Source organism: Scleropages formosus, chromosome 6 (assembly GCF_900964775.1).
Source record: "Scleropages formosus chromosome 6, fSclFor1.1, whole genome shotgun sequence".
Taxonomy (NCBI): domain Eukaryota; kingdom Metazoa; phylum Chordata; class Actinopteri; order Osteoglossiformes; family Osteoglossidae; genus Scleropages; species Scleropages formosus.
In genome coordinates, this window is record NC_041811.1 from 24,743,195 (window position 1) to 24,863,518 (window position 120,324).

At 41.0% G+C, this 120,324-nt stretch overlaps 7 protein-coding genes across 13 annotated transcripts in view; 4 read left to right on the forward strand and 3 right to left on the reverse strand.

The window, feature by feature from the left end:
* The first annotated feature begins 2,385 nt into the window (after window positions 1-2,385).
* Window positions 2,386-13,733, forward strand: cdc37l1 (cell division cycle 37-like 1). 3 transcript variants are annotated; one of them, XM_018748839.2, is made up of 8 exons: window positions 2,386-2,702; window positions 3,798-4,082; window positions 4,286-4,424; window positions 5,223-5,338; window positions 8,924-9,046; window positions 10,487-10,660; window positions 11,419-11,490; window positions 12,755-13,733. In XM_018748839.2, exons 1-8 carry the CDS (start codon window positions 2,607-2,609, stop codon window positions 12,869-12,871), a joined length of 1,122 nt encoding a protein of 373 aa, XP_018604355.1. In that variant the 5' UTR covers window positions 2,386-2,606; the 3' UTR covers window positions 12,872-13,733. The 3 variants fall into 3 exon arrangements, with proteins under 3 accessions (XP_018604355.1, XP_018604365.1, XP_018604374.1); XM_018748849.2 differs by having other exon boundaries at window positions 4,331-4,424; XM_018748858.2 differs by having other exon boundaries at window positions 11,762-12,832.
* A 1,454-nt stretch (window positions 13,734-15,187) lies between these two features.
* ak3 (adenylate kinase 3) lies at window positions 15,188-30,710 on the reverse strand. Its single transcript, XM_018749163.1, has 5 exons — window positions 30,297-30,710; window positions 24,563-24,682; window positions 23,221-23,393; window positions 18,742-18,860; window positions 15,188-16,312 (listed from the first exon to the last, which is right to left on the reverse strand). Exons 1-5 carry the CDS (start codon window positions 30,442-30,444, stop codon window positions 16,192-16,194), a joined length of 681 nt encoding a protein of 226 aa, XP_018604679.1. The 5' UTR covers window positions 30,445-30,710; the 3' UTR covers window positions 15,188-16,191.
* A 1,360-nt stretch (window positions 30,711-32,070) lies between these two features.
* On the forward strand, window positions 32,071-42,616 carry rcl1 (RNA terminal phosphate cyclase-like 1). The gene is made up of 9 exons (XM_018749169.2): window positions 32,071-32,256; window positions 32,686-32,757; window positions 33,066-33,241; window positions 33,437-33,511; window positions 33,772-33,896; window positions 34,028-34,153; window positions 34,326-34,482; window positions 38,835-38,938; window positions 40,838-42,616. Exons 1-9 carry the CDS (start codon window positions 32,127-32,129, stop codon window positions 40,989-40,991), a joined length of 1,119 nt encoding a protein of 372 aa, XP_018604685.1. The 5' UTR covers window positions 32,071-32,126; the 3' UTR covers window positions 40,992-42,616.
* Window positions 42,617-45,227: 2,611 nt separating this feature from the next.
* LOC108934741 (tyrosine-protein kinase JAK2-like) lies at window positions 45,228-87,417 on the forward strand. 3 transcript variants are annotated; one of them, XM_018752817.2, is made up of 25 exons: window positions 45,228-45,819; window positions 58,541-58,605; window positions 59,868-60,096; window positions 64,839-64,962; window positions 65,316-65,433; window positions 70,076-70,221; window positions 71,337-71,634; window positions 73,870-73,989; window positions 74,484-74,641; window positions 76,425-76,536; window positions 77,838-78,024; window positions 78,778-78,902; window positions 79,198-79,332; window positions 79,630-79,717; window positions 81,090-81,217; window positions 81,500-81,638; window positions 81,870-82,021; window positions 82,223-82,373; window positions 82,617-82,750; window positions 83,254-83,443; window positions 84,435-84,559; window positions 85,130-85,302; window positions 85,700-85,817; window positions 86,141-86,254; window positions 86,732-87,417. In XM_018752817.2, the coding sequence occupies exons 3-25, from the start codon at window positions 59,898-59,900 to the stop codon at window positions 86,837-86,839; spliced, it is 3,342 nt and encodes a 1,113-aa protein (XP_018608333.1). In that variant the 5' UTR covers window positions 45,228-45,819; window positions 58,541-58,605; window positions 59,868-59,897; the 3' UTR covers window positions 86,840-87,417. The 3 variants fall into 3 exon arrangements, with proteins under 3 accessions (XP_018608333.1, XP_018608324.1, XP_018608342.1); XM_018752808.2 differs by lacking the exon at window positions 58,541-58,605; XM_018752826.2 differs by lacking the exons at window positions 58,541-58,605; window positions 59,868-60,096.
* A 4,758-nt stretch (window positions 87,418-92,175) lies between these two features.
* rln1 (relaxin 1) lies at window positions 92,176-94,962 on the reverse strand. Its single transcript, XM_029253056.1, has 2 exons — window positions 94,569-94,962; window positions 92,176-92,902 (listed from the first exon to the last, which is right to left on the reverse strand). The coding sequence occupies exons 1-2, from the start codon at window positions 94,780-94,782 to the stop codon at window positions 92,562-92,564; spliced, it is 555 nt and encodes a 184-aa protein (XP_029108889.1). The 5' UTR covers window positions 94,783-94,962; the 3' UTR covers window positions 92,176-92,561.
* A 1,100-nt stretch (window positions 94,963-96,062) lies between these two features.
* Window positions 96,063-112,146, reverse strand: plgrkt (plasminogen receptor, C-terminal lysine transmembrane protein). The gene is made up of 5 exons (XM_018748410.2): window positions 111,854-112,146; window positions 110,203-110,290; window positions 99,961-100,091; window positions 99,201-99,310; window positions 96,063-96,868 (listed from the first exon to the last, which is right to left on the reverse strand). The coding sequence occupies exons 2-5, from the start codon at window positions 110,281-110,283 to the stop codon at window positions 96,747-96,749; spliced, it is 444 nt and encodes a 147-aa protein (XP_018603926.1). The 5' UTR covers window positions 110,284-110,290; window positions 111,854-112,146; the 3' UTR covers window positions 96,063-96,746.
* Window positions 112,147-115,341: 3,195 nt separating this feature from the next.
* Window positions 115,342-120,324, forward strand: part of LOC108933891 (programmed cell death 1 ligand 1-like) — a 15,451-nt gene continuing 10,468 nt past the window's right edge. For 2 of the 3 annotated variants that reach the window (XM_018751284.2, XM_018751291.2), the window contains exons 1-2: window positions 115,342-115,564; window positions 119,691-119,756. In XM_018751284.2, the coding sequence (XP_018606800.1) occupies window positions 119,702-119,756 (55 nt within the window). In that variant the 5' untranslated portion in view covers window positions 115,342-115,564; window positions 119,691-119,701. The remainder of the gene's footprint in view (window positions 115,565-119,690; window positions 119,757-120,324) is intronic. The other variant, XM_018751300.2, reaches the window with a different exon arrangement.

A 120,324-nucleotide genomic window follows, 5' to 3' on the forward strand; every position in this document is an offset into this window, starting at 1 on the left:
GATTTTTGGAGAGAAGAAACTGTCGACTAGGACAGAATCCAGAATAAAACCACTGCTGCAGCAGATGATTTTCTGGTTTAAAGAAAACACTAAACTCACCAATTAAAGACAAAAAAAATAAGGTATTCACTCAATTGACTTTATTCAAGCACTGTTCTGCTTACCCAGGTGCTAAGGAATTACATTTACCTTAAGCAGAATTCTGGAGACACCACTTTTCAGCCAGCCCCTCTTTTCCAACCGTTCAAGCACAGTCACAAATGACTAACAGTGAAGCAAAGGGCCATTTTAAAATGTTAATTAGAGATTATGCTTTCAGTTTGGTAGATTAAGTGCAATGGAGGAGCTGACAAGGATCTTGAGTTCAGTCTCCATTGTTAGCTATATCACTAATTTGTATTTAGTTGATACCTTTTCTCTGAAACAAGATGTGATTGCTTACTCTTTTCCACAGCAAGGTATTTATACTGGAGACATTCAGAGTAACTGCAGTTCTCAAGGATGCTATAGTAGTGGAGTGAAATGAATTTAACCTTTTGCTCATCACCCCTAACTGAAATGCTACCTGCTGTCACACAGCCTTTGATTTGTAACATGCATCCATTCAATTTCTTTTTTATTGCTTTTACAAATGACACAGGGTTACAATAGCATACATGAGATATTACTCTGACAAAATGCAAATATGTCCCCCATACATAATGCAATGGTTCAGCATCAAAAGGTTTCAAGATCTCACAGGTATGATCATGCAGCACTTTCTAATAACTTTCACTGGGTGTCCAGATGTTCCAGAATTCCTTAGAATTTTCATGCAAATCAAATGCCAGTTTTTTAACTAGGAGAATTTTAAAGACTTCAGTAATCCACGTTTATAAAGGGAACTTCCGGTGTGGATCACAACATTAAAATACATTTTTTTTTTGCTGTATGTAGGAGTAGTTAGTCTATGTACATCATCAAGAAAGCAGTTTGGGTTGTAATTTAACTAGAGACTTGTTTTGGAGAAATCAAATTGTTTGTCAAAAGTTTCTTGGACAGTTGTATTTACCCAAGTCCAGTAAACTTGTATCCAACCCAATTGCATTAATCCAGTTTCAGCCTATTCTGGAAGAACTGGGTGTGAGACTGAGAGGGGGTACACCCTGGATGGGATGCCAGTCCATCACAGTAAAACATATTACATGTAAGTGAAATAATATATGAGCAGTGTATTAATGTATTTCTACATTTCCCAATTTGTTATTTTCAATGGCATTTTCTTAATTCATTTTTTAAAATTTCTATTGCAAAATAAATATGACCTGCATTTCCACTTATCAGAAATACATTGAGAGCTGGGAAGAGGAGGAGTGCACAGCTTTTCCAGACAGATTTCATTCAGCATGCTTCTTATTTAGTTATATCCAAGAGTTTTATAGAAACCACCTCACCAAAAAATAGAGCTATGTCTCTATTGTTACACTTTTCTGATAGTTAGGGTTAGTTGACCACTTGCTGAGCTTGTCGATGTAATGAATCCGTTGCGTCCTCGTGGAGAGTTAAAATTCCTAGTGTATTTTTAGGTGAAACACTTTTTAATACATTCTCCAACTCACTCACAAAGCACTGAAGGAACACACTGTCAAATGTGCATCAAGCAGAACACAACACACTGACTGAATAGGAACGATGAGCTTTGTGTATGTTTTTATTTTCAGGCATTTTATAGACTTTAATGCTGCATTATGTTCATAAAAGTTAACAAACTGACGTCCCCTGCAAGGTGTACCGTCTCATGTCCGATGTTTCCAGTAAAGACGAACACACTTAGACCCTCCATTGTACGAACTGTTAATAATTATTGAATAGATCATCAATAAAAGTCTTCGTGATTTTTCATTCTACTGCTCACTGCAGCTGTCACACCAATACATGATTCTACTAAGACCAGGTCCTACCTGTATCATCATGCAACCTAAGGCAAGAATAAGAAAATAACGTGACACTTGAAAATCGAGTATCTGGTTACTTCTCTACAATTCTAAGTGCAGATCAATAAAAAACATCATGTGATGTGGGTTACTCTCACTTTGTTTTACAAAATCATCATCATGGTCCATGGACTCTTGACTCAAGTGCTTGGAAGAGCGGTAAAAATCTGAAAATGTGATGAAAACGTATTGCAAATAATAAAAAATAAAAGGAAATCGAATACTGAAACCGGCAGATATTTCAAATAAAGACATGTAAATAATCGCGTTTGCCCGAGGTGGGGAACTACTAACTAGCCTGTTGCCGACGCAACCCACCTTCCACCGATTTTCAAGTAACTCCAGTCACGTGACTAGCGCTGCCCCCCACGTGACTAGCGCTGCCCCCACGTGACCACGTGAGTCAGCGGTGGAGTCGGCGGCGTGAGCGTGGAAGTTGTCATCTTGGGGGGACGGCCTGTGATGTTTTGAGCTCTGACTTGTGCAGTGTTGAGTGTTAGCTCGCTGGCTAGCACCGCTTTTTTTTTTTTCTTTTTTCCTTTCCTCCCCCCCCCTTTTTTTTTTCCCCCCCCTCCCCTTCTTCTTCCTCTGTTTGTTTACCCGTGATCGTGCGCTGGGGATCGCGGCGCGGTGATGGAGTGGTCAGGCGGTGGAGAGTCCATGGCGGAGGAGGAGAGCGGCGGTGTCCCCGCGAATCCCGCACAGAAGTGGACTCCCGTGTGTCCGCAGGTACAGTTCAGCGGCGCACACGACACACGACCTGCCGTCCAGTGCACGCGGACAACGAAGTGGTGCGCGTGTGCGCGCATCGAGGTGTCCGCTATGCTGCGTACCGTTTTCACGTCAGGACTTGCGCTGCTAAGTTAGCTGGATAGCGATAGGCATTTAAACAAAAATAAAACAATAAGCTAGAGGACTTCAAGCCTTGAGATAAAGCTGAATGGCAAATGGGACGATCCGATTCCTTTTTGTAGCAAGAAGTCAACTTTTGCCCTGTTAAAAGAGTGATTTCGGTTATGAGGCAAAATTCCCGGCCCCGGCGGGCGGTAGTCTAGACTCTCTACCGCCACACTTCTGCCCGTTTTTGGATGTCTTTTAAGTTTACACTGAAAAGTTAACTCTCAGACATGTTACTTTCGGCTTAAGTTGAGTGACTAAACAAGCCCTTTGAAAAAATGTACTTAAGTAGTCGAATATTTTTTCAGTTGCACCAGAGGAATGAATGGTCAAAACAAAAGTGCCAGCGTTTGCCCCACTGGGGGAAGCTCTATTTGTGTCTCTTTGCTCACTGTTAGGAGGAGACTGAGTTATTACTGGAGTTATTACTCATTATTTGTTATTTAGCTGCTGCTGTTGGAGCAGGGCTGTCAGAATAAGCGGGGTGTGGCGGGACAGGTCGAGTGTCCACATTATCTCTGTATGTGTTTTGACGTTGGCTTTCTAATAAGTTTAAGTTATGATGAATCACTGTTGTTCAATTCTGCAGCAAAAGTGTCATTGTGCAGCCAAGCATAAAGCCGGTAACATTTGATGTGAACAACTCATCATCGCTTGAAGTTCACAAGTCCAGGTTGGGTTAGTGAAAGTCCCTTTGGTGCATTAAAAGCCAATGAAAATGTGTGTTAACAGCGACTGGGTGACTTCACCGTCTTTAATGGGGTCATGCTCTCGGTGAACTTGGCCGTGATCGCCGCTTGAAATAGCCAGAGCTTCAGCTGCCGGATCAGCCTTCGTCCAGCGTCTCTCAGCAGTTTTCCTGCTTGGCGCGGAGAGCGGCATCGTCGCGCAGTTCGTGTGTCATACCGGTGTCCCTTTGTCCCGCAGCCAAGCGCGGAGAGCATGGCATCGCTGTGCCAGAGCCAGCAGCGGTGTGTGAAGGCCTCCATCGAGTCCAGCTGGTGCTTGGTGGAGGCGCAGGACCAGCTGTGCGGCCTCGAGCTCCACGGTTCCGAGTCGGCCGAGCAGGAGCGCGCCCGTGCCCTCGCCGGGTCCGACGAGCTCGTTCAGAGGGAGCGTGAGTGGCGCCAAAAGGAGAGCATGCTGGGGGGCAGCGACCTGAGCAGGAGCCCCTTGCTCAACGCAGACTGGAGCCACGATGTGTTCAATAAGGTAGGAGGAGCTGGTGGGGTGGGCTGCATCCCAGCTGTGCCCGTTTGTGCTGTTCTTAAGTTTCGGACCGTTAGTTTCCTTATTTCTTTCTTCAAGGTTACAGTCTTATAGTATGTTTCTTTAATATTGTATTCATTGTGTGCATGCGTTGATCACATGCCTCCTGTTGCCTGGCCATTTAAACTCAGGTAATTTTTCTTTAGAAGACTGTGCAGAATGCAAACTACTATCCACTCTCTATTTTTAAGAGTATTATTAATACTCAAAGTGGAAGTATGGAAGTGGAAAACGACAAGAGCAAAACGTTTGTTCAGATGTATGAGGAGCAGCTGAGACATTTCGGTAAGTTGTGATGTAAATTTACATTTATTTATTTAGCAGACACTTGTCTCCAAAGCAACTTCCAACGAACTCTATGTAGTGTTATCAGCCCACACACCTTATTCACCAAGGTGACTTACACTGCTAGATACACTACTTACACTGGGTCACTCATCCATACATCAGTGGAACACACTCCCTGCATCACTCACACACATTGGGTGAACCTGAACATCATGTCTTTGGACCGTGAGAGGAAACCAGAGCACCTGGAGGAAACCCACGCAGACACGGGGAGAACATGCAGGCTCCACACAGACTGAGCGGGGATTGAACCCATGTCCTCTCGCACCACCCAGGTGCTGTGAAGCAGCAGCGTTACTCGCTGTGCCACCGTGCCACCCTGACAAAAGACAAATTTTTAAATTTATAATGATTTTTTTTTTCCTGTTGCTGTGATTTATTTTACGTATTTAACATATTTAGATAACGTAGGAAGTAGTACACATACTGAACACAGTATTTTAAACAGTGAATTATGAACACAAATGTGTAATTACAGAACACATTCCATACTTATTCTTAACTCTTGGTCTCATTCTCACTGTTACTCATTCGGTCATCTTTCTACAGTCCCTTACTAAACTTGGGACTTTAAGGTACATTTGTGGTTTAATACACGGATTGATTCACTTTTTCCAGTGAAGCCTAATCCTTTTTCTCTAATCTTCTGTCACTGATTGTTTTAAGAGTTTTATGCATTTTATACAGCCAGTCAGTTATATCTGAGCTGTCGTGTTGTTGGCTGCATGTGTGCAGGCATGCTCGGGCGGTGGGATGACAGCCAGCGCTTCCTGTCCGAACGACCTCATCTCATCTGCGAGGAGACGGCCAACTACCTGATCCTGTGGTGCTTCCGACTACAGGCCGAGGAGGTCAGATCTAGGGACCACTCTGCTCTGCTGTTATTATTGTTCTTCCATTATTATTGTTCCTTTAGCTGGTGCTTTTTTCCAAAGCGACTCACAGCATTAGGTTTGTACACTAAGTTGCTTACAATTACTTATCTATTTATACAGCTGGGTTATTTTTACTGGATCGGTTCACGGTAAGTACCATGCTCAGGGATGCTACAGCTGGATTTGCACCTGCCTTTTTGATTGCAAGGTGACAGCTCTTACCACTACATTACCTGTCACCCAGTGGCATAAATGAGCCCGTCATTCTATTCCACACGCTATAACAGTCTCCTGTTCCATTCTGAGCCCTGCATGGTATCCCTGCTTAGTATGATTTGCATTTGTAGTAAAGCTGAACAAATGCACTCATCTGTCATTTCACATAGCACTGATTTATATCTGCTGGCCACAAATGCCTTTTGCACCCTTACTGTTTACTGTTGATTTTTGTCCATAATCCATCCATCCATCTTCCTCTGCTTTTATCCGGAGCCGGGTCGCGGGGGCAGCAGTCCGAGCAGAGTCCTCCAGACTTCCCTCTCCCCGCACACCTCCTCCAGTTCCTCTGGGGGAACCCCAAGGCGTTCCCAGGCCAGCCGGGAGACGTAGTCTCTCCAACGTGTCCTGGGTCTGCCCCAAGGCCTCCTCCCAGTGGGACAAGCCCGGAACACCTCCCCAGGGAGGTGTCCAGGAGGCATCCGGAACAGATGCCCGAGCCATCTCAACTGGCTCCTCTCGATGCGGAGGAGCAGCGGCTCTACTCCGAGCTCCTCCCGGGTGACTGAGCTCCTCACCCTACCCCTAAGGGTGCGCCCAGCCACTCTGCGGAGGAAACTCATTTCTGCCGCTTGTATCCGCGATCTCATTCTTTTGGTCATGATCCAGAGTTCATGACCATAGGTGAGGGTAGGAACGTAGATCGACCGGTAAATTGAGAGCTTCGCCTTACGACTCAGCTCCCTCTTCACCACAACAGACCGGTACAATGACCGCATTACTGCGGACGCCGCACCGATCCATCTGTCAACCTGCCGCTCCATTTTTCCCTCACTCGTGAACAAGACCCCGAGATACTTAAACTCCTCCACTTGAGGGAGCAACTCCCCCCTAACCCGGAGGGGTCAATCCACCTTTTTCCGACTGAGAACCATGGCCTCGGATTTGGAGGTGCTGATTCTCATCCCCGCCGCTTCGCACTCGGCTGCAAACCTCCCCAGTGCACGCTGCAAGTCTTGACTTGATGAAGCCAACAGGACCACATCGTCCGCAAAAAGCAGAGACGAGATCTCGCGGCCACCAAAACAGACACCCTCCGTTCCCTGACTGCACCTGGAAATTCTGTCCATGAAGAGAATGAACAGAATCGGTGACAAAGGGCAGCCCTGGCGGAGTCCAGCATGCACCGGGAACAGGTCTGACTTACTGTCGGCAATGCGAACCAAGCTCCTGCTCCGGTCATACAGGGAACGAACAGCCCGTAGCAACGAGCCCCAAACCCCATAATCCCGAAGTACCCCCTATAGGATGCCACGAGGGACACGGTCGAATGCCTTCTCCAGGTCCACAAAACACATATGGACTGGTTGGGCAAACTCCCACAAACCCTCCAGCACCCTAGTGAGGGTATAGAGCTGGTCCAGTGTTCCACGGCCAGGGCGAAAACCGCATTGCTCCTCCTGAATCCGAGGTTCGACTATCGGTCGGATTCTCCTTTCCAGTACCCTGGCATAGACTTTCCCAGGGAGGCTAAGGAGTGTGATCCCCCTGTAGTTGGAACACAATCTCCGGTCCCCCTTCTTAAAAAGAGGGACCACCACCCCAGTCTGCCAGTCCAGAGGCACTGTTCCCGAACTCCATGCAATACTGCAGAGGCGTGTCAGCCAAGACAGCCCCACAACATCCAGAGACTTGAGAAACTCGGGGCGGATCTCATCCACCCCCGGAGCCTTGCCACCGAGGAGTTTTTTGACTACCTCAGCAACTTCAGCCAGGGTAATGGACGAGTCCCCCTCCAAGTCCCCAGCCTCAGCTTCCTCTACGGAAGGCGTGTCGGAGGGATTGAGGAGATCCTCAAAGTACTCCTTCCACCGCCCGAGGACATCCTCAGCTGAGGTCAGCAGCGCACCACTTCCACTGTAAACAGTGTTCGTGGAACACCGCTTCCCCCCTCTGAGTCGCCGGACGGTTTGCGAGAATCTCTTTGAGGCCGACCGAAAGTCTTCCTCCATGGCCTCACCGAACTCCTCCCAAGCCCGAGTTTTTGCCGCGGCGACTGCCAGAGCCGCGCTCCGTTTGGCCCGTCGGTACCTGTCAGCTGCTTCAGGAGTCCCATGAGCCAGCCAGGCCTGATAGAACTCCTTCTTCAGCTTGACGGCATCCCTTACTTCTGGTGTCCACCACCGTGTTCGGGGATTGCCGCCGCGACAGGCGCCGGAGACCTTATGGCCGCAGCTCCAAACCGCCGCCCCGACAATGGAGGCGCGGAACATAGTCCATTCAGACTCAATGTCCCCCACCTCCCTCGGGACCTGGTTGAAGCTCTGTCGGAGGTGGGAGTTGAAGACCTCTCTGACAGGGGCCTCCGCCAAACGTTCCCAACAGACCCTCACTATGCGTTTGGGCCTGCCAGGTCTGTCCAGCTTTTTCCCCCGCCATCGAATCCAACTCACTACCAGGTGGTGATCAGTTGACAGCTCAGCCCCTCTCTTCACCCGAATGTCCAAGACATATGGCCGAAGGTCAGAAGAAACGACTACAAAGTCGATCATCGACCTCCGACCTAGGGTGTCCTGGTGCCAAGTGCACTGATGGACACCCTTATGCATGAACGTGGTGTTCGTTATGGATAAACCGCGACTAGCACAGAAATCCAATAACTCACCGCTCGGGTTCAGATCAGGGAGGCCGTTCCTCCCAATCACGCCCCTCCAGGTATCACTGTCGCTGCCCACGTGGGCGTTAAAGTCCCCCAGTAGAACGACAGAGTCCCTAGTGGGAGCGCTTGTCCATAATCTGTAAATTTTAAATTATGCAGAGACATTTGAAAAACTGGGCTTCGTTCAACACCTGCGACTACAGATTAAAACAGTGTGTGCATTTTACCACTGTTATTTTAGTGCAAAGCACTGTTTCTGTTGCGTGCATTTGTATACTGGTGGAAAATGTCGGTGATGGATGTTTTCAGGTTTCATTTGTTTTAGGAGAGATTAAACATCCATCTACTTTCTGTAATATTTACTTTAAGCAGAGTTCTTGTGAAGGATTAAACACTTTAAAAAAAAAAAAAATTCTAATTAATTTACAAATTATTTTGGTCAGTTTTTCGTATCTCCTTAAGTTTGGTGCCAGTCCAAAGTTTATTTCATTTCTATTCCAGATGTGTGAAACTGCATTCTTGAATGTGTAGAAATTGATGCAGCAGAGATATCTTATGATGTTTAGTCTCAGCAGGCCTGACTTTTCCCCCCTTGGTTGAGCATCATAGTGGCCCTTAGGCCTTTTCTGTGCATAACAATTGTGAGTGCTGCTTGATGACATGACCACCTTTGCTTTGTCTCCTAGAAAGAGGCTTTGATGGAGCAAATCGCACACCAGGCTGTCGTCATGCAGTTCATTCTGGAGATGGCCAGCAACTCCAAGCAGGACCCACGTGGTGTCTTCCGGCAATTCTTCCAGAAGGCCAAAGTAAGGACAGTTTAGAGTCTACTGACTATTCAAGATGTCATTGCAGTAGACTGCAGTATTCGCATAACATTCATATAGTGTACAGTCACACAGATATTGTACTCAGAGACATGGTATTAGGAAGTTATGTCAAGAAATGTCATGTTGCTGTTCAGCACTTCTAAACGTAAATATTCATCAGGTTTTTCCGCATGATCTGGTTTAAGGTGTTAAAAGCATAGTTGAAAATTATGCACTTTATCAATACAAATGTAATGGTGTTTCTGCTCAACGTACTGTTCCATTTGTGGATATGATACCTTTTATATTTTAAAAACGCCAAAAAACTGGGTAGTGTGCATGTTATTGTCTAAGCCAGCAAAGCGGCAGAGCTGTCTGGGTCTGAAGAAGTTGACTAGTGGCAGAATATGGTTGGTACCATGGCCCCACAGACTTTGTACCGCAGCCTTCCAGGTTCCTCTTTGTCCTAAGGGTAGTGCAAGATGCATCATTCACTTTTTTTGCTGGCATGGTGCAGTTTGATCTCTGGCATTTGCTTTGACAAAAACCAGGGAACACTGTACCTGTTGCTAAATGAATAACTAAACACAGGTACTTTTTAAAGATAAAAATTTGAATAACATTTAAGTCACAAACCACCTTACTTATGAGAAAAGTTGCATGTAAAGTTAAGATATCTACCACCAGGACTGATTTCTAGTATGTAAATCTTGTTTGAACATTATGATTGATTGAATGTTCACCATTACATTAATTGAACATTGATTGATTGATTAACATTAATTGAATGTTAACCGTAAGATTAATTGAACGTTATGGCAGCCAGTGGGAAGTGCTGCTTTTTCAAGGCGCCTGGGTGGTGTGAGCGGATGTGAGATCGATTCCCACTCAGTCTGTTTGGAGTCTGCATGTTTTCCTCGTGTCTGCATGGGCTTTCTCTGGGTGCTCTGGTTTCTTCCCACAGTCCAAAGACATGGTGTTCAGGTTCACCCATAGTGTGTGAGTGACAGATAGAGTGTGTGTTCCACTGATGTATGGATAAGTGACCCAGTGTAAGTAGTGTATCTAGCAGTGTAAGTCACCTTGGGGAATAAGGTGTGTGGGCTGATAACACTACACACAATTCATTGGAAGTCGCTTTGGTGAAAAGCGTCTGCTAAATGAGTAAGGTAAAGTAACAAATATAACATCATGATGATGTTTGACCACTAGGGAGGGATGTTGTACCATACAGCAATCATTGGTAACCCATTTTTCTTCCATTTTCTACTTTTCCACAAAAAGATAAATGTTTGATCTCTGTTGATTTTTGCACTATTTCAATCATAAACATTTACACACACTAGAGGAACAGCTTGAAAAGTGAATTTCATTCCGAGAGGTTGTTTGGCCACAGTGATCTCGCTGTGTTAACAGTAATCACTGTTGTCTGTACCACAGACAGGTCAGGAGGGCTATTTGGATGTGTTCCGCACTGAACTGAATGCCTTCAAGCAGCGAGTTAAGGAGTACACGCTTAAAAGCAAAGGGGAGGCTCAAAAGGACATGGAGCCCCAGACAACTGCCAGCCGCTGCTGTTTGGACCGTAAAGAGGTTCTGGAATCTCTGCCCCCAGTATGTCATCTGCTCAACATATTTCATTCGCTTGCATGTCTAACTACCATTCATATTGTTAGTATGGATTTTTGTTTAATTTAGTCCTTTTAGGGAAAAAGTTTGGGGGGGGGTAAAAAGGATGTTTTGAAATCCTGGAACCTTACAACTATTTGCATGTGATCTCACCAGTTGTCTTTAAATGTACCAGTAAATCTAATTATTTGTACGTTATTACTTTCCCTCACACATAAACAGTGCATGCTTAAACATAAGCCAGAAAACCAGAAAAATCTTTTTTTTTTTTTTTTTTCCCCTTATTTACCAGAACTGCGGTTTTCAGACTTTTTTTTCTGTTTGGATTCACTGATCTTTCCAGCTAAGTTTAGATTTTATTCTAACTCTGAAAAGATGTTGAAAATCAGGTGTATGTGTGAGAAAAGGGATACATCTACGTACAATTAATGATTTTTGGACTGCTGATATGTGAGGAAGGCGATGAGGGGGAAAAAGCTGAACAAGTCTTTTAAGTTTTTAAAGATACTACACTACAACTACACCCTGGATGGCATGCCTGTCCACGGCAAGGCAGTTGTACACACTCGAAAGGGCCTTTTAAAGCCACAAAAAGACATTTTAAACTTGCAAAAGTTAAATAAAGTGGCTAGCTTTAAGAAATATTCAAGAGACTATGAAATTAGAAGATTCTATGGAAGAAAAAACACAGGAACTGCTGCTTTTTTCCCCCCCCTTCTTCTCTCCCCCCCTTTCTCCTTCAGGACCTGAAGGCAGGCTTCCAGCAGCAGGACATGCAGATTCTACAGAATGTTCTCAGCAACATGAATCCACAGGTACATCCAAAGATTCCCTCTGTTTCATTTGGGTTAGGCAGCTCTGCTGTATTGCTCATTTTTTCATGGTTTTTATTCCACCACAAATAGCATAATGTATGTTGTTCATAGTTTTGCTTTAACTAGCAGTAATTGGTGTAAACATTCTTAGTGTTACAGAGGCATGATACTTGTCTATAATATTTTTGTCAGAAAACAAAGTAGACTTTGGTCTGTCTTCTTGAGGTCATTCATGTGACAGACCCCTGACACCTTTGTCTCCTTGTCATAGGACCCCTTAGGGCACTGATCAGGAGATAGCCCTTTTGACCCTCCTGAGTTCACGCTCCTTTGTGTTTACTACCAAGCTGAAGTCTCCAGTAGTCAGTAGCCCTTTGGTGTGAACTGCCTTAAAATAGGATGTCTTATCTTCTGAGCTCCAGTTTTCCATAGCATAAATGCAGCTTGCAAAGCACTTCTGTTAATTCCACCAATCCAAACACCACTTTTAAAATGTACATTACAATATAACTGTTAAGAATGATGACAGCTTTGCCAGTTTGTTGGTTTCGGTCATCATTAAATTGATTTGATTGTACTGAAATAGCATGGGTAGCTTTTGGCTTGTTTGTCAGGGATTATTTATGAAACAACACATTTTATAGAATAGAACATCTGATGCTCAAGAGACTGCTTTCCAAGAATCATCTGGAGAAACCCCAGTCATGCTGTATTTCTTTTGCTTCAGTTTTACCCTAAACACTCAACTAGTCGAGATAGAGTAGCGAAATTAGTTCTTCTGGTGGTGGAACACAGCAAATACCTTGGCATTATTTTGTTTACATGTGTAAAATCAGTAACTATCAGTATTAACTAGGATGGTGGATCATACCTTTTCCCTAGCAAGTGTCTTCATTTCTAACCTGGAAAAATACTGTTGTAACATCTTCAGATGTTGCCTTTTTCTGTGTATTTGTTTTTTAATCATTGTATAAGCCTGAGAGGTTGCTGAATGATTATCTATATAGTAATATGGCAGTTTTTGTCAAAATACTGAAGTTTTTTTGTGAATTAAAAACTGTATTGTTTTGGGGATGTCCTTGTGTGTCTTTCCATGTACTTTTGCTTTCTTTGCACAAATTCCTATCTTTAAACAAACACAGATCGCTTGAGCCTGCTTTGTGCAGCAGTGTAGGTGATACGTGTTTACACGCTGATAAGGGTAACAGTGCTTCAAAATGGCTCAAGTGGGAGGCGACTTACTTGGCCCGGCCTGCTTTGACAGGTGGCAGAGTACCATGTGAAGCGATGCCTGGAAGCTGGACTGTGGAACAGCACGACAAAGTGGACGAAAGAGGAAGCCCCGGGAACAGATGAGTCCAAGAGAATGGAGACCTCATAGGTCAAGGCTGCAATAGTCCACTTCAGATGGGGAGAAAATGAGCAAAAAAGGGCTGAGACCCAAACAGAGACTATTTTTATATGCAGAGTCTGTGTCTGAATGTGTGCTGCACTTTATTTTGGCTCCGAAAACTATTTAAAAAGACTTGTATTTCAGAGCACTGTTTTGTTTGTATTGTTTTGGAATACTTTGGTTCTGTTTGTGCAGAGTTGAGATGGTTTGAATGGGGGGTGTTAAGGGATTTTCCTGTAAGAAGCATCTTCTTTAGCATTTGGGCTTGTGATGGGGAGACTGGTTCATTTTTCAATTGCCTGAGCCTTAGATGTCGAGAAGCTTAGCATAGTGTAGAAGCAATATGGTTTTTTTTTTTTTTTTTTCCTTTGAGGAGAGGTACTTAATTAGTGATTCATCTCTTCAGGTTGTTCCTTTTAGTGTGAAAGTGACCTGTACCAGGTGTCCAAGACCTTCCCTGTGCAAACATATACAAGAGGGCAGGCTTCCGTTCCACCTAAGAAAGACGACAGAAGCAGTTACTTCCGTCTGGATATCGTCAACCATGTAACCAAATGATTTGTATTCATTGGTCCAAAGCAAATATTTTCTATGAAGTGCTAACAGCATTTAGAGGTATTTGGTGTTATGCGTTGCTACCAAGGTTTACTTAAAACCTATGCAAAATGCTGAATGTGAGACAACTTGTATGCTAAAGGTTTTGGCTGCTGTACTCCTTGTGGTTTCCAGTCCTACTTAATGAGGTAGTAGAGCTTGTGATCGGGGTAAAAATGCAGACAGCAGATGCAGTGTAAGGCAGTTGCTAAATGAACTGTGTACTGAAACAAACCGCATGCTTATAAACTAATAAAATTAAGTTTTTAAGAAAGTATTGACTTTTTTTTCCACAATGTCTTGTAAGTAGAACCTTGAAAAATAGTACATTTTTCTCCATTTTCTTTAACTCCTCCAATGCTGGGTTGTGGAGCTCTAAAACCTGTGCTGGAAATATGGTGCGCAGTAGGGTACACCCTGGATGGCATGCCTGTCCACGGCAGGGCAGTTGTACACACTTGAAAGGGCCATTTAAAGTCACAAAAAGACATATTGAACTTGCAGAATTTAAATAAAGTGGCTACCTTCAGGAAATATTCAAGAGACTATGCAATTAGAAGATTCTATGGAAGAAGAATCATAGTTGTTTGCTGAGCAACAGTTCAAGGAGTGGACAGTCACAACATAAGAATTTGGAATGTAGATACCATGAATTGTTCCACAAATTCTTTCCAAACTCAGTTCTTTGGTTTTTTGGTGATTCCAATGCAAATAAACTGTTTCAGAAAGTTCACACTGCAGTAAAATTTAAAAATTACTTTAACAATATGTATGTTTAAAAAATGTGTGCGATGAGATTCTGCAACGGTCAATATTGAGGGCAGTTATGGGCAATAAAGATGGAGAATGACCAATACAGAATGAATTCTTTTTAATGCTTCTTTATTTCACAATTTAAAACCCATAGTTATGTTCTAACAAAGAAAAAGTAATTTCAAATGCTACACTGCATATAACACAGGGACCTTTGGAAGTTTCCTTTTTTACAGTGGTAGGCAGCAGTCAACAGTAAGCGTGGTAAATATACCAAACTAAACAATAACAGCAACTTGAAGGCCTTATAAACCATTGTAGGAAAACAACACAGCAAGTCACATCACCATTAAGTTTTGCACACCTATCAGGATTTTGTTGCCAAACTCATCTGAAATCGTAGCTCGTATCAATGCATGCTGAAAGGGCAAATGGAACTAAGTTTGAGGGACCCCAAAAATTCCCAGTTATAGGATTTTTGTATTGGAACACAGAATATTTAATTTAAATCAACAATTTTACTGCCTTGGACAAAAAAGGACACAGCACATTTTCCAAATGATATTTATTGTAAAAAGCTATGTAAATTATCCTGTGAAGATATTGTATTTATATTGAAAATGACTAGCAAAAAGATTTACTAGAAAAAAATGCATTTTCCTCTTATATGAGGTGTAACACAAATAATCATTCATACAGTTAGAATTAGGATTTTAAGGCTACCAGATATTTCTAAATAAGTAGTGTACAGACAAGACGTGGGAAATAAAATTAAGGCTATGTCAGTTACTGACAAACTTTCTCTTGATTTTAATTCAAAACATAAACAATTAAAACATTCAGAAGTATCATACTGAGTGTTTTTGAAAAGTTAGCAAATCTGTGTAAATCACCTAATAATAGGTATACTTAATTAAAAAGTCACTTAAATCTGCACTTTCAAATCAATTCCAGGGAAACAGACAAATCTTAGACAAGATGTAGTAAAACAAAACAGAGGAGCTGCTAATGTTCATAACATCCAGATCTATAGCATACAATTAAAAATTACTCAGCATTCCTGTCAAATAAGCTGAAACAAATTGCAATGATCAAAAACAGCGGTTGAATATTTAAACATTCAACATCATGTTATTCCTTCAGATGCCAATGAATTAAAAGAAAAAACTTTTTAAATGTGGTCAAACAACCAGTGCAAACACTGATTTCTCAAGCACAACTGCATTCACTACGGAATGATCAGAGTATTATTTTAACGCAAATGAGTGGCATCTAAGGACGTCTTATACATCAGATACAGAAATTAAGAGCCATATTATAAAAAATGTTATTGCTAAATAATTAAAGTGCATATAATTCTTTAGTATCTAGATCTTTTTTGTAATTACTTATATATTACTGTACAGCCCACCATTTAGCTCTTGTGGCTCTGTACTGTGATGTTACACTATGTGCACACCCCTTTAATCCTAGAGGAGGGAGATTAAGGCGAAAATCAGCACTCCACCAGGCCCATAAAATCAAGTCATCGTGTTGTGCGTTAGAACAAACCCTTAAAACAGCAGCAAGAATAATCACACAGGTGTGGCAGTCGTTCTCTAAGATTTAAGAGTGCAATTCATATTTCGTTTAAAACATTCATTTTGTTCCCAATCAACAAACACGACTCCTCATCCGCAGCACTGACTCCTGGTTCAATAGCTGATGCCTCCTCCAAGTGGCAGTCTTCCCCTTTACCCATAAAACCTCTGATCTCCCCCGAACCTTCTACCATTCCACATTTCCTCAACAAGGTCTCCAAATACATGTAAGGTACTGTTCACATTTAAATTTATTCTGTCGCCTGGGCCAGACAAACTAGGACCTCACTTATCTACTCCGCTTATTTTAAGACTTTCCTATAAGCCTCCGCTAGTGGTCATATGGTTCATATTTGTTAACCTCTGAGGAGTTCTTGATTGCTACACATTTTCAGCAGCCTCCTGAATTCCAGAACTCAGTTTCCTAGACAGGAAAGCGTGAACGTTGGGCCAGATCTTGTTGGTTTCGGTTCCAGTGAAGGTTTCCAGCAGTCCTTTGCTTCTGTGAATATCAAAAGGATGAGAAATCTGTGTATAATCTCATGCGGTCCTGATATAAACTTCAGGAAGCACGGTGCACGAGAAGTTTGACCTGGGTAAAATACTAGATCCCACAAAGCATTCAGACAAGCACCAAGGGCAACGACAAATTCACCATGTACAAAGTATGCTCGTGACCAACTTCCAGAACACTTGCATGTGCGCAACTGCTTCTCTAAATTTAGCTATAATGCTTTGTTTATGGTGTACTATCAAGCGCTGAACAGGGTTCGCGGATGTCTTTTTGATAAGAAGAGAATCAGGCTTGTTGAACTGTATACTGTGGTATGAGACAATTTGTACTCAAGAATCATGTGTCTGCATCTGGATCTCTCCCTCTGATGGTGTAATGCACTTTTGATTGTTTTCTGAGATGTGCATTGCTTTGGAGAAGAGTGTCTGCTGAATGAATAAATGTAAATTAATGTAATGTTGTGTGTTAGCATCAGACATTTCCGCGTGCATCGCTGCCTGCCTGTCGATCACCACCTCCGACTCAACCCCTCCGAAACAGAGATCCTACACTTCCCAGCCGGCCTGTCTTCCTGTCACGATTTCTCGATCAAACTGGACAACTTCCTCATTTTGCCTACGTCCTCGGCTAAGAGTCTGGTATTGATGATTGACTAAAGTCTATCTTTCTTTCAGCACATCGAAACCACAAACCAGACCTGCAGATACATCCTGCATAACATCCACCGGATTCGTCCTTACCTCACAACCAACTCTGCGCAACTTCTTGTCCAGGCTATGGTGACATCCCGCCTAGACTACTGCAACTCTCTCCTGTGTGGCCTTCCTCCTACTGCCATCAAACCTCCTCAGCTGGTACAGAATGCTGCTGCCCAAGTTGTGTTTGACTTGCCTAAGCGTTCCCATCTATCTCCTCTACTTGTTTCTCTGCACTGGCTTCCTATAGCTGCCTGGATCTAATGTAAGACCCTGGTTATGGCCTACAAATGCATCAACAGAACTGCTCCCAGATGTCTACAAGACCGCTACACCCCAACTAGACTGCTACACTCTTCCACATCTGCCTGCTCGGTGGTCCCACGCACAAAAGGTAAAGCACGAAGATTCTCCGTTCTGCTCCATTGTGGTGGAACAACCTCCCCCTCTCGCTCAGAACTGCTGAACCTCTGTCCACAAGCAAAAAAGGTCTTAGAACTCACCTCTTCCAGACTCACTTTGTCCATAATCTCTTAAATTCATGTAGGGTGTAAATGTTCATGCACTGTAACTTTAAGATCATGCCCAGATAAATCTATGCAGCTACTCCTGTAATGTATTGTACATGTTTACATGTGTTTCCAAAAAAAAATAAAAATTTACTAGGAAGATGATGAGGACTTATCTACAGTATATTCTGATAGTTTTATGCAGCTACTCATGTGATGAATATTGTTTCATAGGGTGGAAAGAAACTACTTAAGAATCACATCTGTATCTATGTCTCTCTTTCTACTAATGTAATGCACACATTGTATTTTCTATGAGATGTACGTCGCTTTGGAGAAAAGCATCTGCTAAATGAATAAATGTAAATATATGTAAATGTGACACTGCTCAAGCTCAGCCCAAATAGGATTAATCAGAATCCACATTCTAATATAAACAGCAAATCACTGCACCTATTGTAATTTTTATGTCCTTTTTATCACGTTAAACAGCTACTTTTGACAACTCTTAAGACACTTCTACAGGTTTGCAAGGCTGTTGGGATATTCTTTACCCACGAAAAATATCACAACTGTCTCTTGTAATTCCATTACAAAATGACAGGATCACAGTATTTCCCCTTTGCAGAGAGAAGAAAGCATGAACTGTCAACGAGATGAAGTGCAGTTGATAAGTAAATACTCAAACTTTCACATTTTCCAGATTCTTCCACATAAGGTCTCTTCCATCTAATCTCCCCACATTAAAATAATAACTTTCAATACTGACAGTGTCAGGTTATACTGACAGTCCATATGAGAATATACCCCGTGTTCTGCCACTGTACTTTCACATTTTCCCTTGAGCCTGCTGAACTGAACCATCTGTCACAGATTTTTTTCCGGGGCACAAATTAGAGGCTATAATAAGAGTCCAAATCTCCCTGCCCTCTGGTTTCTGCTAATGAAGAAACAATCCAAACTGAACAAAAATAACCTGCAAGGATTTCATAATCATTACTGTCCACCTTAAAAATAGATGTTGCGCATGCTGTGATTTAATCTAAAGTAATGCGATCTCCCTTAACGAAACATCATATCAGCATCATCAGACAGAAGGTTCCCTTCAATACCACTATAAGTTGACAAGTCACATTTAATCAACCTACGCTGACTTACCTGCTCCGGTTTAGAGATGTGAAATGAAGGAGAAAGAATAAACATGAACTTTTACCTATAGTACTCTAAGACAGGCTGTGTCTGGTTCTCATATGCCTTCAGCCTCCTGGCTACAGTTTCTGGTGTATCATCATTCCTCTGGACCAAGGGCTCTCCTGTGACATCATCAAGACCCTACACAAAATAACAGAAATGACAAGTGAAAGACAAGAAAATGCATTTTACATGTAACACATGAGCCTGATTCAAAGTACAAAGGTGGTTTCGCCTAAAATCTCTTGCTCTTGAATACGTACAATGTACACATAATACATATTATGTATATATTCCAGGCTATATATCAACATATTTAAAATCACTTACATGTAACAGTGTTTGCTTTTTCTATCCCTTTTCCTCTCATCATTCATCGTCCTTTTCTTTTTACTTTGTTTTATTCTGTCATTGTAAAGACCTGTTTTTAAAGGGCCTATATAAAATAATTACATTATTAAAAATAATATTTTATTAAAGCTCTCTTGCAAGGGGGACACAGTAGCGCAGCGGGTTTGGCTGGTTCCTGCTCTCCGGTGGGTCTGGGGTTCAAGTCCTGCTTGGGGTGCCTTGCAATGGACTGGTGTCCTGTCCTGGGTGTGTCCCCTCCCCCTCCGGCCTTGCGCCCTGTGCTGTTGGGTTAGGCTCCGGTTCGCCGCAACTCCGCTTGGGACAACCGGTTTCAGACTGTGTGTGTGTGTAAAAAGTTCTCTTTTCCAAGACTAGTGCTTTCAGTTCCTCAGCAATAATCATTTTTATTTTTTGTACCAATAGTTCGTAATATTATTTAACTGCTCTAACATCAAAGGCTAACCACCCATGATTTATATCAATCATTTTAGCCAATGACAGGTGACTACGTCCATCATAAATAAAATCCCTTCTGGTACCCAAAGTAAAGATGGCACCATAAGGAATCAGAACTCAGGAAGTTAACTCCCCCTTAAACACGGCTGATAATGCATCTTCATTATGGGCTACTATGTTTACATTCAAATGCCCGATACAAACCATGAAAAGTTTTGCTTTTCTCGCCGCTTTCTTGAAAACCAGATTAGCCGAATAAATCAAATGAAAGTTTTGTGAGTTTTCCTACAGGGGTTAAGTATCCTCTCCTTTCCTAAATACAAACATTGTTCCCAACATCTGCCTCATGCTAGAAACTGCTAATGCATCATAAAGTTATTCCGTAACACTGAGTTTATATCTGTTCAAGCGTGGCTTTCAAAATAGATTTTGTCTTAAGTACTATTTATTCAAACAATTTTGGTGCCACATTTCTCTCGCATGGGGGGGGCATGGTGTTGCAGCGGGTTTGACCAGGTCCCGCTCTCTGGTGGGTCTGGGGTTCGAGTCCTGCTTGGGATGCCTTGCGATGGACTGGCGGCCCGTCCTGGGTGCGTCTCCTCCTCCACCGGCCTTACACCTTGTGTTGCCGGGTTAGGCTCCAGTTTGCTGTGACCCCACTTGGGACAAGCGGTTTCAGACTCTGTGTGTGTGCGCGTGCGCATTTCCCTCGCTGTTCCATTATGTTGTGTCTAAAGTCACGGTCATCTCCTGTGTGTTCTGTAGTTCTTCGTCATTTTCACGTCAAACAAACCAAAAGAATGTGAAGATGCACACCAGGATCACACATCTTCATTTTTTCATCATGAAAACCAGCAAAAAGTCAGTTCATAAGCAAAAGGGAATATAATCAACTCTAATGTCACAAAATACAGAGGCCACGTCTGAACGGAGCTACGCTTTTGAACTCGAAGACTACTAGAATACTTAAGTATGGAAAATTCAGCCACATTACATTCTTGCACACGCTTCACTCTCTGAACCGATTTTAACGCTGTTTTTTTGACGTATAAAGCCGTCCATGGACTTGCACCCACATACCGCAGATTTGCTTAATCTTTCCCAGTTACCGTGTTCACAGTGTAGAGTTGAGCACAGGATTGTGAAACTGGATATATTATGTCACGGTGCTGGAAGCTGTCCTACGGGGAAGTCGTACAGCCCAGTAACGTGACCAGGCTGTACCTCTGGTGGGCTGGGCTGGGCTGTTTGAGGAGTCGCACAATGTGGCCTATCTCACCAGTTATACTACTAAATACACATTAATACACTCCTTCTTGTTTCATTTGCATCAGCTAGAAAATTAAACCATATGAACTAACTAAAAGCTCATTATAATGTTTATTTATAGCTATGACACCTAAGACCACATGCCAGGACCAAGGATCCGCAGCTCAAGTTTTGCTCGGCGTTTTCATTTCCAAATTCCTCCAGCAACATAGACACAACATCCAGCCCTGCATTCCGTTATCTGACCTACATGCCGTGTCCGTACTGAGGAAAAAGCACTACTTTGGTACCAACCTTATTGCAATTTAGTACTTGGTTAGATTTAAATCAATGGGGGTGCGGTGATGCGGCGGGTTTGGCCGGGTCCTGCTCTCTGGTGGGTCTGGGGTTCGAGTCCTGCTTGGGGTGCCTTGCAGTGGACTGGCATCCTGCCCTGGGTGTGTCCCCTCCCCCTCCAGCCTTGCGCCCTGTGTTGCCGGGTTGGGCTTCGGTTCACCATGACCCCGCTTGGGACAAGCGGTTTCAGACAGTGTGTGTGTGTGTGTGTGTGTGTGTGTGTGTGTGTGTGTGTGTGTGTAGCTTTAAATTATAAAATTACTTTCACTTCCCCCACACTGACAAATTTTTCATTCTTCAAATCCCTTTAGGAAACTGCTGCGAGCTGATGACTGCATTCCCTAGTGGACAAGATCACCATACTAGCACCTTGACATAACTCATGAACTTACGAGCGACTATAGTAATGTCATAAAGAGCTGTGTATGACTGCTTCTGTTGGCTGTTACTACTACCACCCTTTTTCTTTTTCTATCCAGAGCACCCAGGAGGGGTGGGCAGCCAGTGGCACTTTATTTGCCTTTCCTCCATGCCCAGTTGTCTTATACACACACACACACACACACACACACACACACACACACACATCGAACTGCGTTGTGGCGAGCTGGAGCCTAACCTGGCAAGACAGGGCGCAAGGCTGGAGGGGGAGGGGACACACCCAGGACGGGACCCAGTTGTCTTAATTTATAGCCTAACTACCTAGGATAATTCTAGTAATTCGTTATATAGCTAACCGTTTATTTACGTTATAATGTCACTTGATTGAAGGGGGATGCGGTAGCGCAGTGGGATGGACCGGGTCCTGCTGTCCGGTGGGTCTGGGGTTCAAGTCCCGCTTGGGGTGCTTTGCGACAGACTGGTGTCCCGTCCTGGGTGTGTCCCCTCCCCCTCCGGCCTTATGCCCTGTGTTGCCAGGTTAGGCTCTGGCTCCCCGCAACTCTGAATGGAACAAGCGGTTCAGAAAATGTGTGTGTATGTGTGTGTCACTTGATTGTTCAGCGCTCCGTGTGAGAAGAGCCCCTCATAAAATAAATTGAACTGAACTGAAAATCCTACACAGAACTTTGACACACTTTAAAAGAAATGCCCTATACAGAAATGCTTGAATGATTTTAATTCTAATGCACAGCATCCCACATTTGACCTTAACTATTTAATCTACCCTGAACAATCCTGATTCCTTGTTGGCTTTCAAGCAGTTTGTTTGAATCACTTCAACGAAAAGAGCAAAGGTCTCACCCTGAACTGCTATAGCAAACAAAAATCTCCAGCTCTTATCAGTCATCTCTGTAACCTGTCTATGCGATCTACTAAATAAATATTTTCCTTTAGTCCATTTGCTTTATAATCCTACAGTCCAGGCACTTTACAAAACCTCTTTAGTGATGATGTCTGTGCAACTGAAAACAGCTAGTAGTAATTTCACGAAAACCTAGCCGACCTATGAAAGATTATGCTAAATAAAGCGCGCATTAAACAGATTACACCAGGGGTTCAAAACCGCAGTCCCTGTGGGTGCTTGTCCTTCGGTTACCTGTTCCCGTGACACACAACACCACCTTTTCAAGTCATCAGCCCAAGGCAGCGTTGTGCGTAGTTTTAACAAAAACTGGTAGGGCACACACCCACAAGAATCACTGTTAAACCAGAAGCTTACGCCACAGAAATTACTATGAAGGATTTTTTTTAAATTTCATACATTCAGCACAATAAAAACAAAAAAAATGCGTTTTATTCTGACCCCCCACTTGAATTATAACCATTTTCCCTAATTCCCACACCTCACATACCACAGTGGGATCCAGTGTGCTAGATGCCCAGCTGAGAGTAGGCTTAGCTGTGAGATATAAAGCGGTCCTGAACCTGACCATCTGATCCTCCTGAAAAAACATGGTGAAATCTGGGTTCCCCAGGCCTCCGCACCATAGATGACGTCACGGTGGCTCAGCAGGGATTTGGGTTCATGATAATCACTGATGCACCACCAGAGAAGTGCCACCAACACCATGATGGTTTTACTTTCTACACCACAAGCAAACTCATTGTCAATTCACATGGAACAAGAAGACCACATCTGTTCACTCACTGGAACTTTGGGTGGGTTGAAGCTGGTGTTGTACACTCTACCGCTGGGCAGGTGGACCCAGCGGGATGTCAGGCGCTCCTGAATGGTTTGGAAAGGCACATCCAGATTTACGACGGTGTCGATGCTGAAAGCGGCATCGAGGGCCTCCGCTTGGGGCACAGTCCGTGGGAAACCTTCCGGGAAGGAAGCGAAAGACAAGATTTGAATCACATCCCATCAGAACCGTGCTTTGCTTCCAAGGGGGTGATGTCAAATGCAGAGGTCAGAGCATATATATAATATAAGATCCCTACTCAGGAGAGTTCTTAAGACTGTGATCTGTACCATGATGGAGTGTTGATGCCAACACTGACAATTAACATGTTTAGTTCATAGGCTTAACTTCCACACTACATTTACCCCATTAACTCGAAGGAGCACTGAGGCAAAATAAAAATTATAGTAATAGTCTGTATACCAAACTTCCCAGGGAGCCATAAAAATAGAACTACACCTCACCTCAAGAATTCAGTACAAAAAAAACAAAAACTTGGTGGAAGTGTATTAATTAATAACATTCTGCATAATAGAAAACTTCAGCCTTTTGTACTGAAACATTTTACCTGCTGTTCTTCCATATTTCATTACGTTGATTACTCACGTAACACTCAGCTAAGCAAAGTTGGTTTCCTGCCTAATATAACTTAGCACAACGCTATGGAGGATAAATTCAATACACACACACACACACACACACACACACACACACACATTTTCTGAACCGCTTGTCCCAGACGGGGTCGCGGGGAACCGGAGCCTACCCGGAAACACAGGGCGTAAGGCCGGAGGGGGAGGGGACACACCCAGGACGGGACGCCAGTCCGCCGCAAGGCACCCCAAGCGGGACTCGAACCCCAGACCCACCGGAGAGCAGGATAATTAAAAAATAAGTAGGCACAAAAATTGCTTACTACTGCAATAATTTTCTCCAGCATTAAATGATTTACTTACAAGTAAGAGATTTGTTAATGATTGTTGAACTATACAGGTAGTCGCTAGCAACTGAACTGAGAAAACCCTGGATGAAGGTCTAAACTTTTCTTTTCTTCCTTTAATAAAACCCTTGTCTTAGGGGTTGTTCATCAGTGTGGAGGCTTACTAATTTCTTATCTTCTGTCTGTGGAAGTGCATATGACTGTCTATAACAATGCTATGCAGTGTCCTTATGGAACCATCTACTAAATGACAAGAAGGATGTCTGCAGAACTTGGCTATGTCGGTACAGCTGTTCAGCCTCCCAAGAGCTCTCTGTTTAGTCTCTCCTCAGTGTGCGTTGGTGTGTGTCTGTGCACCACGCATTCACCATCAAGCAGCCAGCCTCTCTGTTCCATGTTGCGCAGTTCCCCCAAGATGAGCCGGGAGATGACGTCATCAGGAACCAGCTGGCCGTGGTCTATGCATGACTTCATCAGGAGCCCAAGCTCTGCAGGAAAACGGCAGAATGAAAAAAAAAATTTGAGGACACATCACTCGTTTTACAACCGAGGGGAAACATCTCAATGGGTCATTGCGGTTTTAGGAAAGGAGCACTTTCAGCGGCAGGCTGGTCTAGTTGCGACGTTCTAAGGAATGCTACCTCAGGTCATTTCTACCAGCAGCCATCAGGCTACACAAAGTTGTCACACTGTTTGAGTGGTGAACTCTTAATGACTGAGCGCTATTGAGCTGCTCTTTGTCCCACCGCACCCTGCACCACCTCACTTCACTTATCTCACTTCAATCCACTCCTGCCCTCTTTGCATTTAAATAAGTTTGTCTAGTCATTCACCCATTAACTTATTTTCTAGTCATTTCAGTTGTTAAATATTTATTTTTCTACTTATATGTTTGGTCACTTTACCACTATATGTATGTACATATATGTCGCTAATTATGTATGCGATACATTTTACGTTGCCACAACCAAAGCGGATTTCCCTTTGGGATTTATAGATTTTAATCCATTACTGGAGACTGATGCAATAAGCAATTATATCCCATAACAGAAGCAATCATCATAACGTGGTGTGAAAAATTTTGTTCAAATGTCATGTGAAAATATGTTCAAGTAGTTAATATTTTCAATTTATTAATATGTTCTAATGTGATGCAAGAGTTAAGATGTTAGAAAATGTATGCTGTCTGTTTAACGCAATGGAGAAATGTTGATAAGTAAAACGAAACGCAAAGACAGTTTAACCTTTAGGATGTGTCCCGACACACTTCTTAAATGGGGACAAATTGTTTGGAGTAAAGATCACATTTGCATCAGATGCAAGGGAAGTTTTTAAAGTGTTGCCATGCCTTATGACGTATGCATAAGCTTGCAAATAAAAGGAGGCAAAGCAAAACGAATGGTGGAGAAACATCCAACTGTACGGAACACTACCATCGGCCCATGTTGTCGTGAAAAGTCTCTACATGTCTGAGTGTTTTGTGCGGATCTCCTGGGGCTGATCGGTTCCAGAAAAGGAAATATAGTTTCTTTCACAACAAGAAAGATACCGAGGGGTGGCATGACAAATCCAGTTTACAAAGATGTTGATCCTCATAAACAAAATGGTCCTTATGAAAAAGCATCATGAATACTAATGTCATCTACAACTTTCAAATGAACTTGGGGATAGTTTGGGGATAAGGGGTGCGGTGGTGCAGCTGACTTGGCCAGGGCCCCCTCTCCGGTGGGTCTGGGGTTTGAGTCCCGCTTGGGGTGCCTTGTGATGGACTGGCGTCCCGTCCTGGGTGTGTCCCCTCCCCCCTCCAGCCTTGCGCCCTGTGTTGCCGGGTTACGCTCCGGTTCACCGCAACCCTGCTTGGGAGCAGCACCTTCAGCCAGTGTGTATGTATCTGGAAGTAAATTTTTTTCTTCACATAGGCTTTAACAAGAGTTAAAACTTTTGTATTTCAGCTGCAAAGTGTGAAAAGTTCCAGTGCAGTTCTTCATGCCAGTTATACAAAAAAATCCTTAGTTACCAAAAGCAGTTCCTACTTTTCTAAAAGAAAATGGTTAAATAAAGCAAATTGTGTTTGGAGGAGTTGCATGTAAAAGAAAAGAAAAACATAAGGATCAGTGCATTTGCAGAAATAAGTAAATCTCATGGTACATAACTCAGTCAACGAGGTAACTGTAACCAGGTAGCTAAAAATGTATACCAAGTTAACCAGCTGGACAGTCAATTCCCAGGACAAAGTTCAGGCAGCCGTTTCATATGAAAAGGTAAATAACCTGAACACTTTACCCTTACTCATACAGGATAGTGTATCAAACAGTTCTTCAGTCTAAAGAGACCTCAAGTTGAATGAACTTCCATAAGACATTTACAGAACTAAATGATGGATTCACTTACTTCCAGACAACACTGCACTAAGATTTGTTTTAGGCAAAACATTCAATTATTAAATTAAAATTATATAACCTAACCAGAGAACCTCCTCATTTAAAATTATACACGTACTCCAGCCATCCTTTCAAACTCCCTTTCACTTTTTTTTTTTTTTACCTTTAACTCAAACCCACAAATTATGCATTGCTCCATAGAAATGTTTACTCACAGGAACAAAAGCCTATTAAGTAACCAAGCTTTTCAAAAGACAGGGACCTGGAATTTATTACTAGTTGCTGGACAAGAAGGTCAACCTTCTATTAAGTATTTTATGATCTTCTAAACTGGTTTACAGGCAACATCATGAAGTCAGAGAAATGCCTGTATCCTGGGCAACTCACAATAAATGACGGCAAAACCATTCATGACACTCCAGAATTAGCTTTGAAAGATATTCACAAAAATAAAATTTATTTTCAGAACTTCTCATTAGGATCATAAAATCCTAAACACTGATAAAACTTAAATTAAAAAAAGTACAGCAAGTTATTTTTTAGAATCCTAGAAGAACTTTAGGAAGAAGAGAAGCAGCAAAAGCAAAGGTGATTTAAAGTTCCTTCAAAATAAAATTGACTACATGGCAAATGTAGCCAATAACAAAATTCACATGCATATTTAATTGAACACTTTATATCTTATTTAAACAAGCATTTCCCAAAAAGACAATTAAATTTAAAGGGTTAAGAAAGGATCTATTCCACCTTCATCAAGAACATAATGATATGTCAGATAACTTAGTAAGTAAAACTATTCAATTTCACAAATAATGCTTTTAATTTTTTATTTGCTTTATGAAAAGTAGTCACAGCAACATAAAGACAGAAACACTACACTGAGAAATTACAACTATGTCCCCATACATAAAAAAATAGGCAGGTGAAACCTGATTTCACAGGTATGATCACGCAGCGCTACGTAATAGTTCCAGAAGGGTGTCCAGACAAGCAGAATTCATTTGAATTGGGGGATAAAATATTAATTTTTAATGAGGAAGAAAATTAAAACAAAATTAAACATATCTGTAATTAATTTATTTACAGAGCAACCTTCTGTTGTGGACCATAACATTAAGATTACTTTTACATACTTGCTAAAGTGATCAGCCAATTATCTATAACTTCAAAAAATCTGGGTTGAAGTTTCACAAAAAATAGCAAATCGGACAAACAACTTATTTCATAAAGGTTTTCTGAATGATTGAGTGAACTCCTTTCTAGTACACTTGTATCCTATCACATTCCTACAATGCATTTCTTACAGTGGTGTGTCGCAATTAGGGAACAAAAAGCGATCAGCTTCAACAAGCATATAACAATAGCAATAAGCTTCTCACAGCTACTCCTGTAATGTAAAAAAAATAGGAATGCGATTAGGGATTGTTGATTATTTGGATAAACCTTTATGCAGCTACTCGTGTGATGTACATTGGTTCATATGGTAGAAAGTAACTAACTGTACTTAAGAATCACGTGTCTGCAACTAAGTCTCTCTTTCTGCTAATATAATGCACACATTGTATTTTCCGAGATGTACGTCCCTTTGGAGAAAAGCATCTGCTAAATGAATAACTGTAAATGTGGATGTAAATCGGAGGGAAAACGACCAGCAATAGGGAGTCAAAAGACGGAGCTGCAAGAGGAAAGGAAAGCGTCCACAGCGACCACAGCTTTGTGTCGCTCAGCACACGTTGGGACTCTGCTGATAAGCGGATGGCCAACCCACATTTTTCAGCCACCTTCTTCTCACGCATATTTGTTGCTTTTTGGATTTGAAGTTTGTTTATTCTTTTCGGTGCCAACGGAGCTCCTGTGATGAGGCAACAACGTATGCAGAGGAATGTGGGGCTCAAAGAAAGGTCAGGAGAGGTCAGCGTGGGAGATTGTGGTAAATCTGAGTGCAGGAGACAATCAACTGTCAACGGGTCACCTCAGAGGATAGCTCCGCGGTATAATGAACAGGTCTTTAGCGAAGAGCACTACGTACAATAAACATACTATACATGCGCACGCGCACACACACACACACACACACAACAATGAACATCACTGAGGAAAATATCAGTCATCTCAATGCAACAACAATTTTGAGAAAGCTTTACCTGCTAATACACATTACAGCTTTTACTTTTCAGTACAGTAAAACTGTATCAACTGAAACATGTCACAACCCCCAGGTAGGTACTGTGTTTTTCGTGTAAACATTTTGCTGAACTGAAGTTAAAGCACCAGTTGTTTCATATGTTCATAATAATCTGAAACGCACTGCACTCCGGGTTCAGATGGGGCGACAAGGGACACACAGACGGCATACATGAGTGTTTGTTGGAACAGAGGCACACCAGGAAGTAATGCTTAATCTAGTACTCCTTTTCCTCAAGAACCTACACCTCAAGCAAATCTTCCCAGTCTGCTTAGCACCCGTCAGGCTTTTTTTTCCCCCCCTCTTTCCTACTTGCAACCACAGTCACTCCCTTATGGCTTATCCCTGTAAATCCCCACAACGGTTAAACACCATTCTATTTTACCCATAATTCAACCATTTACAATAAACACATTTTCCCGCTCAAACTCGCGGTAACGCGGGTCGCTACAGTACTGTACGTGGTACGTTAAAGTACAGCTCACGGGGGAAAAAGTACGTTAAAGGCAGGCCATATTATAAACGCTGCCCGAGTTCGACATGATAAGGGTTCTTGTTCTACTAGTTTGCCCTGGAACAAATAAAGATTACGGATAAGAGCACTATATTAGTCAAGTGTTAGTCTATAAGAAGGAGCTCAAGGCAACGTCACGAGAAAAGTGTGCTGAAGCAGTAGTAGGGCACTTACTTAGTACAACGTCACAGCTCAGTGACAAAGTTCTTATTTCAATTTCAAATGCACAGCTCTCAATTACACATCTTCCAATTACATTTGCACTGCTATAGGCCCCGGGACAAGCACTCTGCGACGGCGAAACAGTACATAATGCATTGCTATTATTTTTATAATTTCAAAAATTAGATATCATTTTTTAAACTATATTTGAAATGTTGGAGTGAAACTTAAAATGAAGAGGTGAGCAAACTTTGGGGGCAAAGCATCGGTTTGCGGATGAGCCTCGGTTACGCGAGCGGAGGTGGGCGACGCGCAGCCTTGCGTTCAACCTGTTGCCGCGCGGCATTGACACGTACTGTAGAACATTTCGAAATCCACGCATGTTTTATATTTACATTAATTTTAAGAACGAAAGTAAGAAATACGTACTTCACATAGTCTGTCTCGCTTGCAGGTGCCTGTATGTACGTCACATATTCATAATAGTGGGGGGGGGGGGGGGGGGGGGGGTAGCTTCCACAAGTTCTGGAGTGAGAGTACAGCTGCAGTAAAAAAACACGTACATACTACTGACTGTAAATAGTAGACATGTGTGTGGCACACGGACTGACTGCCCCCCCCCCCGGTGACACGCAGGCACCGAAGCGATGCTGAGTGGAGCTGAACACTTTCAGCTTCGCCGGCTGCCAGCGACTCGAACCGTGTGATTTACTGCGTAATAATGGTGTCCAGAGTTGTCGTGTGAACCGGCGCAACCATCAGCACGCAGTCATAGCACGTAGTTACTAACGGTAACGCACTGACTGACTCCCATCGCTCGTGTCGCCGCATGCACGCCTCCTCGCCGTCCGCCGTCTCACCTGTTTTGGCTTTTATGTTCACCCTCAGCACGTCTCCGCTCGACAGGTGGGCGAGTCCGAAAGTTTTGGTGATGCGATCGGACACGGTTCCCTTGCCGGAGCCCGGCGGTCCCATGATGACAGCGCGGAAGAGCGCGCGCACCACCATCTCGACGCGATCGCCGACCACACAGGCACAAGTACACACACACACAGACACAGTCCCACACACTGACTAACTAACCGCTAAAACTGTGCTTTATTCCTCTCTGGCGATATTCAGGGAGAATGCACGTATCTATCTTCCCGAGGATCCTCTTGGAACGACTAAAAAAAAGTTAAAATACAGCGATTACGTATGCAGCCGCGGAAGTGCGGGTTGGGGGTGCTGTGCTACCCGCGGAGCTCGGAAAGGAGCCTTTCTCTGAACCCTCACAGGCGTGGAGGCGGAGCAGGACATGGAGGAGCGAGAATGAGAAGAAGGAGGAGGGCGGAGCAGCAAAAAAGGGGCGGAGTCAGAGATGGAGAAAAGATGGAGGAGGGAGGAGGAGGAGCTGCTGCCGGTGGCTCCGCCCACGAAGATGCCAATCATCCGAAATTAGTCCAGTTGCCGAAACGCGATGGATGGAACAGTGCCGGTTTTACACGGCGTAACTGTTCAAACACACGGAATAGCTGTGTGACCTGTTTGGCTGTTAATTCTGTAGCCCCATTAGGAGGTGTACGCAGCACTGGTAGCTTCCTGAGAAATATGTAAGGAAAGTTATTGTGTGTTGATATGCGCACGGTGCCAGTGCAGTTAAACTGAGGTAAATATCGTTACTCGTCGGTTTTTAGTCGGTGTTCAGCTCCTCCTTCTTCTAGGGAATTCCGGGAGAAAACTACTTTCCGGCTGCATTTTTAAAATTAAAGTTCGCAAAGTCCACAATGTAACGTTGGTGGAGCTTGGTGAACTGCGGCGGCCTCATCGCTGTCAATTTAAAGTCAGAGTTCAGATTCTTAGTGAGATTAATGGATCTTGGATTACAAAAAAAAAAAAAAAAAAAACACGATTAATAGAAAGAACTAACTTACTCGATTACTCAAATTTTTCAGCAAAGATCACTATGAAAAAGCTCACTGAAATGTGTTAAACCTGACTTATTGTTACGATCATGTTTAGCATGCAAAAGTAAGTAGCTTCATGATTATAAGGAAAAGTAGTAAACATGCAAATATTCTATATGGAGCCATAACGATACTTAGAGTTTATCTTAACACCAGATTTGAGTCTTTTGGTCTTTGACCCCACTAGACTAGGTACCAAAGTTTGCATTTTTTATAGCTTTTCCAGATAAAGCCAATTACCGACCCCCTACCCCCCCTTTTTAATAATCTTAGTACATGTTTGGAGTATGAATATTTTCAGCAACGTTGCAGGAAATTATGACTGAATGTGTAACGACTATCTGAATCTATTTTTCCACTGGGTAAGAATGAGAATATTATGAAAGAAAGTAGTTTGGATAGTTATGTCGAGATCATATGTCATATTGTTTAAAAGACTGCTAGAATGTCGGTTAAATAATTTCAGATATTGTTCTGACCTTATAATGGGTTTTTCCAATAAATTGTTTAGTTTTATTGTAATTTTATGTTGAACATTTAACTCGTTTTGCGCCATTCCCGCATGTAACGTTGGAACTTAGACAATTCATAGCGCGACATCTGCTGTTAAGAAAATGAAACCGGGGAGTTGGTGATGTTTGTCCATCATGGCAGCCCGTACTGGCTAAAACTCTTGTTTCCGGTGCACTTCCTGGACTGGTTTCCAAAACACGTGGATGCTAATAAAACTGAAGCAACAACAATATGGCGAGCCAGGGGCTCACATATGAAGGGTGTAATTTCTTCAGGCAGAGACTTGTTCTATCCACACTGAGTGGGAAATGGGTCAAAATCAAAAACATACGTTCGAAAGATGACAGTCCTGGACTTCAAGGTATGTTGAACGCGGCCAAGTCAGAGAAGAGCAGCCTGCAGAGAGAGAATCTCTCACTCTGGCCTCGCTACTACTAGTACTACGCAGTTCTTGGTTTTGCAGAGTTATATCTCAGAAACTTCCCAGAAATGGGATGTGCAGACGCAGCTTGTTTATAAAATCATGCCATCGTTTAAGTGGTGATTTCTGCTCTATCATGAGTCTATCGGATTACGCGGGCATTGTCACATGTGGCATGTCTAAAATCATATTCATCAGGTCATTAATTAATTAAGTTGTGATAATTATAAATTAACAAATTTCTTCGTTTTTTTTGGACTATAATTTTCACAGTTAACTTATTAGGATGTACATTCTGTATATTTTGCAAAAGTGGCATGGTAGTTGGATTTATTGTTGTATGTTTGACTGTTTATGTATTTTTCACAGATTTTGAAGCCAGCTTTATAAGGCTTATGGACAAAATTACCAATGGCACCAGAATTGAAATTAATCAAACAGGTAATTTTGTCAAGAATCTAACTAGAATGTTCTTCTGACCTTTAGTGCTGCTCAAAATAAATGGTAGTTATTATGGTTTAGTAATTACAGTATTTAAATTAAGCCAAAGATTGGAAACTCAGAGGTCATGATATTCTCTGGTCTTGTCTACTTTTTCTCCCAGATCTACACTTTAATATAATTTTGATGTTGGAACTTGGAATTGTGTCATTTTAATAAATGACTAAATTTAACTTTCAAGTGATTGTGAAAGCCATCTTTTTTCAAGGCGTCTTAATATGGTGTCATATGTTCTCTCCCACCATCAGGTACAGTCCTCTACTACCAGCCAGGCCTGCTGTTTGGTGGCCAGGTGGAGCATGAGTGTAACCCCCAGCGCTCTATAGGCTATTATCTTGAGGCGCTCCTGATGCTTGCACCCTTCATGAAGAAACCTTTGCGTGCTGTCCTGAGGGGTGTCACCAATGACCAAAAAGACCCATCAGTAAGTCCAGCTGCATCAGCCTCAGAAAATAATTCTTCACACTGCTGTATCTGCAACACGATTCATGTTCATACTGTGGGTAACTTTTTTTACAACTGCTACAATGGAGCATCTAATAGCTGTATTATTTTCTGACCCGCTATATAAGAAGTATGTAATACTCATAAGAGTAATAGTGATTTGTCTGTAAACTAGGTGGACACGTTGAAGGTGACGTCCATTCCCCTAATGAAGAGTTTTGGAATTGATGGGGAAGGTCTTGAACTAAAGGTGGGGACTCTGCTATTAAAATTTTCATGGTATTTGTTCACTTTTAAAGAACTGGATTTGCACTCCTGCATTCATCTGCTTCTGTATTAAATTTTGTGGTTCGTAATGAGATGGTAGCAGTAAGGAAAATGACCTACAATGGAAAAAAAACGTCTGTTCAGCTTTGTTTTTTCCTAAACAGTGCATTAATGAGATGTTTATGGGGAATTTGTTCACAGTGGTGAATATGTGTGGTGTGCACATGTGTGTAATGTCTACAGATCATGAAGAGGGGGATGCCACCAGGAGGAGGAGGGGAAGTCCTGTTTACCTGTCCTGTTCGCAGAACCATCCGACCTGTCCAGCTGACAGACCCTGGAAAAATCAAGAGGATTCGGGGAACTGCGTATCCTCTTCTAGTGATTTTGAATAACCTGCTCATGTTATGGACTCATTTAACATTGCATTTAACTTCTTTGCATACAAATTACAGTCCTTTGTTTAATTTAACTATATCACCTTGACTGTTAAAATCAGATATTCTGTCAGGGTTTCACCACAGATTGCAAACAGAATTGTGGATTCCGCCCGGAGTATTTTGAACAAATTCATCCCAGACATTTACATCTATACTGACCACATGAAGGGTGGAAATGCTGGCAAGTGAGTTTGTTTGCAGCACTAACTGGCCACTAGATGGTGACACTTTATAAGACTGTGATCCCTCCAGGGGGGATTTTTTTTTTTCTTTTGTCTTGCTTCAGTCAGAACAAGTAAATTACTGCCTTTATGCCATACTTTATTGATCCTATTTAGTGTCCTTTTTTTCCCCTAGGTCCCCAGGCTTTGGCTTGGCACTAGTAGCAGAGTCCACCAATGGCATGTTCCTGAGTGCAGAACTTGCCTCCAACCCCCAGGGCCAAGGTAGCCCCATGCTCCCTGAGGACCTGGGTTGCAACTGTGCCAAACTTCTGCTGGAGGAGGTGTATAGGGTGAGCATTCATTTTGCATTAATTAAGACTGTTGTTCTTAAGATCACTTGGAGGTTGCAGGTTTATGCTCCTGCAAGACACTTGATGCAATATCCTGGATTATAATCCACTGATACTTACAGTTCCTTTTGCTTTATGATCACTCTCTGGATACACTTAGCATACTGAGTGCATGCACATTTATCACAACTTTTTTTGGTCTGGCAAGGGACTCAAAGATGCAACGGAGTTCTGAATTTACTTGTGATTATTTTCCTGGAGATAATTGCACATTGAATGTGGGGGTAGTATAAATTTTGTTTTCCTTGAACTAACAGTTCTTCCCAGCACAGCTTTTTACTTACTTTCTACAGATATGAGAAATCAGAACTCAGTTGAAGTTATTTTGAAAAATGTCTTATTCACTTTTGATTCACCCACTGTACACATTTTCATTTCATTTTCTTTACTGCTGATATTAGTTTTTTGAGACTATGGTAAAAAAAAAAAAGTATTTTTATGCTGCAAGTGAGTCTTAATTAGATATAGAGTTGAAATTTTCAAGTGATTAAGTAATTAAAAAGTGCAAGAGGGTTGTGATTTATTTCAGTAAGACCTTCTACAGCATTCCTCAGTAGACGGAACAGGTGTAATTCTGATTTAATTCTAAATGTCACTGTAATGAATTTTTACTTAAAGAAATAATGAGTAATTATTAAGTATTTTTAAGTATTTAGCTCAGGGTTCATTGTTTAGTAGTTCACAAGACATTTCATATTCATTTTTTGCTCAAGATTATAGCAGTAGGGAACTATTTGTTCTGCAGCCTGCTGAACAGAAGCGTAGTTACTTAAATGTTTTTTCCAGTCCAGTTACAACCCTGTCAAATTCTGTTTTGTTCACCGGCATGGATAAGTACTTTACCAACTACCATCACGCTTACGGAACCCACAAGTGTATGCACGGTTCAGATTGCCTACAGCGACAGACATGCAGCTCCTGCATTTATCTGGAGTTCTCCACATACCATGTGACTTACTGTTTTTGGCAGGGATTCAGGGTATGTTGCACAGCCAACTAACACATGTAGAGATATACATTGGAAATTACTCAACTGGGCAGAGAATCATTGTAGTGTAGGACATGAAGCATGCTATAATCATCCTTCCGCTATTTAGCGCTCCTGTTTCATTTCTGTTTAATTTGTTTACTTTGAGTAAGCATAAAAATATGTTTAAAAAAATTGAATATTAGCAAAACTTCAGCAGTTCATGTCTTCAGTGTGGTTTCAAACCCTGGCCCGTACCTTGTCCTTCCAGGGTAGGCTGCAGACCACTGTGAATTTGCATTTGACAAGCAGTTATTGATAACAAATAAAGATAACCTACTTAAGACTTCTAACATATGTTGTAAAGTTTTTTCAGTGTGCGTATGTATTTAATAAATAGTGCTTGAATTGCATTAGGCAATATCACACTTGTATTACTAAATCGGATCATTTCATAACCTAACTTGAAGTGGTCGTATGCCAGAAACGGTCATTAAACATTGAAAATGAGTATTACATACGGAGTGTACATAAAACAGCAAATGACTTTCTGCATAAGAAATGAGGGGAAAAAGGGTTTCTTCCAAAAGACACTGTGTCTCAAAGACAAGGATCTGTGTCACAGAACTGACTTCTCTGAAGACATGGCAAAAAAATGCATAAGTAATATTAAATTAGCCTTGAATTGCCTGGTTGTGGAGGCATGTGAGTCTGGTTAGTGCACAGAATTTGCTGATTCGTTCTGAATGGCGAATGTTGTTGTGCCTCTTTTCAGCGTAGGCCCTGGTGCGGCTCACTCCATTGGTTAGTGATCGAGGGATCGGCTGGAGTGGGAGTTGGGGGTAGCTGAAGGATATCAAGCCTTGCTGAGAACTGTTAATGTTTGAAATGGGTAGCCTGGTGTACCCTCGTAGACATAACTGCCAGCAATGTTTGGTTTATAGTTAATCAATAGCTGTGGTAAGTCATAGTAAACAGGAGCTACAGGACTGACAGTCTACAGGAGTCACAGGTTAGTGTAAGTTCTGTGCGATGTGTCATTCCTTTTACTTTTTTTTAGGTATATATCCTTGTTTCAAGAATAATATTTGACTTCTTGAGCCCCTCTGTTACATCTGCTTTTGTGGCCTTGCATTCATATACTCAGGGATTTTTGTTAGTTCCTTGGTACTGTTTTCTAATTCTTTGAGCAGGAGGCAAGGGGTAAAACTACAGTATGAAGAAATATCTTCATTTCTTTTACTGATTTTATGACTGTGTCAAGGAGAAGTTGTCATGAATGCATTGTAGTGCATGGTAATTTGGGACAGTTCTCCGATCCCATCTGTCATCCTTGCTCACCTAAAAATTGGTCCCTGGATGCTAAGCCATCTGAGGACAGAGCAGTGGAGAGTTGAAGAGGAGTTGTGACAAGCTGGATTTAAGCATGCAGAGAGGTCTCCTCTGACCCTGCAGAGCTCCTCATGTTGTGAAGCCAGTTTTCTGCAGTGCTGAAAGAATACATGTCTTCTCAAGCTGGACTGCTGCATTGATCTTTAATGATCTTGTATGACAATATTGTTCAGCTGTCCTATTGCCAGTGATGTGGCATCACTTTGAGGGAAGCCTTTTTTGCAACTGAATGAACCACAGTGATGACTGTGTGCTGCGCACTTCTTGGGAGAGTCAGTTCTGTGCATAATTATGCATTTTCAGTGTTAGAGAATGTTTACATTCATTGGTAATGTAGAATTATTATTATTTTTAATTTATTTATTTATTTATTTTAAAGTGAACTTTGTGAAAATGACCAGAAGGTTTAATATTTCAAATACCAAGGTGAAATGAACTGAGCTAAGCCAATGGATAGGCTTACAGTTGGGTTTTTTTTTTTTTTTGTGAAAGTAGCAGAAATGTCATAGGATCCATTAATATGCTTACATAATTACATATCAACCGAAATTGGAGTTTGGCTTTATGCCAGTGAATTCTAGGGACTTTTTAAGAGACTTTCCAGCTGTTTGGAGTTTAAGGTGATTGCACTTCCATTAGAGACTTGGTGAATGCCCCCCCGACCCCATACTCACTTTATAGTGCCAGTGTGCTAAAGTGTACTTCAGCAGTACTAGTGACCCTGACTTGGACTTCTTTTCTTTTAGAGGGCTGTGTGTTTCATAGAGACAAGTAGCATTTTCCACCGGAAGTGTGTGAGTTCTAGTTCTTTTTGTTGTACACTTGTGTCGAGGTGTTGTTTTTGTTCATTTTATTTGGGGCGGTTTTGGAAATTAGGTGGATTTTTGGGGGTTAATGCAAGTCTTAAACTCGTTAGTACTGAATCAGTCAATGGCTTCAATGAATGGGGTATTTTTTTTCTGGTTAACTAAAGCCAGTGGGTATTTTTTCCATTACCTTAATTTGACAATGCAGTTATTAGTTTTAGGTATTCGGGTAAAGGTATTCAGTTATATTTTTTGTGTGTGAAGTGATGCTTCTTTTTATATACTTGTCAGTGGTACTGAAAGCTTTGGAACCTGTGGAGACCTTACTGAAATGGCAGATAAATATATTGCCTTTTGCACATTGGTACTGTTCACTCCAGGTATTTGCTAAAGCATTTATCAGAATTTACGTTTCACTTGTTTTGATAGAATGGTCCTTGATATTATTAGATTTTCCTGCATAAATTGCTGTAGTTGAATTAATCAGCACCTGTGTTATGTGCACAGGTTCTTTTTCACCACTGGAATTTGACATCATGAAACTTTGTGGAACCATAACCAACAGTCTCTGCATTATTTTATGGACTGTTTTAAAAAAGTATAACTTTAGCCCTTTTTTTTTTTTTCCCCCCCTCCATATCACACGTGGTGTCCCAGAAAGTATTCTGGTGAGTCACTAAACTAGAAATTGTATCTCTACACAACGTCTTTTCAGTTCTTGTCAGTAAGTACATGATTAAATCATACTCATGCTGACCAGATGTTGAGCAGTAACGCATGGTCATAGGCCAGGGAGAAGATGGGCACGTGATGAGTATCCCAGCCAAGGCAACTTACTAACTCTCCTCTCTGTCCATAAGTAATTGAAAGTATGCAGAGCCCTGAATGACTTAGAATGTTGACTTTCCGTCAGCTTTTGAACTGAAGTCTTTCCTCCTTATACGACAAATGTATTGCATCATCTGCTAAATGTAGACAGTTTCATACTAATATGTGGGTAACTTTGCTTCCGTGATGTTCTTAGCAGACCACAGGTGTGTCAATTGTGAGTTGGTCGTGAGAATCTTGGCGCTCACCTTCTTTATTCAGAAGGACTGGCAGTAACCAATGGGGTCGCTCCGTTTCAGGGCGGTTGTGTGGACTCGACCAATCAGAGCCTGGCACTTCTCTACATGACCCTGGGCCAGCAAGATGTGTCCAAATTACTGCTGGGCCCGCTGTCCCCCTACACGTAAGTTATTTTTCTACAGGACCTGGCAGACCTCACGATCCAAAGTTCCCTCTGATCGCATGAAATTCCATGTGTGGTTGGTAAACAGTTTCTTGGAAAATCATTTACATACTGTTTGCACCTAACTTTTGCCCCTCTTCATGGAATTTGTAATTCTAAATCATTTAATTCTAAATGGGGCTTAACTTGGTCAACTTCAACTACAACCACTGAAGTCTAGAACCAATTCTAAAACTAAGTTTTCATCACCATAGAGCACTGTAGACAAATACTTTCAACCTGTACACGTGAAAACTTGAAATAAGCTGAGAATACTAAGAACATGCATTCTCTTGGGTGCTCAACATGATGACTTTTGGAAAAAATACCTGCATTTAAAAAGTACACCTCAAATGCAGCTCTCATAAGTAGTTTTTTAATAAACCTTTTTTCATTTATAATTTTAATTTTGCAGTAGTATGCTACTTTCAACAACAGAGATTTTTACTTCATGACATTAAAGAACAGTTCAGAAGGGAGGATGGCTTGTCCATACAAGAGAATTTCATCAAAGTGATAGAAGCATACAACATACTTGCACCAAAGATGTTCTTTTATACTAGCACAAGTATCACCATTTGTTTAATAAATTTAAATGCATAAACTTTTTGATTTGGAATTTAAGCAGTTAGCAGTTAATGGTCAAGTCCAATGGTCAGTGCAGCAGGCCTGTGGTACAACTAATGCAACAGGACTGGGAACCACTATATTTAGCACTGTGAAGTGTTTTAGTTCAGCATTATGCATTTTTGGCAACTTGGCTTTAGAATGTGTCCGTATTCTGAAATCCAACACAAAACTGTTAACACTTAAGCTGAAATCCTAATTCTAGGATTTGTGACACATTTGGATTTGGTTGTGCTGTGATGTAAAAGTTGTAAGATGGAATAATCTCATAATTCTTTTCCACTTTTTTTTTTTTGCTGCGTAAGAGTAGTCTGAAGTTCATGAACTTCTGTAAAATGAAACTCTGAGCTGACATTCTCCAGATGAATTGGAGCATGAACTGTCCATTTTCAGTTGTCATGGTACCGGTGCTGTGTCCCTCTAAAGTACAGTACTATGATAACTGAAGATTGGCAGTGCCATCCCAAAGATTTCTGGGACATCTTCAGCCTGTGCTCAGTCTCTTCAGTCATCATGTGTGCAAATCTGCTGTTTTGTCTGTTTTTTTTAATGGATAGAATGATTATTATAGCTTGCTTTTGGTTTCTTGGCCTGCTTTTCTTATTTTTTTTTTTAGATATTCCTGAGCTTTTTTGTGCTGAAACTGTTTTTCAAAGCATGATGAGGCAAAATTGTCTTTCACCTGAATTGACTAGCTGTTTAAATATACTCTTTTATTGTTTGTGTTAGTAAGGGCACAGCAAAGGTTACCGTACCCCTGTTCTCCACACTGTTCTGTAACTGCCTTGCCCTTCCTACCGTTGGTTGGTTGAAGTAATGCTGACTGAAAAGTGACAAACCACACACACACACACACACACATTTTCAGAACCGCTTGTCCCATATGGGGTCACGGGGAACCGGAGCCTACCCGGTAACACAGGGTGTAAGGCTGGAGGGGGAGGGGACACACCCAGGACGGGACGCCAGTCCGTCGCAAGGCACCCCAAGCGGGACTCGAACCCCAGACCCACCGAAGAGCAGGACTGTGGTCCAACCCACTGCGCCACCACACCCCCCTCAAGTGACAAACCACAATTTTTATTGGAAGAAAACTTTGGATTTTAATTGTTTGCTCTGAGAATTGTGCATATCTGTATGTCTTATGACTGTCACACACAGAATCTGGTTCCTTCTGAGCAGCAGGCCCAACCTGGCGGACCCTGGCTTACTGCTGTCACCTTTGCCTTCCAGGAGAGAGTTCTTGCGGCATATCCGTGACTTCTTCCAGATCATGTTCAAAATAGAAGTTCAGAAGCAGGAAGATGAGAGCCGCAGGGGAGGGGACAAGGTGCTGATGACCTGCATGGGAGCTGGCTATGCAAACATCAGCAAAACTCTGAAATAAAATGTACAGCCTGTATAAAAATCACACTTGCATCCTGCAATTTTACAGTGAGTGTTGATTGATCTTGATTGTGGGTTTTTTTTTGTAAATGTGCATTTTTACTAAGGTGTGTTTTTTATGTAAGGGAATTTTTAGTGAAAACAAGAGCAATTTGAAAATGTCAGCCACAAGACCTTTGCTTCATTTACATTTATATTTTTAGAGATTGAGAATGAGTCAAAGACTGTTTGACCCTTGGGAGAAGCAAGTACTGAATGATAACTTCAGGTGTTCTTAGGAATCACTTTATCAACTAGAAAAGGCTGCAGTGCTTATTAGTTACTATTACTATATTATATATATGTAATTTAATTCACATAGGTAAGTAAAATGACATTTCCCAGCTGGCAGGCTGATTGCTGCCATTGTCACTGCTGGTGTTTCTTCCTTTGCATCATAATGTCCTTCATTGTCAAATATACTTTTATTTAGCTTCAGTGCTAGTACGTATTGGTTCTTTTAGGAGGAAATTTGACCATTTTAAATGCATATGTTTTGCACCAGCAGAAAGATGTTTTCATCATGTTATAGAAGGACCTCTTGCTTTTAGTTTTTAACAGTTTGATTCAAGGTAAGTGTTAGTAATGGCTTAGTAACGATATTGTATGGAACAGAATTCGCTATGCAAATTTGGTTCACAGGCTTTTGTGTGAAATTAATAGTTGAAGGAACAGGTTTGCGTTTAACAAATATATACATAACGTATCAAGGACTGTTAACTTTGGGCCATGGTTATTCAGGTCATTGAACACAAGCTTGGATACATTATGGACAGAAAGCAAGTTTGGTGGCAGGTACTGACGCATGTACTCTGTCACGGAAGCAGAAATATTAAGAGGAGTCCTACGTGAGCAGAGAGCAAAAATGCAAATGCAACTGGTTAGAAATTTTTACCCACCACTTTCTTGAATCGCCATGCTCTGCCTTAATATTTGCATGCTTTGGTTCCACTGAAGAGCTTCAACATTTGGTCGTTCTTGTTGCATATTGTACTGCCATCCCAAGGCCAGCTTATTGAGTAAGTGTTCAAAGAAAGAAGTGGTTGTTTCCTCCATGGTTTCTACAAAATACCTCAGCATTACGATATTCACCAATGCAACATTCTCTCTATCATTACACTTGTAGAAGGAATGAAAATACAAAAACATTAATTATGGATATGCATGATACTCTTAAAGTGTATTACTTTTGAAGTAATATGGTGTACTGTTTCAGTTGGTTCAGGTTGATGTCTTTTACACTAATTTGTTTTAAAAATTTTCACTACTCTGTTACACAAGATTTTTCTTGTATAATGCTTTCGTAACAAACTTGTACCCAAACAATAGCATTTAAACGAATCTTTACATTCACAACTACTGAAATGTGTGATCTGTAGAAATTTTTAAATATTCTTTAATGCGACTCGTGTTTATCAGAGCACACGTAATTTCAAACATGCCGGTATAAGGCATTATTTTATTAACCATCTTGCATGAATATGCTTGTATGTGCTTGTGACGTCAAGTGTGTTCTTTATACTTCTCATTTCTCCAGTTTTTTTTAAATCTTTACTAGCTAATGCTCATTAAATTCTCAGGGCTGGCGATGCTGCTTATGTCAGTTACTTTTCTTCTTAACTGTAGGAATGCAAGAGAATTTAAACCCTAATCATTGTCATCTGTTGACTTAAATTTCTTCCAGAAGATGTGAGTACCCAACAACTGCATTCACTAAAAACACAGAGCCCAAAGATACCAATTAAAAGTGGTTTTAAAGCCAAGTCTCAAGAATTCTTTTAGCTGAAGCTAGCAGGCTGTTGCTAACGTCAGGGTTTGACTTAGTTATTGGCAGGAAGTGTGTATCGATTCTTCTCGTGTAACCATAAAACATTTAATTTGCCGTTACAGGCTATAAAACGTCACTCAGCTATTGCTGAACCTGCAATACAATTTTAGCTGATTTTCCAGCAGCTTCATTTTCTGCAGCAACTCTGGATAAGGAGTATATTTTGTGTGTGGGAAATGGCTCCCTCTTACATTAGTCACAGGCCACAATATGGATTGAGTCATGTGGCCCCTTAGACCACATTTTGTGAGCATTGCAACACAGTTCTTTGGTTCAACTACAGCTGCAAAACAAAAATGAGGGAAGTGACACATATAATCCATATGCTAAGCAAACGTTTCCATTTCTGCTGCGACACCTCTGAAGCCTTTATTAGCAATAACTGAGGAATGGAAGTAATAATGGGGCCTGCTGGAGATATCTTACACAGTCCATTTAAATGCCATTGTGATATGTTCTTAATTGTGGTAAGACTACATCCACACCTCTCCGGAATCACACCAGCAGTGCAAAAAAATATTCTTGTGGCGACATTATTTTTACATCCACGGTTAAAACTTTTCTAACTGATCATGTAACCAAGGAAACTCTTCATTATTTTCTTCCACAATATGGTTTTAAAGTCTTTTTTCTCTTAGTGGGGTGTTTCCTTGCTGGTAACAATACATCCTTTACTGTTCAAACAAGTTACATTTTTTGCTCTGATGGAACCTTACAAGAATTCAATTGAATTAAGGTTACAAGATTTGGGTTAGAAAAGCAGGAAACTTTTTTTTTTTTTCTTTTTTTTGACAGGGGACGCATGTGGTAAGAGGAAGTGGTCAACTACTTATTTTGAATTTTTTTTTTTTTTTTGAGAATTTCAACATTTAAAATGTATCTGTAGTTGGACTTACTAGAAATGGACCACACTTCAAATATGAGGATCAGTGCAATATATACATTTTTGTAGTGTACACTCTTTAACTCTTTGAATCTTCTTTTTTGCAAAGATTCTTTTAATACTGACCTTACCAACCAATACACACTCACTGCCATTGAAACGGATGCAGTAATAAACTGAAAAACAAAGAAAAGAGTAAGTTGACACTGATTTGTAAAAATACACCTCAAAAGAGTAAGAGATCCCCGTTTGTTCACACTGAGTAGACGGTACGGAAATAGGGGACATGATTGGACTTATTTAGACTACTAGTACGGGTGGAAAATATCACGAGTGGAAAGTCACGGGTGGAAACGCGCCATCTGGAGGCACCGGCTGCAGGCAAAGTGACAAATTCAGGTCCTATGTGTAAAAAAAATGAACTAAAAACCTGATACAGTACATAAACCACTTTAATAAAAACAAGGTCATTAAACTCAATTCTTAATGTAGAGCGTAGTGGTTGAGCTGTTGCCTTAAGCCTTTGGTCCCCAAAGTCGCAGGTTCGAGTTCCACCTCCAGCTGTAGCACCATAGCAACGTACAAACTGCTCCTGTGATTACCCACCTGTATAAATAATGGTAAGTAGCTTAACGTAGTAAGTCGGCTACACGAGTAAATGTAATATAAAGGATTTCCTATTGCATATATGATATATGTGATGTAGTTTCAAAGTTTGGGTCCAAATCGCTGGACATTTACTTTAGTTATTCATTTAGCTCCTGGCGCTTTTCTCCAAGCCACGGTGTTAACTTGGAGTTATTTACCCATTGATACATTAGCCTAGGGGAATTTTTCTACCTGGGATGGAAGCACACACACAGGAGGAGGAGTGTGGACTCGTGTTGTGCCGAAGTGGCAAGAAATTTTCTTAGAAAAGCCACACCAGTGAATGGAAAACAAACTCTTAACAATGACGTTTTTAGACGAAAAAAAAAAAAAAAACAAAAAACAAATTGTTCACGCTTCCCTGCAAGTTTTAAGATTCGTCGTAGATCATTAACTTTCAAGATCCAATTATCAAGATGTATGGATGAGTGACCCAGTAAGTAGTGTCTAGTGTAAAATCACCTTCTTGGTGAATATTATAAGGTGTTGATAACACTACATAGAATTCATTGGAAATCGCTTTGGAGAAAAACTTCTGCTAAATAAAAAAAAAATGTAAGATCCACTGAATGAATCAAGAAGAAGCGGCGATTGTGACACCATTATAATATAAATTGCATAATGCATAATGATAATATCGGGCTGCAGTCAAACGCGATTAGCAGTGAGGAAACGTCTTTGTGGGCGTTTTCTAGGGTTTTCCAGCGTGATCACAATAATTAATTATTATTATTATTTATTCATTCATCAATTGCGGTGTACTGCATGCGAGCGACGGCGCGCAGTCCGCCCACAGGCCGCTCCGTGCCTATCAGCGTTTCGCTCACTAACTCGCCTCTCCCGTGCCTGCGCACTAGAGCCCAGCACCCGCACGGTTGCAGTATCAAACGCATAGTGTTTATTTTGTTCTGTTTTTGACCGGCAGCTTTTAAGTTAAACTCAGCCACAGCTAGGGTAAAGTTGATATTTAAGGCAGCCCTCGCCTATCTCGAGGACGCCCGTGCGCCGTCGCGTGCCTGTGTTCTAACGGAAGTTAGCGTGCTAGCTAACGAAACTTCACGGAACTGGCAGGAGTCGCAGTCGGACGCAAATCGAGGTGCGCGTTTCGGTGTTTGTGCGCGCAGGGGGGGGGGGAAGAGAAGCGTTCGGATGAATTAGGACGGGGGCGCGACCGCGTCACACTGCGGCCGAGGAAGGACAGCGCGCTGGATTAACGCCCCGTCTCCGCTAATTAGGCGGCAGAGTGAGGCAGCGCGCGCGCCGCGCGTGTTTGGACGGAACGTTGAACGGGGCGCCGCACAATGAAACGGGGACGCGCTTTCCAATGAACTTTTAAAGGGTGACCGAAGACGGTAACTGAAGAGACACTGACTTGAGATCATTGCTGAGAAGTCGGTGACTCTGGGGGAAAAGCTGGAAGCGACGACATAGGTGAGTAAGTGTGGGAGAGGCAGAGGGTTCGGGCTTCTTCCGACGCCTAGTTAATAACGTCCAACCAACTGTCTCCGCTGTCAGTTAGTGCCCGTCACGAAGATCGGCGGTTCACATGGTGCTTAAAGTTACACCGTATAATGTTATTCTTCCGTGTTGTTGTGTAACTCTGGCTTTGCGCCGCCAGAGGCCTCCGACTAGTCGGACCTGTCAGCACTTTAGTTAACTGCTCGGCCACCCATTTACCTGTAGGTTGCACTTATCCGGAGCCTACGGAGCGGGTTCACGAGCCGCGGGAGTTTCGGCGCTTCGTGCGGGAACCGACTGGTCGTCACGTCAGTCAAGTCGTCGTCTCTCTTTCGGACTCCCGTCCCGGCTTTGGCTTTTAAACACACCACCTACGGGTTTACTGCCACATTTATTTATTGCCAAGGTGAATTGTTGTTGTAAGTTGTTGTGTTTTATTTCGGTTTAGAATGCCAATTTTTACATTTTTCCGTCAAAGTAAGTGTAACCCCGTACAGCCCAGCCTCGCTAGTTCGGCTCTCTCTGCCCGCGTTTCTTCTTGTAAAGGACCTGCTTTTCGTTAATTTACGGAAAAGAAAAGGTACTTGAGGCTGTTAAGCCTAGTTTGGTGTTGAAAGAGTGTTTTGTTGAGCACCTTTCCTGACCTGTTCCCTTGTGGGTTGCGGCCTCTCCGCGATATTTATCTTAATGCACGTCTCTGAGGAACATTTCGACGTTCATTATTTATTTCATCACTTTTTATTACATAACATTCTGGGGAAAAATTGAAGTAAAGCTGCCAGTCGCGTTCCTTTACGTGTAATAAGTGTTGCTGAAAGGCAGAAAATAACGGAAACTGTACTAATACTGTGCTGAACAAATAGCCATAAACAGCATATTTTCGTGGAGGAAAATGCAAATTTAATGTAACACTTTCCCTCCAGTGATCTTAACTTTATTTGTAAAGTTTTCCAATATGTGAATTATTCTGCATAAGATTTGTCCTGAAAACTTCTTTCCATGCACTGCACTTTCCTCCTTGGTTATTAAATGCATCTTAGATGTATTTATACTGTACCATTTACATTTTAAATGTACAGGAGTCACAAATGTGGTGCAGTTTATCAGGTACTAAGTGTTTTGAATAGGAAAATAATTAAAAAAAAATATATATTTTAAGGAGCTTCATTTGGGCTGAGCCCTGCACAAGTTGAGTTGAGTTGCTCTTGTGCAATATTTGTGTAAATCCGCGCAAAAGGTGACGTGATTGACTTGTGCCACACATCAGTTGAGGCTCATCACCCAGAATCTGTGTGTACATCCTCTGGTATCAGTTTGGCACCTTTCCTGTCTGGTTTTGGTTTGCCTTATCTGTTACTTTTCATTGTCTGTCTGGGTTATGTCACAGAAACCTTGCCTGACTCTGCATTTTGGTTTTGGTTGCAGGTAATTGCTCTTATCTATATCTGAAGTGGAAGCTTATGTATTTCAACCGTGTGTATAAACTATTTTTAAAGATTTAATGTGTCATTGAGGAGAGATGCGGTGGTGCGGCTGGTTCAGCCGGTGCCTACTGTGTGGCGAGTCTAGGGCTTGAGCCCTGCTTGGGGTGCCTTGCAGCGGACTAGTGTCCCGTCCTGGGTTTGTCCCCTCCCTCTTCGGCCTTGCGCCTTGTGTTGTTGGGTTAGGCTCCGGCTCACCGCGACCCCGCTCGGGGCGGGTGGTTGTAGACGGTTGGTTGTGTCATTGAAAGGGGGGAAAGCATTTGCGAAAACAGTTTATGTACTCAGTCTCAGCTGATCAATAACTATCACTGGTGGATTACTTGGACAGCTGTTTTCTTGGGAGAGTCAGTGAAACAGTAGATATCAGTTTTAAAGTGTAAAGGCAATTTGGTTAACTACTTTGAGTTTACTGGCATAAAATTTTAAACATCGGGAAGGTGAACTACATACAAGTGAATTTAGATGAATATGTGTTATAGGAGTAGAAGCTGTCATTTAAAGATGTGAATGTCTTCATAGTCTGTCAGGTTTATATGGAAAAAGTTCCTCTTTAATGTGTTGCGGAAGCTGGTACAGTGGTTTTTGAGCGGTGTTTTTTCACTGCTCATTTGTAGCATTGCAGCAGTGTGGTTACAGCATTTATATTTTACTGCAGTTGCATGCATTCCTTTGTAATTCATTAGCACAGTCACATAAAAAATGATCTCAGTATTCTTTCTGTGGGGGGGGGAAAAATGTGACGGTATGTAAAAGCATGCCCTTGGCTGGTGCATGGGCGTTGTTTCCTGCCATTCTTTCGCTGATGGGAAAGGCTGGCCTTTTCAAAAATAAAAAGTTGCGTTTTGGTTCTAGTCATGATAGGGGGATTTGGGAGAGAATTTCTTTAATTTTTCAAGTTAGATAAAAACACTGCTTTAATGCAAGTATTTTGAATGGTTCTAGAATTTGTCTTTTAAGCACGACTTAGTGTGGAGTATGTTTATAGCAAATCACCCTCTCAGCTCATGTAATTGCTGGTCAGCTGTTCATGCAGTGAATGAGAGTGGTATCAGTAACAATTTCATTTCTGAGTTCTTTTGAAGAACAGCAAAACTGCAGTTAAAACTAAAGTTATCTGAGGGGGGGAAAATATCATGAGCAAATAAAGACAAATACATGTGCGTTTTAGTTTTACGTTTATTGTTTAAAGGAACGACAGAATGTTGTAGACCAAGTGGCCAACTTGTGGGCAATATTCCATCCACCCTATAGAGAATACACATTTCTGGGTCTTTTAATTATGAAATGTCAGACAATTGTAAAGCAACTCTATAAACATTCAGAGTAAAGGCACTCTTCATCAGGACATGGTCTTATCTTGTAAGGGGAATTCATACAGCAAAAACTCCAGATATTTTACAGGATTTCCTTAGAAGTATCAGTTTCTTCCTTTCTAATGAAAGTGGTTGAAACATGGTAAATTTCTTACCAGTCATTCTATAACAATGTTTCTTCTCACTTACAACAATATGTTATATGCAGTTAAATGGAAAATGAGATTCCTCCAAGTGTTATGATCAAATGTTCTTTTTTAGTTAAAGGGGAAAAAAAAAGTGCAGATTTTGGGTGGACTCTGGTTTTGCCTTCATGACAGCTAGTTGGGTGGGTTGTAAAGGAAGAATGAGTTAATATTACTGGTAAGTGCTTCATCCTTCACAGTACAGAATTTCATGTCAAAGTGATCTTTGTCTTTCCACCTATAGGTGAGTTACATATACAGGAGAATGACATTTCGTTTCTCTTGGACCTCCGTGCAGCATAGGACATATAGTGCAATGTGTTACAAACGAGTGAGTGCAAATACAGGACAGTGCAGTACACAAGCCAGAGTCTGGCAACAATATATACATAGATCATATACAATACTAGAAAAGGTTTACATATAGAATGCAAACAAAAAACTATACAGAACTTGTAATTTGCACTGTAGCACTAGACAAAACACCAGAGACTAGACACTAGTTATAGGAGCAGCAATAAATAAAATAGGATGACAGTGTGTACTATAACCATTTAAGTTTGAGTAGATCTTTGGGGGGTAGTGCCCCCAAGGTGTGGAAGATTATTTGCATGTATTTGGCCTCTAGGAAAGGATTTATACGCCCATGTTCTCCCAGTACTTTAGAGAATTAAATAAAATTTAGTGTTCGTGGCTGGTTTTATGATTTGTAGTTTTTTTTTTCTTCCTTTTTCCTTCAAAAGCTTTCAGAGTTGTGTAAAATTTAAGGGTGAATGTAAATGGTAGGTCTTCAGACTTCCTGTTTTCAATACCTTCTTCTTGCATAACTGAGTTTAACACTAGAATAACCAACAGTGGCTGGGTTGAGAACTGCAGGTCTGGCCTATAACCCAGTGAATGCCACTGAAATTTCAGTGAACCAGTTGTTTTTTAGACTGTAGTATGTGAACTTATCCATTTGTAATTTTACCTTTCAGGGCATGGTTTAATGTGAAAGTGATTGTTTTATGCAAATTTATGTTGCTTGTTAGCATTTAACAAATGCTCATGTTTTTTTAAAAAAAAATGCATCGAGGTAAAATGTCAAATTTTTAATTCTGATACCATGTTACAGCAGGGGTACAGGAATTTATAAAGTGTGACTTGATGTAGGTGTGTATGAATGGGGGTTTACCTGCTGCGGCATGGTGGCACAGCGAGTAGCGCTGCTGTCTCTCAACGCCTGAGTGGTGTAAGAGGATGTGGGTTTGATCCTTGCTCAGTCTGTGTGGAGTTTGCATGTTCTCCGCGTGTCTGCGTGGGTTTCCTTCAGGTGCTCTGGTTTCCTCCCACAGTCCAAAAAACATGCTGTTCAGGTTCACCCATAGTGTGTGAGCGACAGAGAGAGTGTGTTCCACTGATGTATGGATGAGTGACCGATTGTAAGTAAATGTTTTTAGTAGTGTAAGTCACCACGGTGAATAAGGTGTGTGGGCTCATAACACTACATAGAGTTCATTGGAAGTCGCTTTGGAAAAAAGCGTCTGCTAAATAAATGTACACCAAAAAGCACTTCTGTTCTTCTGTTGCACCACAGACATTCCTATCCGGTTTCTGTGTATAGTGTTCCTAGATATGTTCATGGCCTGCCCGAAATTCAGTGATAGTTATGGCGTACATATCATGTAGCTTGACACAATTCAGAAGCACAGGTGGTCCCCGATTTATGATGGGGTTATATTCCGCAAAACCCTTCATGAGTCAAATATTCTAAGTCGAAAATGCATTTAATACACCCAATACACAGCTCTGTGTGACAGACGGGGAGATGGGGATCGCTGCCACTGTCTAACATCACGAGAGAGTATCGCTCCGCATATAGCTTGCCCGGGGGGGGAATCAAAGTTCGAAGTATGATTTCTACTCAATAACCATCAGCTCACCATCGTAAAGTTGGAAAAAATCGTAAGTCAAACCATTGTAATTTGGGGACCACCTGTATAAAAAGCAGTCAGATGAGTCGCATAACCATGCCTCTTATGTAAGATGAAGAATGTTAATCATTTGTGTGTAATATTTATTACAGTAGTAGTGTTATGTGTGGTCACATGCCAGGGGTCATTTGTGTTATTAACCTGGTTATGGCAGGACTGAATACAGTTGCTGTACACAATGGCATTAGTAGAGGATCAGCTCTTGCTATTAAATTAATTCACTCAGTATTTTCAGTTAGTGGGGGGTGCAGTGGCGCAGTGGGTTGGACCAGGTCCTGCTCTCCAGTGGGTCTGGGGTTCAAGTCCCGCTTGGGGTGCCTTGCGATAGACTGGTGTCCCATCCTGGGTGTGTCCCCTCCCCCTCCGGCCTTACGCCCTATGTTGCCGGGTTGGCTCTGGTTCCCCGCGACCCTGAATGGGATAAGTGGTTCAGAAAGTGTGTGTGTGTGTGTGTGTGTGTGTGTGTGTGTGTGTGTGTGTTTTCAGTTATTATATTCCCATTTCAAGGACATTGATTTGAGTGGTCAATGACAAATGGCTCTTTGCCTTGGTTTTAAATAACTGCTAAGGTAAGCTGTTGAACTCTCAGTTTGGGAAGAACCAAGATTCTTCTTAATTTGCCTAGAAGACATCGAATCCATGAGAGAATCTTGGGGTTTTGTTGCTCAATATCCAAGTTATTGTTTAGATAGGACATTGCTTTACGACAGGTTTAAGTAATTAGCTAGTTAAACTGTAATTTGTCCAGAATTAAATGCTTTTTTTCCCCCCCTTCCCCCCCTAGGGGTTTTGAGTTTATTTTACATGTGTTGCTGGAAGCAAGGGGGGTGTGGTGGCGCAGCAGGTTTAGCCAGGGCCTGCTCTCTGGTAGGTCTAGGGTTTGAGTCCTACTTGGGGTGCCTTGTGATGGACTGGCATCCCGTTCTGGGTGTGTCCCTTCCCCCTCAAGCGTTACGCCCTGTGTTGCTGGGTTAGGCTCCGGCTCACCGTGACCCCACTTGGGACAAGCGCTTTCAGACTGTGTGTGTGTGTGTGTGTGTGTGTGTGTGTGTGTGTGTGTGTGTGTGTGTGTCTTGAAGCAATGCCCTTGATTGAATTTTTTTTTTTTTGGTTACAATTTCATATGTACTAAGTGCATAGTGTTGGCTTGAATGTTTTCCTCAGACATCAAGCCTTTTTTTAATGAGATTTTAGTTAAAATCATACCTGCATAAATGTTAAACTTTTAAATCCAGAATTATGTAATCCAAGATTAATCTCTTGATATATCACTTCTGGTGTTAAACTCAGCTGTAGCTTCAGATTTTAAACATAAGACATCTTAATTCTTTATATGATGTAAACTGGAACCTTTTTCTACACGAATATGGAATATAGGTGACAAATTCAAATACTGTACTTATAATTAGCAATGATTTTTGAAACAATGGATATTTGAAGTGTTTGTTTTCCTCATTCAGCGCTTTTCTCTGAAGTGACCTATAGCACATGGCTTATTCCACTTAATAGTACTTAACATTACCCCATTTTACAGCAGGGTAGCCTTTACTGGAGCAATTTGGGGCAAGTACATTGCTCAAAGGTACTACAGCAGGAGGTGGGATTTGAAGCTGGTTGCAAGGTCACTGTTTCAACCACTATTCTGCCTGCGCCCCTACCCACTTCCTGATCATTATTACCATTTTAAAAGCACCTGCCTATCATAAATATGGTACTCTGTGGATGGCACAGCAGCCCATCACAGGGTAGTCATACAGCATGTATGTTCTCAAATTTTCCACAGACCCACACTTCACAGTTTGATAGAATGACACCTAGTAGAATTAAGAAAGTGGTTTTAAAATTGAGTGCAAGTGCGTGATGAAAGTCGGTTCCTTGGGACTTTCACCTCAATACATTTAAATTTTTGAATGTCGTATCACTATGCACACGATGTCTTGTGAGCCGATGCGAAGGTACAGATCAGCCTCTTGATACATTTGTAAATGCAGAATGATCAAAGCATTCACAAAACTGGCATTTAAAGATGAATTGTGTAACACGTTTTCATGTCACACTTTTACTGGAAGATAAAGTTTTGGTGTGTGAAGCTTATTTAGAATTTGTAATGTGACCCTTGCCTCTTCTGTCTGCATTGCCTTCCCTGCAATGTTAGGCAGTAACAAAGATGTTCAGATGCTTTTTGTTACACATTCCCGATGGCTGATTTGTTAACCCCCCCAAGTCCTCAAGAGACTGAGGTGGTTGGCAGCGATATCTTGGCTGAACGAGGCCTTCAGTTTACCATGGTGATGAAGCCAGTTGTGTTTCACCCCTGTGGAATTTGTGGCTGCAATCAGCAGATGGCTTGGGTCAGGCAGTTTGGTTTGGAATGAGCCATTGGGGAGCCTTGAATCAGTGGTTTTCTGAAGCAGCACAAAGCCCTGTCATGCTGATGGTGAACTGCATACACCATGTGTCCTATTTGATTATAGCACAGTGAAATGGCTCGAACGCTAATGGCTGGCCTCATATTTCTTTGCCACTGGAACATTTCCACCATTTATGGTAGAAGTGCGGTCATAGACTAAAACTGACTTGACAAATTGCACATTCTCTGTACTTTTCCATACCTTTCTCTGCATAGTTCTTCATGGTAGCACATCATGAGGAACAAAGAAATTATTATCCCCCTTTTTTGGAAGTGTACAACTTGTACTAAGAAAACAGTGCCAGAATGGTAAAAAAAAAAAATATTACTTTGTATGTGTTAAATGACTAGCATCTTCAAATAGACTACCCCTTGACACCCGATAGCACAATGGTTAAACTCCTTGATTTGGAACCTGATGTTATTGATTCAAGTCCAGCAAAAGCCTTCAGTTATAAGCAGCCCCCTTCTTTCAAAGCTCCATTGTTGCATGTATTGAATCAGTTTGTATTTCACTGAGACATCATGAAAGTTTTGCTGACTGTTCTTCCCTACTGTGTTACCCATTTTCATATTTGCCAGGTATCTAAATTTCTTCATCTGTAGTGTAATGCATTTTTGTTTTCTCTGAGTTGAACATCGCTTTGGTCTAAAGTGTCTGCTAAAATAATAAACGTAACTACAAATCCACATGATTGGATTGATGTTAGGGTGAGATTTTAAGTTCTTCAAATTCTACCTGTTGATGAGGTGTTGGGGTCACATAGCTGCTTGTTACTGGTGAAGTGTGAGTGACATTCTATATGTTTGACGGAGTTGGAGTTGTTGTTGTTGGCAAGCTTCTTCAGTTTGTGTGTGTGTGTGTGTGTGTGTGTGTGTGTGTGTGTGTACATGGGTGTGTGTGGTTAAAGATACACAGGAACATGTGGTGTCCGGGCACAGTGTACTCATCTGGAAGCAGTGATAGGGGTGCAGCAGGCTACTCTCAGGCTGAGATAAGCAGGGAAACAACCAGCAAGTCTGTGGCAGTGGGGCGATAGGAGTCCTTGAGAACAAACTGCGGGCGGCATAATTCAGGGTCCGTGAGCGTGTTTTTCCTTCATGGACTCGAACAGTTGAATTAAGTCAGGATATTTTTTTGTTTTGTTTTCTAGAAGTGTGCAACCATGCATGTATGGCAGTTGGTGCCAAAAAAGTCATGTTATAATTGGTCACTACATAAGTACCACCTTCACTAGTATGGCATAATGCACAACATTTTATTCTATAACCTTTGGAATTTTTTTGTGCTGAGTGTTTGTGTAGCTGGTCATATAGATGATTTACAGAAACCCTGTAATCATGTTAAGTGTACACCTGCAGTAAGGATTTGGATGAGCAAGCTCAGGAAGATGGATGACTGACAAACCTGTACTTTGAGCTGTATTCAGTTATGAGCCAAAGCATAGTGTGACATTCCTCAACAACTTCATGACCAGCAAAGAAATATTAGACTTTCTGAAGATTATTTAATTTTATAAATGAAAATTGCAGACTGAAAATGAGTAATGAAATGTATTGATTACAATAATGAGTTATTCCAGGAAGAAACCAAAGGGTGAATTTGAGAAACTCCAATGTGTGTTACTACTATTGATTAGAAGATGTCTGTCCTTGTGAACAATTTACGTGGCTCGGGTTTTTTTTTTTTTTTTTTTTTTGGAAGATTAAGGACCCTCCTCAAGCCAGGGTAAGATGGGGAACCCGCCTTGACCTTTTTGGCAACTCTGAAGCCCTTGTCTCTTACGTTTTGTGCTGTCCCTATTAAGTATGTATTATCTTAAGTAGTAGAAATGCTCAAGTTGTACTGAAATTGGAGAGCACATCTGTGCAGAGCTATACCTGACAACAGTAGTTTAGAATTGCAGTTTAAAGTGCTGCAGCCAAGCGGTGTACTCCACTGACACATACAGCTAAGGTACTGAAAGATTATTGCAAAACTGTAGGTTTGGTTTTCACTAATTTTTAATAGTTGCACAGTGGCGCAGCAGGCTTGGCCGGGTCCTGCTCTCTGGCGGGTCTGGGGTTTGAGTCCTGCTTGGGGTGCCTTGCGACAGACTGGTGTCCCGTCCTGGGTGTGTCCTCTCCCCCTCCAGCCTTGCACCCTGTGCTGCTGGTTCACTTGGGACAAAGCGGTTTCAACCAGTGTGTATATTTGAGTCATTTCTTGAAACTGTATTATTCTTAGTCACCCCATAGTGTTGCTGTCCAGTAAAGGATTGTTGTTAGGACATTGCCAAATGGAAATTGTCACGCATTTAGTTGAAACACCACTTCTGTTAGTATTGTAATTATAGAAAAAATAAAGTTTGGGATAAATAATGGCAAACTTTTTAAAAAATAAAATGAACAAGGTCAGGCAGTAATGATTCATTTGATTGGAGAGGTGTATATACCATTAGTGGTGGTTAAGCAGATGGGGTGCAGTCTAATCTTGTACGTGTCAAGTCTGGGGAATAATTGGTGGGGGTCATAGATTTACAAAGACTTTGTTAAAAATAGTATAAAAAAGAGAGGGGGATGCACATGGGTAAGGATTGCAGAACTGCAAAATAGCTTTTAAATTCTGTCTTCACATTTTCAGTTGATATACTTTCTGTAAGTGATTTTATGGTATATTACCAATTACAGAGAGGAACTGGGGATGTGATTGAAATGAAAGTGAAAGGTTTGGCTTCATATCATGTATAGATTTTCTCTAGGCATGAAGCTTGTACCTGTCTTTTGTCTTTGTCCTTTAAATCTTGTACTGTTACTGGGGGGTACAGTGATTGCGGATTAATTTACCAGTTTACCATTGATCTCTTCTGTTTGCATCGAGCACTGGCAGTGTTGCTCTTAAAGAAGTTCTGTGATGTGCACTACATCAACAAAGAGCAGAAGTAACATTCAACAGTCAGTGAACTGTTGTTAATGTACAGGTGCTGCCAGAACAGCATGAGCTTATGATGCAGCTGACAGGTGGAAATTTCCCAGTACTTTTCCAGAATTCAGAGGTGAGCTGTGTGTCATGTAAGCCTCGAACATATTTTCAAATCAGGTTTCAACCGGTTTGGTGCAACATGTAAACCACATCAATAAGCAGTTCGATTGAATCAAGTCTCCCCCCCCCTCTGTTTCCTTATGTAAAATACTTGCAGCATGTGCCATTTTTTTCATCTCATCAGTCCTTAAGTGTGATCCAAATATAATTTTCTGAATTATAATGGCAGTCGTGGCATTAGAAGGAAAAGTTACCTGTTGGTAATTTTAATTTTTCTGTCTTTTGACACATCATTAGAGCTATTACGTCGTAATAATTTATATTCTTACTCTTTCACGTTAGTTGAGAAAGTGATTGCAAGTAAAATGAGGATCTTATGTGTACATTAGATTTTGGTAAATAAGCATATTTCCTGCATAGGAAAGATGTGATAAGTAAACCACACAAAAGTTGCAGTCACCAGGGAATAAAAATTTGATTTCATACTATAGTGAAGCAATGAAATGGGGGGGGGGGGTGCTGGTTGAGTTCATTATAGCTGGTGTTCAGGACAGCAGGATGGTCACCTTTTCTTATTTAGTGTGTCAAAATCTTCCACTGTCCATCCTGGCTACCTCCTTGGGAACAGTTATCCCTCATACCCCATTCCACTGTTGTGACACAGTGAGCTTCTCTAGCCTCCCATCTGCTGTGTCGGAGGACAAGAACAGTATGATAGTCTGTGTAGAAAGACTTGGATTATACTGCAAGAATGGGGAGGATGGGAGACCAGAAAGCTCAGAGCACAAAAGAAGTGTTTTGCCTCTGTAAAACCAGTTCATTAATCTGCCCCCCACCCCACCCCACCCCAACCACACTGTAGGGTAGTTTCTGGCTTTTGCAACATGTAGTCATAAGGTTTGTCTGGCACCACTGTTGTGTTTCAGAAAGACAAGTTAGTTAGGCACAAAGAGTTTCACTGTGGAAGTTCAAAGTTTAAATAGCCTGGATTACAGCATCTTGTCTGTTTTTAAAAAAAAAAAAAAAAAAAAAAAGGCTGACATGTGACCTTCCAGTCAGTGTCTTCACCTGCCACACCCTCTTTACTGTGATTCCACAGGAGCTTTGTAGAGGCAGCTGAGTGGGAGTTTGCAGAGAGACATGACCCTCACCTCTGGCAGCTGGTAATGCACAGGCATCAAAGAATACCTGAACCTACATGCAGCAGAAGGTTAAATAAGATGGTTTTTTTTTTTTTTTTCTTCCCTGCTGACGCACCAAAGGTGTTTTATGGCTTTAATACTGGAGATTAAGTCTTGTGAGGTGTAGAATTTAGGTAGTGGGCCCTTAATGGGCTATTCTACAAAGGACCCAGGAACTACAGCATCCTGCATTAGTCTACAAGAGCTGTTGATGGTGATCAGTTAATCATCAGTGTCTTAATCGCTGTGAGCACATAAACAATAATTTACAACCAACTTATTGGAAGATCTAATAATGTGATACACAATAGGTTGGAACACTAAGTAAAGGGAACTTCACGTAACTAAGGGGACTCTGTTTCAGTTTGACTTGCAAAGATTTTAAAGAGCTTTTGATTCTGGTTTATGCACTGAGAAACCCGAAGCATGAAATGGCTCATTAAACCTGGAATTCAGAACTTTTTACAAAGCCATACAATTAAAGGAAGAATTTTAAACTGTTGAATTTCAAATGTAAATCAAATTAAAAATTGGCCAGTACTGTTTTTAAATTGAATGCGTGCAAAAGTTGACTGTTTAATAAAGATATTTTGTGGCAGCTACATTTGCTGTTTGCTTAACAATGAGGTTTTTTTTTTTTAATCAACTGTGGTCTTTGATTATTTTGTGTTGCAATTGCACAAATGAAGTTGAAAAAATGTCATCTAGACATTGACACTTTGAGAAATATAGCAGTAAAACTGCTTCTTAATTCAAAAATATGTATAACATAGAAGAAATTTCAGAGCGTTATTAGCAACTATACATACGTGAATGTTTTGCAAGTTAAGGCAGTTGTGGCTAGATGCGAGGGAGAGGTGGCCACAGGGGTAGGACAAGAGGTGCCAGACAACAAGGTTTTATGCTCATGAGGCTGTCCTTGCAAACCAACACTGGGATGTGGTCCCTTTAGCTCAGGACAAAACGAGTACATTTGTACCACATGCTGACAAACATGTTTGTTCTGAATCTGTCACTCCCCTAGTACAATAGGGTTTGGATTTGAAGGTAGGGCATTTTTAATGTTTTCTCTGGCTTGCTGTCCTTTCTCTTTCTCACTATTTCGTTCTCCTCTCTCTTTCTCCAGAACCTCAGAAGGAACATCTTTCTTTTGGTCTTGGGTGTGTAAAACAACTCACTGAATAGGATTTGGTAAGCATTGTGTGGTTTTCTCAGACATTTTAAAGCAGACTTTAACATTGCTTCATGTTAAAAAATGATCAAATAAAAGGTCCCTGTTTCTCACTGTGCAGCCAGGATGAAGCAACAGCAAGGCCCTGTCTCGTTTGAGCTTTTGATGAAAAATGGAATATATATGTTTTGCAACTAGTTTTTAATTTGTTTTGGTTCTGATGGTTTTTTTTTTTTTTAAACAGAATCTAACCCATAATTGAATAAAGGGATTAGGCTGTATTAAGCTTTTATCAACTAATGTATTAGGCTGGGGGGAGGGGGTACAATGGGTTTGGCCAGGGCTTGCTGTGTGGTGGGTCTGGGATTCAAGTCCTGCTTGGGGTGCCTTGGGACAGACTGGTGTCTTGTCTTGGGTATGTCCCCACCCCCTCCAGCATTGCTGGGTTTGGCTTTGGTTCACTGCAGCCCCACTCGGGACAAATGGTTGTACGTGTGTGTGTGTGTGTGTGTGTGTGTGTGTGTGTGTGTGTGTGTTAGGCTGACTTACGAAAACTTCAGAGTTAGGAGGCTTCCAGTTCTGACGGTGTTTATAAGTTGAGGTACAAGTGAACTTGCAAAACAGACAAAAGGAGGTAGTCAGCGTAACAGCTACCCTGACTCAGTTCTGGGAACTTTCCTGTTCCTTGCAAGGCTTCCTCAAAAATCCTTCCCAGATTTCACCCAAGTCCTCCACCTAGCCTCTTGAAAGTCCTTGTTGATTTCATCAGTTGCCAGCTGCTGGGCTTCAGTATCCTGTTGAGGCAATGGTGGGAAATGGGAAGTTGTCAGTCACAATCCCATCATGGCAGTACTGCCCACAATCATATTTCATTCTGTTTAGTGAAGTGATGAAAGAACAAATATCACTCAGTCTTTCATTAACTCACTCATCAGCTTTATGTGTACTTGGTCTTGTATTCTTTCTACTTGTTTGGTAGAATTTAAAACTTTCTTTGAAAAACCTGTGGCCTCAAAAACACTAGTTTAAAGATTGACATTGTAAGCTGCCTTTGGCAAAGGTGTCGGCTAATTTTTTTTTTTTTTTTTTGGAAGTTTATTGCTGTATGGACATATGTTAAAATGTAAAGTTTCCATTGCTTTGTAGTGTTGCAGGTGAATTTTTGTCAAAACATCCTCCAAACATAAAATGCAATTTCTTCCCCCGCCCCCCTTGAAGGACCTATCCACTAAGCTTCCAGGCAGAATCGTAATGCTTCACTTTCACGACCCATCTCTTTCAGGTGGATGTGACCACGTTCACTTGACTCATCATGGAGACGTCAGTTTGCTCAACAGTACATCACAATGGTGGCCTACCCAGCAGTCTCAGCTGCTCTAAACATGGAGAGGGCTTGCTGAGAGTCCATCTGTACCACAGTAATCAGAGTGAAGCTGAAAGCACCTCACTCTCCTACCCTCCTGGGGAGTATGTTGCTGAAGAGCTCTGTATAGATGCAGCGAAGGAGTGTGGTAGGTAAACCTGCTGCCCTGAAACAATGCCAACATGACGAAAGAAGGAATACTTTTGCAATTGAATGTCCATTTTCTCGCAATCCAATTTTTTCAGAGACTAAATTTAATCACTTGGTGTAATATATTTTGCACATGAATTGTTACTTTATTGTGTATAAAGACTGACTCATTTAGAATTTAATTTTTTTGACATCAGGAGCTAGAAACCTACATACAGGTAGAGATAGCACTTGGAAGGATTGCAAATATGTCCACATGCATAGATCTTGGGGTTAAGGTCAAAAGAACAATGTATTACAGGTGTGTTCATATAGCACATTTTAATAACTTCCAGACGGAGTTCAGGAATTTCAGAATTCCTTACAGTTGCCATGTAAATCAGTTAATTTTTCCAGTGGGTGAAATTTTAAATTCTTCAGTCATCCACATATTTACAGAGGGAACTTCTGGGGTGGACCACAACATTAAAATGCATTTCCTTGCTAAGTATGTAAAGTATTAAGCCTGCATACCATGACATCATAGAAGAATTTGTGTTGTGGTTTCACACAAGATGGATTATACATTTATCAAAGGTTTTTTTTGAATGATTGCATGAACACCATTTCAGTTGGTTTGTATCTTATCACATTCTCAGAAAAATGTATTTGGAGAGCCTTTGCATTTAGAACTTTAACTTCCACATACATGGATGCACACAACCATACCTAAGTTATGATTTTTAAAAAAGAAATAAATTTAAATATCTGGTCTAGAAACCATCCACATCAGCTGCTTAAACAACTGTTGACATTACCTAGTAAGAATAAGGAAAATATCACTTAGGTAGCTGACAGTATTAGCGTAACAGACTCGTATTGCTGATTAAAACAAATCTGGATCTGTTATACATTCTGGGGCAGTTTTGCACATTTTTTTTGTTTTTCCACTACAGGAGCTGTTGAGAACCAATTTGGATAAATTAAAATATTAATTTAAATTGGCTTGCAACAGCTGAAATTTATACATCTTATTTGTTTTTTCTGCCAAATTAAAATTGACAAATCCATGTTTTGAATGGACTCATTTTAGAACTTATGTACCTGCTAGCAGGTGTTGAAAGTAAAAATGAACAAACATCATATAAATGACATTGTAGCCAGTGCTTTAAATTTTGAATCGTATAGGATTTCTCAGCAGGTGGTGTAGTGGTATTAGCTACCACTTTGTATCTGAGGGACCCAAGTTTGAATCCCTGCTGTAGTACCTTTTAAACAAGAAACTTACCTTGCATTCATACTTTAGAATGCCCTGCTGTATAAATGGGTAAATAATTGTAAGCTGCTTTTGATTTAAAAATGTCTTGTAAATAAGTGCAGTGAGAAGTAACCATTTGTGGGCTATTCATTGGCCCAGCTGTGTTTTATGGTTGGTTGATATGGAAACACAGTACTTCACTGGTGGGATGAAAGGGTGTAAAGGGTGGTGACAAGATGTAGGGCCCAAAGAGGAAAGCCAGTAAGTCCACTGATGAACACTTGTGTAAACTACTGTCAGTTTGACATATTAAAATAGGCCATGCTCTAGCACGTATGCAAACACATTCGGGTTTTTACACACCAACTTCCTGAGAGGTTTAAGAGCTGCATCTACTAGAAGAAACTCAACATCCTCTAGCTGTGATTTTGCATTATACTGAAAGTAGTACATAAACATCACTGGTTTATGAACTTTTTTTGGGAGGGTGGCACGTATATCCAAGATGTTTCACAGTCTACTTCAAGTTCACATTGATAGGACTGCCTAAGAACCCTGGCTGAATGTCAGCTCTATAATCTTTCTCAAGAAGGGATGTAAATATGGATTAATAATGTGGTTAGTGTAATGTTGAAGCAGGTTTAAGTTTGTTGTGCTGGTAGGAAAGGTGATGTCTTGGTGCTTCATGCATGGGTGATCAACCAAATCAAACACTGCACCTTTGAAATAAGAACTTTTGTTTCATCTCTCTTGCCTGAAGATAAGTCCCCAAAAAACATTAGTCATTGCTGCTCCTCTACCACCTTGTAAAATTTAGATTCTCTGTCAAAAACAATAATTGGCTGAGTTTATTTTGAGTGCTTGGGGGGGGGTTTTGTCTATTATTGCCATATCTTGGTCAGTCAATGTGAGGGCTGTTCTCAGTCAGTGCTGACGTAGGGCAGCATGCTTCCTGTGTCACCACCGCATCCTGTTTTGGATCCTACGTTTGACTTCTACTTTGCCTGTTGTCATGTGTTTGTGCTTCTGGGCCTGGTGTTTGTCTCGGATGTACAACCACATTAGCTCTCACCACACATTTGTCCCTCTGGCCTATTTTCAGACCCACCATTCATTCCCCCCCATCTTTCACGTCATCTAGAAATAGCTTAATAATGAAACAATTGATGTGCTTCCATACTTTGCATTCAGATCCATGCACATGTGCTACAATTCTTCCTTGAGCCAGTGGACTGGCTCAGCATACAACTGTTCATGTGAGGTGCTTTGTTATTAATTCGGTAAACTTTCTGCCATGAATCTATTGACATTTTAATGAAGAAAGCAAATAATGAGAGGAACGATGTGCTTCATGGGTATGAAGTACTTAGATTGTGACAATTAGGGTGAGTTGTTAATTAGCTGTTTTTAAAAAGGAATTAAACTGGTAGAGATATATGGTTTGGTTACTGACAGACACATCAAGAAGGAATTATAAGAATGCCATACTGTACAATGGTTTTGTGAAATTAATTTTTCACTAGATAACGTGCATGTAGCATGTTTTATTGTGTGTATATATTAGGCTTCATTTTGCAGTCTGTTCTGAACAATGGATGCAAACAGTTTTCTCCCATAACTGGAATGCAAAGTGCAGCTTGTACCTTGAGTTCAAATTAGGTTTTCTTTAAGCAAAATTTACTCCACAAAATTCTCAGAAAGCCTGTTAATTGTGTTTTGTAATAGCTCTCTGCTTCTTGATCATGTTCTTAACCACAGAATACTCGCACAGCCCAATAATGCACCCATGAGTTCATTTGGGTAAACTCTGAACACTTTACTATAGACTCTGCTAGCTGGTACTGAATAGTAATTACTTCCAGATGTGGTAAGAGTAGAAAATTTCTAAGGCTTTGTGTTAGCCATTGCCAAGAAATATACCCATATCTTACTTTAAAAGTCTGCAGTTACAGTGGTAATTTGCTGAAGTGTGGGGTGGTAACGTGACTGTCTCAGCGCATCAACTAAGTGCTTTGCAAAAGAATGTATAGTTTCATAAGACCATCATATTGTAAAAGAGCTCTGTACATACTGATACATAGAACATGTTTACACAACCACCACAGAAGTTTGGGTTTGTTTGTTTTTTGGATAACCACTTTGTCGTAGCCTGCGTGCATTTGTTGTAGCTCTTCTTTCAGAAGGGGAATGTACTGGTAATACCATGTGATCATATTGCTTTGTTAAACATTTGAAGTGGTTCTTAATATGGCACAAAGCCTGTGACTTTTTCTTAGTAGGTACAGTCACCTCCGACATATGAATGCTTAAAAAAAAAAAAAAAACACTTGCATTTATGAAGAACGTTAATACCATTTTTCACTGTTTACAAAGCACTGGGGTGACGGTCGCAACTCTGTCAAATAGTCTGTTTCATCCTTCAGATATTCCTTTATGCTTATGGGTGAGGCACGCATGCTACAGTTACCATGTGAGCACGTTTGGTCAGGATCTCTCCACTTTTCAGTTTGTGCCGTTTTTCATAATACCTTCCTTAAAGGCACTACAGTAGGAGGTGGGATTCAAAACTACTGCACCTTCTGTTTTTGCATATAATTATTATTGCCCTTGTCCACTGTTAATGCCAGTTGGGCCACCAATCCTGTAACGTTTTCCTAGGGCTTCTTCAGAATGTTGTTTGTTCAAAAAACTTTCACTCCGCTACCTAACCTTGGTGATTGGAGAATTGTGCACTGAAACTTCAACATAACCCATTGTCTTATGTACCTCAGCTATTTCTCTGTATTTTCTATCCTCAGATTTTTTTGACCTAGCTTGCCCTTTTACACACACATTGTCTGAACCGGTTGTCCCATACGGGGTTGTGGGGAGCCGGAGCCTAACCCGGCAACACAGGGCGTAAGGCTGGAGGGGTAGGGGACACATCCAGGACGGGATGCCAGTCCGCCGCAAGGCACCCTAAGCAGGACTCGAACCCCAGACCCACCGGAGAGCAGGACCCTGTTCAACCCACTGCGCTACCGCACCCCCCTTGCACTTTTAATCTTACAAAAATTAGTATACAGAGCCTTTATTAGATGTGTTCAAAATAAGGCCAACATTTTTCTGTCCATTTCTTAACTGGTACCAGTAATACTACATGAACCCTGACCCTAATGAACTAAAATTATTTCTTATATAGTGTATAGTCCCAGGCTAAGAAAAATGTTCTTTGGAGAATTCAGATATGATTTAGTGCAAGAGGAGGCTTAATTTTTTTTTTTTTTAAAAAAAAAAAAAAAAAGGCAGACCAAGAATTTGTTGTAATTCCACATTAAAGTCTGTGTGCCTAGTTTTTGCCCTCATCTGTTGTCGACAGTCAGTCTGTTTTATTTTGACAGCAAAGGGTGTCTCAGCCACAGGCATGAAGCCAGTTTGGAGTTATGCTCATTTGAAGGCAGGAGGTTGTACCCTTTATAAAAAGACATCAGCTGTTCTAATTGCATATGACCTCTGTCCCGTAGGTGTGACGCCCATGTACTGTTGTATGTTTGCCCTGATGAGGGAGAGTGACTGCATGTGGTTTGCACCTAACCATGTATTCCACATAGATGAGTCTACTAATGAGGATGTGGTCTTCAGAATCCGGTAAGAACATTTTTATTTTTAAATTTGGTGGGGGCAAATGCATAACTGGAACAGTCATGGAAAATGGCTAAAGGCGAACATCCAGCATCCTCTTAAAGGAATCTCCTAATAAAGTGTGTGTTGCAAAGGAAGTCACTGTTTGTGAAAGGGGAAAATTGAGATCTGTTTATGTCTTTATCTGATGAACTGCAACAACAACTAACTCTTGTCTGACTTTTCTTCTGTATTTGTTGCTTATAATTGAACTTCTTGCTGGATGTTCCATCTGACCTCATTAACCCCCTCTTGTTCCTTTTGAATGGTTGGTAATGTGCAACAATAATAAGCTGGTGACCCTTCTCCCTCTTGCTCAGGTTCTACTTCCCAGGCTGGCACAGCAGCGGCCCTTCCAGTGCATATCGATACGGAGCAACCAAGGGAACAGAGACCCCGGTCTTAGATGACTCCGTCATGGCTTATCTGTTCGCCCAGGTGAGGGTTAAGCCCAGGTTTGTTTAATCATGTGATTACTGGGATTCTTCTGCTTTCGCTTTTATATAATTATACAGGGCAGATTATTGTCTTGTGGTTAAACCTGCTTCCTTTAGACCTGATGTTTTCTGTTTCAAAACTCACCTGTTGTGGTAGTACCCTTGAACTACTTTTTCTGATCCAGTAAAAATCCCAGCTATATAAGTGGGTAAATAATTGTAATTTAAGATTGTAAGCTGCTTTGGGGAAAAGCATCTGCTAAATATAAATGTAATGGCACAGTGGCACCACATGTAGTGCTACCGCCTCACAGCGACTTGACTGTTGGGGCATAAGTTTTTGAATTCAGCTTCATCCTATCCAGTGTGTACCTTCTTTAGCCTTGTGTCCTGTGCTTCAAGATAGGTTCACAACAGTACAGAGTAACTTGGAAAAGCAGTTACTGGCAGGTGTTTTTCCCCCCCTCTCTCTTCCCTCTAATTCAAAGCTATTCGACTGCTGAATGCTCTTGGAATGTAAGCTGGATGTTAATTGGTCTCCTCTTTTTAAAAAAAAAAAAAAAAAAAGTCAGATTTACTGTGTTACATAAGAGTCGCTGTTCCTGAATTCCTCATTGGTTCATGTATGTGAGCTCATGTTTGGATTTGAAATAAGGGTTAACAAACAGACCAATCAACATTTTAAGGCAGAAAAACTTGTGCGTTAGCCCTTTGAATTCATGTTTATTTCTGGTAGTATATGTTTTATAAAAGTTGAGTCAAAATTCGTATTTGAAAACTCCTGAATACCTGTGCTTGGCTTCTCAAAACTTGTTCAGTCCCTCACTTTTTATAACCACTTGACCTGGTCAGGGTCGCAGCAGTCCAGAGCCTGTTCCAAACTTGGATACAAGGCAATAGGGAACTGGCCCATAGCCTATGCACAGTCACACACAACGAGTGATTTTGTGTTTCGCAAGTTGATCTGAACTGCCTGCTATTTGGCTGTGGGATATAGCCAGAGCACCCGGAAGAAACCCATGCAGACATGGGAACAACAAGCAAACTCCCCATGGGCCGAGCTGGATTCAATCCTACACCTGAACAGCCAAGGTGATGTGAGATGGCAGCACTGCCTGTTGTGCCACTCTGCCATCACTTTTCAAAACTATATTGGTAAATGATGGCAACATTGTTTGTCCTGTGCAGAATATTTTAAAGGTGACAATGTGACATAATGACAATTGTAAAATGGCTTTTGGAGATGTGACCTTTATCTCTAAGCCTTGCACTTAAGCTGGATACTAATAGTGTTGCGAGTAAGTTGCAATAAACAAGTACAAGACATGAATCTTAAATTGAGAAATTTGTCCATGTGTTTAAAAATTTTTGAAATGCATCTGGTTTGAACAGAATAGTGACACAGAGGGTAGCTGAATACAAAATAATTGCAAGTAATCCTAAAACTTAATGGGGGAATCCAAGCCTTGCAATTCAGAGAACACTGAAACTTATACTTTAATTGCTAAAGTGAACAATTATCACCCAGAGCAAAAGTTGTTATAGAGGTCTTATCTTTAGTGCTCAGGCCTGAATCATGCATTATCTGCTGAGAACTCCATTTTTTTTTTGTGTTTTTGGGATGGTGGTTTAAATATCTAATTTTTTTTTTTTGGACAGTGAACCAAGAAATTTGTTTTGGTCTTCCATGTGCTGTGTAATATTGAATATCTGCAGCTCTCTGAACTACTCTGATCAAGAGTATGACTTGTAAATATGCTGATTTATTCAAGCAATATTTTTCATATTTGGAAACCAGTGCAAAATTGGAAGGTTTGGTTTAGAAGGAATAGAGGCTTTTCAGATGTCTCCCCCCCCCCCCCACCTTTTGGACAGTTGAAGTGCATGAGTACTTTGCTTATTTCTTTGTACATCATGCCCCTTTCCTATATAATGTCAGTGTCATATAGCACACTGGAAACCCTCTGACACCGAATCTAGTGAAAATGGACACTAGATCATCCTAGTGACTTCACCCCAATATTTGTCGTCTTTCAGGATGGGTTCAGCTCAGCAGCACCCTTTCTTTTCCATGCACCAAGTTCAAAAATTTTCAACAATTTACCACCCCTTTTTATGTGTCTTTTTGGTTTGTACTAAAGCTGGTAAAAAGGCAATAGATCAGTTTTTATATCGTAGTCATTATCCTTGGTTTACAGGCCACATTTGGAAATGTTTCATTATATGGCAAATCAACAGTGGATTTTCTTCATTGCTGAATGTTTTTACTGCAGTTATCCCATTAAAATCTACTGTACTTGACAGTTTATTTTTCCATGAGATATACTTGACTGCTTTCAGCAAATGGGTTGCAGAATAATTTTTATATTGGCAAGATTAGGGTTGTTATGCGACTTCCATCTAGAAAATCACATGGACAACTATACTTGGATTTAATCAAAATCTCTCTCTCGCGCGCACACGCACACATTGGCTGAAGCTCCTTGTCCCGAGCGGGGCAGCGGTGAGCCGGAGTCTAACCCAGCAACACATGGAGTAGGGCTGGAGGGGGAGGGTACGCACCCAGGATGGAACGCCAGTCCACCACAAGGCACCCCAAGATGGACTCGAATCCCAGACCTGCCAGAGAGCAGGACCCAGCCAAATCCGCTGTGCCACCACGCCCCCCCCCCTTAATCAAAATTAAGCAGTTTGAATTATGACATATTAGCAAAACTACATTCAGGGAAAAACCCAGAAGTTTCAAATTTGTCTCAACAAGAAAATTCCTGAAACTGTGTAGGGATTACTGTGGAAGAGAGCCTGTTGGAATTAACATAGCCCAGAAATTTCTTTGTAAGTAAGGAAGCTATGTGTTCTCTCAGTTCTTGTTTTGTGCAGACTTGATAATTCACACAGGAATGCTTAGTTTAATACCATGGCAAATTAAATGGAAACTTAAAATTCATGGCTGAACATGTGTAGCAATACATATATTCATAGTTCTGGGTTTATGAATTTGTGGGTTTATGAGTCACCTTGGTGAATAAGGTGTGTGGGCTAGTAACACTACATAGTATCCATTGTAAGTTGCTTCGGAGAAAGGCGTCTGCTAAGCAAATAAATAAAATGAATTTGGTAGCAGGTAGTATAGTGGTAAAAGCCACTGAATCTGAAGGTCACAATTCATACTCCCACCTCTTACTGTAGTACCCTTGAGCAAGGTGCTCACCCTGAATTGATTACACTGTTCAATTATTTATTGATTGAAAATTACCCAGCTCTGTGAATGAGTTAATTATGTGTAGGTTAATAGTTTAAGTCTTTTTGGCTGGGACGCTAGTCGCATATACTGCTCTAGATGAAAGTATGCAAACCTTAATGGGATGGTAATTGTTTTAAGAATAAACTTGTTTAATATTTAGATTTTATTAAAAAAAAAAGATTTTATACATCTGATTCTACTTACTGTCTTGGTTTAACAAATGCAACTTGGGGTTCTCTTATTTTTGTACCTTCACTACTTCTGTTTTTCTACTACGCACGATTTCCTTTAAACCAACATGTTGGCACAGCGATAAGCACTGCTTTGTCACAGCACTTGGGTGGTCCGAGAGGATGTGGGTTTTGATCCCTGCTCAGTCTGTGTGGAGTTTGCATGTTCTCCCTGTGTCTGCGTGGGTTTTCTCCAGGTGCTCCTGTTTTCTCTCTCAGTCCAAAGACATGCTGTTCAGGTTCACCCATAGTGTGCGTGACAGAGTATGTTTCACTGATGTATGGATGAGTGACCCAGTGTAAGTAGTGTATCTAGCAGTGTAAGTCACTGCAGTGAATAAGGTGTGTGGGCTGGTAACACTACACACAATTCATTGGAAGTCGCTTTGGAGAAAAGCATCTGCTAAATAAATGTAATTTAAACCAGTATATGGAATTTTGTAATTACATACTTGTAATGTCAGATGACAAAGACTGGCTATAATAAGTTTGTGGTAACACTAAGGGATACAAGGGTTTCACATAGCTTCAAGCAGCACTGTAAGTGTGCGCCACTGTTGTAACTATTGAAAGGAATTGTGGTGTTGTATCTGAAACATATACAGTTGCACGTGTGTGTGTTCTGGAGCTTTGGATTACATCTCTGCATTGTGTCAAGATCTACTGTTAAAATATGCTGAAGTGCAATGAAGCGTGTGTTCCTGGAGTCCCTTCTCCTGATTTATCCTTTAATAACACTGCTGGTTGACTTCTTGGGGAAGGGTACAGCCTGGATGGGATGCTAGTCGATCAGAGTAGCCACACATACAGTCACTCACCCATTCACACACTAAGGGAAATTGAGTCACTAATCCACCTGAACTACTCATCTTTGGTCTCTGGGAGGAACCTGAAGCGCAGAGTAAACCCAGACACACGTAAACATGGGGAGAACATGCAAATTCCACACAGAGTACATGAGGGTCAAGCTCATGTTCTCTCATACCATCCAGGTGCTGTAAACAACCAAATTTAGATTTTGACCTCATAAATACAAAGAAATGCCCTACAAGTCAAGGGTGCTAAATGAAACTCCTCAAAGTACTAGAACTGTTCTATAACTTGCTGCTTCTGAGGCTGAATTTCAATAGAAATGTTCACCTTTCCTTCTGCCCCACCTCTGTTTGCAGTGGCGGAGTGACTTTGTCAGTGGCTCGATTGATGTTGCAGTCAATCATGAAGCTCAGGAGGAGTGTCTGGGCATGGCAGTGCTGGACATGATGAGGATTGCAAAAGAGAAGGATTTATCCCCACTCGACATTTACAATGACATGAGGTAAGAGGAGACATGAGACGATGCCTGTATCAATGCTGGGTTTTCTCTCTTTGAGCTGGAAGCCCTCCCAATGGCTTGCATTTGCTCAGTCAATAGCCAAAGCATTTCAGATCTATGGAAATGCATAGATTTAATCAGATTTACAGTACAGCGTAAAAGATAGGATACAATATGATAATGAAGTTAATGCACTGTTCATTTGTATAACTGTAGGTGTCCGGAAAAGCTCACTGTGTTCTGTTACACTGATCTTGTCTGTTCAGTCTAGTATGCCACCAGCCACAGGCAGCAGTTGATGTATTGATGAAGGTATCTTATGACCCTTAGTTGAAACAGACTTGATTGCAAAACCTCAAACTGAATCTTCATTTTGACACCTTAACAGTCTATGATAAATTTACATTTATTCATTTAGCAGGCGCTTTTCTCCACAGCAACGTACATCTCAGCAAAAAGTTTGTGCATTTCATGAAGAAAGAGACATGGCTGCAGACATGTGATTCTTAAGTAAACCTAGTTTACTTTCCACTTGATGCACCGATGTTCATCGCTCGAGTAGATTCATAAAACTCAGGATAGATGAATCCTGATGACCACCTACCAAAATTATTTTTTAAAGTAAATAAATGAATGACTGAATAATTTATCTATATATAAATAAATCTGACTTACTGTTGATTTCACCTGAATTGTCATTTTGTACTACAACATGAAATGATTGATGCAGTTTTACATACAAGGCTTCCGATGGACCTGCAGAAATTCCTGTACATAAGGCACTGCAACATAGATACCAGGTTAAAAAAATTTCTCTACATCCTCTCATGAACTGGACATATGCCTACATATTAGAAGTTTGTAAATTGTTTATATATAAAACTGTTCAAGTAAGACTGGTTTAAGAAGTTAATGATTTAAAACATTAGTGCACAGTATTGTTGGATTATGTAACTCATTGCTCTAGAAGCTGCCGAGAGAGTATTTAATGTACAACTAGAACTAGATTAAAGAATTAGCTAATTACTGTTAGCAGGAAAATTGTGCTTTTAGCTTAGAATACTTAAAATATTCAGATATTGTTGATAAATCCTTAAACTTTTCCTCTCTCCTCCAAGCTACAAGTCTTTCCTGCCTAAGGACATGAGGGCTCGTATCCAAGACTACCACATTGTGACCCGCAAGCGGATCCGCTACCGCTTCAAGAAGTTCATCCAGCAGTTCAGCCAGTGCAAGGCCACAGCTCGTGACCTCAAACTCAAGTACCTGATGAACTTGGAAGCACTGCAGTCCAGCCTGTACTCTGAACAGTTTGAGGTGAAAGAGCCTTCAGTAGGTCAAGTCACCATCGTTGTCACCGGCAACAGTGGCATCCAGTGGTCCTGTGAGAAACGCAAGGAGTCAGGTGCCGAGCAGGTATGTCCCCCTTGTACAGTGTGCACCTGCGATCTCAAGTCTTGCTATAATATAGAAATCCTAACATCTATGTATAACGCTCAGTTACTTTAGTCTCTACTAATTTTACAACTTGCCTTTGTAACACGTTGCAGAACTGGTTTTATGCACAAGTGGCTTTAGAAACAGTTTCTTTACATAGAAGACTTTTTGAATGTTTTGATTTATACAAATAGCTGTGTTAAGGGGGGTGGCATGAGCCCAGCAGTTGATGGTTGATTTAGGAAAGCAGCTGAGATTTCCAGTCAATTACAGAGACGTTGCTAACACCATATGTTGTTGGCAGTCTGGGGGGGAGGCCATTGAAGCTGTTACTGAGGCTGCATAAAGAGCATCTTGATGGTTGTGGATCAGGATAAGTGAGCAGTGGATTCACAGGCTGGGTCTGGTCAGCTTAGGTTGGGTCACCTGGGTGAAAGTTTATGGTGTTGGAAAAACCCAAAATACCTCTTGACCCCAGGTTACATCATTGATGATCTGTCCAGATGCATCAAAAGATATTTACATTTATTCATTTAGTTGATGCTTTTGTCCAAAGCGACTTAGTGTTAAGGTATTTAGTTATTTACTCATTTGTCCAGCTGGGCAATTCTATCAGAGCAATCTAGGGTAAACACCTCGCCCGAGGCCACTACAGCTGAAGGTGGGATTGAAACCTGCAACCCTTGGGCCCAAAAGCAGCAGCTCTAACCATTACACTGCCAGCTGTCCCTTAGATATGTGTGATAAATGGTCTAGTGAGTGGGGTAAGTCTTTGTCAGCTCTCTTCATTTTCATCAAGCAGTAGCCAGACAACAGATGATGCTCCTTTTTCTAAAGCTTTCTAAACCACACATATGAGAGGTGTGCAGCATTGTCTGTTATACTGTGCTTCTTATTTAGGGGATCATACACATCCATTTGGTGTGTGTGTGTGTGTGTGTGTGTGTGTGTGTGTGTGTGTGTGTGTGTGTGTGTGTGTGTGTGCGCGCGCGCGCGTGCATGCATGCATGCATGAGTATGAAAGAGAAAATGTCATTGTAAGTAGTGTATCTAGCAGTGTAAGACACCATGGTTGAATAAAGTGTGAGCAGATAACATTAGTGTTCATTGGAGGTCACTTAAACAATCAATGCTTAACATACATAGCATGCAGCATGAAAACTGACAAGAAATGTTCTGCTTGTGTGTTGAATATTTTGGCGGTTCAGGGTGTTTGGAGTGCAAAGTGGGTTGAGTGGATCTCAATGAGTTCAATCAATGTTAAACTCACATTTTACTATTACATTTGTATACAGGTGGTCCCCAATTTACGATGGGGTTACGTTCCCCAAAACCCATCATAAGTTGAAAATATTGTAAGTCGAAAATCCACTTAATGCACCTAACACACACCAGTGCATGACAGAATGGGAAATGCTGTTGCTGCCCAGCATTGTCACAGAGTATCACTCTGTGTCGCATACCTGGGAAAAATCTAAATTCTAAATTTGAAGTACGGATTGTATTGAATGTCTATTGCCAGCTCACCATCGTAAAGTCGAAAAAATCTTGTTGAACCATTGTAAGTCGGGGACCACCTGTAATTGATCTTATTACTTAACAAAAAAGTAACAACTTAGTACTGCATGAAAAATCATGAAAACCTTCCACAGTGAAGCACTGAGGAAAAGGTTTCTGCTCCATACAGTGTTCGGAAACCTTGAAGGAAAATCTTTGTGGCTTTGAGTCCCACAAGGTGTAGATGCCCATATACAGCTCAAACACCATGTTTCCATCACACATCATGGTTGAAAGTGCCTGGCTTTCACAAAAAACCCAGTTGCAATGTTGCAAAAGAAGTGAAATGTAATTTTCAGTCTCTCTTGCATTTTCTGGTGTTCAAGGATCCAGGATTTCTACTTGATATTATGCATTTTCCCCGTTGGCCTTGGGTACAAGTGGTTTTCAAACAGCAGCTCTACCAAAAATACGAAATTTGCACAGCTCACAAGATAACACAGGTCTTCTTATGCCTCTTCCTGTTTTCAAATGTAGTAATTTCCTTGATCAGCACATGTTTCTTCTTAAACAGGGTTCTTTTTACCAGTTTCGTACTGGTTGTACCCTAATCAGTGAATACTGTTATCCTAAATCAATGAATGCTGGTATGTTGTTTTTTTTGTTTATGTAAATAACTGTTTCTAAACTTTTTCTATTCCTGTCATTTTTGTTCAGGAGTTACAGACGTACTGTGATTTCCCTGAAGTCATTGACATCAGCATCAAGCAAGCTAATAAAGATGGCTCCAATGAGAGTCGGGTTGTCACCATCAACAAGCAGGACAGCAAGAAGCTGGTATGGCCATCTAGTTTGTAGTTATAAAGGACCACTTCCTTGTTGATAACCATAGATGATGCTCTGTTATTTGGCAATGTTGGGAAAAGCAGACTGTCTTTTCTAAGGGAAAAAAAAAAAAACTTTGTATCCATCTTTTGGTCCTTATCTAACGTTTATAAATTGGGCAGCAGGTACCATGGAGTTGCATGTTTGAATCCAGCTCACTGCTATAGTGCCCTTGTACTAAGGTACTTGCCCTTAGTTGCTCCAGTAAGTATTACCCTGTGGTATAAATGTGTAAATCATTGACAGTAGCTTTGTCAATGTAAGCTACTTTGGAGAAAAGCATCAGCTAAAAGAATAAATGTAAAAGAATAACATTTTATGGTTTTATTATCAAATGCTGTCCAATTTACTGAATATGTTTTTAAAAAAAAAAAAGTTACTTTTTAATGTTGTTGTTGTGGTAAATTGAGTAAACGCTGTAGTGTTAACCAGGGTTTGTCTTCCAGGAGCTGGAGTTCCGCTCACTTTCTGAAGCTCTGTCCTTTGTGTCCTTGATTGACGGATACTATCGACTGACGGCAGATGCTCACCACTACCTTTGTAAAGAAGTTGCTCCCCCTAGCCTACTGGAGGCTTTATACAGCTACTGCCATGGTCCAATCTCGTGAGTAATACAGTGTCTCAAGCATATTTTGTATTGGTGTGCTCGTTTAAGTTCATATTGAACATAAGCAGGAAAAAAAATTACTGAAGCTCCATGACCTCCGGCAAGAAGAATGGTGATTCAGTTCACAAACTAGAGGTAGAGTTAGAGGTTGTCTGGAGTAAAGCCCTGCTGCTGAGCTGCTCTGCTGAAATACACAGCTGTTGGAATGAGGAAATTTGCAAGTCACTTTGGATAAGCAGTGATAAGCAGTATCATTTGCATTGTGGTCTAACAAAACTGTAAAACACAAGGTGTTGTGTCCCCCACACACACACACACTTAAATTGCATAGTTTTTGGTGTGTCTAGTGAAGAAAGAGGAACTGCTGCTTCAGTTATGCTTTGCAACAAATTTCCAGTGGAACTCAAGCAGCAGAGTGCAGGCCCTGTGATAATGGCTGAACTTGTGTTACCTGTCCAAGCCCAGTGAACTTGCTTTACCTCTGTTAATCTGTAGATTTTCATCCTGTAATCTGTTACGGATTTCCTCGTGATTGCATGGAAACTCCACCTCGTTTTAACTCCTTTTGACTCCCACTGTGTAACAAGGAAGTCTGGCTCCCTGCTGTCTGAGAATATAAAGACAACACTTAATAATGACCGGTATTTTAGCATCATCTCAAAATAATGTTTTTGAAATTTTACATCAAAATGTTGGACTGTAGTAGGCATAGATTTTTACTAAAAATCCGACCTAGTCATTGTAGACAGTTCATGTTGCCTTTTATACAAAATAAGCATGCGGTTAATTAAGCGTATGTTATATTTAGCTGTCCGTTAAAGGAATTCCTTATAAAACACCTTTTTGAATATCTTTGCTACAGCAGGTGTTTGTCAACAGTTAAAATTTTCAGCCAAATGCCAAATATTTGCTTTAATTTATTGCGATGTGAAATTATTTATTGATGTAACAGTTCAATTATGACAGCTGTGGAGCATACATATAAAGTGGCTAGTAAAATGTTATGCCTGTGGATATAGATTTAACCATTTTGATTGTATCAATATTGCAGCCAAACTGCCATCATGATATGATTTACAGCAGCTGCAATAAGTTGCTAAATCCCTGGTTATTAAAAAAACAGCCCCGATGGTGCTTCAGTGGAACAAATCTTTCCATTACTGAGAGCAGCACATTACAATCTGTCTTTTTACAATTACAAGGGAATGAATAAAACTTTTTGATTTTGTTGAAATTGAAATTCATGCGCAATGGTGTTTCAGTGCATTTCTGGATTCCATTTTTAAGTCACATTAACAACAAAACAGAAAATAGTGTTTGGGGTTTTTCATTTGAAAGTGTATGACAATTGAATGTTAAATCTTTGGATGACTGCAATTCATGTGTCAGTACTATTGTATACGTTAGTTATTATTGCCCCTTGGTAATCTGCATAGATGAGGTGATAAGTTTAAGCACCTTGGTCATGATTACACTGACAACTTCTGCAACCTTTAAATCACAGGTTCACTTGCATAAGTGGTACACAACTTTCTTCAACGTGGTGTTGTAAGAGATTTAGTTCTAATAATCCCTGTATTGTAAAGGTTGCAGGCTTCATCAGTTCAGTAGCACTAATTCCTTCTATCTGGTTATAACATCATGTACACTACAAAAGGTTGTCCTTTGTGGTGGTTGCGAAGGTGTTTATTCTTTAATCCTGCCCAAAATTGTAGGTTTCACATTTCCCTTTTCTTGTCTCTTGTGGGGGGTTTATTGCATCGTGTCTTTCTGGCCACAGGATGGAGTTTGCCATCAGCAAGTTGCGGAGGTTAGGGAACCAGCGAGGCCTTTACATTCTGCGCTGCAGCCCCAAGGACTTCAACAAGTACTTCCTGTCTTTTGCTGTTGGGGTGAGTTTTGAGGACATCAAGTGAGCGAAAAATACAGCTTGTACTCCATTGTCGGCATGTCATGCTGAATATAGTTCTAATCACTCAGACTTTAATGACATAATTTTAAAAGCCCTGACAATTTCTCATAACTTTCTTCTGTTTGTGAAAAATGTTTAGTTTTGTATGATGTAATTTTCACAATTCCATTAAGTGGGTTTATTAGCTATGAATTTGGAATCTCAATACAGTCCTGCAACAATGGATAATGGGAAGAATGGACAGCAGTTAAAAGATGCATTTCATTTCTGGAAAAAAGAATAATGGAAGAAATGACGTTGACATGTTGGTGCAGTGGGCAGCACTGCCATCTCTCAGCGCCTGGGCTCTTTAGGCTTACGTTTGAAGCTGGCTCAGTTTGGTTAGAATTTGAATGTTGTTCCCCATTTCTGCTGTGAGTTTCCTCCCACATTACAGAGACATGCAGTTGAAAAGGACTAGTGATGCTAAATTGCCCTAAGTGTGCGAATGGGTGAATATGTGTGCACGTGTGGCTACCATGTGGTGGCACAGGGCATCTCATTGAATGTGTAACCCCCCTGCCTTCTGCCCAGTGGTTTCAAAATGGGCTCCAGTGTACTGCGATCCTGACTTGTATTTTATTTTTTCTGGACCATCCATACATATGTGTGTATTTGTAAGGTTTTATTTAATAAAGTGTGTGTGTGTGTATACATATAGTATACAAAACATTGAGAACAACAGATTTTCAGAGCAACAGACAGGGCCTCCCTCCTTCATTAGTCTATTGCTCCAAGTATGGGCCATAGTGGCCGTCTAAGGCAAGAATAGTGAACTGATAGTTTTGGAGGGACTCGACCTTTCATACTGTGACTAGAAACTTGACTCACTGGGTTCTAAAATGTCACTAAATTTCCAGATGTGCCAAACTGTAGTCCTTATGTAGTCTTCTAACAATGTGATACTTTTAGAATCTGTCTTCATTAATAGTTTGTCATGTTTATCTTTTTTTGAGCATTTAGTTAAAACATCTAATAGCTGATGCTATGCCAAACTCTCCTGCTGCAGGGACCTGAATTTGCAAATGTGGTTTATACAGCTGTCTGAAATGTGTTCTTTTAAGGCTAGTAAATACATAGTTAAAGTTAAGTTTGAGACTTGGTGTAGGCAGGACCTTGTCAGTTAGTAGCAATGTCATGAGCAAACAAACCTTTTTGGGGGGGAAAGTGTCCGTGCTGCTTACCAGGCTTCAGCTCGTGACTGCTTCGGTCCGTCTCTTGTGTTGTCTGTCCTTGACCCAGTCTGACAACGTGGTGGAGTATAAGCACTGCCAGATTGTTAAGACGTCTGCCCGTGAGTACATCCTGAGTGGGGCAAAGAGGAGCTTTAGCTGCCTGAGGGAGCTTCTCCACTGCTACCAGAAAGAGACGGTCCGCTCCGACGGGTACATCTTCCAGTTCACCAAGTGCTGCCCACCGAAGGCCAAAGGTCAGGGGACGCAAGGGGATGCGACCACCTCTTTTCTTCACAGGGCTGCTATTTTCACCATCTCTGCCTCTTACCTATTCAGGGCCATAATCGGCAAGACAACTTTTCACCAGTTCTGTTTCCGCAAAGGACAACCTCTATCCTTCTACCCCTTCGTATAGTGACTAAATAACTGCTGTGATTTCTTTTGAGTTTCATTCTTGAATTTCATACAATAACTCTCTGTAGTGCTCTTGAGTAACTTATGGTAGTGAATGACTTCTCTTATATGTTTCACTGCCAGTGTGAAGACAATAAAACCATACAAGCTTACAAGGGTCACTTTAGGATCACTATTACTGACACAGGAGTTTTTTGATTTTTAAAAAAAAAAAAAAAAAAACAGTAGAAATACCTTATTAATGCCTTTTAAGTTTCTTCTGTAAATTTGAAACATAATTTTTCTATTGGGGAGGCGCGGTGGTGCACTGGGTTTGGCCTGTACCTGCTCTCTGGTGGGTCTGGTGTTCGAGTCCCGCTTGGGGTGCCTTGTGACGGACTGACGCCCCGTCCTGGGTGTGTCCCCTCCTCCAGCCTTATGCCCTGTGTTGCCCGGTTAGGCTCCGGCTCGCTGTGACCCCACTTGGGATAAGCGGTGTGTGTGTGTGTGTGTGTGTGTGTGTGTGTGTGTGTGTGTGTGTGTGTGTGTGTGTGATTTTTCTATTGTACCAACTAATTCCCCCCCACCTTTTTCCCCGTTTGTTTATTCTGTAGAAAAATCCAACCTGCTGGTGTGCAGAAGTAACCAGGGCTTAGATGTGCCTCTCTCTCCCTCACTTCAGAGGCACAATATCAGCCAGATGGTATTCCACAAAATCAGGAAGGAGGACCTTGACATTGTAAGAATTACTGTTTTTCATAAAGGTTTCTTTAACACATCACACAGCTATTTCCATCCATTCTGCCACACACATTTATTCATTTTCAATGAACCAATTAATGGGACCCTTTACGGTGTTGAATTCATATGTTCTTCAGATGATTCTAATACAGAAATGACCTTCTGAATGTGATCATCTTACTGAGTGATGTTTTTATATGCCACACAAGTTTTAAGTTGCTTAAGACATATTTATTTGATTATGTGAAAGTAGTTTTTGAAATTTAATTACCGTATGTCTTGTTTTTGTTCAGCATGAAAGCTTGGGCCAAGGAACCTTTACAAAGATTTTCAGAGGCATTCGCAAAGAACTAGGAGACTATGGGCAAATGCATGAGACAGGTGTTGTTGTGAAGGTCCTGGATAAGGCACACAGAAATTACTCAGAGGTCAGTGGAAACATTTGTTGAAAAAGGGATATGTGAATAGTGTAATCCAGCAGTTATTCATCTCTTGAACAGCCCTCATTGCCTTGTGATACTGGCAGCCAATGAAAGGGCAAGGCTGCTAAGTGACTGAATAAAAAGTGACTCGATGTTATTCTTTCACATCTTCATTTGTATGCTACTGGGGGTAGGGGGGTCCAAGTGTCACCTAGAATCACTGGGTGAGCACTGCGAGGCAATGAGAAAGGAGTTAATACCAACTGTTCTATTAATATTCTTTGTGTAATGTTTTTTTTGTAGTCCTTCTTTGAAGCTGCCAGCATGATGAGCCAGCTCTCACACAAACATTTGCTGCTGAACTACGGTGTCTGTGTTTGTGGGGAGGAGAGTAAGTACAATGATCTAACCCATGTAAACCTGTCACCTGGTTCTGTTGTCCATATGGCTGTCTGCCCATTCTCCCAATCCCATTATCTAATAAACAAGTGTGACATGGAGGTCAGCATTCAGTGTAACCTGGTCCCCTTGGACTGTCTGATCTGGCTAGCACTTCACACTTCATAACTACATGTTTCCCAAAACTCTACAGTCTTAAAATGTTCTTTGCTCAACAGCAATGGGACTATACTACTTTAAAAGTTGTGAATTCAATGATTCTGTGTATTTTGTAATATTCATTACAGCTACAGTTGTAGTGAACACTTATAACTATTAATAAGGATTTAAGTGTGGCTTCTGGGGCGAGTTTTTAATTAGTAGTTCCTTTCATATTGCTAGTTTTGATGGAGCAGCAGGTGATGGCAAATTAAAGAAGTGGATTTTGTAATCTGACGTTTGCCAGATTGAGCTGCCCTCCTGGTTACTGCTGTAATATATTGAGCAAGGAACTTATCCTGAATCGACCCAGTGAGAACACCCTGCTGTATAATTGGATCAAGTACTACAAATCATTTTGGATTATAGCAACAGCTGCTTTATAAGATAGATTTGCCACATACATTTCTTTAAAACTAGACACCCCTCGGCTTGCTCAAATAGACTGTTCTTCAACCCCTTACGTAAGTCAAAAGTTGTGTATGTCAGATTCCCCCTCCTCCCCGACCATTCAACCAGACAGTAATGAATAATTTTTCCATCTCTTCTTGCACCTTGATGTTTCTTCGTTATTGTTGTTTCATGCAAGCTGTTCCTTTCACTGCTCCTTTATTTGTGCGACATCCTTCACTATCGTATTCAGTCAATACGGCTAAACCGACAATAGTCTTTGTCCACCTTCGTGCTTCCTTATTATTTTCAATGTCATCTCCAAATTGATTGTTGCACGCTTGCGAGACGTTTCTCCTTCAAGTGCATATTTACCACCAGGCATTGTGAATAATGAAATGGGTAAAAAAATGTGCAAAAAAAGCACTACACTAACACAAGAAGATGCATTCATCGCTCAAAACACACAGGAACTGGGAAGATGCAGCTTCCTGCCTTGTCTGGCTACGCCAACTTGCGCTTAACGTGTTTCAGATGTTTTGCCTAAGCACCGTCTGTACATAATGTGTATGTCAGGAATTTTTTACGGAAATCCAGATTCACATAAGTCAAATTTATGTAAGTACTGGGATGTCTGTATTTCGTTAGTAAAGATACCCGTTTACAAATGTAGATATTTCTAGCTACTAAGAATGGAAGTCGTCTGAAGTCATCCGATTTACTACTAATGGGGAAAAAAACTTTAGTAGTAAAACTCGTACCCTTTCCCCCCACAGATATTATGGTCCAGGAGTATGTTAGGTTTGGCTCACTGGACACATACCTGAAGAAAAACAAGAATGTTGTGAACACCACATGGAAACTGGAGGTGGCCAAGCAGCTAGCTTGGGCTATGCATTTCTTGGTAAGACTAAACCATCAAATGCCATCTAGGCTTTGTTCAAAGTGATCATCTCTAGTTACAACAGCAAACTTTTAGATTTTTTTTTTTTCATACATTTTCATAGTTTTATGGTCTAACTTTGGAGATGTAAGCTGCAGGCTCAGCACAAAAACTGTAATCTCTTAGTAAGTCATTGTCACCTCATTTATCAAAATAATCCTGATGATCCTGTTGCAAAATATGTTTTGAAGCTTGGGGTGACTTTCTCCTTCAGTTAAACAAAAACTTTTTTCTTTATCAAAGGAGGAAAAAAATGTTGTCCATGGGAATGTATGCGCCAAAAACATTCTACTGATCCGAGAGGAGGACCGGAAGCTAGGGAACCCCCCGTTTATCAAATTAAGTGACCCAGGAATCAGCATCACTGTTTTACCCAAAGAAAGTGAGTGCATGACCTTACATTACACTTTGTTAGCATAGAGTGGGGCGGTTCAAATCCTAGCCATCAAATTCATCTTGCCATCTTGACCAAATCCATTTAACTCCATTTCTGAGTTGTTGATGTAATATAAGAGCTGGATAACCTGTTTAAGAGTCTATACCTGCTTTAAAAAGATGATGATGATGATGATATTTAAAATACTAATTTTACTGTCTGTTGTCCACTCCACAGTTTTGGTAGAGCGCATCCCCTGGGTACCCCCAGAGTGCATAGAAGACCCTAAAAATCTGAGCCTTGCAACAGACAGATGGGCCTTTGGTACAACCCTGTGGGAGATTTGCAGTGGGGGGGAGAAACCACTTGGTACACTTGACTGTTCCAAGGTGGGCCTCGTACAGCTCTTATAGCATTATTGTGCAACTGCAGTGATGTCCAGAAATATTTAGTTTGCTTCTGTCTCTTTTTCAGGGACACCTGGTATGTGTTAGTATTCCCCTGATTCTTTGCAGTGGTTTTTATTCTTAAGTGTACAAAATGTGTAGCACCTGTTTTTGTTCATCGTGGACCTCTGTGCTCTACTGCAGAAGAACCTCTTCTATGAGGATAGACACCAGCTGACGGCTCCCAAATGGACTGAGCTTGCCAATTTGATCAACAACTGCATGGACTATGAGCCCATGTTTCGGCCCTCCTTCCGTGCCATAATTCGGGACCTCAACAGTCTGTTCACTCCTGGTATGGGCTTTCAGTAAATGAATTATTGTTGTCTCTTTCTCCTTAGACTATCCCTTACATTTTGAAATTGTGCAATAGCTTCTATATTTAATTCAGCTGTTAAATTTTAGTTGACATTAGGTACCAGTATTTTTTTCCATTGTCACTGTTTATTTGTTGTCATGCTTTGATTAAAGAAAAACACATCATGAAGGAGCATCTTTCTCACCTCATCTCTACATCTTTTTCCTTGCCCACCAACAGATTATGAGCTGTTAGTTGAAAGTGACATGTTGCCAAACCGAACAAGGGGATGTGGTTTCACTGGTGCTTTTGAGAACCATGAGCCAGCTCAGTTTGAAGAGAGGCATTTGATATTCCTGCAGCAACTTGGCAAGGTATCAGTTAGGGTTGTTTGTCTGTATTTGTCTTGTATGGAAAAAGAGCTTCTTGTTGGAAGCCATGACTTGCCTGATGAGTCTAGAGAACATTTCATGAAGTTAAAGTAATACGTATGATTTGGATAACAACAACTTGTTGAAAGGCTGTTGTATGTATAGTTTTAAATGATATAGTATTGGATGCAAAATGAATTTGTTGTCTTTGAAAGCATTACTTGCATTGCAACATTTTACAGTGTAATATATGTTCTGTTACAGTGGGTTAGTAGCCTCACCATTAATACTACTCCATGTCATTTTAGAGGATTCATAAAATTAATAGTTCTGTTATTTTTTAAGGTGTCCAACTTTTTTGATGAACCCATGCATTTAATCAAAAGTTTCATTTGCTACATACTGTCAGGCATGGAACGTAGAAATACAAGTAAACAAAAAGCACCCAAGGTCACACTTGCCGCCTGTATTGTCTCACCCTCAGTGTTTCGGTTTTCAATTGTCAGGGCAACTTTGGAAGTGTGGAGATGTGCCGGTATGACCCCCTTCAGGACAACACCGGTGAGGTGGTGGCTGTGAAGAAGCTGCAGCACAGTACAGCTGAGCACCTGCGTGACTTTGAGCGCGAGATTGAGATCCTCAAATCACTTCAGCATGAGAACATTGTCAAGTACAAGGGAGTGTGTTACAGTGCAGGTAGAGTACTGTTTTATAGTAGAATTTTTTTTTTGTTGCAAAATTCATGCTAGTCTGTAGTGAAAAAGATTTTAGGCCAAAGGCAGATCTGATCAGGATTATTTAATACTCACCAGCCACTTTATTAGGTACACCTGCTCATTAGTGCAAACAGCCTGCTCCTCAAGCGAAGCACCAAATCAATTGGCTGAAATTGTGTACATATAAAATATGTGCACACAAATACAAACACCAAGGTAGACACCCTCGCCCTGTAAAGAAGTACAGGTTCATCCAACTTGCTGACACATACTTCATTTGTCAGAAATTTAATGTAGAAGCCACTCAAACACACATTAACAAAGAGTAATTAACTCAGAGCGCAAAGGGTGATAAAATCTGAAAATCCAAAATCCAGTTACGCTAAACAAAAGTACAGTGTTTACACTGAGGATGCCTGAACTGCAGCTGAACACGGCACTGACTCCAGCAGATCCCCTACCCAGGACAGGAGGTCCACTGTCCCGCCTTCTGTTCTGTCACTCAGTTTTACAGGCCATGGCTCACTGTGTGTCTGACTAACTTTTTTGTAATCTAATATATATTTTTATGGTAGGTATACTATATATTACTGATTTGCATATTTGCTCTAGGCACAGCTGCTGTAAGGTAAATATACTGTAATCTGCATTTGCAGACAATGAATTCTGTTGTGATTTTAATTCCTAATGGCTGTAATTTTATCAGTGCAGTTGTAAGTGGACTCTGTTGGGTCTTTTATTCACAAAAAAGTGTTTCCTTAAATGGTCATTTGTGTATCTGTGAAAGACCTGCATGAATTAATCAAGAAATGAGTCCAGCCTGACCCCACTGAGGTTGCACTTTCAGAACTTTGTCCAGCAACTTGAGTGCCAAAACCTGTTGAACTGGTGTGCAAATCCAGGAATATGTACACTATAGCTATTTTCTTTCAGGTTGTCTTTTAAGTCAATGGGGTATTTTGTTTGTCCAGGCCGGAGAAACCTGAGGCTAATCATGGAGTATCTGCCCTTTGGGAGTCTACGAGATTACCTCATCAAGAACAAGGATCGGATTGACCACAAGAAGCTTCTCCACTATGCCTCCCAAATATGCAAAGTATGACGCCATTGATTTAAATACCTGTAAAATGAGAGCATGTTACCATGAACAATTAAATTCTTGTGCTTCACATTATACTTGCTGATGGGGAAAAAATAGTTTATTAGAGAAGAGTGTAAATGACATTGTAAATAGATACTTTGAAGAATCTACAAACAGTCTTTCAGCAATTTTTATATTTAGTCATTTAGCTGACACTTTTCTACAAAGTGACTTACAATGTTGATACTTAAATTATTTACCCGTTTATACACCTGGGTATTGTTTTTAGTGGAGCAATTAAGAGTAAGTAACTTGCACAAGGGTTCTACATCTGGAGGTGGGATTGAAACCTGCGACCTTTAGGTCCAAAGCCAGAAGCGCTAACCTCTGTGCTACCGTCTGTCTTTAAGGTACCTGACTGTAGAATTATAACTAGGTATGTACTGACAACAAGGATTCTCTTAATATGCTGGCAGATAACAGGTGTTCATCACTGTTTTAAAACAAATACTGGATGACATCTAACATTTCTCGGAGACCTCTGGCCAGTGTTAAAATTAAACATCCAATCACTGTCCACTGTAGGGCATGGACTACCTGGCTAGTAAGCGGTACATCCACAGAGATCTGGCCACCCGTAATATCCTGGTGGAGAGTGAGCTGAGGGTGAAAATTGGAGACTTTGGCCTGACCAAAGTGTTACCCCAAGACAAGGAGTATTATACAGTAAAGGAGCCTGGGGAAAGCCCTATTTTCTGGTGAGCACTCCCTTCCTTTGTGGTAGTACTTAAATCCTTAATAGTTTATTTAACTGCTTGTCTCCAGTGTTTGATCTTGTTTAGCCACATAAACAATTATATCAAAGCATCACTATAAAGACAAAATATGCATACAAAAATAATTGGACACCTGTTTTGCCCTATCATTGTCTTATATACCACACATTATCAGTTATTTACGAATGATTATTCCTGCTATAATTCATTTAATAAATGAAATGTTGAGAATTGAGTGGTGTTAACAGCAGATGCCCTTTGTTCCCAGTATTGCTTCTATATTATTCATTCAGTACCATTTTAAGTTCATGACATGACACTAACTTTATCTAGCCACTGTAACAAGACTCTGGAGGTGTACTTGTGTGTGTTGATAAAGGTATGCTCCCGAGTCCCTGACGGAAAGCAAATTCTCAGTGGCTTCAGACATCTGGAGTTTTGGCGTTGTGCTGTATGAGCTCTTCACCCACAGTGACAAGAACAGCAGTCCGCCAGCCGTAAGTGTCCGTATTTTTTACATCAGTCTCCACAGAGAAGCACCTTCCACTTAATATTTGCCTTCATTATTCCTTTGAGTGAAGGAAGAAATAATCTGAATCACTACTTACAGTATAGTGTTTGAAGCCACAGAAGGCTTGATGAAATGCTTAGTTTTGAAGCTCGAGTTCTAAATTAAGTTGTTCTTAAGCGTGACTGGAATTTCCCAGTTCCAAACTTGCCTTGGTGCTTTGTCATTCTTGTGTCTTCCACATGCATCATTTTCTTTAAACTGCTGCAGTCTTGGACTAATAACTGTCCAACCCCTTGTGCCTACTTACAGGTGTTCATGGGAATGATGGGAAGCGATAAGCAGGGACAGATGATAGTCTACCACTTGATTGAGCTCCTTAAACGGGGGAGCAGGTTGCCTCAGCCGGAGGGCAGCCCAGTAGAGGTACGCTAACCCTGAGTCTACATGCTGTAGTACCACTGGATGAAGTATCCCCATAGCCTTGTACACAAACATTCAGCTGAGTTCAGTTCAAGTTTGCTGAACTCAACTTGTGTTCAAAAGAGTAACTTTTAGAGTTGTTGCTAGAATTATTATTTTGATGCTTCACTGACTTTTATATCTGTATCATCTTACCCGTTTTACCTGTTCTACAACTTGGATGTTTCAGTTCAGCATTTCATGTTAAGTGCCTTGCCTAAAGGTAGTACAACAGGGCCGCTTAAGACTTGAGCTGAAACCTTGAAGTTAAAACGCCAAGACTCTAACTACTGCAACATGCCCTGATGCCTTTAACTGCTGTTCTTATCTGAGTGTATGTGTGTGTGTGTGTGTGTATGTATGTATGTATGTATGTGTGTGTGTATATCACAGTTTGAAGTGTTTTGAAATATTTTTTTTTTTTTCTCCCCCCTTCTTCAGATCTACAGGATCATGACAGAGTGCTGGAACAGCGACCCCTGCTTGAGGCCATCCTTCAAAAAGCTGGCTAACAGTGTGGACACGTTTCGCGACAGCAAGGAGAGCTGATTTTGCCCTACCCTCTGGGGCATTGCTATGATAAAAGGAACATGCAGTGGGCTGATTTTACTGCCACTTGTTTTCTGTATCATGGACTACTGCCTGGAGTGCCACACACTGCTTCGTAATGGGTTAACCTGCACAAGACACTGCATGTGGTTCACTATAGTAACGCTAGAAGAGACTGGTAGTCAGCAAAAGTGACTGAGAGCATCTTTGTGCAGCTATATGAACTCACCTGGACTTATAACACTTACTTCTCCAAAAATAATGTGAGCCACCAAGTGCTTTCTTTTTAGGACCAGTGATTTAGCAAAGACTAAAAACATCACAAAGTGCTATCTGTACAGTTTGTTTGCAAGTAAACTCCAAAGAACAATCTCAACTAACTACAGAGTAGAACGACTTACTGCATAAGAAACTTGGAAACTGCCTATGGCAGCCTGGGAATTTTTTTTCAAACTCTTTCCCCTCTTTAAATCTGTTTTCTACAGCCAAATCTTGGATGAATAGTCCATTCAGATGTGTATTGGTTAACTATCTAAATGATTTATTTTTGCTTAAAAATAAATGGATATTACCTTTAAGCTGGAATAGTGGTTGGTGAAATAGTTTCCTGGTTTTAAAAAAAAAAAAAAAAAAAACCAGACAATATGCATTAACCTACATGGATTTTTAAGGATTTTTTTGGGGAGCTGGTTGCAGTGGATTGTTGCCACCAGTTAGACATGTCTGTGTTTTACTGCAAGGACAGGTGAATTTTTCATTCATGCTTGTATTTTTGCAGTTGCCATGGTGAATGATTATGCGGTTGGCCATGTGTACATGGCTTATGACCTAAATGGACCAGGTGGGCATTTTTCTTACCCTTTTGTTGTCCACTTCAGCGGCAGACTTGCCTGAAAGAATGAACTTCTGCTGGAACAGTAGTATGGAAAAGTGAAAAGGAAGGGTTTCTGTATTCTGTTTTCCCTGTCTTCCTTTGTCAAATATTTTGGCAGCAGTGCTGACCTCCTACCATTTCTTTTAAGGCAGCAAAAATTCATTAGATGAACTTTTTTGTCGAACTTTTTTGTCAAACTTTTTTTTTTAACAGATAATATATAATCGCAAAAACTTTTTTATTTTTTATACACTAAGTACATGGCTAATTATATCAGAGTAGTGTTTAGGCAATGAATGTAAATGAGGAGCATTGTTTGAATATATTGCTCATAAAATATAAATCTGTAACTTTGTAATGTCTTTATTGCAATGTTGAAAATGTTACATTAAGACATGTTTTAAGGGAACCTCAAGTTTAATTAAAAATTATATTTGAAATATTCATATCCAGTTTGTAAAACTTTGCTGGGACATACTAACTGAATTAGATTAGGCAGGTTTATTTTTTTTCAGTAGTGATAAGGATTATAAACATTTTGAGTGGGGAAAATACAAACTGCTCTCAGTGATAGTAATTCACTAACACCAGTTTAATGCACTGCTTTGTGACTACTTTTGCACTTCCTCTTGTATTTAGTTTTTTTTTCCTCCCCTTTCTTTCCATGATTCATGTTGCATTTTCAGTCGTAGGGAAGTATGTCATTTAGTCATTAGGGCCATTGTCTTGCAGTCTCAAGGTTCCTGGTTTGAATCCTACACCTGCTGTACTACCTCAGTCAAGGGTACCTAATTCTGAATTGCTTCAGTGAGAACACCCTGTGTTATGAATGGGTAAATATTTTTAAGTAGCTTAGTATAAAAAAGTAACTTTATAAGATGTCCTGGATGAAAGTGCTAAATTTGCTAGCTAAATAAAGGTGTGTGTGTGTGTGTGTGGGTGTGGGGGGGGCTAAAATGTTATAGACTTGCATACTGTCCATAGTAAACCAAGTGCCAATGGCATCCTGCCCCTCCTAGGCATTCTACAGAAAATAGTGAAGGAAATAGTTTGCTTTAAAAGGATATTCTGAGGCACAGATGGAAGTATTAGTTCATTTGTTGAGGCCTAGGAGTTTAGAAAGTGAAAAGCAGTACCTTGAGTAAGGTCAATAATAGGTGATATGAAGCGGATTCAGTACTCGAGATGGGTGTTATAAATAGTGGCACTGGCTTGTGATGGTAACCTGTGGCCATATGGAGGTGTTTTAGTGGTGCTGATAGTGATGTTGGCACTGAGGACAAACCAGTTGGTTAAAGTATGTAAAGAGTATAAATCATGGGAAAACATGGACCACTAAAACAGGAGACGAATCTTAAACGAATGGCTAAAATGTATTCATTTTGTCTGGTAAATGAATAAATGCGGTTGTAAATCTGAACCTGTAGCCTCCAAATCCAAGGGCAACAACCCTAACCACTGTTCTACTTGCTGTCCCCAGTACTAGGAGATGCAGTCATTGAACAGTATGAAATAAATAGCAGGAATGAAAATACATGGGTACCTTAAAGGACTAGGAGTCCCAGTAATGAGCGCACCAATTTGGAGGTAGTGAGCAGGCCAAATTGAACAAGGATCTGAACAGTACAATGGTCCTGGCAAACTGAATTAGTGTGTGAGCAGAATGAAAGCAAAGATGGAGAACTAGAGGATGATCTAGACATCTGCATCAACAGAAGTTGGGCAGGATCCAAAGCCATAGAACATGGAAGGCAGTAGCTAATGAACTAGGTTGACATGGGTCATGGAGAGTGGAACAAGGACATGGGCAGCAGTGAGATGCAGGGGTAGTATGAATGACAGTGGATTATTTGTTTACGCCTTTATGGAATGATGGAACTACTGGTTATTGGTTTCATGTACATGTTACAGAAAAGCCCCTTAAAATTAGGCACCTTGGAAATGAGGAAAACTGGGGACAGCCTGAGACAACAAGGGGCAGCTTGTTTACTGGATGCATAGAAACAAGTGAGTAAGGCCATCGCAAGGGGAAGAAGCATTGTGGATGTGACCCAGCGTGAGACCGAGGAGGTATCAGCCAGAGGAACATGGCAAAAATTTTTTTTTTTTTTTTTTTTTTTTTTTTTTTTTTAAACCTGAACTCTGCAATAAAAGAAGAGCAAAAATTAAGAGGATTCCATCCTGCAACAGGAGGAAAAACAAAACCCATCAACAAACCCAAGTGTAGAAAACTAGGAGAAATAAAACTGCACAGCTCCAATTATTTCAAAACAGCTTCTAAAATATACATGGACCTATCAGCTACAATATTAAAACCACTGATTAACATTCTCATCCCAATGGCAGGTGTTGGGTGGAATATATTAGGTGGCAAGTGAAGTCAGTTCTTGAATTTGATGTTAGAAGAAGGAAAAAGGGGCAAGCGTAAGGATCTGAGTGACTTTGACAAAGACCCAACGGCAATGGCTAGATGACTGGGTCAGAGCATCTCCAAAATGGGAGGTGTTGCAGGGTGTTCCTGGTATGCAGTGGTTAGTACCTACCAAAAGTGGTCCAAGGAAGGACAACCGGTGAACTGGCGAAAGGATCATGGGTGCCCAAGGCTCACTGATGCGTGTCGGGAGCGAAGGCTAGCCCGTCTGGTCCGATCCCACAGAAGAGCTACTGCAGCACAAATTGCTGAAAACCTTAATGCCTAAAAGACTGGTCAAAGTGCCCGTGCTGACCCCTGTCCACCGCCAAAAGTGCCTACAATGGGCACGTGAGCATCAGAACTTGACCACGGAGTAATGAAGGAAGGGGGCCTGGTCTGATGAATCATGTTTCTTTTAGATCATGTGGACGGCTGGGTGCATGTGTGTCGTTTAGCTGGGGAAGAGATGGCAGCAGGATGCACTACTGGAAGAAGGCAAGCCGGCGGTGGCAGTGTAATGCTCTGGGCAATTTTCTGCTGTGAAACCTTGGGTCCTGGCATTCATGTGGATGTTACTTTGACGTGTTCCACCTACCTAAAGATTGTTGCAGACCACATACACCCCTTCATGGCAACGGTATTCCCTGATGGCAGTGGCCTCTTTCAGCAGGATAATGCACCCTGCCACCACTACAAAAATTGTTCAGGAATGGTTTGAGGAACATGAGACTTCAAGGTGTTGACTTGGCCTCCAAATTCACCAGATCTCAATCCGATCAAGCATCGGCGGGATGTACTGGAAAACAAGTCCGATTCATGGAGACCCCAACTTGCAGGACTTTAAAGGATCTGCTGCTAACATCTTGGTGCCAGATGCCACAGGACACCTTCAGAGGTCTTGTGGACTCCATGCCTTGATGTGTTAAAGCTGTTTTGGCAGCATGAGGGGGACCTACACAATACTATGCAGGTGGTTTTAATGTTGTGGCTAATCAGTGTGTGGAAAACATTTCATGTTGACTATAGCTGTTATTTGTATTATGCCTGTATAAAAATAAAGTATTGGATTCTGTTTTGACTGATCACCGAAATGGGTGGTTTGTGCATATTTTATGACATCAAACCCAGGTATCCATAAAAATGGGTATTTAAAAAAAAAAAAAAAAAAAAAAAAAAAACCAAATGTAATTGATTTCACACATACAAGGTTTTAAATTTCAGATAATTTATGCCTAGGAAATAGTTCATGAATAAATGGATTGCAGTGCAAGACAAATGAAAATCTGGCATCGGCTAATATTGGAGATTTGCGTCACCTGCATGTCTGTATATTCCCACGATGCAGAGCAAGCACTGAATTCTAATGAAGAGATGCAGGTGTTACTACACAGCGGGCTGTATGAGCAAGGTATATGAGACAGAGGTATAATCTGATTTTTGAAAAAACATAAAATCTCTGTTACTCTTGTACCTAGGCAGCATTTGCAGATTGTTGTGGGCTGCAAGTATGATGGGTTTTAGATCAACTTCAGGTCTTGGACTTAAGTGGTCAATTTAAGTACCACTGTACCACTTGACAAATGATTTGTGTTATTAAAATCCCTCGTTTATGAGAAAAACCTCATGTGTTGCCTTTCAAAAACGCTTACACGGTAGATGGAAACCCTGAACCAATCGTCAGGAGAACATGAAAATTCCACGTAGAGCTGGATCTGTGTTCGAACCCACAGACACGGTGAAAATACAACCCACTCTGTCATCCTACACAAAGAGTGCAAAAATTCCACTAATGTATTTGGGTTGTTTCACATGTACTTAATATTCATATGTACAGAATGTGCAACAAGTCATGAATTCATAACTTTGTAAGGAAAATTTGCATTTACAATGGGCCGTCACAATTTTCTCATTCATGACTGATGTTTTTGTAAAACACTCACGAACAAGACATGTTCAGACATTTCCATAAAGTATTTGATATTGATATATATGTATTTATTTAAACATAATCTTTAGAATTACTATATTTTCAATGAGGTGTACATTCTCAGTGTAATACAAAACAAATATTCCAAAGGCAGTATTACATGAATGACATTGATATGATGGTTGTGAAAGGGAACTTTTGTTCTATTTATGAACGTTATGTACAGAAAAGTAGGAGGTGGGGAACATGTTTTGGATTTTTAAGGAATCTGAAATGAAAAATAAGACGACAAAGCAGAAAGCAATCTCATGAGAATTTTTTGGCTAAAACAATAAATCAGGCCTAGTACAAGTGGACTTCACATTTAATCCCGTCCCACAAAGACAAATGCTCAGTGAATAAATACGGTCACCTTTCCAAAACATGGTCGTAAGAATAAAAGCAGATAGTCAGATGGACAATGGGAAAAATGTACGCGTATCTCGCCCACCTATCCACGTGTCCTGCCTCAACACAGGCGGCCGATATCATTCTTAGTGCAGCCCTGGTTGCAGCACATTCCTGCCAGACCCAGGGAAAAGTTCCTCTTTTGTCTGTTGGGACGCGGCCAGGGGGCGTTAAGGTTTCCGAACATCTCCAGCAGCCCCCGTTGCCAGCCAGGCGCCTGCTCCCTCTCGCCGAATTCCGAGGATCCTCCGGACTCGGGGCCGTTCGAGTCACCCAGCGCTTTAAGGAGGTCCGTGAGGGACGCGGCAGACTTGCTCGGGCCTTCCGAGGCCGAGCTCCTCGCCCAGCCGAGCTCATCCCCTTTGTCTGCCGGGCCGCTGTAGGAACCAGTCAGGAAGGGATCTGCGGAAACCACAGAGAGGTCGTAACAAGGCGGTCCCAGCATCCGTATTCAGCCAAACCGGTAAAGACTCGAGCGGGAAACAGACGAAATGACAAGCTGCAAAAGCAGAGTTGAGTTTCTTCTGTCTAGAACGCGCCAAAGTCGGGGGTTTCAAAAAGCGAAATCGTCAGCAGTCACAATAGCACAACTGTTACCACGATACCCTCCTCAATCAAGCAAGATTGGCTGCATGAAGAAACCAATGTGGAGAATTAGTCACGAATCACAGTGAAGAAGTGGTATGTGCTTTTCGCAGATATTATGTAGCTTGTGCAAAAATCGCAGGTTTTTCAGCCAATTTGCGCTCAGTCAGTGTAGAGTTAAACTGAGCCTCATCACTTATAAAGCTTTAGGATCGGGCTAAAAGAGCACATTTCTGGAAAGCGTTTCTTCAGTAGGTTGACACATGAGTCACACATATAGTGTGTGAGTGACAGAGTGTGTGTGTTTCACTGATGTATGGATGAGTGACCCAGTGTAAGTAGTGTATCTAGCAGTGTAAGTTACCACGGTGAATAAGGTATGTGGGCTGATAGTAACACTACATACTAGACTAGAGTTCACTGGAAGTTGCTTTTGGAAAAAAGCATCTGCTAAACAAATAAATGTAAATTTAAATGTAAATGACATATAAAAGAACATAAATACATACCGAATATGAATATAGAGAAACATTGATCCCCAGTTATGAAACTCACTGATACTTGACGTAATTTTATATAAGTAGCCAATTTTGAAGGCCCGGAACTTTATGATTTCAGGTGAAATCTAGCAGCGTGTCTTTGGAGAGCTGTCATCGGTGACGAAGTTACCGGCGGTTTCTGGAAACACGTGTGTTTTGCGCACAGCCTCGAGCCGAGCGCTGCGGACACGTTCAAACACGAGTAACATACAGTTACAGTGTTTCACTGTTTGAGACGCAAATGAAAAACGGGTCGAGTCAGGTACACTGCTTTGTTGCGCCACAGCAAACGTGTACTTTTATCCTGCGCTCTGCGCTCTGCGAGTCAGGCTACACATGATTCCCGCAGACATAGACTGCTACACGCTAGAAAACAGCGCGTTGGAGGCTACCTTTCCACAGTTATAAACAAGATTGTTATAAACTAGGCGGCTCGGAGCAGATCGTTATAATCTATCGACAGTTATACACAAGAGTACATATTTCGCGTTATAACCAGTATGTACTAGTCTTACAGACCAGATTGTTATCCATCCAGCCATCCAATTTGAATAACCCCTTGTTCTGAGTAGGGTCGCGGTGGACCGGAGCCTATCCCGGAATCAAGGGGCGCAAGGCTGAGGGTGGAGCACCGTGGGCACCGCCCTCCCGGCAATCGCGGGGTTGTTAGAGCAGCATGTGATTGACGACAAGTACTTAGACAGACAGAGAAGCTACAGATAGTTATATAGTACAGAGACTTTTTGTGCTTTCAGACTGAGCGGACCGACTTAAACGCACGATTCTACGGAGCCCGGCTTTTTTCGCAAAGAAAGTTTTGCGAATAATAAATTGTTTCACTAGTTCAAAAGTATCCCGGGTCGCCCCGCAACGTGACATCTCCACGCCACGGCCACGGCCACGTGGGTTTAGCAGCGCGACGCGGGGACCCCCCGCGCACTCACCGACACCGTCGTCCGCTCCCCGCAGCGCCGCGTCCTCGTCCCCCGCGCGCCTCCAGCGTGACCCCCCGCACGTGAAGATCACGGCTCTGATGAACTCCCGGCCGCACAGTTTCACCCCGTAGTCTCTGGCGAGGCCGGCGGCGCTGCCGGCGCTGCTGGCGCTCACGCACACGGAGCCCGCACAGAGCGCGATGAGGGACAGCAGCCGAAGCATCTCGATGGCGGTGGCGATGGCGATGGCGATGCCGGCTGGGAACGAACCGAACGGAACGGAAGTGACTCTGCGAGCGACGCGGTCGCGAGATGCCACCTGCTTCTCTCGTCTCGGCTGCGCAGGGTAACGACGGACGACGCGGGACGATGCGGGCGCCTCTGCTCTGCAGCCGCTTCTCACCTCGGCTCCTGCACGAGGAGCACCTTATATATATATACGCGGCTCCATCGCGCAGCACTGAGTCATGATCGTCCGCTCTCGATCTCATCTCCCAGTGGTCCGGACCCCCCGCCTCCGGAGCATCTCGAGTCTGACTCCTTCTTCAGGAGACTCGCAAAGTTACTTCGGCTCCGTGAGGCTTTCACTCAAGCAACTTCACAGTTATTTACCCAGCTATTCTCACTGTGTCAATTCAGGGTGGGTACCAACCTTCATCAAGGGCACTACTACAGCTGTAGGATTCAAACCAATAACCACTGGCTTGGAGGGGTGCAACTGTAACCTGCTGTGCTAGCAGGTAATAAATGTAAAGAGGACACGCACGCTGCTTGTCCCAAGTGGGGTCGCCGCAAACTGGAGCCTAACATGGGACATGGGGCTGGAGGGGACACACCCGGGATGGGACGCCGGTCCATCACAAGGCAACCCAAGTGGGACTCGAACCCCAGACCTGCCAGAGAGCAGGACCCGGCCAAGCCTCCCGCGCCACCGCGACCCTCCCAGTGGGGTTAAATAAACCTATTTATCATTTTTTTTTTTTTAAAAAGCTCTTCAGTCCTAACGGTTCCCTCAAAGAAAATGTGTAGAAAGCGCCGCGGAGACTCCAAGGAAGATCAGCATTACTGTTCTAGAGCCTTTCGCTAACTGTCAGCCATGGTTACGGCCCTCAGAAATAGACAGCAGGGATCTGAGCCTATAAAGAGCAGGACAGCTGGTAGTGTGGTGGTTAGAGATGCTGCCTTTACCCCTGAAGGTTACAGGTTTGAATCTCACCTCCACTGTAGTACCCTTGTGCAATGTACTTATCCTAAAAATTACTCCTACAAAAAATGACCCAGCTGTACAAAATAATCAAAGGTATCTTAATCGTGAGTCACTGTAGAAGATTTGGGAGCTGCTGTGACACTACAGTAACAAGAGTGAAACATGAATTTAAGTACTGATAATGTATGGAGCACCAATGGGTTCTGTGGTTAGCAGACCACACAAGTGGGCTATGTTCATATTTTCTGGAGTATACTCCGTGCACACAGTTAGGACACGCCGTACCTCTATGAGAATTTTTTCATATAAGACGGAGCTCTTTATTGTATCACAGAAGAAAATAACAATCTTACCAGAAATCAAAATATTGACCTCAGTCTGGCCAAATTACACTGTGATTGAGAGAGAGGGGAGTTCCTTGCATTTCGTGACAAAGGCCTAGGCGACCTCAAAAACAGTATTCCTGGACGGATTTACACAAAATTAGTATTACATCTAAAATGTTTTGCATTTGGTGTTTTTTTCCAGCCAATACAAAATTGATGATTCAGACAAAAAAAAAAAAAAAAAAAAGAAACAAGAATATGACACTAACATTGGGTGAAATCATTTTACAAATACATTTAGAGCATTTATAATTCAGCTCCATTTTCCTTATTACCAGTGTTCGATTATTCACTGGAAAGAACAAAAAAAATTATGTACAAGTCATCATTAACCAACTGATAATGTAATTGTAAGCTGCTGAAAAATTAAATACCTGTGATATTAAAATACTGGGGAAATGCTCATATGAATTAATTCAATACAAGATTTTGTGGCACCCCAAATTTCTGGTTGCTGCTATGAAGTACAATCGCGGGGGTCTTTCAATCATCAGATCACCATGGTGGGATTACTGTGAACAACTGCTGATTTTGGGGGGGCTTCAGCCGGTGGGAACCTCTCGTGGGTGCTGGATGCGTCCATTGATTCCCGGCTCACTTCTCAATAAAGAAGGTGCTTTGGGCCCGTCGGGCTTTCTCGATAGTCTCGAAGGTGGGTGTCCCATGAGGGAGCTCCAAGCGTTCGTGCTCTGCGACCATAACGTCCTCGGCTTCCACTGGAACGACAGACACGGAAGACGTCTCTTAAAAACCTACAGCGGCAGCTTCCAACAAAATGCCACGCACGTTGCTATTTTAATCAGGGAATAACACAAATTTGACATAGACGTACTAAGTGCCCTTTGACTCAGTGTGGTGGGATTTGTGGTCTTTACACTCGAAATTGCTACCGATGCGCGAGTTCAAATGATATACCAGTGACTTACAGCCACCGCTCTTCATGCCTGGAACATACACTTTATTAAATGAGCACAATCATTACACTGCTTGGCTGAAGCAGTAACAGCGCATTAACATTATTTTGTCCTTTCAAACTGCTTTTTGGGTAGGTACCCCGACAGCAGTTTTCACTGACCAATGAGTCCGTAAAGTAAAAATACACCTCATCAAAAGACACAGTGACAAAAAAGCGACAGAAAACACGGAAAAGGAGCATGTGAATCACGCTAAGCGATTTGTGCTTCGCATACCGCATGAGCACTTGTCCTATGGTTTTACCATGGGCTGGCAGCGCTTAGCGGTTCACGCCATTCCAGCTGATCGCCGCTACATTACTTCGTGAACTAGATTCAGAACTCAATGTACTGCAAATTGGCTGTTTTCAACTAGAAATAAATTGGTGCTGTGCAGTAGTTATTGCTACAAATATGATATATATGCTTGTGTGATGATTTCATCACTTGGAATGCTTCCATTTTGACATCTTAAAGATTTTTAAGATGCAGTGTGGTGGGTCTGTAAATGCATTATTTTGTCCAAACAATAAATAATTGTAATTTGTCTACTGGTTAATTGTGATTTCACTGAACAAATTAGTCCTGCTTTTATTGATTGTGACTTACGAATAAAAGCGACTTTGGAATTATGAACTGAGTAAGTTAGAAACAGTTTTCCGGTCTCAACCGCATTAACGAGTTCAAGAATAGATGCAGGATAAGAATCAAGACAACAGTATCTGTAAAGTCAGTGAATAATGTTACAGAGTTGACAGTAATGAAAATAAAAAATGTAAGGGTTTCGGTTGAGTGGATTCTTTAAGATGAGCTGCAACAATGGAGTCTTCATGTGGCAATCAAAAATGAGCAAGCGCTATCTCTTATTTACTGACAAGATAAAGGTGGGAAAAGCTGTCCTGACCTCAGAAGCACTTATGTCAGGACTTACAGACGGTTGATGTGTGGAGGCCTTAGAAGAAAGTATAAGAGATTGAGCAAGATAAGCTTGTCCAGGTTGTTGGAGAGATTCATCATTCCCTCTTTCGACGACACAAGGGGACAGAGATGGAAGTGGACGATAGGCTTTGTGAAAGATCAACATGGTGCCCTGCTCTTTCTCACTTTGATGGACGTTCCAACCAAGAGGATAAGGAACATAAGATCCTAGAGCAGGTGTTTGCAGAAGATGCTGAGGCAGGGCCAGATGGTGAGCGGCTGGGTAGATGTTGGTATTTCATGCCGAGTTGGGGGAATGAGATTCCCGGAGAACAGCCGAGAGGAGGAATCGTTCAACTGTAATTGATCAGCAGCAATAAACTCAGGCTGTACAGCAGAAAGGTTATGAGTGGATGGATTTGATTAGTCTGTCTTCATCACGTCTACTTTTGTCTAGTGGTGCCTCTTTTTAAGGGAACGCTACACTGCTTAAATTCAATCCATTTTTTGAAAGACATTCATGTTAACTACATATGTGAAAACGTCTTCCTCGTGGCCGCTACAGAACTCCTTCCGTGATTCAGCTGATGATGATGATGATGATTTGCCAAAGCATTTCGAAAGTATTTACACGTAAGCAGTGAGGAACCTTTCAAAGTCAGGAATTTTAGAGACCTTCAGGAATATTAACGGTGAAGAAATAGGGGAGGTGACCGATTCCTTGAGTGAATATCAAGTAACAAACTTTGTCCCAAGAAAAGGATAGACTAATATTTATTATACTCTTTTGTATTCTAAATACGGCAACACGTTTTGTCATATTTGAACATTTCTGAATATCAATTTAAAAGTCACGTCCATAAGATCCTAGTGACTTTCATACAATAGGTTGAATGCAGAAATGTGTCACAACGTGTCTGTCTCTTTGGCGAGTTTCATTGAGTAATTCTAGCCTAATTTTAGCCTTGTCACAATAGGACTGGCTTGAGAGACACCGGATCCATGTGTCAGAAATGACTGATGCTGCGTTTAACAGACATTTACTTAAGCAATGCAATTTCATCACTGCACCTCCTTAAAGGGTACAACAGCAGGCACCCCTGGACCGATTGAAAACTCAGTTCAGCCATAAGGTGCTCGGCTACTACGCCACCTGCTGCCATTCCGCTGCACTTACTTTTCATGCGCTGCGTGAGGGTCCCGTAGGCCATGTCAGTCTGGTAGGCAAGGACGAAGCCAAGGGGCACGATGGGGACCAGAAGACCTGGCTTCCTCCTCTTCAGAGCACTGCGGAAAGGCCATCCGAGCAGCATTCATTCAGTTCAAGTCAAGGCGTGAACGCTCAAAGAACTTCCATTTAAGCATAGGTCCAAATACGTGTACACTTGACATTAATTCATCTTTTTTGTCTCGTTTCACAGCAAGACAACATGAGCTGCACAGAAACTAAACTATATGGAAATTGAAAACAAGCAGCACTGTAAATGCTCACCTTGAACCCATAGGGTTTCACAAAGTGTTCAAAATTTTAAAATCATTCTAAATTATTCTTCCATGATTATACTAGTAGAATTGATCAGCATGGTTAAGTTTCTCTGGATTTCCACTAGACAGGTTGGCAGAAGGTGGTCACCGGTCACTACGGTGTGTCTGAGTAAAGGCCATCGCACACCACGTCTTGCGAGTAATTTAACGAGTGACACTCAGTTCATGCTCCGTTTGCCCCATTGCACACAGAAACAACACATCCATGCAACACATTTGTGGAAGGGGAGCTCCCCCCCATCATAAAGGTTATTATTATTCTAAAAAACTGCACATGACGCATGCATATGAATATTACTATATATGCTTTCATACTGCTTGCCTCGTACTCTCTGTGAGGGAAATGCCAGAGGTCATTCCATCATCTTGAAATCCAAGCGTTCTGCTCTTACCCGGCAGTGAGGCCAAAGGCAGCAAGGCCAAAAAACGTGCTGTAGTACTTGAGGAACTCCCTGGACCAAGCGATCTGCATGGCCATCTGCCGCTCTCTCATCTGATTCTGCATCAGAATCTGCCGTTCCAGCTGAGACAGGATAGAGGACACAAGATCTCTAATTGCGGAATACTAAAATCACCCTGGATCACTAAGAATGAGGCTGAATCCCTAATGAGGTCTCTTCCGGTACTGGCATTCTTACAACGTACTAATAGCATGTTTGCACATTTATACCAACTGCATTCTGTGGCGTTATTTGTAAGCTTCCCAAAATACACATGGGGATCCTTTTAAAGTTCAAGACCTTTATGAACAAGATTTTTTCAAATTTCAGAAAAGAAAGAAAGCCAAGCAAACACACTTTGCACTTTGACGCTTTTGATGCGACGCGTCCGCAGGCATTGTCACCAGCGACCCAATCAGCTTGCTGGGTCAAGCTTTGGTTTCAATCACACATTACTAGGTCACACCGACACATGACACAAGTGTGAGGAAATGATAACAATAAATCACACAGAATACTTAATGGACCTTGGCAATATGCCTCTGAACTTTTTGTACATTGAAAGAGAAATGTAACAAATGCTGAAACATGTGTTTAATGGTTTCTTCAGCTTTAAATTAAGGTGTCTTATGGCAAACAATGACAAAAACTTAACCTGGAGTCTCCATTAAAAGGTTAGACAGGAAACACACTGGCTCTTCAACTTACAAACGCTAGTAAGACCAGAAACTTCTCAACTCCAAAGTCACTTTTACCACCGAGTCACAATCACTAAAAGCTACATGATAGACATTCCTCTGATTAGTCACCAGAAAGCTATGAAAAATTCTGAAAGCTGTAATAAAGAAAAAATACTTTGTAGCACAGGGGGTGCGGTGGCGCAGTGGGTTGAACCACAGTCCTGCTCTGGGGTGGGTCTGGGGTTTGAGTCCCGCTTGGGGTGCCTTGCGACGGACTGGCATCCTGTCCTGGGTGTGTCCCCTCCCCCTCCGGCCTTACGCCCTGTGTTGCCGGGTAGGCTCCGGTTCCCCGTGACCCCGTATGGGAAAAGCGGTTCTGAAAATGTGTGTGTGTGTGTACTTTGTAGCACATCAATCCATACATCCATCAATATTTACTTGTCTAATGTGATGTTGCAGGGGTCTGGACCCCAACTCAAAAGCACAGGCACAAGGCAGGGTACACCCCGGACAGAACAGCAGTGCAGCAATACAGCTTTTTACAATTACGTTTTTAACTTAAAACTAAACTGAAACTCATTGAAAATTACAGAAATATAGAAATATTTCATATATAAATGTATCCCCACAACCTATTTTATCTCAGTTGCTAACCAATACGTCATGTAAGCACATGCACCATTCGTCATTTTCCAGCCACTTTCAACTTTATCCACACAATCAATAAATAATAATACAGACTCCCTCAATGAATACTATGAAAGTCCTTTGATTTATGGTGATTGGTGGCACAGTGAGTAGTGCTGCTGTCTCACAGCACCTGGGTGGTGTGAGAAGAGATGGGTTCGATTCCCCGCTCAAGTCTGTGTGGAGTTTGCATGTTCGCGCTGTGTCTGCATGAGTTTCCTCCTAAAGACATGCTGTTTAGGTCCCCCCCTAATGTGCGAGTGACAGAGAGAGTGTGTTCCACTGATGTACGGATGAGTGACGCAGTGTAAGTCACCACGGTGAATAAGGCGTGTGGGCTGGTAACACTACAGAGAGTTCATTGGAAGTCGCTTTGGAGAAAAGCGTCTGCTAAATAAATACAAGTTTATTTTAAGGATAGTTTCTTTAAAAGTCTTGGCTATAGCTACAATTAAAAGTAGTACATTGTAAGGGCATTTAAAATTTTTACTAATTCTGAGTAACATTAAAACCAGTTTTAAACCATTACTTTGTTTCTACAAACTGTTATTCGATGACATCTGTTGATGTCATCTCGACTGGTGATGAGACGTTTGCAGTCTGAATGCTAAGCTCGGCGAACACCTGGACATCTGGAGTAAAACATGTTGATTGCAAAAAGTAGTGAAATGTACAATTTTCCCAGAATGTCCTCAAGTGCAAGTAACGGAGTAAAAGTAACTCATTACGACCCACTTCTATACTCAGGAACACCCAAAGCTGTAAAAAGCGGGGAAGCAAAGTGAATAAGACAGTCTCACTCTTATTCTGCTTGGGTGCATTTTGCTGCCAACTAATTGCTGGAGGTGAAAATACAGGTCACTCTGAATGCAAAAGACAAATTTTAGAAATTAACATGGTGAAGAGAATACAGTTAGAAAACAGAGAAATAAAAAGTAAAATGATTGCATCGTAGACAATTTATAACTCGAACGTGTGTAACAGGAGCAGCTTCTACATTTTAAACATAAGGAATAAACCGAAAAGCTGGAATGACATCATTCAGTGAAAGTTAATAGCGTAACACTGAATAAATTAGAACTGAAACTGAGACTTGATTACGCACAAAAAAATGACAGTGAGTCCTCAGTTATCACCGTAAAACAGCAACATTAAGTGAGTCATGCCAAACGTTGAATCAATCCGACAGTCCTGCATTAGCTTGACTAAAACCATCGTATAGAGGGGGTTACGTTGACCACATTCATCTGAAACTAGTATATCCCTGCTGTAGTTTTCACACCAGATCTAAAGTGATTCCAGTTTTTTCATATTTATATCTCAAACAAGACAAGCATTTAAGTATCTAGAACATCCAAACACCGTGAGCCTACAGTATCAGGATTAAAGCTCGATTGAAGCCCAATTAGTTATAATGACGAGCAATAACGCAATTGCCAGCTAAAGAAATTGATTAGGCATCTTCCTCATATGAAACATGAGAGCACTTTTCTATAGAGTTATGGCATTTTAATAAATGGAAAAGAACTGTTGCATGAGTCATCGAAACAATTCCGATGGAATGAAATCACAGCGTATTGTGTGTGGTTAGAGCCGTCTGTGACGACAAAACTCACCTGAAAGTTTAACTCACTATAAAAGCCACAGCATGAATGCAAGCAAATTGGAGCTATGGGAGAAACTTTAATGGTATGAAGTCATTCTATAAGCAGGTAACTCGGTAGATAAGGCAAGGAAATATCCAGATATTGTTAGTTAAAAAAACATCAGAAAATTACTAAAGTGTAATAATAATAGTAGTAACAACAGTAACCTGTCAAATCATAAAGTAAAAAAGTATTCTGTGCCATTACATGATGATTGTGAAAGTTTGACCTACTTACTGTTCAACTTCTAAATTCACTTACTACACATAGCTTGGATTCTGTGGTCTTGTATATGGGGAACCTGGAAAAGTACTATTCAATGGAGTCTTTGTGACTCAACAGCTATTGTTTTAAACTGGTTCCGGCAGGCTGGGTTGTGGTCCCAATGGCACTGACCCTTTCACATCCAGACATTTGGACTTTTTAAATTTCCTGATGAACCTACGGAAGGTCAAGTGAGTTTTTGTTAACCACTTTTCCTGTTTACTACGCATAACGAACCGCGTAAGAATCACCCCGACCCCCCATACTAGAAGAAAATACAAAAGGCAGTGTTTTCTCACAGCTCTCCATTTATTAAGGGGTTGGGTTCCAGCTACAATGCTTTGTGCGACATGACACTGAAAGGTTCAAGAAGCGATAACGGAACAAAGTTAAATGGCATCTGTATATTAATGCTGATGAGACATTTCAGGAAGTGCTATGTAAATTGTTTCCACTGGGCACTGAATAATTCAGGTTGAGGAAAAGCAAAAGGTTGCCCAATAACCTATTTCAGTGGTCACTTGTGTTAATCTTATGTCCTCTTTTTAGGATATCTAACAACTGAACATAACAATGAAATAACCGAAAAACACTGCATATGCATAGGGTCAAACTCAAATATCAAAACTGGCCCAGATATAACAATTATAACTAAAGATGACAATTAAAAGTGGATTCAACATCATGGACTTCCGCTTATAATTTACTCGATACAAAAATCTTTAAAATTCACCTGAAATGGGGTTTTACGCTACTTACAGATCAAGATGCTCTTAAGCTAATTTTTAAATTCTACCATTTGTGCCGACATAAAACGATAAAGAAAATAATATTAATCATGATTATACAAAATCTTGGGAAATGCCTGCAAATTACACATCTATACTAAAATAAAAAAGCCTTGAAAATGCAATAGATTCACCTGGAGCAATTCCTGCATGTAGCAATGGGTACTCAGATTTATCACAAGACAATTCTAAACACAGCTACATATAGGAGTAAATCAGTTAATTCATAAAGTGCCCCTAAGAAAAGTCACAGCTGCAGCAGAAACTTAAAATGGGATGTGGATCATGATGCAATAAGTGAAATGAATGACGTGAGAATCAATGAGTACATCAGTACCACACATGGACTCAAGCTTTAAAAAAACTGCTACTCACCTAATACACTTAGAATACTGAGGTTTAACACTGATCTTCAATATTGTAGTTTCTTTAATCAAACATAAGACACCTGTCCATCAAAGGAAACTATCACAAACTTCTAGACTTTTAATCCTAACATAGAATTCATTTAAAACACAACCTAAAAAAAAATATGAGAACGAAACATTTCTTAATAACAATTTCAAACTCTGAGTTGTACATCACTAACTAGTGAAATTAATCTACAGTACTGTGAAATTAATAAATGTAAATTATTCAAAGAAAAACCATACATTATAATAAGACAAAAATCTGTCACAGGAATTATGTATCTAAACAACACATTTAACATACATGCTTTCCAAGCATAATAAAAGATCATATTCTCTTTGAAAGCTTCTCCTACACATCTTGGTTGTCGGTAAGCCATATGCCCATTCATAAGTATCTTTCAGAAATGACTTTTTTTCATAGTGTAAAACCACCATGTATTGTAATAATGACCCGTAAAGCAAATAAATAAAAGAAAGTCAAAGTTCAAAATACAAAGGAATGCCTTACTTGCTAGTTAAAATTTTAAGTGAACAGAATTATCATGAATGGCAACAGCTTTACAAAAACCTTTGTATGATATAATTCTTTATCCACTAATCACAAATAATACTCTCAGCAGAGAGGTACTCAGAGTCAAAGTCAACTTTACTGTCATTTCCACAATATATTAGGACATGGATAGGAGTGAAATAGCATTAATCATAATCAGTGATTATATTAATATAAATAAATACATTAAATTATATCAATCAATAAAACAGCCATCATTACTAGTGATTACAGTAATTACACTATGAGCATTGCCAGTCCTGCTTTGTCCTCTCAGAAAAGCTTTCACAAGGTCTATAAGGGGTATATACTGAAAAAAAAACTCCTTAGTGGATGGAGTGGTAATATTTATGAATTATCAGTGTATCTTTCCATGCATAGCTCTTTCCATAGGCTCCTCTAGATACTGGCATAGTGTCAAAACAATGGAGTCTGTATGTCACCGATAACCATCGGACAAGTGAGAATTCTGACTTGCATTTTGCTCGCACTGACATCTTTGGGCTAACTTTGGAGGCTACTTGTGGACTGCTAGAAAATATCTTTGAGCAAAATTAAACTAGCAGAAAATATCTGCAGTAAAGATGTGGCTCTGTAACTTTTTGTTTTGGCTTTCAGAATCTACATTTTTATGTAACATTTCATAAAATGCAGGAGATGAAAACTTAAGTGTTGCTAAATTTTATAAATTCCCATTGAAAGAAATGTGTGTGTGCATATGCCGTTTCCTCGTGTTACAAAGCTTGAAGTTACGAATTGCTTAAGATAAAAATTTTTCCAGTTTGTTATTTTTTCTTTACTGTTGCATTTTCTAAAATTGCTGTCTGTTGAGGAACAAAAGCAACCTTCGTTTCCATGTTCAGCCATTAGTTGGCAGCAAAATGCACTCCGAAAAACGTGAACACTATGTAGGACGGCCTTCCTTCAACTTAATTGCAGCGTTTACTGCTGGTGTTTGGTTTTCCTAAATGTCCACAATCAGGAACAAAATAAGGAATTTCAGGGGCAAATTGTCCAGAAATCAGACCTGAATAGGGGATTGTTGAGAGAATGCCTTTCTATCCTGTTGTTTTAATTTAATATTAATTTTAGTTTAGCTCAAAGTTAATAAAAAGTTAAAATGAAAAGTCTCACAAAGTATTTATTATAGCAAAATCACTGACTTTTTAGATATCCTTACTAGTAAATAAACTAAAGGACATCGGTTTTATTGCTTTTTTATGAATTGTGTAGATGATAGAGCAAGCTGAAAGTGGGCAAAAGCTGCTGAGCGCTGGACATGTTTACAGAGCTTGAGAGGTATTACTTATTTTTTCCAGTAATTTGAATGAGTTTTAATTTGAATTCAGCTTTCAGTTAAAAATAATGTATTAAACTGTGATGGATTATCTTGAGAGTACCCTGCCTTATGCCCTACACTTCCAGGACACACTCAAGACCATCATGAAACTGAAATGGACAAGCATTCACTCACTCACTATCAATTACCACTTATAATGAGGCAGGTTCACGGTTGTCCGGAATCTATACCAGAAACACAGGACAAACAGTAAATTATAACACTCTAAAGAAGTGTTCTGTGGTGGAATCTGGTACCATCCAGGGTGTACCCTAACTAGACAGATGCCCTGAACTTCTGGGATAGCCTGCGGACCACCATGACCCTGACTTGCACACACAGTTACGAACAGAGTATGAATAAGCCGGACAGAAGTGTTGTAGAGATATCTATAATTATTTGAGACATCTGTGTAATTATTTAGTGACTGCATAGATACAAACAATTGAAAGTGGTTAGAAGCTGAGGAATGTTGCGAATACTTACGTGATGAATTGGTCTGCAGTTGGGACTGAAAAAGAGGTTGTGGAGCAGATGCATTTTTCATTTTCAGTAATTTTCAATGAGTTTTAATTTTAACACATAGTTAGAGCCCAAATCACAACATTGTACTGGAAAAGCAATTGTTGATAATGGACAGAAGTGCCCTATACATGGTCGTCTGTGTAATTTTTCTTGCGATATCTTGATATGATTTTATGAAGTGATGCCAAATTGGGTGGTACCTGAGCCCAACAGTCCTCATATGCAAACTGACATTGTGCAAGAAAGTGAGAAGTTCGACCAGTATGTACAAGACACAGAGGTGATGAAGTGGTAGCTGAAACGACACGACAAGCTCGCTGACATTTCAAAAGGCCATGCAAACAAATTTGTTAATAGGCGTGGCAAACCAGCCAAAAATTTCACAATGCTGGCTCATGTCAGGACAACATCTCAGGTTGCCAGGTGTCTAGTGTCTCTGTCAGTCAAAAACCCGAAAAGCACTTGAAAAAAGATCCATGTCACCTCCCTCGAGACCCTGCGTCAGTGTCCTGTTATTGTCTGTCTTGCTACGCCTGACCCTAAAAAAGCTTAAATAGCCTGACTACGTGACTTCCAAACACACATGTTGAAAAACTGAAAAGAATTCTAAAAGGGAAAATTTACAAATCGGTTATTTTAAATTTTCTTATTTTAATTGTGTGGGTTTCACAAAATAGCTTCCTCCTTTGATATTAATTTTACAGCCTGAACTGAGTTGTGTACATTTTTGTTCGGGTTCAACACAATTTCGCCACTGAATTTGGCATACAAAACATTTCTGATTCTGCATCTACAGAAATATTATTCAATATTGTTCCTGGTCTGTTTTGTCCACTAGTTCTATGGCTACTTGTAATTTATTATTAAGTTATAACACGAAGAGAGCAATCTTTAAATAACAGTGCCCCCATTGTGTCTTTACATTAGCATTTCCCATTGTAAAAATATATACTATTAAAAAAAAACACTAAACGTAACCAGAAATTTCTGATGCCTTGCGATTTTTTATAAATGGTCTCAGATAACTTTTTTTAAACAAAGACAACAAAAAAAAGAAAAAGCCATCATCTTCAATGACCTGCAACAGAATCACCATAGTGTAAATTGTGGCAAGTTCTTTCATGACGTCAACCTCACGTACCCTACAATTTGTATACTTTCAAAATTTTATAAGAGGATACATTAAGATGTCATTGCACCATTTTTGACATTAAACTTGTCCACATGATGTGTCAGTCTCTGGCCGCTAACAATGTGCTGAATTAGCCTGATGTTGAATACACATTCTCCATTGACAATGTCTCTGGTGTCAGGATACAATCCATTTAAGAGCGAAACGGACAATTAAACGGACTTTGATTGATATGACTTGAAAAGAATCGACCCAAAATGCTCTCTGTTTGATATGAAATTACCAGAGAAAGAAGGTGTGCAAACTCAGCCAAGCCCATTTTCAGAAAAACTAAATTAATTTCCCTCCATTACCTTATTTAACAATTAACATTCCCACACTACAGATGGAAATTGGAATCGTAATGACAAAGACAATGTGACATGAAACGATGGCATTCTAGCTATGCCAGGTACTTTTTGCTTGCACACTGAGGACCAATAGTGGGGTAATGACATCTCAAGCTCTATTATAGTTCCAACGACACTCCAGTACACAGTGCAACTCACTCGGTTCAGCCATATCATTCACTTGTCAGATATCCAAAATCACAATGTTTCAACACATTTTACACAAGAAAATTATATCCTTGGGATGTGGCTTTTAGTAACATCAAAAATTAGCTGTCAAAGACATTTGAGATTATTTCAATGCATGGTTTACTGGAGTCCACACAGTACTGCAGGGAGACGACATCAAAAAAGTGGTTCATTTGAATAACCTAAAAACCTTTCAACTGTTAAAAAATTCTGAGCAACTTCATAAAGACAAATAGAACAGAACAGTTGTATGTATGCTATGACAAGCTTCCACTTAAAATCAAAATGCTCTCTGCATTGAACGCAACTTCTGTGGGAAGCCTGTGAATTCATCTAGTGAGAAAAAAGCCATATTTCATGTGTTTCTGCATGGTTCCAGTACCAGTCATTACTGTCCATGAGGGTGAAAGTTGAACCTGATCTGATTGCTTGTGTGTAACTGAGTAAATACAAACACTGCATTAACTCACATTTCTGCTTCATTTATATTCCTAAATGAACCATCTTTAGATAACATTCTCCTGCTTACCTACAGTATGTATTTTTTAAAACTGGATGAGTAAGAAATACAAAGCAATGAAATATATTTTGGCATCAATTTACTTGGACTGAAAATAGGACACAATTTGGAAATGCAGATCAGGACTTCAGGTACAATTAGTTTAATACTAACTCATTTTACTGTTCTTTTGTTCCAATCTAAATGGCTTACTTAGTTATTGATACACTTACATTTATTCATTTAGCAGATGCTTTCCTCCACAGTGACGTACATCTCATAGGAAATACAGTTTGTGCATTATATTAGGAGAAAAAGACATAGCTGCAGATGTGTGATTCTTTAGTTTGTTTTCTTCACCATACGAACTGACGTTCATCACACAAGTAGATGCATAAAACTTAACCAGAACTACTTCCACTACAGCTTTCAACAAAATCTGTGTAAGAACAACATTTTTTAAAATACCATGTTATTCTCAAATTTGTGGGATTTCTAAAAAGAATTGATGAATTAAAAAGAACACTTTGTCATGAGTGCAATGAGTCATCGTGATGTCCTCAGATAAGGAGCACCGAACCTTAGTACCCCAGGTTGTGTGATAAATCAAAGATTATTACTCATTATCTGTTACATTTATGAGAGAAAACAGAGGGGGAAAAAAAACAGCAATACTTTACAGCTGCTTAATACAGTCTGTCAAGTTCTGTGTAATAACACTGAGAAACAGATTACACATCGTGACTGCCTTACAGGCAAAGATAAATGAAAATGTATAAGCCAGAGAATGAGGAAATGTGTTTTGTTTGGTGCAATAAAGAAAACATTTTAAAGCCATTCATGCCTTCAGCTGGCAAAAGGACCTCGTGATAGTTTTGCTGTTACTGCAATCTTTACAGAGAATAAACAATAGTGATAAAGCTGAACTCGCAACCCTTTTTAAAGGTAAATAAAAATACTGTTATTTATTTCACATTCTGTATGTTGTACGGATCATTTACACATAGAAAGTCTTAGGAAATTAACAACTGTTTTCAGGACACAAAATTTTTAGATGTACTTTTAACTTTAGATTTCTACTGATGTTTCTCACCTGGAGTCTTGAATTGAGGAGCATGAACTCCTGCTGCTTTTTGAAGTTTTGCTCCATGGACTTCGACATTAAGAACCCCATTGCAATACTGATGGCGAAAACGAAAAAGTAAACAGAATTGCAAGTGCAACATTACAGAAGATATATTTAAGAACTGTTAATCCACACGGACGCTACGACTGTAGACAAACGCTTGGTGGTGGCTGTTTAAGCACCAAGACAGGAACCTCCTGTGGTGCCATAAATATGGTTTAATCATAATTTCTCTTATAAAATATCTAACTTTACATGTTCAGTAAAACTGTGCTATGAGCAGCTTTGTATTAAAAAAACATTAGAAAAAATATCAATACCTTTTTCTCCTTATGTTTCAAAATGAGATGTTGCAAATTTTACTCAGGAAAATTATATCCTTGTTATTTATCTTTTAGCAACATCAAAAATATTAAAGATTATTTCAATGTATGGTGACAAAACAGAGGTTTAACAGTAGAATCATGAGGGGTCTTATTTCTCCACTAAACTTTAAAGACAGTAAAAAGCAGCAAGGGTCGTTTGTCACAGAAAGGCACAGAAAACAGGAGCTGCGCACAGCAATACGAAATGTTATTAAGAAGTTAAAGTGACACTGCTGTTCGATTCAGGAGGAAATATATATTTTGATTTCTGAACTTAAGAAAAACCAAACGTCCGTTGGGGCTGGAAAAAAAGCAAGGGTACCTGGGGCTGGGACAAGAAACACAAAGTGTGACAAAAAAAAAATCATTATGAGGCACTTATTTACCTCAACTAGTATCTTTGTACCACCACACGAGTGTTTTTTTGGGCTTATCTTTTAAAAATGTATTCTAAGAATAACCAGAAGACACGTTTTTTATTCTGTGGTGGTGTATTCCTGTATTTACTAGTACTAGTTGTGTATACGGATATTCTTTTTAGACAAGCTTCTCTGTTTTCTCTTCTTTTCTAGTGAACATAATAAAAATGCAATTTTTTTTTTTCCCCAGAATGCCAAAAAAGCGAATTAATGAATAAATTAAAGAAATCAAGACTAAATTGCAACCGACTCTCGTCACTCCGCAGCAATTCACACCCGACGGCGAAATTGCTTGACGACTCAGACAGAGCACGTGACGTTACTGCGTCATCTTGAACCTCGACCCACCAGACAGAACTAATAGAGCTGGGCGAAATTCGGCGGTATTGAGTCATTGAACAAAATTATAACCTTGAGTGTTCTTTCTGAAGACTTGTGAGCAGACAACGTATACTCACAATGGAAGTACACTAAAAACATGAGACTGCTAATTAAAATACTTTCGCCTTTTTTTTTTGTCGTTGCCAACTAGTAGTAAACTGTTGGAATTGCTCGTCCAGCAGCAGTCTGTCTCTCAGTGACTAAACCAGCATTCTTCGTTCAACGATAGCCAGCTGGCAGCAGTATCAATACTTTTCACGATTGTGTTTTTGTCTAGTTAATTAACAGGATTAAGTATTCGAAAATAAAGTTGACAGCGTCCTTCGACGACACACAGACCGTCTTTCAAAAATACCACAAGCAACACAGCTGAGTTAGCCAACTAATCATTAGCCTACTGTTTTCCGTCTAAATTTCCTGCGCAGCTAGTACTAGTTGTTAAAGGTGACATACCTTCTCCCGTCCTTTAACTACTAGAAATATGAATGTAGTAGTTTTGTGCTCGGGCAACAATTGCTGTAATTAGCTCCAAAACGTGTATCTGTCGGTTGTTGATTGGAAAGTCTTGAGGATCGCCGTTGTCCGCCTCGAGACAAATCACCCGTTTTAATTGGCCTCATGGCGGCGGGGGAGGAACCGACACCGTGGCGTAGAGATAGTTGGCCTGTTAATTTCGCCTGAGACGGATTTAAGAACAAAAATACCTAATCTCTAAGAATGTGTAAAGCGTTTAAGGCTGTAGGCGGCGTCGCCGTAGTCTTCTTTTTTTTTTTTTAAAAATAATCTCTAAATCGGAATCGGTATTACGTTGAGTTCAGACGACGAAATCGTACTTAAAGGAAAAAAAAATCACAAACTGTTTAGCTGCCGCCTTCTTCAGTGTGAGGATTTAAAAAAAATACTAATCACACTTATTATTTGCATTTCTTTATTTTAAATTGCTGATGTTATGGGGGGCGCGGTGGCGCAGTGGGTTGGACCACAGTCCTACTCTCCGGTGGGTCTGTGGTTCGAGTCCCGCTTGGGGTGCCTTGCGGCGGACTGGCGTCCTGTCCTGGGTGTGTCCCCTCCCCCTCCGGCCTTACGCCCTGCGTTGCCGGGTAGGCTCCGGTTCCCCCGCGACCCCGTATGGGACAAGCGGTTCTGAAAATGGCAAATTGCTGATGATATTTATTGCTGCTTGTGTCACACGTGTGTAATGCAGGTACCCTAACACAGCGTGTACTCACTTTGTGGGTACGGTATTAAAACGGCTTTAGACGACTTAATGTCGCCCTCTAGTGGAGACCGCTCGTCACTATCGCTAAAATGAGCGGAGCGCTTCGCTACTGCGTCTGCGCACCAAGCACGGTTATTGTTTCCAATGTTGTGTACTTAACATTGTGGTAGAGCAATTAATATTTTCGTCGTAGTACTAATATAAATGTATTAGGCTCTATGGATGACACGCAGCTTATCACAGTTGTTTAGGTTAAAGGAGCAATCTTTCTTCTTTACTCGTGAAGTCTGGGGCTGCAGGTGACATAGTGGACAGAGCTGCTGCCTTTGGACCCATAGGTTGCAGGGTTGAATCCCTGAGAATGGTACATACCCTGAATTGCTCCAGTAAAATTACCCAGCTGTATAAATAATTATATGTAATTTAGCACTACAACTCTGGTAGTGTAGGGGTTAGAGCTATTACCTTTAGACCTAAAGGTTGCAGGTTTGAGCCTTAAGCAAGGTACTTAGCTTCAATAAAATTACCCCACTGTATAAGTGGGGGAATAATTGTAACCTTAACATTATAAGTCACCTTAGAGACAATATCAGCTACCTGAGTAAAGGTGAAGAATGATCTCAGTTTCTGAGATTGTCAGTGCTCAGATGGATCTTTCCTGCTTTATTAAAACTTTTCAAGTAATGGTTCATAATTTTTCATTTTAAATCCCATGTTTTATTTTAGGTCCATGGAGTGAGAAAAAATTGATGTAATTTTTGACTGTCACTTATGCAACTTTGTATTTTTTGTTACTCTTTTCTGTTACTCAAATATTTACTCGTGCTTGTATCCAAAGCCTGAACTCTGGAGTGTATTTGATGTGGAATATTGCACAATTTTGTATAGCATCTGAAAAAGTAATTTGCACACCACGAGTCTTTCGTTTACAGTAATGTTTCTGGAAGTGAAATTCTGTTGAAATGGTAACGGTATCCCTGGAACCGCATGAGACTTCTGTTTATCAGCTTTTCAGTATTTGTTCCACTAAATGTGAAAACTGATCGAGTGAGAGGTTATTGTAAATACAGTATCGGAGGGGATGAGGTCATTGTTCAGGGGTACTTTCTCGGACTCAAACACTTGTGAAGGAACTGCTGTTTTTGTCAGTTAATCATTCTGTTGCAGAAATATGGCCTATCCAATAGTGTGAAATGTCAAGATGAAAGAGCGACCACAGACCAACAGGAGACATATGACACTAACCTGCAAGTTGCCCAAGAGATGGCCTCCTGAGACATTTCGGTCACGGTTATTCATTTGTATCACGTGGGCTCTGCTTGCTCGAGGCTCAACGCAGAAAGGGGAAAACCGTCAAACCCCTCCACCTGCAGGCCCTGCTCCACACGTGTGCAGATGGAAGTACCAAATAAAATTTGAAACAAAAGGGATACTTCAGTAAGGGCAAACTTAAAAGGTGAATATTCGTATACTGTGGCAATCAAACACTGCACGATGTCTGTTTTTCTGGCAAGTTTCCTTGATCGAAGCGATTCGATGGCAGTTTTTCACTTGTCGTTGCGCAAAGCAAACTGCAGGGGGCGGCAGAAGAGCCGTCGCGCTCCACTCCTATTTGGCTCGAGAAGAAGGAAATACTAGCTCACTTTTACAGTCAGCAGGGAGTTTTCTAGGACAGAAATGCATTATAACTTCCTACTGAAAAGTCACGGGGTTGCAAAATCATTTTCGGAAAGACTTTATCGCGCTTTTCATCTTAGTTAAGGGGGCATTGACCTTAGAGCAAAGGGAACCCTTTGGGGCACGTATGGTTATCTGCTTTGTCGAAATGACACAGATGATGTGCAGAATTAAAAAATCTCATCATGTACGCACGTTAATCATGCACCTAGATTTAATTGTGTGCTGGGATCTGCCACCCCGCACAATCCTTGAGTGAGAGCAGGAGTAAAAGGACAAGAAGACACGAGAAGGGTGCAGCGTGTGGGAGGCACGGCGGCACAGCGAGTAGCGCTGCTGTCTTACAGCACCTGGCTGCTGCGAGAGGGCGTGGGTTCGCTCCCCCGCTCGCTCTGTGTGGAGTCTGCATGTGTTTCTTCTGGGTGCTCTGGTTTCCTCCCACAGTCCAAAGACATGCTGTTCAGGTTCACCCATAGTGTGTGAGTGACACAGAGAGAGAGAGTGCGTTCCACTGATGTATGCATGAGTGACCCAGTGTAAGTAGTGTATCTAGCAGGGTAAGTCACCACGGTGAATGAGGTGCGTGGGCTCGTAACATTGGAGTTCGTTAGAGGTCGCTTTAGAGAAAGCGTCCGCTAATATGTAAAATGTGTGTGTCACGTGGGAAAGAGGGCGTCGTGCGTGTGCGCTGAATTATAAGGGCGCTTGGCGGTAGCTTTTCCTGGAACTGGATCTCTTCGGGGTAAATACGCGAGAAGTGACTGCAGCTGAAAACTTCTCGGCTAAACGCTTTGTTGTTGTTATGTGTCAAATTTTCAAAGATACAGGACACACACTCACACAGAGCGCAGTATACGACTCCAGTCAGGATATTGATGATTGATACACACCGATAATTTAACCCTTGGCATTAATTTCACCCAGTCTCCCCCCATCACTGTAAATTTGCGTTCCACACCACACTTTGCAAATAAATGTGACGCAAGTGAAGGATGTGCTAAATGTGATTAAGTGCAGTGCTTTGATCAAATGTCAGCTGAACAGAAGAGGGACGAGTTTTTGTTTGTGCGTGAGCGTGTGTGTTTGCGCGCGCGCGCTCCCACGGGATTCACACACTTCAGCGCTACAGTGGAGTGGAGGTGGGAAACTGACATTGTCCTTCGCTCATCGCCGGAAAGTAAGAGACAGCGACATGATGTGTTGACATTAACTGGTGGTGTAGCGGACGCTGACGACAAAAGCGCTTTGAGCAGCGGACGGAGAGACAGGTACGGAGAGCCGCTTCTCCAAAGCGCAGCGCGCCTCCTTTCTCCGACACACATTACGTGAATAGCTGTTCGTGCAATTGATAGGGAGTACCGTTTTTTAACAGGAGAGAAGTTTGTGTGAAAGAGGCATTTTGAGACCTCCTGAATCATGTCAAGAGGGATGCAGCAGTTCTGAGTGAGAGGGGGCGCTTCATTCCTCCGGATCAGAGCGGCCGCAAACTTGTGCCTTTGTAACATTTCGGACCTCTTGCGTTGCGCGTGGTACCACCAAGCGGGCAGAAGCGGAGCAGTGTGGAGCCAAAATCGAGAACTTTTTAAAAAATTATTATTATTACTATTTTGCCACAAACAGCTGCGTGATAGTCCATGATACAGGAGGTCCGGGAGCAAACAGAAATACCAAATAAGCGGAGCGACTACCTGTTGGGGCTGGAACCGCAATATGATTAAGGGAGTGCTAATCATGATTCATGTAAGAGTTCCACAGTAGTGGTTAGCGCTCCTGCCTTTTGACCCAAAGGTCGCAGGTTCGAGTCTCACCTCCGGCTGTACCCAAGTTGCGTAAGGTACTTACCCTAAATTATTCAGCTGTACTATAAATGGGTAAATAATTGTAACCACTACACTAGTCGTTTTAAAAAGCGTCAGCTAGATAAGATGATGTGAATATTCCGTCGACGCTAAGAACCGTAATTTACGCGCGGGAATAGATTTTCTGTATTACTTTCCCCGAAATTTAAAAAAAAAAAAAAAAGTCGGGGCCGCCCGCGTAGAGCCGAGAGCGCCGAGGCGAGCTGTTGGCGCCGCCCTGTAAGCGCTGACGGCTGGACGAGCGGTCATTTCCACGTAAAGCTCTGGACGGACGCTGGTCGCGCGCTGCCCGTAAACGCGCCTCGGGATTCGCTGGCCGAGAAGGAAGCGGCGCCTCGCGGTATTTAAATGAGTTGCCTGTCAGAACGGAAGGAGAAGCGGGACCGTCCTGCAAGGTAGGGCGCAGCATCAGCTCCTCTCGTCCATTCTCCCGACCCGCACTCCTTCTTACTTGCGTAAATGTTGTCCTTTCTCAGTTGCGACATTATTATAAACGCTGGTCATTGAATTAAAATTTATTTCTCCAGAGGTGTTTCTTTAGTGAGAGGTCACTGTCCTGGCTGCAGCCTTGGCAGTTTTTACCTCAGTCTCACACTTGCCTTGCTTGACCTGCTGCCTGTCGGTCGAGTGTCGGCGCCCTCGATTTCTCAGATTCCTTTAATTTCATTTCATTTGTACCCTGTTTTTGGATGAGGAATGTATTCTCTTATGGATCCATCTTTTCTGAGGGATCACAACTCCAAAGTGCATTGAACCGCCTTTTAATTTTATTTTTATTATATTTTGCCCGGAAACAGGCCTGCTGGTGTAATTCAGTGGTTGTTCAAGTGTCCCTTACACAGGCTTACTATTAAAAACAGAGTAAACTAAAAGCATCTTCTATCCCAGCTCTAAATGTACCAGCGCGTCAGTTTCTCCAATTCCTTTAAATCTTGCATTTGATCGGGGACATATTTGAAATCGAAATCTTGGGGAATCATAATGCAAAAGAGTACAGAACAATATTTGATATCTAAGCTTTGCGTTTCTTTACTTGATTAAGTTAATTACTGATATTGACCATAAAATCATGGTATTTTGTCATGTAAGAGGCCTAACTTTTATTTTGTTGCCGGTATCTCTTTCACTTTTCGCCGTTATATTTGTGCAATGTTGAAGTGAAATGTAGTAGTAAATGCTAATTACTTATTGCAATATTATTGTACTTGTTGAACTCCTGGAAGAACTGAAGACACCTGGCCCTCAAACAGCCACGAGGTCTCTCTTGACAGGTCCCAGGGCATTGATTTCTGTTACTTCTTTAAACCATGGAGAGGTCACAACTGTACTTTTACATGTATTCATTTGCCAGATTCTTTTCTCTACTGCAACTCGGATGATATAGAAGTACTTTAAACGAACTGAAAGCGATGGCGATGCTGACATGCAATGTGCGAAGTAGAGTCAATTAGCTTAATACCCCTAAGGTCTCCACCTACATATATTACACAAATAACTGTACATAAAATTCATAGGAAAGCGTTTATATAATGAAAGTTTATGGAGCTGATAGGAAATCGAGAGAGAAGCGAATCAAAAGAGATGTGTTTTGAGACCCTTTTTCAATTTTGAGAAAGATTCAGCAGTTCTGAGTGAGAGAAGGGGGTCATTCAACCACATTGGAGCCAGTACTGAATGTTGTGCAGGGGACCTCCAAGTGGCCAGAGGTGGAGGAGCGTAGCAATCTGTCTGGAGTGTAGCGAGAGATCAGGTCTCATAGGTATCGAGGAGCAGTTGTGTTGATGGTCTTTTAGGCTCTTTAGCCAGAATCTTGAGCTTGATGCAGGCAGCTGCAGGAAGCCACTTCTCTCTGGTTATCCCAAATTAATCAGCATCTTCTCAGCCAGCTGCATCTGAATATGTTAGAATGTTATGCTTTAACTGTAATTATAGTTTAATTAGTTGAAAACTGTCTAATCTGTTATATATTTAATACTTTTAAACTGAGAACCAAAAGCATTCAAGTAATTTCAAATTTTTTAATGGTATATCTGGATTAGAATGTCACATTCTTATTGGATTTTGAAGGCTTTGTCTAAACTGCTTAGTTTTCTGAAAAACGATGTTTTAAATCACAAACAATAACTAATTTTTACAGCTTTTATGATCATAAAGGCATGTATTTCCAGTAGACATGTTTGGAATACTATAATAAAATACAGTATCTACAGTATCATCAATACACGGCCAGTCTTACTAAACAGCACAACATCTAATGATCACAAAGAAAATCTTGAAAATCCTGAACTAATTCAGACACTCTGAGAATACACATATTATTACCATAGCTGTACGCACAGGTGCTATACAGCCAGTACACTTTGTTACCCAAACTTATTTATGCTGTATTTAATAAAATAATTAGCAGTTTAAGATACAGTAGCAACTTGGAATCTGTGGTATATAAATGTGCAGGTAGCTACTTTCTTGCACACTAGCACACACCCAAGGGTGGACCTTGCTAAGCACCCTATGTTTCCAGGATAGACTCTTGTCTGTCCCAACCCCAGCATTTTTCCTGACACTTTCCTCTAAAGCAATTTACACTATTAAGGTTATAATTACATACCTCTTTATACAGCTGGGTAATTTTACTTCAAGAGTACTACAGCCAGAAGTGGGATCAAATCTGTAACGTGTGGGACCAAAGGCAGTAACTCTAACCCCTACACTACCAGCTCTCCTTGTATGGTTATTGGGTAACGATAGTAAGTGGGTAATATCCGTGTACAGAACACACAAACAATCAAATACCTAAAAAGCAACAAGAAAGGGGTTCGCATAATGTGGTTTGAGGTTCATGAATGTATAAAGCCTGTGTTCTACAATATTTAGAGTTGATACATTAATTTTAATTGTGAGGAAAAAGGAAATGGTGTTGAGAACTTAATGGTGAGTTGGTTTTCCAGCCCTTCTGTTAACATTTCAACAGCCATGTGGCTGTGGAGTCAGTGTGTGCCACCTAATTGCTCTTTTTTTGTTCTGCAGCACTTGTTTGTAGTAATTGATTCTTTCCCAGTATCGCTTTCTAGTTAAACTTGTTCGTATTCTAGCTGAAAATACAGTAAAGCCCGGATGTAACGCGCCCCGATTTTCCGCAAATTTGGACATAACACGATGGGTTATTGGACCCTTGGCAAAGTTGGCAAAGTTTACAAACTGTCTTACAGCATGAGTGAGTTAGAAATGCTAAAATGCCTCTTAGTCTTACAGCTGTCTGTCTCTGCACCCGCCATCAATTTATTGTCAGCAATTCACGCTTACCGAACTTTAGTTAGTTTCAAAAGATTGTTCTAAACTAATATCAGAAACAAAAAATAGGTGAAATAGTGCAAAAATAGGGGTGATTTAGGATGTGAGGTCAACATTTGGTCAGTTTGAATGCTGATTTTCTTGTACCCTGATTCAGCGCGATCCCGCTTTTTTCACGATGACATTTTATGGACCCTAACGATTGCGTTATAATGGGGTTTCACTGTAATGTTTTCTTTTCCAGGTGAAATTGACATGGCCCATCATCTATTGCTGTTACAAGTGGGGTTCTTCTTGCCGAGTGTTCAAGGTATAAGTTCACATTTGTTCATTCTCATAATAGTGCTTTAGCAGCTGGAAGAACAACTATACATTTCAAGAACTGGTGTCATTCCACTTTTAAACTGAACTGGCCTGCCCATGTACAATACCAGTGAAAAGTGTGAGGACACCTGGGTAATCTGGGCAGTAGCTCTGTGGGATGAACTGAACGCGCATCAAATCAGCCCACAAAGCTCCTGCATCTCTGGAAATTGCTGCAATGAAAAACTTTTGACTGGTATTGTATGTGCTACGTAAACTATACATAGTACTGTACATACTTTCCAAGTATTAACAGTGTACTAGTTTATGTTTGTTCATTTAGCAGACGTTTCTCTCCAAAGTGATGTACGTCTCAGAAAATATTTCATCAATAGAAAGAGAGATTTGGATGCAGGCATGCGATACTAGAGTCCAGTCAACATGTCACATTGTGCCATATGGACCAGTATATGTCACATGAATTGCTGCATAAAGGTTTATCCATTATTCAACAAATTATCGTTTAAAAAAAAAATTACTAGTTTATCATACATTTACGAGATCAGGGGGCAAGT

Excerpts from the sequence above, each read along its gene's own strand:
- plgrkt (XM_018748410.2), bottom strand. The coding sequence starts at position 110,283 with ATGGGGTTCTTAATGTCGAAGTCCATGGAGCAAAACTTCAAAAAGCAG. Across the intron at positions 100,092-110,202 it reads TCCTCAATTCAAGACTCCAG|CTGGAACGGCAGATTCTGAT; the intron begins GTGAGAAACATC and ends ATCCTGTCTCAG. Across the intron at positions 96,869-99,200 it reads CCTCACGCAGCGCATGAAAA|TGGAAGCCGAGGACGTTATG; the intron begins GTAAGTGCAGCG and ends CTGTCGTTCCAG.
- cdc37l1 (XM_018748839.2), top strand. The coding sequence starts at position 2,607 with ATGGAGTGGTCAGGCGGTGGAGAGTCCATGGCGGAGGAGGAGAGCGGC. Across the intron at positions 4,083-4,285 it reads GCCACGATGTGTTCAATAAG|AAGACTGTGCAGAATGCAAA; the intron begins GTAGGAGGAGCT and ends ATTTTTCTTTAG. Across the intron at positions 5,339-8,923 it reads TCCGACTACAGGCCGAGGAG|AAAGAGGCTTTGATGGAGCA; the intron begins GTCAGATCTAGG and ends TTTGTCTCCTAG.
- rln1 (XM_029253056.1), bottom strand. The coding sequence starts at position 94,782 with ATGCTTCGGCTGCTGTCCCTCATCGCGCTCTGTGCGGGCTCCGTGTGC. Across the intron at positions 92,903-94,568 it reads GGGAGCGGACGACGGTGTCG|ATCCCTTCCTGACTGGTTCC; the intron begins GTGAGTGCGCGG and ends TGGTTTCCGCAG.
- rcl1 (XM_018749169.2), top strand. The coding sequence starts at position 32,127 with ATGGCGAGCCAGGGGCTCACATATGAAGGGTGTAATTTCTTCAGGCAG. Across the intron at positions 32,257-32,685 it reads TGACAGTCCTGGACTTCAAG|ATTTTGAAGCCAGCTTTATA; the intron begins GTATGTTGAACG and ends TATTTTTCACAG. Across the intron at positions 32,758-33,065 it reads AATTGAAATTAATCAAACAG|GTACAGTCCTCTACTACCAG; the intron begins GTAATTTTGTCA and ends TCCCACCATCAG.
- LOC108934741 (XM_018752817.2), top strand. The coding sequence starts at position 59,898 with ATGGAGACGTCAGTTTGCTCAACAGTACATCACAATGGTGGCCTACCC. Across the intron at positions 70,222-71,336 it reads GACATTTACAATGACATGAG|CTACAAGTCTTTCCTGCCTA; the intron begins GTAAGAGGAGAC and ends CTCTCCTCCAAG. Across the intron at positions 81,218-81,499 it reads CTTGGGCTATGCATTTCTTG|GAGGAAAAAAATGTTGTCCA; the intron begins GTAAGACTAAAC and ends TCTTTATCAAAG.
- ak3 (XM_018749163.1), bottom strand. The coding sequence starts at position 30,444 with ATGGTGGTGCGCGCGCTCTTCCGCGCTGTCATCATGGGACCGCCGGGC. Across the intron at positions 24,683-30,296 it reads GAACATAAAAGCCAAAACAG|AGCTTGGGCTCCTGATGAAG; the intron begins GTGAGACGGCGG and ends GTTTTCCTGCAG. Across the intron at positions 23,394-24,562 it reads GAGAGGCTGGCTGCTTGATG|GTTTCCCACGGACTGTGCCC; the intron begins GTGAATGCGTGG and ends CCTTCCCGGAAG.